The sequence below is a fragment of the Sminthopsis crassicaudata genome, chromosome 1 (genome assembly GCF_048593235.1).
Source record: "Sminthopsis crassicaudata isolate SCR6 chromosome 1, ASM4859323v1, whole genome shotgun sequence".
Lineage (NCBI taxonomy): Eukaryota > Metazoa > Chordata > Mammalia > Dasyuromorphia > Dasyuridae > Sminthopsis > Sminthopsis crassicaudata.
Window position 1 is genome coordinate 283,662,922 of NC_133617.1, and position 144,179 is coordinate 283,807,100.

The following is a 144,179-nucleotide window of genomic DNA, read 5'->3' on the forward strand; positions in this document are numbered from 1 at the left end:
CCAAGTGGTGCAGCATCTAAATTCTTAAAAGAGAAATTAAGAGAGCTGCAAGAAGAAATAGATAGGAAAACTATAATAGTGGGAGATCTCAACCTTGCACTCTCAGAATTAGATAAATCAAACCACAAAATAAATAAGAAAGAAGTCAAAGAGGTAAATAGAATACTAGAAAAGTTTGATATGATAGATCTTTGGCGAAAGCTAAATGGAGACAGAAAGGAGTTCACTTTCTTCTCAGCAGTTCATGGAACCTATACAAAAATTGATCATATACTAGGGCATAAAAAACTCAAAATAAAATGCAGTAAGGCAGAAATAGTAAATGCATCCTTTTCAGACCACAATGCAATCAAAATTACACTTAATAAAAAGCCAGGGGAAAATAGACCAAAAAATAATTGGAAACTAAATAATCTTATACTAAAGAATGATTGGGTATGATCATCATACACTTCAACAACAATACTGTATGAGGATGTATTCTGATGGAAGTGGATATCTTCAACATAGAGAAGATCTAATCCAGTTCCAATTGGTCAATGATGGACAGAATCAGCTACACCTAGAGAAGGAACACTGGGAAATGAGTGTAAATTGTTTGCATTTTTTGTTTTTCTTCCCAGGTTATTTTTACTTTCCAAATTCAATTCTTCCTTTGCAACAACAACAACAACAACAAAATTCGGTTCTGCACATATATATTGTATCTAGGATATACTATAATATATTTAATATGTATGGGAATGCCTGCCATCTAGGGGAGGGGGTGGAGGGAAGAAGAGGAAAATTTGGAACAGAAGGGAGTACAAGGGATAATGTTGTAAAAATGTACCTATGCATATGTACTGTCAAAAATGTTATAATTATAAAATTAATAAAAAAAATTAAAAAAAAGAAATAACTGCAACATTGACACCTATCTATCAGAGTCCACTTATGTGTTAGAGCACTTTCTTTCCTGTTTCTCTGGAATGAAAACTGTAAAGAACCACATGATTATAAAGAAACAATTATGATTTTCATCTTTTCCAAAGCTGATACTATGTATTATAATATTATCTTTACTAAATGCCCACAGAACTCCATAAATACCAAATTTAAAATCAATGCCTAAGATGTATCTTTTAATGAAAATTTTCCACAAATCATTTAATCTAATAATCAACCTTTTCAAAGAAACACTAACTTATTTTGGACAAATTCTTACTTTAAAAACTACCCTGTGCCATATGTACCAACTCTATGTTTTTGTCTTGCATTTGTCCAGCATCATTTCCCATTGTGATTTGCTTTAAATGTTCACAAACCAGGCTAATTTGAAGAAAGAGGATGTAGATATGATCTGGGAACATATATATATCTATATAGATATATAGATATATATATAGATATACATATACATATATGTATATCTATATATATATGTATATTTAAAATCTGATTTTTGGTTAATCTGAAATATTATCATAAAGTTAAACATAATTTGATATTTTTAGTGTATCTCTGCACTGTTGTAAGCAAATTATTTTGTTTTCCTTTTTCCATGAAGTAAAATAAAGCCTGCCCTATATTTATTATGCATTATTACCTTGAGGGCTTCCCTAGAACCTAGTAATCCTTTTACTTGGAACAGTGAATACCTAAGCATTATCTTTATTCTAAGTTTCACAAAGGAACTTATTAGTGTGAATAAAATAAAATGAAGAGAATACTCTAAAGACTGAACCTTGATTCTCTCAGTAAAAGGATCATAGGCTATGGGATATATTTGTAGAGTCTCTTCGCGATCGATCTCTTTGTGTTATTCATTGATAGAAATCTGGTTCCTTGATACCCTAGTAATCCTAAGTACATTTTCCTTTAGTGGAAAAGTTTGCAAAATTTTGTTGTTGTTATTATTAATCATATTTTTAGATGTGGGGAAGTTTAATTGTTCTATTTTCTTTTTAAGGTTTTATGTAAACTCTTGCAAGCAATAAGGCATCTAGAATCTCAGAGTACAGAAGAAGTTTATAGCATTATGTTTTGGGGGGTAAGCTTAGGACTCACTATCTTCATAAGATTGGATCTATTGACCTTCACAAAAGATTATTAAATTTGCAGACAATTAAGAATTGTGCCTCATTAACACTGTTATGTACTCTTTGCTGGATAAGGTTTATGGATAAAATAATGAGAAACACATTCTGTAAAGTTACAGTAGCAGCACTGAGGCAATTTTTGCATAAGTGTAGAAATTCAAAATGGAATAGATAGCATCTGGCTTCATTCTAGATAATTTTCAAAACTGATCCGCGGTATACTTTTTAAAATACCATAATGTGAAGAAATTCAGTCATAGCAATAGCTGTTTAGTCTTTGTTGGCATTTTAAATTTCTTAATAAAAGGTTTTTAAATTAGCAAAAGGATACCAACAAAGTCTAGCAGCAAGAGATACCAAGAGAAATTCCATTTGAAATAATTGTAGAAAATATAAATTATTTAGGAGTCTATATGCCAAAATCAAGTACATATGAACACAATTACAAGACACTTTCTACACAAATAAAGTCAGATCTAATAAATTGGAAAAAATGCCAAATGCTCATGGGTAGACCAAGCTAATATAAAAAAAATGACAATACTACCTAAATTAATCTACTTATTCAGTGTCATTCCAATCAAACTCCCAAGAAATTACTTTACAGATCTAGAAAAAATAATAACAAAATTCATCTGGAACAACAAAAGGTCAAAAATTTCAAAGGAAGCAATGAAAAAAATGCAAATAAAGATGACCTAGCTGTACCAGACCTAATTATAAAGTAGGGGTTATCAAAACCATTTGGTACTGGTTAAGAAATAGAGTGGAATAGGTTAAGTTCAAGGGATTGACTAGTCAATAACTACAGTAATCTAGTGTTTGACAAACCCAAGACCTTACCTTTTGGGATAAGAACTCACTATTTGACAAAAACTACTGGGAAAATTGGAAATCAGTATGACAAAAAGTAGACATTGACCCAAACACTGTATACAGAGATAAAGTCAAAACAGGTTCATGATGTAGACATAAAGAGAGATAATATAAGCAAATTAGAAGAACAAAGGATAGTTTACCTCTCAGATCTATGAAAAAGAAAGAAATGTCCAAAGGATATGAACAATTTTCAGATGAAAAAATTGAAACCATTTCTAGTCATATGAAAAGATGCTCTAAATCACAATTGATAAGAGACATGTAAATTAAGAGAACTCTGAGGTACAAGTATATACCTCTCAAAGATGAGAAGAAAAGATCATCAGGAATGTTAAAGGGGATATGGGAAAACTCAAATACTAATATGTTGTTGGTGGAATTGTGAACTGATTCTGGAGATCAATTTGGAACTATTCCCAAAGGGCTATCAAACTGGGCATATCCTGTGTTTCAGCAGTATTTCTACTGGGTTTGTATCCCAAAGAGATCATAAAGGAGGGAAAATGACCCACATGTGCACAAATATTTGTAGCATCCCTTTTTGTAGTGACAAAACCTGAAAGCTGAGTGGACCCTCATCAGAGAGAGAATAGCTGAATAATTATGGTACATGAATATTATGGAATATTATTGTTCTATAAAAATGATCAGCAGGATGATTTCAGTGAGTCCTGGAGAACTTATATGAATTGATGCTAAATGAAATGAGCAAAACTAGGAGATCATTATATATGACAACAAGATTATATAATAATTAATTCTAATAGACATGGCTATCTTTAAAAGTGAGATAATTCTGGCCAGTTCCAATGGTCTTATGATGAAGAGCTTCATTTGTATTCAGAGAGGCAATTGTAGTAACTGAGTATGGATCATAACATAGTATTTTCACTCTTTTTGTTGTGCATTTACTTTTTTTTTTCATTTTTTCCTTTTTGATCTGATTTTTCTTGTGCGGTATGATATCTGTAGTAATATGTATAGAAGAATTGCACATGATTAACATATATTAGACAAATTGCCCTCTAGAGAAGGGGATGGGAAGAAAGGAAAGAAATATAATAACACAAGGTTTTGTTAAGGGTGAATGGTGAAAATTATCCATGTATATATTTCAAAAATAAAGAGCTTCAATTAAAAAAATAGCAAAATGATGAAAGATGGTGCCAAGCCACAGGATACATAACATTTAGATTACATGTTAAAGCCTATTTAATATTCTTATTACTTGGGGAACTAAGTAAGTACACAATATTGTTAATTCCATTTCATGGATGGAGGCTTAGAGTCTCAAAGGTTTTGAGTTGCTTGTTTTCACTTTTTCATTATAGTTTAGACTCATTTTCTACTTTCTAGCACTGCTTTTCAATACAAACTAGAGAATAAAGAAATAAATGTTTGAACAGTAGGTTAAAAATATGATACTATGAGTTTTTCATGATATTTTTAGAAAGAGAAAGTGGGAGGGCCAAATGGGTTTGTTTTCTGAAATACAAAACAGTGATAGCACCTAAGATAGCTCAGATTGGAATCCATGACATTTTCTGTAGGTTCTCAACTGAGAGGCAAAGGATTCTTGGGAGAAGCAATGAAAAAGTTTGAAAAATGGTGATAAACACTGTGAAAGACTGCAGAGAGGTCAAAAAAGATGAGGATTGAGAAAAGGTTGTTAGATTTAGCATATAAGAATTACTATTAACTTGGGAAAGAGCAATTCCATTTGAATAATGAGATCCAATATAAATAAAGGAAGGGGAAGCATTGATATATGGACAACCTTCTCAAGGAGTTTATCCAGAAAAGACAAAGTATTTCAGAACAATAGCAAACAAGGAAGTGATGTATCAAATGAAGGTAATTTGAGGCAGCTAGTGGATGAGAAAAGATAAAGTGAGAAAGTGAGGTTAATAAAAGGTATTACCTTCTGGAGAAGACAAAATTAAATGGAATCATTCATGCATAAAGACAGTTGAGTTTTAGCAAGGAGAAAGACCACTGCTTCATATGAAACAAGAGTGAATGAGGGGAAAATGGGAGAAGGCATCTTAGTGATATAAAGTGAATGGCAGTAATGAAAATGGAGTCCTGAGGAAGTCACAAGGTTGAAATACTTGGAAAGTATTCTCAACTTGGAAAGTTCTCAGCTAAGAAATTGAAAGCCAGAGGAATCATGGGAGGAAAAATGAAAAGGTTTGAAAAACTTTAAAATCTACTAGGCATTTCTTGTTGAAATATTTCCTTTTTTCTTTCTTTTTTTTTCTTTAATTTTCTTATTTCCCCCAGTTACATGTAAAACACTATTTTATATTTGTTTTTAAAACTTTAAGTTCCAGATTCTCTCCCTCCTCCTCACCCGCACCTTCCATTAAAGAGGAATATGTGAAGTTAGGCAAAGCATCTCCAAAGAAATCATGTTGTGATAGAGACAACATATATCTTCCCTAGATACAAATCCACTCCACAAAAACTTAAAGGAAACTAAAATAAATAAAGATTATTTTCAGAAAACATATGCTTCAATCTGTATTCAGAAACAATTAGTTCTTTCTCTTGGATGAAAAATATTTTTCATTAAAAGTCTTTCAGGTCTGTCATAAAGAATAGCAGTCATTCACATCTGGTCATCCCACAATATTGCTATTACTTTGTATAAAACTACATTTCACTTTACTTGAGTTAATGAAGGACTTTCCAGGTTTTTCTGACAGCATTTTACTTATCATTTCCCATAGAATAAAATTCCATCATAATCACATGCCAAAATTTATTTTAGCCATTTTCCATTTGATAGGCATCCCTCCACCTCAATTTCCAATGCTTTGCCCTGAGAAGAAAACTATTATAAATATTTTTTGTACATATAGGTTCTTTTACAAAAAAAAAAAAAACTCTTTTGGGATTCTTAGCTAGTAGTAGTATTATTTTATAATTATCCATTATTTTATAGCCTTTTGGACATAGTTCATATCTTTTGATCACTTATCAACTGGAGAATGGCCATTGCTCTTTTTAAAATAAATTTTACTTATTTCCATTTACACTAGAGAAATGAGATTTTCTTCAAAGAAACTTGCTTTATAATTATTTTGCCATTGACTATTGCTAATTGCATTTCTTCCTTGTTTAGTTATTCTCTCTTTCTTTTCAACCTGACCCTTCTCAAAAGTGTTTTGTTACTGATCAACCCCTTCTCCACTATGTCCTCTCTTCTATCACCCTTTACTTTTCCTGTATCCCTTTACTCTCATACTTTCCTACAGGTTAAGATAGATTTTTATTTTCATATTGAATATATATGTTACTCCTCTTTGAGTCCATTCTAATGGGAGTAAGCTTCACTCATTGCCATTTCTTTACTTTTCTTTCCCTTCACTATAAAAACCTTTTTCTTGCCTTTTTTATGGTAGATAATTTACATTGTTTTGCCCCTTATTTCCCCATTTTTATAGTACATTCTGCTCTAATTCCTAAATTATTTTATATATTGTCCATTCATATTCAACTCTCACCTGTACCCTCTGTCTATATATTGTTCTTCCAACTTCCATAATAATGATAAAACTCTTATGAGTTACATGTATCATCTTCCTATATAAGAATGTACCAGAAAACCTTATTAAGTTCCTTATGATACCTTCTTATGTTTCTTCTGAGTCCTGTATTTCAACATCAAAATTTCTTTTCAGCTCTGGTCTTTACATTTTGATTGCTTGAAAGTCCTCATTTCATTAAACACCCATCTTTTCTCCTGAAGGATTATACTTATATTGTTGGGTACATGATCCTTGATTCTAATTCTAACTCCATTGTTTTCCAGAATATCATATTCTAAGCCTTCTGGTCCTTTAATGTTGAATCTTGTGTTATCCTGACTGTGACTCCCCTATACTTGAATTGTTTCATTCTGGATGCTTGCAATATTTTCTTCTTGACCTAGGAGTTTCAGAATTTGGTATAATATTCCTGGGAATTTTCATCTTGGGATCTCTTGCAGAAGGTGATTGGTAGATTCTTTCAATTTTATTTTATCCTCTGATTCTAGAAGATCAGGACAATTTTCCTTGATAATTTCTTGAAAGATTATTTCCAGACTCTTTTTTTTCCATTGTAACTTTCACATAGACCATTATTTTTTTAAATGATATCTCCTGTATTTATTTTCCAGATCAGTTATTTTTCCAATGAGATTTTCACATTATTTTCTTTCTTCTTCTTTTTTTTTTTTTTTTTTTTGGAGGGGTTTGGTTTATTGTTCCATGATTTCTCATAAAGTCATTAGCTTCCATTTGTTTAATTCTATTTTTTAGGAATTATTTTCCTCAGTAAGCTTTTGTACCCCCTTTCACATTTGGTCAATTTTGCTTTTGTATTTCCTTTTGCACAACTCTCAATTATCACCCTAATTTTTTTTCTCTATCTCTCTTACTTGATTTTCAAAATCCCTTTAAGTTCTTCTATAAACAAATCCAATTTTTAAATTTTTCTTAGAGGCTTTAGGTGTAGAAACTTTGACTTTGTTTTCTTCTGCATATATGTTTTGATCTTTCTTTTTACCATAGTAACTTTCTATGGTCAGAATCTTTTTCTGTTGTCTGTTTATCCAGAGTATTACCAGGATTTTGTTAAAGGAGGGCTCTATTTAAAATTGTCACAAGCTGTTTTCAGAAATCCTTCCAGGGATCTGACTACAATCAATGTTTTCTGTCCCAGAATTGGAAGAAGTGTCCCAACTCCACCATGGCTATAAGTTTTAGTGCTCTCACGCAAGAGTGTCATTCCTCAGTGCTAGTAAAGAAATTTCTTGTGAGATGATACATCTGAAAAAAAAACAAAAAAAGCTTCTTGTGCCACCATCACCTATGCTCACTCTGGGTTCTCTGGTTTCCCAGTTTCCCAAGGTCCTCTCACCCTAGTCACAAATCTTTCCTGCTGACTTTCCTAGTCATCTTTGATATCTCTTGCCTGAGAAGTTCAGAGGCCCCCAAGGCTGCTCCTGCTTCACTGCTGCCTGGGCCCAGGCTGCACTGATAAGACCTGTCCTGGACTGCCATCCTGATGCCACAGACTCTTCCTCCTGACCTTCTAAGTTGACTTTAGTTGGAAAATCGTTCCATTCCATCAATTTATGTTTTTTGATGCTCTGAAATTTGTATACAGTCATCAAAATAATTTTGAGAGATTTGGGGAAGTTCTTATTGCTGAGTCCCCATCTTTACTCCACCATCTTGGCTCTGCCTCCCCAAATTATTTATTTTTAAAAAGCATAATGGGGCATTTCCTGCAAAGTATTTAGAGAAGTGATCTTTGCATGACTTATTTAGCAGAGATAATATCATTATTCCTGTCACCTAGCAGAAAAGGGGATACCCATCCATTCCCAAGTTCCTTGACAAGTTTTGAGATTTTTCTTTTCCATTAAAGCATAGGCAAGTTATCCAGTATCAGTCTTCAGGGAGAAGTTCTACTGGATCATACTCTAAGCTTCATAGCTCAACTGATTTGAGAAGACTAAGAAAATTAATCCTATCCTATACATTATTTAAAAAACCCATGGAACCTATGTTTCAGTCATTGTGATGTTTATAGACTCAAAGGATTCAAAGCTGGAAGGCACTTTATAACATCTTGTTCATCCCTTTTTCCTATCTCTTGAAGTGATTGTGAGAATCATATTAGCTAATGTGTGGAGAATAATTTGAAAATGTTAAATCACTATATAAAGTCATTATATTTTTACAATTAGAAAAGAAGAAAATTGTAACCAAATAAGTGAAAAGAAAGTTAAATATCAAGAGGATAAGAGTTGATATTGTGACTAGAGATTCATTATGGCAACTACATAGTAGTTGATACAGCCTTTCCTGAGGCCTAAATTCATTGTTTCATTAATCTGAAGGAATATAAAATTTAAAGTGATTGACACAAACTTTCATTCCTTCTGGTATTTCTTTTTCCTTTCTATTTATGACAGATTTCTTATATCTTAATGTAACTACTAGACTGAAGAACATTTTAATAACATTTTCCACTTTATCCCCTCTCCCATGTTTTTAACAATTAAATGTATTTAAAGATAAATTTAAACATTTTCAAAGGATTAAAAACTACAATATGATTAACTACCAGAAGAGGGAGCAATTTATCTACTCACATTTTTACCAAGTTAAATTCATAATACGTATGTATTTATACAAAAAGAAAATGTGCATTTTATATGTGTTAAAATATTTCCTCACCGTTTCTGTTTTGTGTTTATTTAAACCATACTGTTGGAAGACAAAATAGATGAAAAGTAGCGAATTATCTTAAGCAAAAGTAGAATATTGTTAGGGGAATAATCCTTTCTCCCTCTCTTCCCCCTTTTTGACCTAGCTATGATTGTTTAAGAAAGTAAAGGGTGCTTGATATAATTAAGAGGTAATAATGATTGAAAGGAATTAATTAATTAGGATGCACTTTATTGTCATAATAAATTATTGCTCAAAATTTCATTTTTTTCCAATAGCAAAGGTAACCATGAAAAAGCATATATTTCTTCTTCATCCTCTCTCAGAATCATTAACTTCCTTTCAGGTGAGCCTTGAATTCAGCTGCACCAATTGTAGGAAATATGTATTGATCTGCCTAAATTAAAATATTCTCTTCAGCTTTGAAATGTATTTATTTTTTCACATATTTCCTTTGTAGTATCTCATATATACATATAGTATAATGAATAGGGTAATATTATCAAGACAATAAAATTGAAAAAAGAACACCAGAGGCAATAATAAGGCTAAGTAGTTTTATTCTTGAATGTCTTTTTTTCTTTCCATTTTTAGCACATAGTGTGAGTTGACTATTCCAGTTACTGTTCTCATTGATGAAGCTTGAAAAATACTCCTCTAGAGGGATAACATGGAAGTGAGATAGAAACAAAACCAAGGCCTTTGTCTTTGCTCCTCTCTTTCAGTGAATTTCTTTCCAGGAATTTAAATAGTATGCTCTCATTCCCTTTGGTTCAAGCTCTCTTTTTTTTTCAAGCTTAAAGGGTTTATTGAGGTCCCAGAACATATGTGGCCAAGTTTCTCCAAACAATCCAAATAGATTTTATGTTGTACTAGACAAGTGTTCAGGACTTGCACATGCCCAGTGAATAATCAAAATGTGTTCTCAACTGATAAAAAAATCAAATAGGGAGAGTAGAGAGATTTTGACCCATTCTTCTATAAAAGGTAAAATAGTTCTTTCAGATTAGTGAATTATATCATTATAAACTAATCTTTTGTATTGCATAATTGAATGAATTAAAAACATGCATACCCTTCTTATATGTACCTAAGTTAGGTAAGTACTAAAGACACAAATTTATAAAGCCATAAAGTCCCTCCTCTTCAGGAGTTCACACTTTTAATTGGGAAAGACAATAAATGAAAAAAGAAGACCAAAAGTCTTCATGTTCAGCAGTGGGAAAGACAGGAAGACCCAGAGGAATTCAATTTACATAATGATATAGAGTTGTAGAGCATAGAGAACATAGGACAGATAGTAAGGCCTAGAAGATCTTAGGGTAAATGACAAGGTCTATTGATTTACTGTTTCATCAGAAGGAATGGAGTTGTTGACTTGTCATTTCATCTAAACCCTGTGAAGAGAAAAGCAACTAGGGAGAGGAAAAATCCAATGGGTGGGAGTAGAGAGAGCATTAGGATTCTCTGGTAATGATGGTTCTTCTCACAGCCAATCCTGATTTATGCTGAAATGGTCCAGGATTATTCATAAAACATTATGTAACTTTTAAAAATCCAAAACAGATATATTATTATAAAGGGGGAAAAGTAATCAGAGTAGAGACCATTGAAGATCATTTTTTCTAAATGTTCATAAACATTCCATAATAATGGAATAATTCCATAATAAAAATACATTCATATATACATGTATGTGTCTATACATACATATGTATAGACACACACATAAAATTAACAGGTTTATTGTTATTGTTGGAGGCTTTTTGGGTAAAGAGGGGGAAGTTTGTTTATTAGAATAATTTAACATAAATATTCTTTATTAAATTTATGCAAATACATATACTTATTTCATATTGCTTTAAATTACTTTTCAGAAAGAAAAATAAACGTTTTGGAAAAGAAAAAAAAAGGCATATGTTTTAGAAAACAATGATCCTATGGATAAATTTTGTTATTCTCAGATTTGTTTCTTTAGCTGTGTTAATAAAATCTAAGGATGTTTGAATATTTTTTTCTCAGGAGAGCCTGAGGCCTTTTGATCCAAAAGAGATAGTATATTATTTCTAGATGCACACTAAGTTAGTTGCTCCACATCAATCCATAGCTATGTCATAAGGGTATGTTTCCATGCCCCTTTACAAAAAAGAAGCAGTTCCCTGGCTCAAGAAGTCTTGGGAGAGAGCCTTTGGGAAGGATGGATGCAGTCCAAGGGTGTTACTGGAATTAGGATGCTACAGGGCCAGGTTAGTGTGTAGATGGTTGTGGTTTGGCTTTTTTTCCCCCAGTTGCCTTTTTCAAGTGCAACTGTCCCTACTTGAACCTCTGGCTCTTGGTTCTCTCTGTCAGGTAGCCTTTTGGCAGAAAGGCAAAAGTAAAATGAGTTTCATATTGAAGCTAGTTTTTCCCAGTGCCCAAGTTACTTTCAGATAGTAGTTTCTCTCTTCCAAGTTATTCTGCATTGGTACTACAGTTCTTAACACAGGTAGTGTAGCACAGTGGAAAGAGTATTCATCCTGGAGCCAGAGAAAATGTATTTTGATCCTGACTGATATTTACTATTTAAATCCTTTAAAATCACTGGGTCTCAGTCTTCTCATATGTAAAATGAGAAAATTGGACTAAATGATCTAAGATCATAGAATTGGAATTGGAAGGCATCATAGATGTTATTTAATTTAATATCCTTATTCTTTAAATGAGGAAGACCAGAGATGTTAAGTCACTAAACCTAGAGAATTTATGTAGATAGGACCAAAAATTTACTTCATATTTGAAACCTTACTTTCCCCTAGAAATTTATAGAAGTTTCCCAAATTGTGGGAGAAACATGAGAGGAAAAATGAGAAGAGTATACACAATGAGACCTCAATTGTGTTGATGCCAACCCATGATAAATTTTAATTTAATTTAATCTGACAAGAATTTTTAAGCACTTATCATGTACTGTTCAGGTACTGGGAAAACACAAGAAAAAACACACATAGTCTCTGCCAACAAGTGGTTTACGTTGTACTAAGGGAGAAAGAATGCAATCAATAATAAGTCAATAAAAAACTATATACAGGGTGTCAAAGATTTTAGCACAATTTTAAACTTTACAGGTAGGAGTTAAATAGATTTTCGTAATTCCAATTGTATTTCATTATTCTATTGTTCCTTCTTTTAAGTTTTTGTAGCTTTAAATTGCACTGAGGCGTTTGGTTTATCTTACACAAAGTAATTTGAGTGTACCAGAAATATAAGTACTCACAGCAAGGTGACTAGGACCAACTTTGCATCAGAGAGTGGCACTTAAGCTAATCCATCAAGAGGAACTCCAAGAGGTGGAGCTGAAAGAAAAACAACTGCAAGAATGGAAAAGAGTGGATAGAAAGGCAAGAAAGTGGGAGCTGATATGAAAGGTAAAAGTGGCAAAGATGAATGACATGTAAAAGCAACAATATAAGTGTTTTAGGGGATATGTGTGAGTATGTGTGTGTGTGTGTGTGTGTGTGTGTGTGTGTGTGTGTGTGTGTGTGTGTAGTCATGAATGAATGTGCAGGGGAGTAATGCAAAAATAAATTTGAAAAGATAAGTTGGAGCTAGAGTGTAAAGGACTTTTAAATGTTGAATAAAGGTGTTTGGATTTGATCCTACAGATAGTTGGAAACAACTGACACTTTTTGAGCAGGGGAACAATATACAAAATGGAAGTATTTTATGAAGAATATAATTTTGTCAACTGTGTGATACACCAATTGAACAGAGGAAAGACTGGAATTAGATTAAATAGGGGATTAAACAGTGATCCATGGAAGAAGTGATCAGAATCTGAAAGACAATAGCTATGTGAGGTGAGAGAAGGGGACAAATGGAATGGATATTGTAGAAGTAGAATTGTTAAGACCTGATAATTCATTAGATACAGAAACAGATGAGGAAATTTTAAGGATGACTCTGAATAAGAGATAACAATGGGTTTTGTTGGTTTGTTGATCTTTCCCCTAATGATGAGCCAAGCACATTTGGATCTTCTTTCATGGTTTTTAATGTAATACAATTCATCAAATCAGTATATAAGAGTAAATCCCTGTCAGACTAGTCTTTCCTTATGAGTCTGATGGCACCTTCAATTGGTACATAACACTCAACTCTTTGAAAAATGTGCTTCCAGCAATAAACTGGGAAAACATTTTTACAATTAAAGGTTCTGTTAAAGGCTTCATTTCCAAAATATATAGGGAATTGACTCTAATTTATATGAAATTAAGCCATTCTCCAATTGATAAATGGTCAAAGGATATAAATAGACAATTTTCAGATGATGAAATTGAAACTATTTCTACTCATATGAAAAGATGTTACAAATCATTATTGATCAGAGAAATGCACATTAAGACAACTCTGAGAAATCACTACACGCCTGTCAGATTGGCTAAGATGACAGGAAAAGATAATGCTGAATGTTGGAGGGGATGTGGGAAAACGGGGACACTGATGCATTGTTGGTAGAATGTGAAACAGATCCAAATATTCTGCAGAACAATTTAGAATTATATTCAAAAAATTATCAAACTGTGCATACTCTTTGATTCAGCAGTATTACTATTGGCTGATAACCCAAAGAGATATTAAAAAAGGGAAAGGGACCTGTATATGCAAATATGTTTGTGGCAGCCCTTTTTGTAGTGTCTACAAACTGGAAATTGAATGGATGCCCATCAATTAGAGAATAGCTGAGTAAATTATGGTATATGAATGTTATGGAATATTATTGTTCTGTAAGAAATGACCAACAGAATGAATACAGAGAAGCTTGGAGAAACTTACATGAACTGATGCTAAATAAAATGAGCAGGACCAGGAGATCATTATATACTTCAACAACAATATTATATGAGGATCAATTCTGATGACAATGGTTATCTTCAAAAGTGAGAGGATCCAGATCCAGTTGATCAGTAATGAACAGAATCAGCTACATCCAGCAAAATTACACTGGGAAATTTACACTTTTTCTGTTATTGTTTGCTCATATTTTTGTTCTTCTTTCCATGTTATTTTTAACCTTTTTTCTAAATCTTATTTTTCTTGTGTAACAAAACAACTATATAAATATTGTATTTAAGATATACTTTAACATATTTAACATATATGGGACTACCTGCCATCTAGAGGAGGGGATGGAAGGAAGGAAGGGAAAAGTTAGAACAGAAGTTTTTGCCAGGGTCAATGTTGAAAAATTACCCATGCATATGTTTTGTCAATAAAAAGCTATAATAATAATAAAAATTTTAAAAAAAGAAAAATGTACTTCCAAGATGAGTAATCATATTGCTCATAATCATTTTTTTCTTTTTTTTGAAGATGTGATTAACTAACAAATATCACCACATGATGCTCTTACTTATCAATTTGCCTATAAAGTACAAACTGATAGCAGACTAAAATTTTGAATTCAATAAATGATTTCAAGCAATGCTATAATGCTATAAAAATGAGAGATCTGCACAAATATAAAATAAAAGTCACAAGTAAAATTTATGATATAAAAAAGTGATCATGATTTCAAAGTTAAAGGTAAAATAAATTTAATCAAAAGAGAAAAATAGGGAAAGAATAAAAGGTCAGCTATATTAATCAATATAGTTTTATACCACTTAAAATAACTAGAGAGTATTAAAAAAATCTGGCAGGATACTTGTCAAAAAGAGATAGGAGCTATATGAATATAAACACTAAACAGCATATATATATTTATGTATATGCATATATATATATAAATCATGTATAAAATATAAAAATATATAAGAAGATTGAAGTACCATTTATTGTTCATGGGTAGGTAAAGCTAATACAATAAAAATGACAATTTTACTAAACTAATCTATTTATATAGTGTCATTCCAATTAAATTACCAAAAAATATCTTACCAAGTTAGAAAAATAGCAACAAGGTGCATTTGAAAGAGCAGAGGGTCAATAGATTGTTTCCCTTTGCAAACTTACTTCCTACTCTAAACTTACTATACTACTAATAGCTATTTATAAACTTAATTATATTAAGAGGGAAGAGGTTGACAAAAGAACCAGAGCAAAGTGCAATTTAATACACCTAGCCATGACAATCCAAAATCCTAGAATTTGAAAGTTAACATCTTACTTTCTCATGTTTGGAGGAAGACAACTCCTGAGCAGGCAACAATGGTATTATAAATCTTCCTCTGAAGCCATTTTAGAAAAAAAAATTTATCTATCAAGACTAAAAAAAAGCTTTGGCAATATTAGAATCATAAAATCAAAAGTGAAAGGTAACTATAAGATTATCAGCTCCATTCTATGTTTACAAACAAGGAAACTAAGGCAGAGAAAGGAAAAAGGATATAGGTAATACCCAAGGTGGAACTTGAACCTAAGTCTTCTTGATTCCAGATACCAACGATTACTTTGTGGTCCCTTTTTTTTGTCCAATTACTAAAATTCTCTTGATAACAAACTAATCCATTTGGAACTAATCCATATTTAACTATGTTCATTTAAAACATACTCCAAATCAGATGCTACTCAACATTTGCATAGAAATTATGGTAGATATTATGGTAGAATTGTAAAATTCTACATACTGCCATTTGTAGAAATATAAAAATATACAATTCACTTATCCTTTCTAGGCCTCAGTTTCCTCATGTTTGAAGTAGATATTAATAGTATTCACCATATATCATGGGATTATTATGAAAATCAAATGAGATAATATATCATCACATTACATAATTAAATGTAAACTAAAATGAAGAACTATTTTAAAAACAAGTTGTTATTTTAGAGTTCCACTTAATCTCACAATTTTTGAGGGTGTTAAACAGATTTTCCTATCTCAAAAATTCCACTTTCTTTGAAAAGAATGACTTTCTTTTATGATCACTTGATTTGGAGTTAAATGACATAAGTTTATCCCAGGTGTTATTTGATACCTTTATGAAATTAAGCAAGTCACAAGTCTGTAAAAGTCACAACCTCAATTTTATTAGTAACATGGGTAGGTTAGGCTAGAAGATTGCTAAGGTTTCTAGTAGTTCTTAGTCTTACAATTATCTTATTTCTTCAAGCAATGAGTAAATGTAGACAATGACTTTCTGGTCTAGAAGACTTATCTAATCTATAATTCTTTACCTCTGTCAGAAGTTAATGTTCCTTATATTAACTCTCAGAAACAAAGTAATATTCCCAGAATCAAATTTTGTTTTAGCCCAGGATAGTATCATAATACTATGAGATTTAATTTCTATAGTGAGCTGCTCATTGAGAAAGCATATACCAATTCAGACAGAACAATTTTTCAGAGTTACTAAGGCAAAGAGAAGTAAAAGGGTGTGGTGAAAATCACATTGTTATTGTGTATCAGACCCAGATTTTGAACCCAGGTTATCTTTACTCTATGTTCTCTCTATCCATTATATTATACTTCCTAATAATCACTAAAGGTAATATTAATTGGGCGGTTTTATTCCCCTCTTTCATAAACCCAATTTTAGTCCCTATATTTCTGTATTCCATGGATGTGCTCAGTTAACAATTTGACTCATTTAGGCCACTCTAGATGGGGCTCAGAACTTTTGTACTCAATATCTGCAGTTAAGTGGAATAGCACTAATGACATTTTAAAAATGAATTTAGCTTTGGAATTCAAATTTAGAATATTTTGAATTATAAAGTCAGAAAAGGTAAAGAAAGGATCTAGTGTTCAGAGACCTTAATCTTACCAGTTCACTAATGATTCTATCAGATTTCAAAAGTAAAACAAGATCCGAGACTTCTATTGGGTATCTCCTTGTAACAGTTACAAGCTTAAAAGGAAATAGTGTTAGTGGATTGGCACAGTGGATGGAAATCATAACTCAGAGTACAGAACCAACATCCTGAACAGGCATCTTGACATTTGAAGTGCCATATTTAATTGAAAACATAATAATGACATTGATAGCTTAACAATTAGCTGTACTTTAAAAATTCTACCATTGTTAGACCTCAAGACCAAATTGACCCTTGGAATAATACAAATTCCCATAATCATGAAAGGCATGATTTTTACACTTGAGAACAAACCAAAGCAAGCTAAATTGTAACATTTTCTTGGCACCACGTTTTAAAGTTAGTAATGTTTCAATTAAAAATTTAAATGGACTTGCAGTGGTGTTATTGTTATTATTGACTCTATTGCCAACAATTTAACTTGGTAAGTCCATTAGCCACAAAAACCAACAGAAAAAGTTATTTTCTGTTAACTGACTCTACTCCTCAGCAAATTTGAAGTTGTGCAGAAAGTGTCTTTTTAATATGTATTTTCATGCATCATTATGTCAACAAAAATGTGAAGTTGTTCATTTCTATGTACAACTAAAGGTGTCTTTAGTCTTTTATTATAGAACAGATGAGTAAGTGAAAATGACGTAAATGAATAAAGTACTTTTCCCGAGGTCTGTTGAGATTCACCATAGGGATTTTCATGGTGCTGATTACCAATGGAAAATAACCAAAGTCATGTAGACTTAGTTCAGTAAGTCATAATTATTCACTATTCATGAAAGGACAAAGCTATTTTTGTACAAGGTTTCTATATTCCCTATTAGAAAGTTAAGGCAGCACATAGATGACATGATTGTGCCACAGACCAAAGATCAATTGCAAGATATATTTTGCCAACCTAGATAGCAATAAAACATAGCGTCAATGAATCCACAGATCAATTCATGGCTAAATATACATTTGAGATATTATATAAATGTTTATGTTAAGATTGACAGAATTGAATTTTGAGTTTTACTTATGACTAATAAAGAAGTTGATTTCATCTGTATTTTTGAAAGAGACGTTTTCATTTGTATTTGAAGCTCACTGCAGACTACTAAGAGGAAGCACAGAATACTAACAGACTACATTGTATAACTTAAAATTATTTTTTAATGCTTGAATTCCTTTAACTTTATTCCTGCCCATTTGATTTAACAAAGAGAGCCAAGGGCAAGCTTCAGACAAATTGTAGTAAGCCAAAAGTGGATCAGGAAACTTAGTTTGATAGAGTAATGGCAATTTGTTCAACACATGGGAGCAGTGCTTCATCTGTTAATAGATGCTCTGTAAGCTGAATTGTTACTAACAGATAAGCTATTAATTTAAAAAAGAAATTGAATCCATCTCATGGGATTTGCAGAAGGAATAGGTTCGCTTACATATTCTCTTCCAGATGCTCTTTTTACCCGGAGGCAGAATCTTAATTTTCAAATATTCTAAATCTATAATTAAAGTTACAGTTTCACCTCAAATTTAAAATATTAAATCTTGAACAGACCTGGGCAGGTTGCTGCTTTGGCAAAAAAGCAAAGCGTGTATTCAATTCCTGTGATTTCTCATTTAACTGTTATGTCTGCCATCTGGAGGGCTGTATACTTCCTTATCCAAATCCAGAACACCTACTTCTTCCTTCCTGGCACCAGGACGGCCCTACTGTTCTGATCTCAACTTCCTTCACACAATGTTGTTGAGGCCAGCAACTTGTAGGTGATTTTCCTTTTTTCCAGAGTCAAGAACTTTGTGTTTCACTGGATTTAGTACTACATATTTCCTGTTGTTCATTTTGTGACTGAAATATTTCTTCCAATAGCATGAAATCTTCTAGAATAAAATGTTGACACATTTACTCTAATCTTTCTTTTTGTATTCACACCCCATTTATTAGAGTATAGTACATTTTAAAATGTATCAAATAAACTTTTTTTTTTTTTTGTTTGGTTTGGGTACCCCCTCCAAGGTAATAACTACTTTGTAGATAACGTCTTAAGAAGTTGTCTAATCAATGCTTTTGAGATTAATTTAAGAGTTATTTGTTTAGGAGCACACAGAAACTGTTTAAAGCACAATGTGTATTCAAATCTTCCTGACTCTAAGTATTTATCCATCAGGCCATGCTGCCTAGTTTAATTGAATAGAATTTTGATATGAAGGAACTTATGAATTGTTGTAGGTTTACTTTAAGAAATAGCAGTATTAATCATTGGATAATTTGGGAGTCTTATAGTTTAATTTTTTTCACTTCCTTCTCCATTGCTGCTGTCAACTTAATAGTCTACATTCTATTACTTGCTTATGTTATTAAAATGTAAGTTCTTTGAGAGATGGGAATCTTCTTTTTTCTTTTCTTTTTTTTCTTTTTTTTTTTGCTAAGACAATTGGGGTTAAGTGACTTGCCCACGGTCACACAGCTAGGAAGCGTTAAGTATCTGAGACCTGATTTGAACGCAGCTTCTCCTGACTTCAGGGCTTGTGTTCTATCCACTTTGCCACCTGGCTGCCATGGGAGTTTTATTTTCTCTCACAAAAATAACTATTTCCTCTAGCATTTATCACAGTGGTCTGCACATAGTAAGTGCTTATTAAATATTTTTTGTTCTTGCCAAAGTAGCTTGGAGAAAATATCAATTTATCCCACTCAAGAAAGTTTTTTATGTGTCAACAGTCACTAATTACAATGTTAATTATCAATTGAATAAATGAACTATTAAGACAAAAACAAACTAGTCACAGAGACACAATATTAATTTTGCTGTTTCTGATCAGATTTTTCTCATTGTAAAAGTTACATTAATCTATTGTTATATATTTTTATTGTTGTTGTTCACTTATATCTGAATCTTTCACGACCCCATGGACCATATATCATATATGCTAAGCCCTTCCATCATCCACATTTTACTAAAGATTGGCTAAGTTCACATTTGTTGTTTCCATGACACTGTCTCTCTCATCTTGATTACTTTTTTTTTCCTTTTTCCTTTAATATTTTTCCAAATTAAGGTTCTTTCCAATGTAGCCAATAAGCGGCAACTTCACTATTTGACATTCCAAACAATATTCTAAATTAATTCTTTGTGTATTGACTGATATGATTTCTTTATCATCCAAGAGACTCCCAAAATTCTTGAATGGATTCAATCATTCCACACCATAATAAGGTATCAAGGTAGTCTTTCTTTTATAGTTCAAATCATAGCCTTCCATTGTTACTGGAAAAACAATAGGTTTGAATATATGGACCTTTGTAAGTAAGTAAGTTTTTTTTTCTTATATGCTGTCTAGATTTATTATGGCTTTTCTTCAAAGGATGAAGAGTCTTTTAATTTCTTTTTTCCTACTTTTCAAAAACTTTTCTTTAATATTTTATTTTCTCCAATTATATTTAAAAGTAATTGTAACATTCGTTTTTCAAATTCTGAGTTCCAAATTTTCTTCCTCTTCTCCCCCCTCATTGAGAAGGGAAGCAATTTAATATTATACATGAATAATCATGCAAAACATGCCCATATTAATTATGCTGATAAAGAATACATAAAAAATAATAAAATAAAAAAGCAAGATAAAAGGTTTGATCTGCAATGAAGCTCCATTAGTGCTTTCTCTGAAAATAACATTTTGTAAATCAAAAGTCCTTCAGAATTGCCTTGGATTGGTGTATTGTTGAGTATAGTTGAGTCATTCATAATTACTATTGCTGTTACTATATATAATTTTTTTCCTGATTCTGCTGATTTCAATTTGCACCAGGTCATGTAAGTCTGTACAGGTTTTTTTGAGACAATTTTGATGATCATTTCCTATAGCACAATAGTAACTATAATATCTATAACTATATAATCTATAATCTATATAATATCTAATATCTATAACTATAATCTATAATATCTATTTCCTATAGCACAATAGTAACTATAATATCACAATCATAATCCACAACTTGTTCATTCATTTCCTAATTGGTGGGCATTCCCTCAATTTCCAAGTAATTGCCATCATAAAAAAAAAAAAAAATCTGCCATAAAATATATATGTATATCCTTTTCCTTTTTTTATCTCTTTGTGATGCAGATCTACTAATGACATTGGTTGATCAAAAGATATGAAGGGTTTTGTAGACTTTTGAACATAGTTTAAAATTGTACTATTGAATTGTTGAATACATTCACAACACCACCAACATTAGACATTAGTGTCTTATTTTCCCCCACATCCTCTGCAAAATTTGTCATTTTCTTTTTCTTTCATATTATCCAATCTGATATGTATGGGATGGCACCTCAGAGTTGCTTTAACTTTCATTACTCTAATCAATAGTGACTTAGAGGATTTTTATATGACTATAGATAATTTTGGTTTCTTGTTCTGAAAAATATCTGTTATATCTTTTGGCCACTTAACAATTAAAGAATCACTCAATTTTATAAATATGACTAAATTCTCTATGTATTTAAGAAATGAGGCCATTGTAAGAGAAATTTGACATATATTTTATCACAGTCATTATTACTGTCTTTCCCAAAAATATGGAATGTTTTAACAAATTTGCACATCATCCTTGTTCAGGAGTCATGCTAATTTTCTCTGTATCTTTTTACTTTTAATATTTGTGCTGCTGAAGCAAGTACAATGTCTTTTAATTTCATGACTACAGTTGCCATTGGCAGTGCTCTTTGAACCCAAGAATATAAAATGTGACCCTATTTCCATTTCTTCTCCTTCCATTTGCCAGAAAATGATGGGATAACTTGCTGAGATGTAAATGTGTGTGTGAAATTTTAAGTCAGCTTTTATATGCTCCTTTTCCACCATTATTAAAAAGTTTCTTACTTTTTATTTTCTACCATCAGAGTGGTTTCATCTGGCTAATAGGAGCTTGCAGTTTTTACTGAAAGTTTTCATTCCAGCTTTTCTTTCATGTTAGCATGATATACTCTCTATATAAGTTAAATAAATAAGATGATGATGCATGGTTTTATTGTATTCTTTTTCCAATCTTAAGCTAATCATTTCCATATTTAGTTCTAACAATTACTTCTTATATACAAGTTCCTCAGGAGACAAATCATATTATCTGGTACTCCATGTCTTTGAAAATCTTTCCACATTTATTGTAATCCAAATATCAAAGGATTTCATGTTGTCAACAAAGCAGATATTTTGCTTTTCCTGGAAGTCTCTAGCTTTCTCTATGATCCAGTGAATATTGGCATTTTGGTCTCCAGTTCTTCTCCCTCTTCCAATGCCAGATTACTGTCTTGGTAATTTTCAGTTCACATATTGCTAAATTTTAGTTTTCAGCATTTTAAGTTGGTGTGTGAATTGTGTTCAATTGTTCAGTAATTTGAATATTGTTTAGCATTGTCCTTCTTTAGTATTGGATCCTAAACTGATATTTTCTAATTAGTGTGCACCAGTGAGGGAGTTTTCCAAGTTTGCTAGCAACAATCGCACACCCTACACCACCACTAGCCACCAACCCCAAACCTCCATACACTGGAGATGGTTTAGAGACAAAAGCAACAAACCCAAAAAATCAGTAACAAAGACAATAAAAAAATAACTATCATTTCCATAATAATTTTAGTATGGACTCTAACCATAACCTATGGCATGAAAAACCATTGTTGTAATTCAACTACAAAAACCTAATGACCAATCTATGCAAAACTCATCCACTAATAAAAATTATCAACCACTCATTCATCAACCTTCCTGCACCATCTAACATCTCTGCCCAATGAAACTTTGGATCCTTACTCGGCATCTGCCTAATAATCCAAATCTTAACAGGGCTCTTCTTAGCCATACACTACATGTCTGATACCCTGACCGCCTTCTCTTCAGTCGCCCACATCGGCCGCGACGTCAACTACGGCTAATACCCAACCTCCTCGCCAATGGATCCTCCATATTTTTATATGCCTATTTTTACATGTAGGCCGAGGGATCTATTACGGATCATACCTTTACTAAGAAACCTGAAATATCAGAGTAGTCTTATTATTAACTGTTATAGCTACTGCATTCGTAGGCTACATCCTACCCTGAGGTCAAATATCATTCTGAAGTGCAACCATAATCAAAAATCTTCTGTCAGCTATTCCCTACATTGGAACAACACTCGTAGAATGAATTTGAGGAGGCTTTTCAGAAAACAAAGCCCCCTTACCCGATTCTTCACATTCCACTTTATTCTCCCTTTCATTATTACAGCCCTAGTCATTGTTCACCTACTATTCCTTCACGAGACAGGCTCCAACAACCCCTCAGGAATTAACCCTGATTCAGATAAAATTCCTTTCCACCTCTACTACACCATCAAAGACGCCCTTGGCCTTATATTCCTACTGCTAGTTCTACTATCTCTAGCCCTCTTTTCCCCAGCCTCATTAGGAGACCCTGATAATTTTTCACCTGCCAACCCCCTAAACACACCTCCCCAAATTAAACCAGAGTGATACTTCCTATTTGCATACGCCATCCTACGCTCTATCCCTAACAAACTAGGTGGTGTTCTAGCCCTACTAGCCTCCATCCTAATCTTACTAGTTATTCCTTTCCTCCACACGGCCAACCAACGAAGCATAATATTCCGACCCGTCTCTCAAACACTATTTTGAATCCTTACTGCCAACCTCATAACACTCACCTGAATCGGCGGGCAGCTAGTAGAAACAGCCATTTATTATTATTGGCCAACTAGCCTCCATTCTTTACTTCATACTTATTCTTATCCTTATACCTCTAGCAGGCCTTTTTGAAAACTACATACTTAAACCTAAATGAAGAGTCCAAGTAATTTAACTAAAATACTGGCCTTGTAAGCCAGCAATGAAGATAAACCCCTTCCTAGGACACATCAAGAAGAAGGCATTACGTCCCACCATCAACACCCAAAGCTGATATTCTGCTTAAACTACTTCCTGCAACACAAAAATTATTTTAATAATGTTACAATTTTCAATTTATATACTATGCCAGTATTAATTTTTTTTTGTTAAAAACAAAACTAATTACATAATAACCATGACACAAGACATATATATAGAACATTCATATATTTTCCCTATCATATAAACATGTAAATTACATATTATTACATAATTTAATATATCTGGGAGTCAAAAAACCAACATATATTTTGGCTCTGACATATATTAGCTTTATAACAGGCACTTAAAATCTGTAAGCCTCAATTTCCTCCTTGTAATATGGAAATAATTCTAGTACCTATTCAACAAGGTTGCTATAAAGAAACCATTTCAGAAATTAAAGCACTGTGGAAATGTGAGCTATTGGTTTATAGAAATTAAAGTACAGAGACCATAGCCCAAGAATTCCTCATTCATGATCTCTATACTAAACCATTCTCTCTCTCTCTCTCTCTCTCTCTCTCTCTCTCTCTCTCTCTCTCTCTCTCTCTCTGCTGAGGCAATTGAGGTTAAGCAATTTGCCCAGGGTCACAAAGCTAGGAAGAGTTAAGTGTCTGAGATCAGATTTGAACTCAGGTCCTCTTGACTTCAGGGCTGATGCTCTATTCACTGTGCCATCTAACTTCCCAAAGATGCAGTCTCTTGTACTCAGATAGTATATATATTATATAAGGTGATAGTATATATATTATATAAGGTCATTATGGAACCAGTCTCTCTTAGAATCTATCATTTTTTAAAATTTGCACAAAACTCAACCCATTGCTTTTACTTCTTACTTCCTTTTCATGAATCAATCATCTTTCTTAGCCATAAAGCCTCAAAACCTAAGAATATCCCTTTCCCATTTCTTCCCAAATTCTGATGCAAACTCTAGGATTTGATACATAAAAAGTTCTGGCCACAGTGAGGGTCTATTAGTAGGAATAAAATTAACTATTTAAACATGTCCTTCAATAATTAGGGCAAAAAAAATCAGACACCTTAAATGGAATTCTTTTAATTAGTAACCATTAAGAGGGAAATAGACTCTAGACTTTCATTGTTCCAAAATAAAATTTAATTCAAAATTAAAAGAAAGGAGACTGAATCTAAAATATTTTCCTCCAGAAAGGATTAGAAAAAAAAAAAGGAAATAAAACTAGAATAGCCTGCAAGGTATAAGAAAAATATAAAAGAGGAGCTCAATAATTTCTATATTAGCTACACAGGCACCCATGCCCCTGTATTTGATCTACAAAAGCACTTTTTTTTTTGTAATCACCAAATTGTTTTTAAGGAGAATGAAATGTTTTTCTTTGTGGAGTGTTAAGTAAATTATTTGTATTTATGTGATTGAAGTGAAGTAGTAACACAAATTGAAAGTAGAATCCTGTCTATTATTAAACCATGTTTTATTATGTGCTTCTATGTATTTTTCAAAATACCTGCTTCAGCAGATGCGTGATCAAGATTAAGGTTTGAACCATCTATTCTATTAGCAAGGACTTAAACTCTAGGCAGGAATAAGGAGGAAGACTTTGAATTAAGAATCTTTGTGTCCTTTTTGTCCTATTATCTTGTTCAAATTCAAGCAAGTTCCCTCCCCATCCCTAGAAAAGCCACTACCACACACCTTGGAGAGTTTTTTGTTTGTTTGTCCACTGTCTCACAGCCATCATTCTGTACTTTTCTGTTCTGTGTTTGTGTGATTTTGAGTTTGTGTGAATGTAATTGTACACACAAAGTTTAGGAAAAACAAAACAAAATTGTAGAGGAATGAAACTCTGAAAAGGTGTACTTGAATCTGAGATAGCAGAACACTAAGGCTAATTACCTATTCTATGTGAGATAATTATTATATATATACATTTAGATGAGATGGTGATGTGATGGCTCTCCTTACCATTGGTGTTTGCTGAATGTGTGCTGGTGAGGTAATCATAGGCAGGGATTTGAGGGCTGAGGGAGAGAGGTTAGAGTGGCTCTGCCATAGGAGGAGGAGGAGAGAGGTTTCAGGCTCTAAACTCCAGAATCTAGGATTCATCTTTGTCAATCCATGTGGCAGCTTGCCTGCCTCCTTCATTTCTCTCCCTAAAGACCAAGGACTTTCATTGATCCTAATTCTGACTGATCCTGAGGCCCTCTAGAGAGCTAACCTGGACATTATACAAAATTTTAGCTGAAAATCTGTGCCTTGTGAATCACTCTAAAAAGCTTAACATTTTCAAAAAGATATTTCCTTTTCTTGACTTTTCTGATTCTGACTAAGTTTGGGAATGTAAAGACTGGATTACTATTTTTTAAAGTTGTTCTAAGGAAGATAAGAATATCCAGTATGTTATTTTATAGTTAAAAGAGAAAGGTAATCTCACAGAGAAGAGAAAAGATGTATTAGAAAATCAAAGTATATACTTGACAATTTTACAAATTAAATTGAAGTAGGAATCAATTTAGGAATAACTTTTTGGTATGTCTTTTAAACATAAATTTTGCTATAAATTATATGAGATTCCTAATCTTGTTTATAAGAGAGTCAGATTTATTATTTTTGTATAGACCAGAAGAAAGGAGATATGGTCTCCAGTATCATATTGACATGGGTGTGAAACTGTGTTCCCTTTGGATCTGTAAAATTATCACTCTGAAATTCTTTTCCCTTTGATTCCTGACTCCCCCTCCCTCCAGACTGCAGAGAGTCTATGAGAGCATAGCCTCCTGGCTGGGTCTTTTCTAAGGCAAATCACCCCATTGATGCAGACCCTTTTCAGGAAATTCTAAATTCCAGAAGCCTTCAAAAAGTGATTTCCATTAAACTGGAGATCTAGGCCTGGGGACTTTAGCTTTCTTTTCAACCTGAAACCTGAGCCTCAAAATTTCTATAAAGGATATTTCTAAACTCACTTCTTTGCAGAATGTCCAAAATAGCATGGTTTGCCTCTTTGGCATAGCAGCCAGGACACTGCCCTCTGTGAAGATATTCTCTTCTCAATGAAAAACCTTTTGTTATTTCCCTAATAGGGCTTTGCCACTGAAGAAGTAAGTTTTTTTCTAGCAAAGCTGACTTTTCATCCAACAATAAACTTGCATTTTTGCCACCTAAAACTCTTCGGGTTTGTGAATTCTTTCACGAAGGACCTGTGCCTCTGATCAAAAGGGGATACCCATAACTCTCTGCCACTAGAATCCCATCACCATTAGTTTATGAAGTAGGGAAAATTTTAATTTTTAAAGGGCAGACCACCCACATCTCAATTGAAATTAAAATTAATTCAGTCTCCCATCCACATTAAAGAGGGAATTTTGGTTACTCAAGATTTCAAATTAAAATTTTAACTAAAGATTGAAGTCTAAATAAGCTTAAGAATTTCTACATATAATGGAAATTAAGAATTACAAAAACACCATAGCCAAAGGGATTTCCTTCTTAAGCAAATGGAAAGGCAATTAAGTCATCTAAAAACTTCTCTTTGCTAATCTGGATGTGATTTTTATTAGATGATACAAATCTTTATCACCCAGATAAAGTCCCAGATAACTTCTCCCAGAGAAGTTAAAAAGGTAAGGAGCCTATTATTATTGTTGTTGTCATTGTTACTATTATTATCATTATTTCTCAATAAGTTATGTAAAAATACTTAAGTATATTAAAGACTAGTCCCTTTTAGTTTGCAAGACACTTCTATTACCAACACCCTTTAAGAAACTATTTCTACAATTTATACTAAGTTGGTATAATAGAATGCCTATTGAACACATCAAACATGTTGCTTTATATACTTTCTATGAGGAAAAGGAAAACCAGAAAAGAGGGGAAAAAATTGGAGAAAGATCAGGCTGCAGAACTTTAGCTCCAGCTTTTTGCTAGCTGTTTCTTCTCTTTCTTTTCTCACCAATTTTAGAAGTTAAATAACTACCTTTTCAATTGATAAGTATTCAATGGAAACTTAACAAGGCTAACTGAACTTGAGTGCAGAAAGGAATTTTTTTTTTTTTTAACTCAGACAAGTAGCAAAAGTGCATAACTTTCTGTTTTTAAAAACATTCCTTTCTCCTTATTCTTAAATCCACCAGTGAAATATTGGGCACAAGATCTCATGAGCAGACTTAGGGTCCATTCTCTGCTCTCTGACAGTATTCTGTTCCTTACAATATCTGATACCCCAAATCTCACATTAGAACTATGTGTTTTAACACTGTAAAATATATATTTTTTCCCCTTTAAGGCACATTTTGATCAAAGGTTTTTGTAGAAGTCTAAAGTGCAATAAATTTAGAATTTCAGCAATTTTTGTTTAAAATGTATGTTACCACTATGAAAGTTATTTAAAGTAATTTATATAAGAATTGAAAAACAGAATTCTTTTGACTTATGAGTTACAAATATTAACTCTCTCCACATTCTGAAAAGTGAAAAGTAAGCAGAAAAGGGAAGAAAATAAGTTCATTTTAATTGGGAAAAATATTTTCAGTTGATCTTTATAGATAAAATGACAAATGTAGTTTGCTAATTAAGTACCCCCCCCTTTTTTTTTTTTTTTTTTTTTTGCAAGCCATTAAGAAGGGCTGGGAAAACAGAATTATAAGAAACTGCAGACTTTAGAAAATGTTTATGATTTTTTTTCCTGAGGCAATTAGGGTTAAATTATTTGCCTAGGATAACACAGCTAAGAAGTGTTAAATGTCTGAGGTCAGATTTGAATTCGGGTTCTCCTGACTTCAAGATTGCTGCTGTACCCACTGCGCCACCTAGCTACCCCAAGAAAAATCTCAATGGATTTTTACTTTTTTTTATTATAGCTTTTTATTTACAAGATATGTGCATAGGTAATTTTTCAGCATTGACAATTGCAAAACCTTTTGTTCCAACTTTTCCCCTCCTTCCCTCCCACTCCTTTCCCCAGATGGCAGGTTGACCAATACATGTTAAATATGTTAAAGTATAAGTTAAATTCAATATATGTATACATGTCCAAACAGTTATTTTGCTGTACAAAAAAAGAAAAAAAAATCTGACTTTGAAATAGTGTACAATTAGCCTGTGAAGGAAATAAAAAATGCAGGAGGACAAAAATAGAAGGATTGGGCATTCTATGTAGTGGTTCATAGTCATCTTCCTGAGTTCTTTCCCTGAGTGTAGCTGGTTCAGTTCATTACTGCTCTATTGGAATTGATTTGGTTCATCTCATTGTTGAAAAGAGCCATGTCCATCAGAATTGATCATCATATAGTATTGATATTGAAGTATATAATGATCTTCTGGTCCTGCTCAATCTTAATGGATTTTTAAAAGGAGATTTGTCCAACAAATTTTATATATATATATATATATATATATATATATATATATATATATATATGGAAGAGAAATAGGCAGTATGGGTTTCTAACTTTGTTTTGCAGAATGAGAGAGATTTGAGATGCTTGAATTTCTTATAGGATGCCTGAATTGTAGCTAATTAAGCAACAGAGCATGATTATGATAACTAAATCAGTGAAGAAAGACACATTTACACCTTGTGAAAGAAATGTTTCTTGGGCCTAACAAATATATGTGCTACGATTCTGAAGGAAACATTAACTGGAATGATTATGATCTGGGAAATGGTTGAAATGTAATATTCGAGTGAGCAAAGGAAAGTTATATAGTCTGAGTAAAGGGTTTTGAAGACTTAGAAAGATACACACACACACACAGATATACAAATAAAGAAATTCTAAACATGTTGAAAAGACTTAAGGAAGTTTGTTTAAGTAGAAAGATTTGAGCTATAGTAATAAAAATTGCAGCTTAATTTGAAAATTCAATAGAGAAAGTTATGGAATTCTAGGACTACATTGATAAACAATGGGTTCTTTCTGAGATTGTAGAAACCAGATTTACACTAAATAACAAGCTGTTCCTTTAGTGTGATGATAGTACAACTTTTAAAATCTTTGGCAGTGGATTGAATGGCAATAGGGGAGGCCATAATATGAAATGCTTGGAATAAATAGCACTTGCATAAAATATAATTTAAATTATTGAAATTATAAATTGAGATTCATTTGAAAAATAGATCCGGGTATAATTGAATTTACTCTGGCCTTATTTTAAGAGGGATTTGTCTTTCTTAAATTTATCCTAGTATTTGGTATTAAGATAAATTGAGAAAATATATGGATCAGCAAACTTGTTAAGTATGTGGTCTTAAGCCAAGTTACCTCAGCTTATGAATTTGCTAATTATATGAAAATAGTGTCTAATATAATGTGATTAGAAACATTATTTAGAAAAGGAAACTCTTTTTTGATCATTTTGGGTTATAGATTTATTTGTTAAAAGACTGATATAAAATGTTTTTTAAAATACTATTTAGAAATATAGAAAATAGTAAAAATGATTATAAAATTAATTTGACAAAGATCCTGCATACATTTGAAGTGATTAGGTTTGATATTTAATTTTAGTTGGAAATTAGAAATTACAAGAGGAAAATAATCAATCCTACCCATTGTACAACACTGCCATAAGCATTTTCTGCAGCTTTGATATTTTCTTCTGTAAGTGAAGAGAAAATCTGGTACCTGTGCTCACCTACCTCTTCAAGATGACTTGTAAAAAAATTCTCAAAGATTTTTGCCTGAGGAAAATGGATCAAATTGCCAGTGGTAATCTAACTCTTTAGAAATTTTCTGATTAGTCTGATTATCTAGGATCTTAGAATATTTAGCCCAGCACTTTTTAAGCTAACCTAAAAATAATAGATATAAACTCAAACTAGTAAATATATGTATATGTTGTGAAACTTTATAAAACCAAAGCATATAGGAAAATAAAATAAGACTATCAGATTATAAATTCATTTGTTAAAGAGATATCTAAAGGCTGCTACCTATCTTGTTAAGTGTATTTTATTTCATTCTTGTTACAATAATGGGCAAAGCAAAGAAAAACAATTATCATTATCAAAGACTGACAGATATTTATCTATATGAATAAGATTGGAAGGATGATCTTGGTAAGGCTAAGATTGAACTCTCAATTCATTCCCAAACAAGATATTTGCGGATCTGGTTAATTCTGCACTTCTCTGTGTATGTTACCATAAATTTGGCTGTTTATACTGTTCTAAGCTAGAATTTAATTGAACGAAGAATGCTTTATCCTATTATACATGTGTTGAAGCATTCTGGTCCCTTTGGTGTAGGCCTGGAAGACCTATTGACACTGTACTGATGCTGTAATAATCATGCCCCTCCTTCTTCCCTCTTGCAGGAAATCTCTCTAACCAAAACAAATTAAATTGAAATTTTTATTTTTATTTTTCCCCAGTTACATATAAAAACATATTTTAAACATTTGTTTTTTAAAACTTTGAATTCTAAATTATCTTCTTTCCTCCCTCCCCATGCCTACCCCATTCATTGATAAGGCCCATGTAAAGTTATGTAAAACATTTCCATAAAAGTCATGTTGTGAAAGAAAATACATATCTACCACCCTAATAAAATTCAAGACACAATATTCAATGACCACAGTAATCTAGAGTTTGATAAACCCAAGGACCTCAGCTTCTGTGATTAAAAATATACTACTTGACAAAAATTCCTGGGAAAATTGGACAAATAGTATGGCAGAAATTAGGCATTGACCAAAACCTAACACCCTACACAGTCTAAATGGTCCACAATTTAGACATAAAAAGTGATATTATAAGCAAAGTAGAAGAACAAATAATAGGCTAACTCTCAGATCTGTGGAGGACAGAATTTCTTGCTGAAGAACTAGAATGCATTATGAAATGCAAAATGGATAATTTTGATTATATTAAGCTAAAAAAGTTTTTGTACAAATAAAACAATGTAGATAAGATTAGAAGGGAAGAAGAAAATTAGGGAAACATTTATATCCAAAGCTTCTGATACAGGCCTCATTTATAAAATATAGAGAGAATTGACTCAAACTTATAAGAATATAGACCATTCTTCAATTGCTAGATGATCAAGGGATATGAACAGGCAATTTAGATGAAGAAATTAAAACCATTTCTAGTCATATGAAGAAATGAGCTAAACTATTATTGATCAGAGAAATACAAATTAAGAAAACTCTGAAGTGCCATTATACATCTCTCAGATTGGCTAAGATCTCAGGAATGGATAATGATAAATTTTTGGGGCGGGATATGGGAACACTGGACACTAACATTGTTGGTGGAGTTGTGAACTTATCTAGCCATTCAGAAGAACATTTTAGAACTGTGTGCAAAAGGCTATCAAACTGAGCATATCCTTTGATTCCAGCAGTGTCTCAACTGAGCCTATATCCTCAAGACATCATAAAATGAGTAAGGAACACACATGTGCAAAAATGTTTGTAGCAGTCCTAGTGGCAAGTGACTGAAAACTTAATAGATGCCTATTAGTTGCAGAATGGCAGGATAAGTTATAGTATAAGAATGTTATGGAAGAAACAAACAAAAAAAGGATGTGATTAAATGTATGTTATAAAAATAATGTTATAAAATCATATCTTTGTTCCATAATAAATGATGAGTAGGATGATTTCAGAAAGGCCTGGAAAGACTTACATGAATTGATGTTGAGTGAAGTGTGTAGAACCAAGAGAATATTGTACCAAGCAATTAGATTATGTGATGATCAATACTGATGGATTTGCCTCTTCATTAATGAGATGATTCATGTCAGTCCCACTAGACATGTTGGAGAGAGCCCTCCACACCTAGAGAGAGGACTGTGGGGACTGAATGTGGATCACAACATAATATTTTCACCTTTGTTATTGTTGTTAGTTGGCTTTTTGTTTTTCCTCATTTTTAAAATTTTTGATCTGATTTTTTTGTGCATCATGTTAATTGTGGAAATATATCTAGAAGATTATACATGTTTATCATATATTGGATTACTTGCTGTCTACGAGAAAGAGTAGGGGGAAACAAAGGAGAAAAAAATTTGGAACACAAGTTTTTGCAAGGGTGAATGTTGAAAACCATCATTGCATATATTTTGATAATAAAAAGACATTTAAAAATGAGAGCAATATAAGAAAATTTTGACAAGCTTATTAATAGCTTGGTAAAAGAAGCACAGATTAGAATCTCATTGAAGAAAATAACTCCTTAATAATTAGAATTGGGCAAATTGAAGTTAATGATACTATTTTAAAAATCAACTTCACAACATTTATTATATATCAGCTCTCTTCACAAACTCTTTGACCAAGCAAGACTAGCTGTCCTGCTGTTTTCTACATAAAACATCTCACTTCCTTCATAGGTACCTTTCCACAAAAGATTTTCTTTATACCTGGAATGTCCTCTTGAAATTCTAAGCTTTTTTCTTTCAAATTCACTTTCTTAAAATAAGTCATTCCTGATGTCCTCAAATGTTGCTGTCTCCTTGAGATCTCTATTTATCTAGGATTTATTTTGTATATATTTTGTATCTGAAGCAGCTATGGAATAATGAATACATTTTACTTCAGAGTCAGGATCCTGGTTCACTCCTCACCCCTGACACATACTAAGAATCTGATTATGGGCAGGACACAATCTCTAAATACTATAGGACAGTGATATCAAACCCAAATAGATGGAAGGAGGGAATATGGAGAGGGGTGGCATACTAATCATTTGGCATGTGGACATTGTTTTGCTTCAGGTTTTAAAACCTGACATATAGTAAGAGCTTAATCAATACTATTGATTAATTCAAATAAACCTCTATTGACCAATTCTTGCATACCTTGTAAATATAATTTTGGAATGCAAGTTTCAGATTTTATATTTATACCTTTAAAAATTTATTTTTATTAGTTTTGGCCTTGTGTTCTGGACTGTTGAGAATCCTCTGGAATCCTGTTTTTGGATCCTGTCATCCAGTATATTAGGGATCTCTCCCTGCTTTGTGTTATCTGCAAATTTGCTGTGGCTACCTTTATCCATGTTGCTGATTAAAAAAATGTTAGGCATAGAACTCAAATAAGTCTCATCTATCAGCCTTCTAATCCTGAAGAATAACTGTCTGTCTTGGCAATACATAGTGGACTTCTTCCAACACAGCTCCCCACTATCTCCTCCTCATCCTTCATTCTAAGTGTCTCTCCTTTTTCTTTCATTTTAACTGGTTTTACTCACAAATTTATTTTCCTTCTCCAATAAACTTATTGTCAATTGTACATTTTCCCTTGCATCTTCTTGCATTCAAAGAAACTTGGCTCCCTTACTCCCAAAACAATATAACACAAAATTATCTTCTTCCTTACTGGATACACCTTCTTTATCATTATCCCTCACCCAAACAACAGAATCAATTACTATATCAAGAGGAGTAAGTGAATTTCTTGATCTTGATTGGCTGCAAACTGGGAAAGGCTCTTTTGTTTCCTCTCTCCTTTGTCTTTATGACATATTGTTAAAGACTGAATTACCTATTTTTAAAGCTTATTTATTTGCTATCTTAGATTAATAACCAGATACTATCCATTTGTGATTTATTTTCTATTATAATTGCTTTACTTAGTGTGGGTTTCTTTTTTTGTGAAGAGATTTTATCAAAGAAGAAAAATAGTTAATATTGATAAACAAAGATACCACAAAGATTAGGGTTTGAGTTCTGATTCTCCAAAGTGCTAGGCTTTTTCTTGGTTAGTGGTCAAGCCAAAATAAAGGATTTATTGATTGTAATAAAGTTGCCAAAATGTCAGTTGCTCAAAAGATTGAGATTTGTTTTGCTTTCTTTTTCTTTGCTCTAGTATCAAAATGACTGCAAACATCATTTTGGTGTCTGGGACAAGATGTGAACTGAACCATTTCTTCCCTCACTTCTTTCCCTAAATCTTTGTATAAATCTAGGCCTCTCAGATTGGCTAAAATGACAGGAAAAGACAAGGAGGAATGTTGAAGGGGATGTGGGAAAACTGGGACACTAATGCTTGTTGGTGGAGTTGTGAGCTGATCCAACCATTCCGAAGACTGATTTGAAACTATGCTCAAAATTGCTATCAAATGTGTGCGTATCTTTTGATCCAGCAGTTTCTCAACTGAGTCTGTATTTCAAAGAGATCATATAAAAAGAGAAAAGGATCCACATGTGCAAAAATGTTTATAGCTTCCTTTTTGAAGTGGCAAGGAAATGGAAACAGTGGATGCCCACTGCTGGAACTCTATCTTCCCAGAAATCAGCAGGAGTCAGGACCACTAAATGTCTTTATTCTAGATCTTTACCGTCGCCTCCAACGCCAGGTCAAGAGTGCAAGTGAGCGTGAGTTCCACCACCCAAGTTTCTCTTACTCCTCCCACACAAGTCACTTCCCCCTCTTTGTCCCACCAATCAAGTCAGCACAGAACAGCTGGGGAGGGTCAACCTTCAAACAAGTTAATGGGGAACCGTCCAATTGGCAATTAGTCTCACGTGCTTCATTATCCAAGTGCATTGCTCAGTTCTAGCCCTTTACAGCCCACCATTTGGAGAATGGCTGAATAAGTTATGATATATGAATGTTATGAAATATTATTCTATAAGAAATGATCAATAGAATGATTTCAGAAAGGTCTGTGAATACTTACATGAATTGCTAAGTGAAGTGAGTAGAACCAAGAAAACATACAAAGCAACAACAAGACTGCATGATGATCAATTCTGATGGACTTGACTCTTTTCAAAAGCAAGGTGATTCAGGCTAGCTTCAATGATCTTGTGATGGAGAAGTCCATCTGCACCAAGAGAGAGAACTGTGGGGACTGAGTGTGAACAACAGCATAGTATTTCCATTGTGTTGTTGTTGTTTACTTTCATTTTGTTTTCTTTCTCATATTTTCTCATTTTTGATCTGATTTTTCAAGTGCAACATAATTGTGGAAATATGTCTAGAAGAATGTTTAACATTGATTGAATTACTAAATACAAGGTTTTTCAAGGGTGAATATTGAAAATTATTTGTGCATATGTTTTGAAAATAAAAAAAAGCTTTAAATAATAAACTAAAAGAAAATAAAAAGAAATTGAGGGAAATGTGGTAACAATGGAGTAAAAACTATCAAGTGGGAGGTGGTAATGGATGGTTGGACTTGGCCTCAAATCCCATATTTTAAAGTAGAGGTCAGAGACAGAACAGTGCTTGACTTTCTATCTTTGGAGAAATGTGAAGGTTATGCAGATATATCACTCTATAAAGCTTAGTGGTAGTTTCTACAGGTTATTCTTTTTCCCTTTTGAAAGCATTCTGGATACAGTTTCTTGCTCCATTCCAAATCCTGCCCTTATAATTGGGGACTATAAAATCAATGCTTATGGTCTTCTAAACTCCAGCTTTGGGTTATCCCTACAATCTGATTTTTATCTTGTTTCACTGAAAATTTATGTTCACTAATTTCTACTGGATCCCAACTGCTTCTAAGAATTCTGCTTTATTGCTTTTATTTTTCAAGAGTCTTCAACATATTTCTACCTTTTCTAGCCTAAAGTTTCTGGCATTAAGTATATGTTCTCCATGTGCAATATAGTTTCTTGTCTACTTTCTTCATCTTAACCAATTATTCTTTTTGAACAAACATACATGCAGCTTGATAGTCATTTATCAATTTGGACATTGTACTCCCTATTTCATGAATACTTAGAAGGTCTTATTTGCTTCCTTGTGTTGGAATTTCTACTTCATCTTGTTTGTTAACCATTTTTTGTGTATTCATTCCAAACTACCTTCAACTAATATCTTATATATTAATTTAGAAAGCATCACAGAATTTTGGCTTCACAACATCTTTGTGAAATTAGCTTATTGTGCTTATTTTACAACTGGAAATACAGGCTTCAATAATCTTGTCCATGACATCCCACCTAGTAAGTATCAGAGCTGAATTCCCTTACTAAGATTGATCTTAAAATAAAAAAGCATTACTTTGAAGTATGAAAATACACAAACTTAAAAATGCATCTGAATATTGAATATAAAAGTTAAAATCTTCCTTTATTGGTACAATTCACCAATACAATTGATCCCAAGACTTAATTTCCTACCATATTCAGAGTTTCCTGAATTTTAGATAACTGTTCCTCTGTTTGATTTCAGTTGTATATTTTCTATATGATTTCTCTGCCTTCTTTTTGAACTTGGCATTTCTCTCATTTATGTTCTCAATATCAGAATCATCATTTTAAGTACATCTCTGCCTGTAATTTTTTCCTTTACAATTTTTTTTCCCAGATCTATAATCATCTTATCAATTTTCTCTGTAGAAAGTACATGTATATCATGAAAAATACTATTAGATGTTGGGAAGAATTCTTCATATTTTTTCCCTCAGTTTTTCATACCTTTACTTATCAGGTTTGATCTGCTCAATCAATTGATGACACTGGAATAACTGAGCAGTTGCATGTTCTAAAAAGCCTGAGTCTGGATTCTTCCTTTTTCCCCCTTCCGCCTTTCTCTCCTATCTTTCTGTGTCTTCAGCACTAATCTCCAGGACTTTTCATTTGCAAATCCTTCCCCTTGTAACACATTTCTTTTTCTTTTCTTTGACTTGCAATTCCCTTTCCAAATTAACTTTCTTGGCCTCCCAGGTTGCAAATGGCTTATTAAGCCTTTTAGCTTCCTCCACAACCTCCAGTTGATTTAACTTTCCAACCTCATTTTTTTTCATGTGCAATTCCAAGAACTTCCTCAATCTCTCTTCTCAATTCTGGGCAGTGTGCCTTAGCCACTGATAGAAGCCTCCTATCCTCCTTTTTTTTTTTCCTTATACTTTTGTTCCTGAATTTCCCCAGGGGTCTCCTCAGCCTTCAAAAGGAACTCTATCACCAAGAAAATTTCCTCCTTGGCTGCCTTCCAGAAAATAAAAATTTGGAAATTATTTCTACAGCTTCTGTTCTGCTATGCTTTCACAATGACACCTTTCCAGGAATAATATTATGCATTTATGAATAAAAAAAGTTACATTGATTTGCTCTCCAGTCTTTGATATCATTTTCAGTTGCCATTTAAAAATAATTTGTGCAATAAAACAATAATTTTCATAACATAGCAGAAAAAATATGATTGCATATGCAACTGCAAATCTATTAAGTAAAGCATGTAATTCCTCCTAAATGTATAATAAATTGATCATGTACATTTCTTTTTGATTTTCCATCACCCTCTGTAATTCCCTTTCCACCACTGGTGATTTTCTCCTAGAACCTACACTTAAAAAAGATCCAGATCAGTCACCCCTCATTCTCAAGATATTGTAACCACATCCCATATGGTATGTTTCAGCCCCTCCTATTTTTTAGCTCATTTTTATGTGTTTTGCATTCATTGCATTCATTGGAATGCAAGCTCCTTGAAGTCAGGGACTTTCTTTCTGCTTAAATTTATATTCCTGGCACAGTATTCAGGCACATATCTTACAATATGATTTGTGTAAAATTGATTTGTTTCTATTTTCTATATTTTTTTCTCCTTAATCTTGAATGGATAAGATATGACAGATAGTTTACCTTAAAGGCCAGTTCCAGTACAGTTGACAACTTCTAATATTCTGTAATCCCTTTTTCATATGGATCATGTTCTTCCCTCCATCAACTTCCTTATATGCATTATACTCTTATGCCTTTAGAGGATAAGAGAATTTTAATTTTCTTCTTGATTTTTCACATTGAAACTTCTATACTGAGAGCAGAGCCAAGATGGAGGAGAAGGCACACACTCTTTAAGCTCCTCTCATGTCCTTACTACCAATCTTTGAATTTAGCCTCAAAAATAGTGCTTGACTGGTAAAATTAATGAAAATTAAAGTTGCAACAATTTACTAGTCAAAGATAATCTGGAAAACTGCCAGAGCAGATTTGTACTGAGGGGTGGGAACAGACCAGTGGTAGTCAGGGAAATAGGAAAGTCTGGCATCCTGAGTGGATCAGGGACAGGGGTAGCCTCTGTGGCTAAAAGAGCAGTGGAAATGATCCAGCCTATGGGCTGACTGTTTTGCCTTGATTGTAAAGCAGCGGACTAGCACAGAGATTAGAGCCAGAGGTACAAGGTACTCTAAAAACACCAGAACTGTACCCCCCCCCAAAAAAATTGGAAGTGGTTTAGCATAGACCAGCGCAACTGTGTAGCTGCACACCAAAGCAGTCCAGGGCAGCTGCAAATCTACATGGCGGCAGGGGGGGGTGTGTGTGTGCAGCCTGGGGCAGCCTCTAATCTGCACAGTGGGCAGCTCAATCTGGGGCAACAGAACTTCCACAATGCAACTATGCTTGTGGGGTAGAGACACTTCCAGTCCAAGCAGGGCTATTCAGCTAGTCAGCTGCTAATACCTACAGCCCCACAGAGAGGTCTTTGGATTAGGATAGTGACACTTTCACTGCTCAGACTCTTGCCTCAAAGCAGTAGTTAATCCTCACAGCAGGGTTCTTAGCAGGGCATCCCCCCATCTGGGCTATGCAGATCTGAGTCACTTATATTGGGGAACTATTTCCCAGAGCACTCTAGTACCTGGACACTCTTTGTAGCTGGTTGACAGGCCATCTATACACCTATCCCTGTTCTGCAGAAGAAGCTGGTAACCTCTTGGCCCTGGAGAAAGACCCTACAGACTTTAAAAATTAGTAAAAAAAATTAAAAGGACGATTGATAGCTTCTATACAGAAAGAGAACAGGTTTTCAACACCAAGGAGGCTAATAGCAGGCAGTTTCCAGACAATTGTTGGTCCCCAACAAAAAAGGCTCTCCTAGAAGAGACTGCTAAAAATCTTAAAAGAGAGCTAGAAGAAAAATGGGGAAAGAAAAGAGAAGCTATGCAAGAGAATAACAACTTCCTGAAAGGTGAGCTGGAAAAGGTAAACAACTTCTAGAAAGGTGAATTGGAAAAGGTAAAAAACTCCCAGGAAGTGCAGGAAAACAGAATTTGTGAATTGGAAAAGGTAAAGAACTCACAGAAAAGTAGGATTTGTGAATTAGAAACAGAAAATAACTCACTAAAAAAAATTAGTGAAATGGAAAAAAAATTCCATAGAGCAAAACAACTCATTTAAAAACTCAGTTGGACATATACAAAAAGAAGTAAAAAAAAGCTAATGAAGAAAGTAACTCATTAAAAACCAGAACTGAACAAATAGAAACGAATGATTCCTTGAGACATCAAGAATCAGTCAAGCAAAACCAAAAAAATGGAAAAAAAAAACATAGAAAGAAATATTACATATCTAGTTGGAAAAACAACAGACCTGGAAAATAAATCTAGGAGAGATAATCTGGGGACTATTGGACTTCCAGAAAATTATAATGAAAAAAAGAGTCTAGATACTATATTATAGGAAATCATCAAAGAGAACTGCCCAGATGTTAGTAACAGAACCAGAAGGGAAAATAGGCATTGAAAGAATTCATTGAACACCTTCTGAAAAAGAGCCTAAAAAAACCAAACCAAACCAAACCAAAACCAAAACCAAAACAAAAACAAAAAAACAAAACAAAACAAAACAAAACAAAATAAAACAAAAAACAAAAACAAAAACAAAAACTCCACAGAACATTGTGGCCAAATTTCAGAATTGTCAGGATAAGAAAAAAATATTACAAGCAGCCAGGAAAAAACAATTCAAATACCAAGGTGCCACAATCAGGATAACTCAAGATCTGGCTGCATCCACATTAAAGCATCGAAGACCTGGAATCTGATATTCTGAAAGGCAAAAGAACTTGGAATGCAACCAAGAATAAACTATTCACCTAAGCTGAGCATTTTCTTCCATGGAAGAAGATGAACATTTAATGAAACCCATGAATTTCATTTGTTTCTAAGGAAAAAAAAAACAGATCTAAACAAAAAGTTTGATCTCCAACCAAGAGAAGCAGAAAAAAGGCAAAGGGAACACTTGAGAACTGTATTTCTGTTGTGGATATATATAAAGTCGACATGGATAATTTGAATTTACTGATATAACATAAAAAAGGGAAATAGAAATGGAAAGGGGATAGTATCAGAAAAGGAGAGATAAAAAGAGGGAAACTACATCCCACAAAGAGGCAAAGAAAACCAATAATATCTGAGGGAAGTTAGAGAGGGGGAGGAACATTGTGTGATTCTTACTCTCATTGGAGTTGGCTCACAGAGAAAATTGGCATATTTGTTTTACATAGAATTCTTTCTCACCTCATTAAAAAGTTGGTGAGAAAAAGGGAAAAGGAAAAGAGTAATAAGGGAAGGGTACAAAAAAGGGGAAGGGATTTAAAGGGAGGAGGGAGGGAAAGTAAAGAGGGAAGTCTGTGTAATGCAAGTGGGGCCCATAAGTTTAATACTGGGAAAGGGGTTCATGGGGCAAGGAAAAAAAAGGCATAATCTGGGGATAATATGATGTCAGGAAATACAGAATTAATAATTTTAACTGTAAATGTGAATGGGATGAACTCTCCCATTAAGCAGAGGCAGATAGCAGACTGGATCAAAAGTCAGAACCCTACAATATGTTGTTTACAGAAAACACATTTAAAGCAGGGGGATACATACAGAGCAAAGGTAAAATGCTGGAGCAGAATCAATTATGCTTCAGGTGAAGTCAAAAAAGCAGGGGTAGTCATACTTGTCTCAGATCAAACAAAAGCAAAAATTGATCTAATTAAAAGAGGTAAGGAAGGAAAGTATATCGTGCTAAAGGGTAGCATAGACAATGAAGCAATATCAATACTAGACATATATGCACCAAGTGGTATAGCATCTAATCAGCAAAATTATAATAGTGGGAGATCTCAACCTTGCACTCTTAGAATTAGATAAATCAAACCACAAAACAAATAAGAAAGAAACTAAAGAGGTAAATAGAATATTAGAAAAATTAGGTATGATAGATCTTTGGAAAAAACTGAATGGTGATAGAAAGGAGTATATTTTCTTCTCAGCAGTACATGGAACCTATACAAAATTGACCATATATTAGGACATAAAGATCTCAAAATTAAATTCAGGAAGGAAGAAATAGTAAAGGCTTTCTTTATTGAATGGTTCAATCAGTTCACAAATATACCAACAGTGCATGAAAGGCTCATTTTTTCCACATTCAATCCACATTTGTGGATTTCACACATTCCTATTAGCTAGTCTAAAAGGTGTGAAATAGTAGATCAGAACTATTTTAATGTTAATATCACCTGACTTCTGGGGGCGGAGCCAAGATGGCAGAGACAACACATTTATCTCTGACCTTCTTTACAAACCTCACAGTAATTACAAAATCCAACCTCAGAATTAGTTCTGGACCAGTAGAACTCACAAATATTGGGAGAGCAAAAATTATCAGCAGAAGATAATGTCAAAGATAAACAGAAAAAATCTGGTTCAATTGGAAACAGGAGAGAGGCAGCCAGTACAACCAGCTGAGTATAAATGCCAGGGAAGACAATGCAGACTCCTGGGGCAGTGCAGTCTCCATGTGGTGGTGCAAACTCTACATGGCAGAGAATCTACAGGAGGAAACAGATCAAAAAAAGGTCTGTATCAATTGAAAAAGGGAGGGAGGCAGCTTAACACAAACAGCTGACCACAATGCCAGCCCAGAGAGCATAGAGTCCCAGGCACTGATGACTCTGCAGGATGGTGCAGACTTTATGTGGCAGAGACTCCACTGGGAGGAATCCACAGCAGTGTTGGCCTCTCTGCCCTGGTTGCAAGCCAGTAGATCAGCAGAGAAGTTATAAAACATCCAACACAAACACAAAAGATCAATAGTGAACCCCAAAATGCCAGAATCTCATAGGACCTGGCCACAACCCTGAGGACTGGGAGTGAATCAACATTTTTGACTCAATGCAGCTGAGGCCACTTGGAAAACCTCCTCCACCCTAAAGGCAGACTTTAACTTTTAAAAAATGAGTAAAAAAGTAAAAAGGATTCTGACAATATACAGCTTTTATGATGAATGAGAAGAACAGATTTCAAACCCTGAGTAGGCTAAAGGCAGATTGTCTCCAAATGAAGCCCAAAAGGTGATATGACCTGATCCCCATCACACAAGGCTCTCTTAGAAGATATTTAAAAGGATCTTTAAAAAAGCTAGAAGAAAAATAAGGAAAGGAAATGAAAATTTTGCACGAGGTTTTGGAAAAAGCAACACAGAAACTAACTGAAGAAAACTCACTACAAAATAGACTTAGTGAAATGGAAAAAGCATATAATTCATTAAAAGATAGATTTGGTAAAATGAAAAAAGAAAGCCACTCCCAGGAAAACAGAATTTTTGAAATGGAAAAAGAAAATAACTCCTTAAAAAATAGAATTTGTTAAATGGAAAAAAATCCATAGAACAAAACAACTCATTTAAAAATTGAATGGTGGGGGGGGAGGGGTATGTGGAACCAAGATGATGGAGAGGACACATGCGTTTTTCTGAGCTCTCCTCTACCTTCAAACTATTTTTATGAAACTCAGCCTCTGAATTAGTGCTTGACTGTCAGAACCCATGAATATTGGGAATACAACACATTACCACAGAAGATAATCTCAAAATTTGCTGAAAAGGTCTGTTTTTGCTCATGCAGGGGGATAGAATGGGGCTAGGACAGGTGAAAGCTCAGGCAGATAAGCAGTGAGAGAATGGAAAGCAGCTCATGCTGAGCAGACTGAAGGGGGATGGGGTGTGGTCTTCACCTGCTGAAAATCTTCGGGGAGAACTCTATCACAGTGTCAACTACTCTGCCCTGGCAGCAATGCAGTAGATCAGCAGAGAAGCTATAAATATAGAGGGTAAAGGCTATAACCCCAAAACACTAGACTCTCTAGGGACCTGGCCACACCCATCCAACACTGGGAAGGACTCAGCACAATCTTAGCAGGCAACCACTAATCCCAGAGCAGTCACTGCTTTCCACTGAGGCTTTATGGCCACTTCCTGTTGTCTATTGAGTAACCCCTCATTGCCCCAAAAGTGGACTGCAGCTTTTTTTGTTTGTTTGTTAAAATGAGTAAAAAGGCAAAGCAGGCTCTAACTATAAATATCTTCTATACTGAAAGAGAGCAGATTTCAAATCCTGAGGAGACAAAAAACAGTTTGGTTCTAGATGAAAACCCAATGGTAGATGTGATCTAATAGACATTGAAAGAATTCATTGATCATCTACTGAAAGAGATCCCAAAATTAAAACTCCAAGAAATATTGTGGCTAAGAAAAAGCGGAGTCTCTAAAGAGTGAAACTGCTTGAGGCAAGTAATGCTCATAAGTAAAATACTGGGGAGTAGAGAAAGGGAAAAAACACTCTTGTTATTTGCTTGGATTTTATTTTCAATTGGAGAATGGCTGAATAAATTATGATATATGAATGCTATGGAATACTATTTTGTTTTGTAAGAAATGAACAGCAGGATAATTTCAGAGAGCCTTGGAGAAACCTCCATGCACTGATATTAAGTGAAATGAGCAGAATCAGGAGATCATTGTACATGGCAACAAGACTATACAACAATCAAGTCTGATAGATGTGGCTCTCTTCAACATTGAGATGATTCAAACCAGTTTTACGTGTGCAGCGACAAAGAGAGCCATCTACACCCAGAGACAGAACCATGGAAACAGAGTGTGGAACACAACATAACATTCTCACTCTGTTGTTATTTGCTTGGATTTTATTTTCTTTCTCAGTTTTTCTTTTTCTTCCTTCTTGATCTGATTTTTCTTGTGTAACAACCATCTAAATATGTATGCATATATTTGATATAACGTATATTTCAACATCTTCAATATGTATTGGACTGGGGGCAAAGCCAAGATGGCAGAGAAGCTAGACGAAACTTTCTAAGCTCTCTAATTCCCTTTCTACCAAATATTTAATTCAGCCTCAAAAACAGTACTTGACTGGTAAAACCCACAAAGATTGGAAATACAAAAACTTACCAGCAGAAGAGAATCTGGAATATCCCCAGAAAAGGTTTGACCTGAGGTGGTGGGAGCAGGCCAGTGCAGAACAGGGAGAGAAACGGGAGTGGGGTGGCATTTGAGATTGGAAGGTTTACACAGAGCTCTCTGCTGTAGCCTGACTGCTTTGCTTTGGTGGCAGAGTAGGGGACCATCAGAGAAGTTGGAGCCTGGGGTAATGGGTACACTGAGGGACACCAAAGTCCAAGAGGCTCTGGCTGCACCCACCCAGGACCGGAAGTGACCTAGTGCAGACCATAACACAACTTTTTGCGACATTTGACAGCAAGGGGCTTGTGGGGGACAGTCATGCACAGCAGCGGCACAATCCAGGGCAGCCTTTCTTCTGTATACTGAGGGGCTCGCTGGGGATAGTGGAATTTCCCCAGCCAGACTGCACTCCCCCAGGCAGGGACACGTCCAGTACAGTGAAGAACAGGACAATTGCAAATACTCAAAGTGAGCATTTGTGGGGGGGCAGTGATACCTTTGCTCCTTAGCCACTAGCCCCAAGGCGGTCACTAATACTCACAGCAGGTCTCCTAGCAGGGCACTTACACAGCCTGGCCTGTGATACCAGGCATACTCACTTCTGAGTGGAGCTCTTCCCAGAGCCCTCCCACAGCTCCACCTTTCCTTGTAGCCCATTGAGAGGGCAAATACTACCCATAAATCCATCCTCCCTATACAGAGGAAGCTGGGAATCTCCTTGCCTTGAGGGCAGACCCTGAAGGCTTTAAAAAAAATGAGCAAAAAAATGAAGAAAACGATTGAAAGCTCCTATGCAGAAAAAGAGCTGGTTTCCAAACCTGAGAAGGCTAATAGGAGACAGCCTCCAGACAATTCCCCAAATAACACTCTACTAGAAGAAACTATTAAAAATCTGAAGAGAGAATTAAAAGAAAAATGGGGAAAGGAAAGAGAAGCTATGCTAGGGAAAAACAAAGTCCTGAAATGTGAATTAGTAAAGGTAAACAACTTTCTGAAATGTAAATTGGAAAAGGTAAAGAATTCACAAGAAGTGCAGGGAAACAGAATTAAGGAGTTGAAAAAGGTAAAGAAATCACAGGAAAGTAGGATCTGTGAATTGGAAAAAATAAAGAATTCCCAAGAAAGTAGGATTTGTGAATTGGAAAAAGAAAATAACTCACTAAAAACAAATTTAGTGAAATGGAAAAAAAATTCCATGGAGAAAAACACCTCATTTAAAAACTCAATTGGACACATACAAAAAGAAGTTAGAAAAGCTAATGAAGAAAATAACTCATTAAAAGTTAGAACTGACCAAATAGAAATGAATGATTCACTGAGACACCAAGAATCAGTCAAGCAAAAACAAAAAAAAAAAAAAAAAACAAAAAATGAAAATCTGAAGAAAAATGTCGGCTATCTACTTGCCAAAACAATAGACCTGGAAAATAGATCTAGGAGAGACAATCTGAGGATTATTGGACTTCCCAAAAATTATGATGAAAAAAAGAGCCTAGATACTAGTTTCCAGTAAATCATCAAAGACAACTACCAGAGATAATAGAACCAGAAGGTAAAATAGACATTGAAAGAATTCATTGAACACCTTCTGAAAAAGACCCCCAAAAAACAAACTCCACAGAACACTGTGGCCAAATTTCAGAACTATCAGACTAAGGAAAAATATTACAAGCAGCCAGGAAAAAACAATTCAAATACCAAGGTGCCACAATAAGGGTCACTCAAGATCTGGCTACCTCTACATTAAAAGATTGAAGGAATCTGATATTCCAAAAGGCAAAAGAACTTGGAATGCAGTCAAGAATAAACTAACCAGCTAAGATGAGCATTTCCTTCCATGGAAAAAGATTGACATTTAAAGAAACAGATGAATTTCATATGTTTCTAAGTAAAAATCTAGATCTAAAGAAAAAATTCATCTCCAATTTAGGACTCAAGAGAAGCAGAAAAAGGTAAAAGGGACTCTTGAGAAATGTATTTCTGTTGTGGATATACATTAAGACTACATGTATACTTTGATTTTAAGGATATAACAAAAAAAAAGGAAGTAGAAATGGAAAGGGTATATTGTAAGAAAAAGGGAAAAGGGGAGATAAAAAGAAGGAAACCACATCCCACAAAGAGGCAAAGAAAACCTATCATATCTGAGGGAAGTTAGAGAGGGGGAGGAACATTGTGTAAACCTTATTCCCATCAGAACGGGCTCAAAGAGAAAATAATTAACCTAATAGTTTTACAGAAAATTCTTTCTCACCTCATTAAAAAGAGGGAAAGGAAAAGGGAAAAGGAAAAGAGCAATAAGGAAAGGGAATAAGAAAGGGGAAGGGATTTAAAGGGAGGAGGGAAGGGGAGCGCTGCGTGACACAAGTGGGGCTCATAAGTTTAATACTGGGGAAGGGGTTTGGTGGGGGTAAGGGAAAAAAGAATAATCAGGGGATATTATGATGGCAGGAAATACAAAATTATTAATTTTAACTGTAAATGTGAATGGGATGAACTCTCCAATTAAGTGGAGGCAGATAGCAGACTGGATCAAAAGTCAGAACCCTACAATATGTTGTTTACAGGAAACACATTTAAAGCAGAGAGATACATACAGAGCAAAGGTAAAAGGCTGGAGCAGAATCTATTATGTTTCAAGTGAAGTAAAAAAAGCAGGGGTAGCCATCCTTATCTCAAATTAAGCAAAAGCAAAAATTGATCTAATCAAAAAAGATAAGGAAGGAAAGTATATCTTGCTAAAGGGTAGCATAGACAATGAACCCATGTCAATACTAAAGATATATGCACCAAGTAGTATAGCATCCAACTTCCTAAAGGAGAAGTTAAGAGAGTTGCAAGAAGAAATAGACAGCAAACCAATAATAGTGGGAGATCTCAACCTTGCACTCACAGAATTAGATAAATCAAACCACAAAACAAATAAGAAAGAAATTAAAGAGGTAAATCAAATATTAGGAAAATTAGGTATGATAGATCTTTGGAGAAAACTGAATGGTGACAGAAAGTATACTTTCTTCTCAGTAGTTCATGGAACCTATACAAAAATTGACCATTAGGACTTAAAGATCTCAAAATTAAATGCAGGAAGGCAGAAATAGTAAAGGCTTTCTTTTCAGATCACGATTCAATAAAAACTACATTCACCAAAAACTTAGGGCTAAATAGATCAAAAAATAATTGGAAACTAAATCTCATCTTAAAGAATGATTGGGTGAAACAGCAAATTATAGACGTAATAATTTTACTCAAGATAATGACAATGATGAGACATCATACCAAAATTTGTGGGATACAGCTAAAGTGGTAATAAGGGGAAATTTTATATCTTTGGTGGCTTACTTGCAGAAAATAGAGAAAGAGAAGATTAATGAATTGGGCTTGCAACTTAAAAAGCTAGAAAAAGACCAAATTAAAAACCCCCAATTAAATACTAAACTTGAAATTCTAAAATTAAATGGAGAAATTAATAATATTGAAAGTAAAAATACTATTGAATTCATAAATAAATAAAACTCAGAGTTGGTTTATGAAAAAACCAATAAAATAGATAAACCTATGGTAAATCTGATTATAAAAAGGAGAGAGGAAAATCAAATTGTTAGTCTTAAAAATGAAAAGGGGGAACTGTCCACCAATGAAGAGGAAATTAGAGAAATAATAAGGAGTTACTTTGCCCAACTTTATACAATAAATTTGATAACCTAAGTGAAATGGAGTACTACCTCCAAAAGTATAGGCTTTCCAGATTAACAGAGGAGGAGATAAGTTGCTGAAATAGTCCCATTTCAGAAAAAGAAATAGAGCAAGCTATTAATCAACTCCCTAAGAAAAAATCTCCAGGACCAGATGGATTCACAGGTGAATTCTACCAATATTCAAAGAACAATTAGCTCCAATGTTATATAGACTATTTGAAAAAATAGGGAAGGAAGGAGTCCTACCAAACTCCTTTTATGACACAGACATAGTACTGATACCCAAACCAGGTAGGTTGAAAACGGAGAAAGATAACTATAGACCAATCTCCCTAATGAATATTGATGCTAAAATCTTAAATAAGGTATTAGCAAAAAGACTCCTGGATATCATCCCCAGGATAATACATCATGATCAAGTAGGATTTAGACCAGGAATGCAGGGCTGGTTCAATATTAGGAAAACTATCAGTATAATTGGCCATATTAATAATCAAATTAACAAAAATCATATGATCATCTCAATAGATGCAGAAAAAGCATTTGATAAAATCCAACATCCATTCCTATTAAAAACACTTGAGAGTATAGGAATTAATGGACTTTTCCTTAAGATAATCAGTAACATCTATTTAAAACCATCAATAAGCATCATATGTAATGGAGAATGATTGCATCTATTGTCATTAAGATCAGGGGTGAAACAAGGCTGTCCACTATCACCATTACTATTCAATATTGTATTAGAAATGCTAGCTTTGGTAGTAAGAGAAAGAGATTAAATGAATTAGAGTAGGTAATGAGGAAACCAAATTATCACTCTTTGCAGATGATATGATGGTATATATAGAGAACCCCAAAGATTCAACTAAAAAGCTATTAGAAATAATCCACACCTTTAGCAAAGTTGCAGGATACAAAATAAATCCACATAAATCATCAGTATTCTTATATGTCACTAACAAAGTCCAACAGTTAGAGTTACAGAGAGAAATTCCATTTAAAGTAATTACTGATAGTATAAAATATTTAGGAATCTATCTGCCAAGGGAAAATCAGGAATCATATGAGCAAAACTACAAAACACTTTCCACACAAATTAAGTCCAATCTAACCAATTGGAAAAATATTAAATGCTCTTCAATAGGGCGAGCAAATGTAATAAAGATGACAATACTACCTAAACTAATCTATTTATTTAGTGCTATACCAATCAGACTCCCAAAAAACTATTTTAAAGACCTAGAAAAAATAACAACAAAGTTCATATGGAAAAACAAAAGGTCAAGAATTTCAAGGGAATTAATAAAAAAAAAAATTAAGTGAAGGTGGCCTAGCTGTACCAGATCTAAAATTATATTTTAGAGCAGTGATTAACAAAACCATTTGGTATTGGCTAAGAAATAGACTAGTTGTTCAATGGAATAGTTTAGGTCCAAAGGACAAAATAATTAATAACTCTAACAACCTAGTGTTTGACAAACCCAACGACCCCAGCCTTTGGGATAAGAACTCAATGTTTGACAAAAATTGCTGGGAAAATTGGAAATTAATATGGCAGAAACTAGGCATTGATCCACACTTAACACTTAACACTTACACCAAGGTCAGGTCAAAATGGGTTCATGACCTAGGAATAAAGAATGAGATTATAAATAAATTAGAGGAATATAGGATAGTTTACCTCTCAGACCTGTGGAAGAATAATGAATTTATGTCCAAAGAAAAACTAGAGAACATTATTGATTACAAAGTAGAAAACTTTGATTATATCAAATTGAAAAGTTTTTGTACAAACAAAACAAATGTAGACAAAGATTAGAAGGGAAACAATAAACTGGGAAAACATTTTTACAGTCAAAAAGTTATCCAACTGTGCATACCCTTTGACCCAGTAGTGTTACTACTGGGTTTGTATCCCAAAGAAATCTTAAAGGGAAAGGGATCTGTATGTGCAAGAATGTTTGTGGCAGCCCTCCTTGTGGTGGCCAGAAACTGGAAACTGAGTGGCTGCCCATCAATTGGAGAATGGCTGAATAAATTGTGGCATATGAATATTATGGAATATTATTGTAATGTAAGAAATGACCAAGAGCATGATTTCAGAGAGACTGTCATGATCTGATGCTGAGTGAAATGAATAGGACCAGGAGATCATTGTATATGTCAGCAATACTATTCGATGATCAATTCTGATGGATGAGTTTATCTTCAACAATGAGATGAACCAAATCAGTTCCAACTGAGTAGTAATGAATTGAACCAGCTACACCCAGCGAAAGAACTCTGGGAGATGACTATGAACCACTACATGGAATTCCCAGTCCCTCTGTTTTTGTCCGCTTGCATTTTTGATTTCCTTCACAGGCTAATTGTACACTATTTCAAAGTCCAATTCTTTTTGTACAGCAAAACAACTCTTTCAACATGTAAACATATACTATATTTAATTTATACTTTGACATATTTAACATGTATTTGTCAACCTGCCATCTGGGGGGGGAGGAGGGGAGAAGTTAGAACAAAAGGTTTGGCGATTGTCACTGTTGTAAATTACCCATGCATAAATCTGGTAAATAAAAACTATTAAAAAAATACTTTTAGGGATCTGTAAGTTTTCGTTTCTTCCAAAATTATATGACCCAAGGTGGGGAATTTTCTACTCTCCTGGCTGTGCTCTGGTCTGTGAATGACCACAAGCATTTTTTCCTGTGCTGGAACTATGATGAGGGTCTCTGCTCCACTGTGACTACAAACTCTGTTGTGTTCCTCCATTCCTTGAAAGTGCCATCAAGGACTGCAACCCCGATCCAAATATGAAAAAAGCAAGAGATTCATGCCTCAGTGCTATTGAAGAGGCTCCTGTAATTTCTTTCTGACCAGTTTTTTGACCCACTTCTCCTCTGTGGACTGAGATATATGGAAGCAGCTACTAGTTTGCCTAGCAGGGATATGCTGGTGCAGCCTATGCTCAACTATGCTCCACTCTCACCTTCTTGTAATAGACCTTTCTTACTAATGTTATAAGTTTTCTTGGGTTGAAAAATTCTTTTACTCTGTGTTTGGTGGGTTCTACTGCTCTAGAATTTGTTTGGATTCATTGTTTAAATGTATTTTACTTTTTACTCTTTTTACTTTTACTCTGCCATCTTGGGTCCACCTACCACACCATATTTTATGGAGGCAAGATACTCAAAATTTTGTTGTCTTTTTGTTGTTATTGCTTAAATAGAAGAATTTTTCACTACTTTTGAAATGTTAGAAGATGAGATGGATATGTGCTTATTTTTGGGTGTAAGCAATAACTTGAAATTTTTCTATGTCTGAAACTATGAAAATCCTACTTTTCTTTTTGAATTTTGTTGTTCTATCTAATAAAATTAAAGAGGTGGAATGGAATAGCTGTCTAGAGATCTAGTCTTGGGGAAATAATGACCTTATTTTAAATCTTGCTTTAGATTTATATTACAACCAAGCTATTTAAAGTCTCTTGAAATTTCAAGAACATATATTGGAGAGAGAGAGAGAGAGAGAGAAAGAGAGAGAGAGAGAGAGAAGAGAGAGAGAGAGAGAGAGAGAGAGAGAGAGAGAGAGAGAGAGAGAGAGAGAGAGAGAGAGAAGTATCAGAAGGTACAGATTAAAATGTAATTGGTAAAGAGGTAAGAAAATAAAGGAATGGAGGGGGTCAAGCCAAGATAGCAGAGAGTAGGTAGGTTTTTGACCTCTTCCTGGTGTCCCACAATTCAACAACAGATCAAGTCTATGAATTGGTTTTGGAGACACAGAACACACAAATATTTGGAGTGTAACAAATTTTCAGCATTGGAAGAATTTCAGAAAAGGTCTGTTCCAATTAGACATGGGAGAAGCCACTGAAAAAAGGAACAACAAATGATCCAGGGCAGCAGGGTAATCTACCAGGAGGCTGTTAGTCAATATACAGCATTGGCTACTCTATCCTGGATCATAAGCCAGTAGATAAGCAGATTAGCTATGAGACATCCAACCCAACTACAAAAGACAAATAGCAAGAGAGTTTGGAAAAGGAAACACATAAATTATCTGAAGAAAACTCCTTAAAGTAGATTTAATGAAATTAAAAAATGATCTAAATGATTACAAAATAGATTTGGTAAGATGGAAAAAAAACCATATAACTACTTATAAATAGATTGATGAAATGGTAAAAGAAGCCAATTCATTGAAAAATAGAATTAATGAAATGGAAAAAAGAAAACAATGAATAAAACAACTCATTTAAAAGTTCAATTGGCCAAATGCAAAAGGAGATAAAAAAGCAAACTGAAGAAAATAATTTACTAAAAATTAGAATTGAACAAATGGAAGTTAATGACTCAATGAGACATCAAGAATCAGTCAAACAAAACCAAAAAAAAAAAAAAAAAAGAAGAAGAATAAAACGTAAAATATGTGATTGGAAAAAACAACCGACTAGGAAATTAGATCTAGGAGAGGCAATCTAAGAGTTATTGAACTCTCTGAAAACTGTGATGGGAAAAAAAAAAAAGAGCCTAGACCTCATCTTTCAGGAAATCATCAAGGAAAACTGCCCTGATGTCCTAAAACCAGAAGTTAAAAAATAGCCATTGAAAGAATTCATAGATCACCTCCTGAAAGAGACATCAAAATGAAAACTCCAAGGAATATTATAGTTAATTTCAGAATTATCAGGTCAAGGAGAAAATATTGAAAACAGCCAAAAAGAAACAATTCAAATATCGAGGAACTACAATCTGTATTACTCAGAACCTAGCATTTTCTACTTTAAAGGATTAAGGGCGAAGAAGTTTGGATTGCATCCAAGCATCAACTATTCATCAAAAGTAAGCATTCTTTTTTTCTGACAAAAAAGATGGACATTCAATACAACAGGTGGATTTCATATATTTCTGATGAAAAGATAAGAGCTGAATAGAAAATGTGATCTTCAAATACAGAGCTCAGGAGAAGCATAAAAATGTAAAAGGGAAAGGAAAAGTAATTGTTTTTTTTTAACTTAAAAAGTATATATTCTTATATAGGAAGATGATATGTTTAACTTGAGAACTATGTCTCTATTATGAATATACTTAGAGGGTTTAGGTATAATTTTATTCTATTGTGATGATATAAAGAAGAAACTAGTGGAAAGGAGATTGTAGTGAAAGAAGAGGAAAATGGAGATAAAATGGGATAAATTGAATCTCATGAAGAGGCAAAAAGACCTATAAAAACTGAGAGAAAGAAAGTATGAGCATTGAGTGAACATTACTCTCATCAGATTTGGCTCTAAGGCAGAATATCAGCTATATTTAGCTTCACAGAGAAACTTGTTTCATACTATAGGGAAGTAGGAGAAGAAAGGGGGAAAAGGGGGGATGCTAATAGAAGAGAGAACAGAAATAGAAGGGGAAAAGGATAAGATAGGAGAAGGGGTTGTAAACGGGGAGAGCTGTTTGAGGGAGGTAGTAGTCTGAAGCAAAACACTTGGGAGAAGGGATAGGGAAAAAGGGAATTAAAAAAATTAACTTGGGGTAAAATAAGATGCAGGAAATATACTTAGTAATTTAAATTATGAATGTGAATGGAATGAATTCTCCCATAAAAATAAAATTAAAATTAAAAATCAGAATACTGCATTATGTTGTTTACAACAAACATGTTTAAAGCAAAGTGATATATACAGAGTAAAGGCAAAAGGCTGGAGCAGAATCTATTTTCTTTAGGTGAAGTAAAAAAAGCAGAGGCAGTGATTCTGATCTCAAATTCAGCAAAAGCAAAAATAGATCTAATTAAAAGAAATAGGGGAAATATGCTACATTTTGCTAAAGAGTACCATAGATAATGAAGTAATGTTAAAACTAAACATATATGTACCAAGTGGCAAAGCTTCCTAATTTCTAGTGGAGAAGTTAGGAGAGCTGCAAGAAGAATTAGAAAACAAAATTTTCAAAATGGGGGATCTCAAACTTGTTCTCTCAGAACTACAAAAATTGGACTACAAAATAAAAAAAAAAAAGATGTTAAGGAGGTAAATAGAATTTTAGAAAAATTAGGTAAGACAGACCTTTGGAGAAAATTGAATAGAGACAGAAATGTATATGCTCTTTTCTCAGTGGTATATGGAACCTTTACAAAAATTTCCATGTATTAGGGCATAAAAAAAAAAAAAACTCAAAATAAAATGCAGAAAGGTAAAAATGATGTATGCATCTTTCTCAGATAATGATGCAATAATTATTTCATGTAATAAAAGGCCAGGGGAAAATAGACCAAAAAATGAATTGGAAGCTAAATAATCCAATCCCAAAGTATGAATGAATGAAACAACACATCACAGACACAATCAGTAATTTCATCCAAATGAATGACAATAATGAAACAACATAACAAAGCTTATGGGATGCAGCCAAAGTAGTTCTTATGGGAAGTTTTATATCTCTAGATGTTTACTTGCATAATACAGAGAAAGAGAAGATCAGTGAATTGGGCTTACAACAAAAATGTTATAAAAAGAACAAATTAAAAATCCCTAATTAAAGGACAAATTTGAAATTCTGAAAATAACAAGGAAGATTAATAAAATTGAAAGAAAATTATTAGTTCTATAAAAACCAATAAAGGAGATAAATATTTTAGTTAATTTGATTAGGAAAAGGAAAGAAGAAAATCAAATTGTTAGTTTCAAAAATGAGAAGGATGAAATTTCCACCAATGAAGAATAAATTAGGGTATTAATTAGGAGCTATTTTCCCCAACTTTATACCAATAAATCTGATAGTCTAAGTGAAATGGATGAATATTTATAAAAAATATAGATTATCCAGATTAACAGAGAATGAAATAAAATACTTAAATAGTCCCATTTCAGAAAAAAAGAAATAGAACAAGGTATTAATCAACTCCTTAAGAAAAATTCCCCAGGACCAGATGGGTTTACATGTGAATTCTACCAAACATTTAAAAAACAATTAACTCCAATGCTATATAAACTATTTGAAAAAATAGGGAATGAAGGACTCCTACCAAATTCCTTTTATGACACAGACATGGTACTGATACCTAAATCAGGTAGGGTGAAGACTGAGAAAAAAAAAAGTATAGACCAATTTCCCTAATGAATATTGATGCAAAAATCTTAAATAAAATATTAGTAAAGAGATTACAGATAGTCATTCCCATGATAATATACTATGACCAAGTAGGATTTATACCAGGAATGCAAAGCTGGTTCAAGTTAGGGAACTTATTAGCATAATTGTCCATATCAATAACCAACTAAACAAAAATCATATGATTACTTCAATAGGCAGAAAAAGCATTTGACAAAATTCAACACATTCCTATTAAAAACACCAGAAAGCACATGAATAAATGGAGTTTTACTTAAAGTGATAAGTAGCATCTTTTTAAATCCATCCGCAAGCATTATATGTAATGGAGATAAACTAGAAGCACTTTTAATAAGACCAGGGATGAAAGAAGGTTGTCTACTACCACCATTACTATTCAATACTGTATCAGAAATGTTAGCTTTAGGAATAAGAAGAGAAAAAGAAATTAAAGAAATTAGAATAGTTAATGAGAAAACCAAATTATCAATCTTTGCAATTATTCTGTTTATATACTTAGAGAATCCTAGAGAATCGACTAAAAAAACTACTAGAAACAAGTCACAACTTTAGCAAAGTTTCAGGATACAAAATAAATCCAATAAGTCATTAGTATTTCTATATGTTACCAACAAAGTCCAGCAGCAAGAGACACAAAAAGAAATTTCATTTAAAATTACCATTGATAATATAAAATTGGGAATCTACATGCCAAAACAGTCAGGAATTACATGAATACAATTCCAAACAATTTCCATGTAAATGAAGTCAGATCTAAGCAACTGGAAGAATATCAAGTGCTCATGGGTAAGTTGAGCTAATATAATAATGATGAAAATTTTACCTAAATCAATCTACTTATTCAGTGCTATACCAATGAAACTGCTAAGAAATTACTTTACAGACCTAGAAAAAATAATAACAAAGTTCATATGGAAGAATAAAATGTCAAGAATTTCAAGGGAATTAATGAAAAAAAAATGCAAATGAAGATGGCCTAGCTGTACCAGACCTAAAACTATATTATAAAGCAGTGGTCATCAAAACCATTTGGTGCTATCTAAGAAATAAAGTTGTTGATCTGTGGAATAGGTTAGGTTCGTGAGACCCAATATTCAAAGACTATAGTAACCTACTGTTTGATAAATGAGTCCTGTTTGATAAACCCAGAAGGAAAGCAATAAATTGGAATTTTTTTTTTTTTTTTACATCCAAGGGTTCTGATAACGGACTCATTTTTAAAATATACTGATAACTGACTCAAATTTATAAGAATTCAAACCTTTTTCCAATTGACAAATGGTCACATGATATAAATAAACAATTTTCAGATGAAGAACTTAAAAGCATTTCTAGTCATATGAAAAAAATGCTGTAAATTACATTGATCAGAGAAATGCAAATCAAGACAACTCTGAGGTATCATTGTTCACCTCTGAGATTGGCTAATTTGCCTGGGGAAAATGATAAATGTTTAAGAGGATGTGGGAAAATTAGGAATTTAATATATTATTGGTGGAATTGTGAACTTATCCAACCATTCTGGAGAGCAATTTGAAACTATGCCCAAAGGACTATCAAACTTGGCATACCTTTTGATCCAGCAGAGTCTCTACTGGGTTGATATCCCAAAGAGATAATAAAAAGGGAAAAATACACATATGTGCAAAAAAACCCCAAAACACATGTGTTTGTAGGAGTCCTTTTTGTAGTGGCAAGGAAATGGAAATGAGTAGATGCCCATTAGCTAGAGAATGGCTGAATAATTTATGGTATATGAATACTATATAATATTGTTCTGTAAGAAATGAGCAACAACATGATTTCAGAAAGGACTGGAGAGATTTACATGAACTGTAAGTTTTAAGTTCTAAGTGAAGAACCAGGAGAACATTGTACACAACAAGATCAAGATTATATGATGATCAATTCTGATGGACATGGCTCTTTTCAACAGCAAGGTGATTCAGGCAAGTTCCAATAGTCTTGGAATGAAGAGAACTTTCTGTAAGGTTAGAGAGGACTGTGGAGATTGAGTGTGGATCACAACATAGTATTTTCATTTTTTTGTTGTTATTTGCCTGTATTTTCTTTTCTTTGTCATTTTTTTCCTTTTTGATGTGATTTGTGCAACATGATAATTGTGGAAATATGTCTAGAATAATAGCACCTATTTAATATATATTGGATTACTTGCTGCTTAGGGGAAAGAGTGAGAGGGGAAAGGAGGAAAATTTTTTGAACACAAGATTTTGCAAGAGTAAATATTGAAAATTACCTATGCATATAGTTTAAAAATAAAAAGCTTTAATAAACAAAGAAAAAAGAAATGAAAATAGAGTAAAGCTTACAGAACATTAGCATATGGCTTTCTAAGTCAAGGATCCTGATAAATGGTTTAATAGTTCTCTTTTGTTTTTGAATTTAACCCCAGGATTGTAAGAGCATTCCTCATCTATACTAATAGGGAGAGTTTTCTCACTGGAAACTTCCTAAACCCATACTATTATAGGTCTGAGCTAAAGACAAAGCAAAAAACAAACAAACAAGAAGTTATAAAATTAAGTTCTGATGTATTCTAGGTAAGTGTTTTCTATTTATTCACTGTACTTGTCTCATATAAATTGGTTACTTATCTCATCTTCCTGAATTCAGATCTGACTTCAGATCCTTATTTCTATGTGACCTTGAGCTAATCACTTAATTATATTTGCCTTAGTTTCCTCATTTGTAAAATTAGATGTGAAAGAAGTGACATACCACTCCAGTATCTTTGCCAAGGTATGTGGCACATTACAGATACTGAGTAAATGTTGAATGCAGATTAGAAACCTATTTACTTCAACTTATCTTCTTGAGTTACTGGGAAGTAAAATGACTTTTCATATCTCTCACAGCTTGTATGTATTCATTGTCAAAAAATGAACTTCAGTCTTCCTGAATTTGAAACTCCTTGAAACTACTTCAGGCAATATCTTGTATCCTAATGATGATCAGTTTTTACTCCATAACCTTTTACATCTTTAGTCCTTCTAAAGTGTTTTGGAAATGATTTTCATTAGCACATTTATGGTTTAAATTCCTTTTTATGAGTTTCACATTTGACTTTACACATTTTTCTTTGTAAATCTTGAAAAAAATTCCTTTAAAATGTGTATGGAACATTTTACTCAAAGGAAATTAATTTTTGCTTATATTAAATATTTGGAGACTTAAAAACTTAGTTTTAATTTACTCCCTTATTGCAGATTATCTAATATTACAAGAGCATTTTGTTAGTCCTCTTAAAGTCACTTTCTGAGAATTAATTTTGAAGTTGAAACTTTGGATACTTTTTTTGAAAGTCACTTTCTAATGCTCCTTTTCTGTAAATTCCAAAAGTAACCTATAACTTAGAGATGCATTGAAAACTACTTCTCCAGAAATATCAATGTCTTTTGGAAAGACTAATATTCATCAAATAATGCAGCTGCAACCAGGTTTCAAGGTTATGATTTTCACTTCTCAAGGTTTTTAAACTTTTCTAAACTGATTGACTATAAAGAGTAAATGATAATTCTTTAACACAGAATGCATAGTTTTGCTCTTTTTATATTTTTCATTGCTAAATTTTAATTTTAGTTCTCTTGATTCAGAGTCACAGATGCTAGTTTATTCATGTTGCAATTCTTTGCATAGACTTGCTAGAAGTATGTGAATTTTAATAGTTGAATGATATGTATTTCTTAGAAATAGTTTGAAACAAAAGTTATTGAGTGATAGAATCTTAAAAATAAACATTTGGTTTGTCTGAAATGCATTATAAGTAGATAATCCATAGATAGAGTGCTAGACTTAATATTTAGGAAGACCTGATTTCTTGCCTCAGACACTTACTTACTTGCTATTTGATTCGTAATAAATCAGTTAACTTCACTATGTATATTTTCTCATCTATAAAATAGATGTAAAGTTAAAATGAGAAAATATTTGCAAAAGTACTTTGAAAGTCTCAAAATGTTATATCAATGTTAATAGAAAAAAACTCATTTTGTAAAGATTACATGATCCTAAAAATGATCCATTCTCTTTCAGGGAGGTGATTTTACCTAAGTGCCTTATCATGAAATGGGAATGAATGAACTTTGAGGTCATACCAGTATATCAGATATTATTTCAAGTCTTACCAAATCAGAAAGGTTTGGAGCATGAACCTGTTGATATAATTTTTGTCTGTAATTAGAGGAATAAACAAGTTAGCCTCAGAAAAATTAATTCTTCAAAGGAATTTAGTTTTTGTTTGTTTGTTTTTTTAGTCAACACTTAGAGTTTGCATTGTATCCCAGTAGAAGCATTGATCCTGATAAAATTATAGTTTTGAACAACTGAAAAAACCAATTAACCAATAAATCATAAGCATTTACTAAATTTGCTGTTAGGCATTGTGGTAGGCTTAGGGGATGGAAAGACAAAAATGAAACCCTTTGCCCACTGAGAGTTGCATTCTATCAAAGAAAGATGTACTAGAATATTATTTCTACTAGCTTTTTAGGATATAAAATTCCCCTTGGGTTGTTTCCAGAATCATCAATTTGTTTATTGTCTTTGTTAAATTTATTGTCAAATTTAGTTTAGTTCTGCATACAACATTTACTCAGTACTTATAATGTGCCACGCACCTCAGCTTCCTCATTTTTTGAGTGTTTGTGAATACAAAGAATGTATCTTCCACAAGACTTCTGAAAAAGGTAATCAAAAAGACTTAGAGTCTATAATATGTCTACTACAAAAAAGGTCTCATCCTAGGGCTCTTCATTTTTGAGAGGGAGAAAAATTAACAGTTTGGAATCTTTGGTGGCTTTTTCTGGATCTGATAAACAATAAAAGGTGGATTGGAAGGCATATAGGGGAAAGGAAGAAAATTGATTTACAAGAGGAAGGATGAAAATATGTACCCAATATTCATTGTAGAGTTTATAGCTTGATTCTTTATTTTAATACTTTATATATAATGCTTTTATACTTTATTTCAGAACAACAATGAAATAGTTTATTGTGTTTGTTTTTAATTTAAAGGATTCCATACTCTATTATATATTCATATGGACAAACTTTCAACAACAGATTTATTTATTTATTTATTTTTTAATTTCCAGACACTTTCGGGAGTGTTGTTTAGAGATCTGGTGGGAGACATAAGTGAAGGAGCTAATGAAGGAGTCTGAATTCTCAATTCTTGGAGATAATGTCTTCCAAGCATTGCCTCCTCATATCCTCCTCTTTCAATCTTCACTCTCCGGGTCCGCCTCTCTACTTCACCCAGCACGTTACCAGAGCTGAATGAAACAGAACATCAGACAGCTTTCCCGAGTTAAGTTGCAGGAGGCTGGGTGCGCTCCCGGGAGACTTAAAGGAAGAAAGGAGTGCCTTTCCCTATTTTAACAGCCTTCTTCTGAATACCTCTTCATTCATCCACTTCAAGTCTTTTTCTTCAGTCCCCCTAGAGGCCACAACTCCCTTTAGCCCCAGTTCCAGTTTGTGCCGCTTCTTTCCATGGGAGGCGCGCAAAGAAAGATCAGCCTATAGCTGCAGAATTCTTGCAGATAGACCCACTCCTCAGTTCCCCCTCTCTTCTCCTTTTCCATCCTTCTTGTTCAGACCTCCCCCTCCTCAATTCCAGACCTCCCACGCTTCCTCCATCTAACCCACAGTCAAACAAACAAGTCGGAAGCTAAAAGAAAAAGTCCTGCCCCGCGAAGGAGGGAGTGAGCTCCTTGCTCCCTGAGGCTGGCAGGCGGGCGGGAGGACAGGCAGGCCGGCGGATTGCCAGGGCCCGGTTTGGGGGTGGAGGTGGAGGTGGAGGTGGGGTGGGCAAAGAGGGTTAGTGCACGTCACGTGCACGTTCCCACAGCCTGGGATAAATGTCCTGGAGCAAGAAGGAGCCCCAGAGAAGCTCTCTGAGCAGGGGCTGGGAACCGAGGAATTTGAGTGGAAGAAGGGAAGCGGGGCGCTCGAGTTTACCCCAGTCCCAGTTTCGCTTTCTCCCCGAGGGTCCTCAAGACATAAAGAGCCCAAAAGAGCGAGGTGATCACCCTGGCAATCGAGCCAAGAACTCCCGGCTGGGCTCCGATTCTTGACATTGGACATCAGAGCACTTTACTTCTCAATCAACTTCTTCCAAGGCTGCTAAGGAAGTGGTTCGGGGCGCTCCACTTCACCCTCGAAAAGCCCCTACCTTGGCTTTCACTAAAAGAAACCAGCCTTCATCACAGTCACTTGTGGGCCTTCAATCTGGGTTACTAACAAATCGGAAAGTTCGGCTCTATTTGGGGGAGGCAGGCAGGCAGGCTCACAGTGTTTCAGCCTCTGGCTCCTAATTGTGAACATCACGCTGGAGAGGTAAGGGTTATTTTCTGTCATGTACCCGATGCACAATGCGGAGGTAGCTTCTTCCTACACTTTCCTGCTTAGTTTTTCTTTTGTTTGTTTGTTTGTTTACATTTTCATGATACTTAATCTGTAGGAAATTAGAAGGCAAGGGAGGGTGCAGTCCTTGAAAAATAAGAAAAGGAAAGGCTTTCAGGAATGTTGTTATTTTGAAAGTGTTGGGTTGTCTATACTAGGAACTCTCCCAGAAGAGTATAGAGATGAAAAGGGGGATCCGAATTTTGTTTGTTTGCTTTTGAGAAAGCTTGAGTTTGTGACACCAGAGACCCAATGGCAAACAAGGTTGGACTATGGGAAAGAAACACACAGTCCAAGGCATAAGGACTTTTGTTTTTTTGGAAGGAAAGTAAAGGTACACGTGGTTAAGAAGCAGTACTGATTTCTGCTCTTTGAGATGGTAGTGGTAGTTGTAGGTAGTACAATTGAAATGCACATGTAACTGATGTAAAAACTGCATTGTGAATTTCTTTAGAAAAAAGAGTGACATTTTCTCATTCCAATTTCCCCAAACTCAGTGTTTTTGATAATTGTTACCAAAGCTTCCCCAAATAACAAACTACATCCAATCATTCCTCCTCCTTTTTCCTCCTTTTCTTCTTTCTTGTTCTTGTTCTTGTTCTAGATCTTGTTCTTGGTCTATTTGTTCTTGTTCTTCTTCTTCTTAAAACTACTTTGGTTGATGGTATAGATGATCATAATCTTGGGTTTCACTTGTATCCTAGTCACCATTTTGTGTCATGTGAAATCTTATAATTAAAACTTTATTATTTTTTCTAGGTTTTTTTTTTCTTAGAGGACAATCTACTTAATTTTTTTGTCTTAATGATACAGAACTTGGCACATAACTGAACAAAATGGATTTCTATGTATATGTGAAACCTACTTTTATATAAAGTTATGATAAAGGATAACTTATGTAGAAACCATAATAATGAGTGTCCCTTTCCACTTCACCTTACAATGGTATCTTTTATTCATTTCTAATTATTGTATAATTTAAAAAATAACTAAAAGCCATTTCATCTTGAACTTTTGCCTTAATTATTGAACTCTCATTCATACCTTTAGAGTCAAAAAGGAGTGGAAAGAAGACTTTGTATTGGAGTTTATCCTAGGGGAATCCTGAAATCATTCACAATGAAGTGGGCAGCACAAGAGTGGCTCAGAATAACTTCATTGCTTTTCATTGCTAATGCGATTCCAGCAATGGTTGTACCCAATGCAACAGTTTTGGAGAAACTTTTGGAAAAGTACATGGACGAAGATGGTGAGTGGTGGATCGCCAAGCAAAGAGGGAAAAGGGCGATCACAGACAATGATATGCAGAGTATCTTGGACCTTCATAATAAGTTAAGAAGTCAGGTATATCCACCAGCTTCTAATATGGAATATATGGTAAGGACATATTGTGAGTGGTTTTCACAGAAAAAAAAAATGTTGATAGATTCTTTCTTTCAGCACCACAATTAAATGTCCTAATGTTACTTGCTAATTTTCAGTTTATCTGCTTTGTGAGAAGTATGATAGCTTTTCTATGGTAAACTTCCACTCTGTGTTGATACACACACACACACACACACACACACACACACATGTCTATATATATGGAGGTAATACAAATGACTATATACATATACAATAGTTAAATTTAAATTTAAAAATTAATGAGATAAGTTTTAATTGGCTAAATTATTTGAGTCTTTGGTATCTAAAGCCACTGAGCAACTGTCCCATTTTCTATTTAGTGACCTGAGAGCCATTGTTCCATAAGACTTTACATTTGAAAAGGTTAGGGTCCTGTAACAGGGAAATACATACGCACTTATGTGTAACATATGAATGTGAACACATACATATTTCTAGATTTAGGTTACTAATACAAATCTACTGGTGAAAATTCAATAGATTATAAGGAAAGTTTATCTAGAAATGTGCCATGTTGATATATCTGTCTACAGTATCTGATTTGCTTATGTTTGTAATGTGAGAACACTTTAGTTAAAGCATCAAATATTGAACCATGAATTCAAAGCAGATTTTTCTTATGTCCCTCTCAAATGTTTAACCCATTCCTACAGCAAAATAAGAAGATTACAGAATAGATTTTAAGTCACAAGATTACTTTTGGCTAAAAAATTACATGGTATCTTAGTGATTTAGAGCATTAGGCACTTGCTGAAGAGACTACTATTAGCTAGAGGATAGTATTAGAATTAGAAAAGTCTAATTATAAGTTTTAATTAGTGGTAATGAGGCTTGAATATGTTTCTGGTTTCAGTGACCTTTCAGGACATCAATATTTCTCATTTAAAATCATACCACAGTAGGTTGGCTTTCAGTGACCTTTGTTAAGGCCTGAAGTTAAAGTTGTTTAAGTCATCCTAAACCAAATTCCATGAACTCATAGGATTCAAATCTTGTTTAAAATTTGCTTATTAAAAAAGATTTATCGTTAAGAGAATAGATAGCATTTAGAAAGACTCAGCCAAGAACACCAACCTATGTTATCTATTTTAATGTATTGAAAATAAAAGCCAAGTGCTTTTTATTTTTTATGAAGAATATATGTTAGCTCAACTTTCTGCTTATTTGATGAATCTTAAAGTACATCATTTATTTTGTATTTTATCATACAATTCCAAGAATACTCTTTTCAGTGTAAAGAAAAACAGGAATATTATTTTTTATTTGTACCAAAAATGCTTTTGGCAATCTGAAGAATTAATTGCTTTCTAATTGACAGAAGATTATATAAGATAAGGAGGTTGAGGAAGACATCTGCAAAGATGATCCCAGAAATCTCAATATAGCTTAAAGTTTTATATTGCAAAAACATAGAAGTTATAAAAGAATATTTCTCTTTGAGTGTGTGTGTGTGTGTGTGTGTGTGTGTGTGTGTGTGTGTGTGTGTGTGTGTTATAGCAAACTTCCAAAGTTAACTAATGCCTATTGGAAGAAATCTGGTATAAGAAGTTTATATAGCCTTCTCTTTTAGTTTCACTGGTTTTATCCTAGCCTTGAAATGGAGATCCAGAAACCAGACAGGATTTATGTTGTGTTGCCCTTAGATACTATTAGCTCTGGAACCATGACTTGGCCATTAACTTGTCTACAGAGGAGTTCATTGGCAAAGTAAAATAAGAGAGCAGATTTTAATATTGCAATATGTTTTCCAGACTACAAAGTTAAGGAAGAGTCTGACAGCAGTTGTGTTTCTGTTTTGAGATACTTTGGATTAATACCAAATAAGTTTATAGCTACAAGTGTTGATCTACTGTGAACACATTATTTTTCTTAGTTACTTGATCTCTCATTTATTTAAAAGGTTCAATGGTAATTATATTTTTTAATCTAGTGCAATATATTTAATATCATTTATTTTAGTCACCTTATGATCTACTTTTAAACCTCATCGATGAATATTAATATCATTTAAAAAATAGAACTCATTTTAGTCACAGTTAAGCCCTCAATTGCATTTGTAATCAATATAGATCTGCACTCATTAGCAGTGATCTGTAATCCAATTAGCAAGACAATATATAAGAAAAATAGGCAATTTATTGATGTTTTTAAAGAAGATGTAACATAATTTGAAAGACTGGATAAGCACACGTAAAAATGTTAGAAACTTTAGATTTTTTTTTCAAACTACACTAAAAATAAGAGGATATAGAATTACAGAATGAATAATTCATATAATCAGAAAAGGTTTTATAGAGACTATAGATTTTAGGTTGGATTTTGAATGAAGGGATGCCAGGTTATTAGGGAGGAATTTGAGGAAATTAAATAAATCAGTAAAAAATGAGCCTGTGTTTTTCAGGAGACAGCAACTAAACTGTCTTGGTTGGATCAGAATATTCCATGACAAGAATCTTAAGAAACAAGAAAGAGACTTAGGGCTACATTTATGATGAATGTTCTGGAACCACTGTTGAATCTTGAATGTCATGATCTACTGAAAAAGTAAATTCTTGAAAGAATATGTAGAATGGATTTCATGGAAAGAGATTAGAACAATTAACCCATCTCAATGGTTCTTGCTAGAATCCAGAAATTAGGTGATGTTGTCTTAGAATAAGATGGTTACAATGGTATTGAATAGAAAAATAAATTTTTGTAGGGAAAGAATTGATAGTTTATTGGATGTAGATGACAAGAGAGAGAGAGAGAGATTAAAATAATTTTAAAAGTAATGAAGTTGGGTGATGGGAACAGATGATAAAGGTGCTTAGATAGTGTAAGAAACCATTCCAGTTTTGAATTGTTTTGAGTCCATTGAGTTATAAATTGTTAAGTTTTGACTAAGTAGAAATAATAAACTTACATTTTAAAAAAATAGACTTTTGAAATTAAATTGTGAGTTCTGATTTTAACATTGAATTTCTAAGTTCTCCTTCCCCCATTATTAGGTTATAGATTTCGTAAGTAGATAATGGGATAGACTTGAATGTAAAAATAAATACTATCAAATTATGCCAGGTATACTCAAGTGGCAGTTGCTTATCCATCACTTTTAAAACCCTACTGCCAGTTTCCCAGCTGGAAAAGATATTGACTGGCACATATTTCACTCTTCCTTTCTTTTATGGCAGACCCAGAGGAAATGGGTTAGAATTCTGGCATTTTTCAAGGATATACAGACATCTGATTCCCAATTCACTATTCTTTTTATTAGTTAACTTTCTATTGTAAGCCAAATAGCCAGTCATGTATAAATATTTGTTGAATTAAATTGAAATCAGCCCAGGACCCATGTTGATACATTTGATAGTTCAGTTAGAACTTGATATTTCCAAGTTATTGTGGAAATCATTTCCTTCTTGTGCTTCACTACTCACCAAGCAATCCTAGAAACTTAAGCATGGCATAGCTAGTGAGCTGACCTTGGTATGTGCCAATGTGGGCTATATCCTCTGCCTCAATATGGCATCTGCCCAAACCTGTGAAAGTTTAGCCTGTGAATTACCCTGTTTCCTCTCATCAATTCAGTCCCTTTTGACACTATTTTTCATTGGTGTGTTTCTAATGAAGGAAAAAGGTAAAAAGAAATGATTAAATCATGCTTAGTGAATCCAAGTCTTAGAATTTTATTTTGCACTTACTAAAACCTACAGAGTATTTCAATGATTATTTTAATGGATTTTAAAAGATTTTATTGTTTTCTAATATATTTTGAAATATATCCTATACTTTTAAGGAATGAAATGTTTATCTCCCATTGAGGTCTAAAGCAATATAGGGATACATATAAATAAAGATGTCAGATACATACATATATATATGTATACATATATATATATATATATATATATATATATATGTATACATATATATACACACACACACATATATAACAAGTAAAAATAATGTTTATTAATTCAATTAAATGTATTTGCTGGATGCCTGCTATGTGAAAAACACTGTGCTCATTGCTGTTCTTCACTAGTCAAAGAATAGCATTACTTAAAGAGAAACTAATTTGTCTAATTTGAAGTTGTCACTTCCTTATCAATTAATTAGTAGTACTATAGAAGTTTTTTAATGATCCTGTTGAACAGGATTTAAAACACTGAAGAATAGATAAAGCCATATAAAAATTCATTTTATGGAACCTGAAGATGTTAAGATAAATTTTTAGACTGTATTACATAAGAAGACAGATGTTAGGACATGTTGGCAAAGTTGTGTGACTACAGTACAGTTTTGTTAGAAATCATAATATATTAAACAATGAAGTGAATAAGACAAAAGGTAATTTTAGTTATTTTAATAGGGGCAGTGATTCTTAAATAATGGGAGGAATTCCTATGGTATGGACTGGGAAAGGACAAGAAAGTTCGAGACCCACCATGATAGAGGAGAAATCCAGCAGTGAGAAATATGTTATAAAATTCTGAAAATGTTTTGAATGCTATAATGTCAGCATGCCATAAAGGGATCCTTGATCTTAATCTTTCTTAAAAATATTCTAAATTCATTTAGTCCAGGAATTTTTTCAAGGGAACATATCAGCATTTTTCTTAAAAAAATGACGTTGAGGGGCAGTTAGTTGGTATGAAGGAATACCTGCCAGTCCTAAAGTTAAAAGGACCTGCATTCAAATCTGGTCTCAGAAATGTAATACTTCCGGGCTGTATGACCATGGGCAAGTCACTTAACTCCAACTGCCTCAGCAAAAAAGCAAACAAACAAACAAACAAACAAACAAACAAATAAACAGTTGAGGGGAAAATAGATTTTTCCTTGAAATAATTTACTTCATATTTCGCTTTACTAAAATCAACTAGTCCATAAAGCAAGGGATATTTTTAGCTCTAGTTAAAGTCATAATGAGAGGAAAGATGGGTCTCCTACTCATAACACCAATAATTATTTATTCGAATTAATAATGGGCCCACATAATGATTATATTCCTTTAAAGAAGGATGTTGATATTTAGTTGTTGCAGTTGTGATTGAGTCTTCATGGCACTGTTTTGGGTTTTCTTGGCAAAGATGCAGGAGTGGTTTGCCATTTCCTTCTCCAGCTCATTTTGCAGATGAAGAAACTATGTTAAACAGCATTAAGTGATATTATGGTAGAAATCATGTCTGTTGTTAAGACCATATAAGTGCATTGATTCAAATTAGCAACTGATTCTTTGAGAGTAAAATTAATATCTCAAAGATAGCAGCACTGCTTTTTTTCTTGTCCTTTGAAAATATACTGTAAAAATCTAGATTAAATATGATAAAGGATATATCCTAGAATGGTCCTATTAGTACCCTATTGCTATCATTCTTGAAAGTTGGGGAAATAGCCCTGAACAACATTAGTTTTCCCTTGTAAATAGTTATGACTTTGTCATTATGAATTTGTCTAATCTTTTCTGGAATCTTTTACAATTTTTTAGTACATCAAACTACCTAACATCTGCTACAGAAATATATATATATATATATATATATATATATATATATATATATATATATATATTTATATGTATATACATATACATATATATGTATATAGTTTTTTTAATTGTTATCTTTTAACTTATTCTTTTTATTTTTATTTTATTTTTATTATTTTTATTAATTTGGTAATTATAACATTTTTGACAGTACATATGAATAGGTAATTTTTTACAGCATTATCACTTGTACTCTCTTCTGTTCCGAATTTTTCCTCTCCTTTCCTCCACCCCCTCCCCAGATGGCAGGCATTCCCATACATTTTAAATATGTTACAGTATATCCTAGATACAATATATATGTGCATAACCGAATTTTGTTGTTGTTGTTGTTGTTGCAAAGGAAGAATTGGATTTGGAAGGTAAAAAATAATCTGGGGAGAAAAACAAAAAGTGCTAACAGTTTACACTCATTTCCCAGTGTTCCTTTTCTGAGTGTAGCTGATTCTGTCCATCATTGATCAATTGGAATTGGATTAGTTCTTCTCTATGTTGAAGATATCCACTTCCATCAGAATACATCCTCATACAGTATCATTGTGGAAGTGTATAATGATCTCCTAGTTCTGCTCATTTCACTCAGCATCAGTTGATGTAAGTCTCTCCAAGCCTCTCTGTATTCCTCCTGTTGGTCATTTCTTACAGAACAATAATATTCCATAACATTCATATACCATAATTTACCCAACCATTCTCCAATTGATGGGCATCCGTTCATTTTCCAGCCACTACAAAAAGGGCTGCCACAAATTTTTGGCACATACAAGTCCCTTTCCCTTCTTTAGTATTTCCTTGGGAAATAAGCCCAGTAGTAGCACTGCTGAATCAAAGGGTATGCACAGTTTGATAACTTTTGGGGCATAATTCCAGATTGCTCTCCAGAATGGTTGCATTCTTTCACAACTCCACCAACAATGCATCAGTGTCCCAGTTTTCCCACATCCCCTCCAACATTCATCATTATTTGTTCCTGTCATCTTAGCCAATCTGACAGGTGTGTAGTGGTATCTCAGAGTTGTCTTAATTGACATTTCTCTGATCAATAGTGATTTGGAACACCCTTTCAAATGAGTGGAAATAGCTCAATTACATCATCTGAAAATTGTCTGTTCATATCCTTTGACCATTTATCAATTGGAGAATGGCTTGATTTCTTATAAATTAGAGTCAATTCTTTGTATATTTTGGAGATGAGGCCTTTATCAGAACCTTTAACTGTAAAAATGTTTTCCCAATTTGTTACTTCACTTCTAATCTTGTTTGTACAAAAACTTTTTAATTTGATGTGATCAAAATTTTCTATTTGGTGATCAATAATGATCTCTAGTTCTCCTTTGGTCACAAATTCCTTCCTCCTCCACAAATGTGAGAGGTAAACTATCCTATGTTCCTCTAATTTATTTGTGATCTCGTTCTTTATGCCTAAATCATGGACCCATTTTGGTATTAAATGTGGATCCATGCCTAGTTTCTGCCATACTAATTTCTAGTTTTCCCAGAAGTTTTTATCCAATAATGAATTCTTATCCCAGGGGTTGGGATCTTTGGGTTTGTCAAACACTAGATTGCTATTTTTATTCACTGTCTTGCCCTGTGAACCTAACCTATTCCACTGATCAACTAGTCTATTTCTTAGCCAATACCAAATGGTTTTGGTGACTGCTGCTTTATAATATAGTTCTAGATCTGGTACAGCTAGGCCACCTTAATTTTTAAGTTTTTTTTTCATTACTTCCCTTGAAATTCTCAACCTTTTGTTCTTCCATATGAATTTTGTTGTTATTTTTTCTAGGTCATTAAAATAGTTTCTTGGTAATCTGATTGGAATAGCACTAAATAAATAGATTAGTTTGGGGAGTATTGTCATCTTGATTATATTCACTTGGGCTATCCAAGAGTACTTAATGTCTTTCCAATTATTTAAATCTGACTTTATTTTTGTGGCAAGTGTTTTGTAATTTGGCTCATATAATTCCTGACTTTCCTTTGGTAGATATATTCCCAAATATTTTATACTATTAACCGTTATTTTGAATGAAATTTCTCTTTGTATCTCTTGCTGTTGGATTGTGTTGGTAATGTATAAAAATGCTGAGGATTTATGTGGGTTTATTTTGTATTCTACAACTTTGCTAAAGTTCTGAATTATTTCTAATAGCTTTTTAGCAGAGTCTTTAAGGTTCTCTAAGTATACAATCATGTCATCTGCAAAGAGTGATAGTTTGACTTCCTCATTACCTACTCTAATTCCTTGAATCTCCTTCTCGGCTCTTATTGCCAAGGCTAGTGTTTCTAGTACAATATTGAATAGTAATGGTGACAGTGAGCAACCTTGTTTCACTCCTGAAACTGGGAAAGGTTCCAGTTTATCGCCATTACATATGATGTTTACTGATGGTTGTAAATACTTGCTCATTATTTTAAGGAATAGTCCATTTATTCCTATACTCTCAAGTGTTTTTAGTAGGAATGGATGTTGGATTTTGTCAAATGCTTTTTCTGCATCTATTGAGATGATCATATGATTTTTGTTAATTTGGTTATTGATATAGTCAATTATGCTAATAATTTTTTCTAATATTGAACCAGCCCTGCATTCCTGGTATAAATTCCACTTGGTCATAGTGTATTATCCTGGGGATGATTTTTTGTAGTCTTTTTGCTAATTATTTAAGATTTTAGCATCAATATTCATTAGGGAGATTGCTCTATAATTTTCTTTCTCTGTTTTCAACCTACCTGGTTCAGATATCAGTACCATGTCTTTGTCATAAAAGGAATTTGGTAGGACTCCTTCAATCCCTATTTTTTCAAATAGTTTATATAGCATTGGAGTTAGTTGTTCTTTAAATGTTTGGTAGAATTCACATGTAAATCCATCTGGTCCTGAAGATTTTTTCTTAGGGAGTTGGTTAATAGATTGTTGTATTTCTTTTTTCTGAAATGGGACTATTTAGACTATTTACTTCTTCCTCTGTTAATCTGGGCAAGCTATATTTTTGAAGGTATTCTTCCATTTTATTTAAGTTATCGAATTTATTGGCATCAAGTTGAGCAAAGTAACTCCTAACTGTTGTTCTAACTTTCTCTTCATTAGTGGTGAATTCTCCCTTTTCATTTTTAAGACTAACAATTTGCTTTTCCTCTTTCCTTTTTTAAATCAGATTTACTAAGGGCTTGTCTATTTTGTTGGTTTTTTCATAGAACCAACTCTTAGTTTTATTAATTAATTCAATAGTTTGTTTTTTTTTTTTTTTTTTACTTTCAATTTTATTAATCTCACCTTTTATTTTTAGAATTTCAAGTTTAGTGTTTGTCTGGGGGTTTTTAATTTGTTCCTTTTCTAGCATTTTTGGTTGTATGCCCAATTTGTTGACCTTCTTTTTCTCTATTTTATGCAAGTAGGCCTCTAGAGATATAAAACTTCCCCTTATTCCTATTTTGGCTGTATCCCACACATTTTGGTATGATGTCTCATTATTGTCATTTCCTTTGGTGAAGTTATTATGTCTACAATTTGCTGTATGATGTCTCATTATTGTCATTTCCTTTGGTGAAGTTATTAATTATGTCTACAATTTGCTGTTTTACCCAATCATTCTTTAGTATAAGATTATTTAGTTTCCAATTATTTTTTGTTCTATTTTCCCCTGGCTTTTTATTGAATGTTATTTTCATTGCACTGTGGTCTGAAAAGGATGCATTTACTATTTCTGCCTTACTGCATTTGCTTTTGAGGTTTTTATGCCCTAGTATATGATCAATTTTTGTATATGTTCCATGAACTGCTGAGAAGAAAGTGTATTCCTTTCTGTCTCCATTTAGCTTTCGCCAAAGATCTATCATATCAAACTTTTCTAATATTCTATTTACCTCTTTGATTTCTTTCTTATTTATTTTGTGGTATGATTTATCTAATTCTGAGAGTGCAAGGTTGAGATCTCCCACTATTATAGTTTTGCTGTCTATTTCATCTTGCAGCTCTCTTAATTTCTCTTTTAAGAATTTAGATGCTGCACCACTTGGTGCATATATGTTTAATACTGATACTGCTTCATTATCTATGCTACCCTTTAGCAGGATATAATGCCCTTCCTTATCTATTTTAATTAGATCAATTTTTGTTTTTGCTTGATCTGAGATGAGGATGGCTATCCCTGCTTTTTTGGCTTTGCCTGAAGCATAGTAGATTCTGCTCCACCCTTTTACTTTTAGTTTGAATGTATCATCCTGTTTCAGGTGTGTTTCCAGTAAACAACATATAGTAGGATTCTGGCTTTTAATCCAGTCTGTTAACTGCTTCTTCTTTATGAGGGAGTTTACCCCATTCACATTTATGGTTAGAATGACTAATTCTATATTGCTTGCCATCCTATTAACCCCTTCTTATGCTTTTCCCCTTTCCTTCCCTCTTACCCCCCAACACAGTATTAAACTTGTGAACACCACTTGCTTTTCACAGCCCTCCCTTTTTAGGATCCCTTCCCCACCTTAAAGTTCCTCTTCTTATTTTATCCCTTTTTCTCACAATTTCTCTATTCCCTTCCCCTTAGCTTGCTCCTTCCCTCTCACTTTTCAATGAAGTGGAAGAAGTTTCACCATAAATCGAATATATGTCAATTGGTACACACTATGTTCATCCCCCTCCTTTCTTTCTCTCAAATATAAGAGGTTACCTTTGCCTCTTCATGAGATGTAGTACCACCACTTTACCCTTTTTTATGATATAATTTCAATTCCACCTTTATTTTCTAGGACAACTTAAACATGTGTTCTTTATATACCCTTTATGGCAGAAATATAGTTCTCAAGATTTCTTTTTACCTTTTTAGAAATCTCTTGAGTTCTGTATTTGAAGATCAATCATTTTGTATAGATCTGGTTTTTTTTTGTTTTTTTTTTTCATCAAGAATAGATGAAATTCATTTATTTTGTTACATGTCCATCTTCTTCCCTGGAAAATGATGCTAATTTTTTCTGGGTAAGTTATTCTTGGCTGCATACCAAGTTCCTTAGTCTTTCGGTCTTTCGGAATATCATATTCTAGGCCCTTCGTTCTTTTAATGCGGACACTGCTAGATCCTGGGTTATCCTTATTGTGGCTCCTCCATATCTGAATTGCTTTTGTCTAGCAGCTTCTAATATTTTTTCCTTAATCTGATGGTTCTTGAACTTGGCCACTATATTTCTTAGCATTTTGATTTTAGGGTCCCTTTCAGTAGGTGATTGATGAATTTTTTCAATGTCTATTTTACCCTCTTTTTCCAAAACGTCTGGGCAGTTCTCTTTGATAATTTCCTGGAAAATAGTGTCCAAGCTCTTTTTTTTCCTCACATTTTTCAGGGAGTCCAATTATTCTCAAATTGTCTCTCCTAGATGTGTTTTCCAGGTCTGTTGTCTTTCCAATAAGGTACTTTATATTGTTTTCAATTGTTTCATTTTTCTGGTTTTGCTTGCCTATTTATTGGTTTCTCCTTGAATCATTCATTTCTACTTGTTCCATTCTAATTTTCAGTGATGTATTTTCTTCACTCACTTTTTTTGTATCTTTTTGTAATTGCCCAATTGAGTTTTTATCTTCTATGGAATTTTTTTCCATTTCATCAATTTTATTTTTTAGAGAGCTGTTTTCTTTTTACATCTCACTAATTTTATTTCTCAATAATTTGATCTCTTTATCTACCATGTCTTTAAATGTGTGGGATGACTTCTCCAGACTCTCATGCCAAGCTTCCCTTTCCTTTTCCCATTTCTCTTCTATCTCTCTTGTGAGAGCCTTTTTGATTTCCTCCATGAGAATCTTATGTATTGAGGAGCAGATCATTTCCCCCTTAGGGGATTCCTCTGGAGACAATCTGCTTTTAGTCTTCTTGGTGTTTGAAGTCTGCTCTCTCTCCGTACAGAAGCTGTCAATGGTTAGAGCACTTTCAAATTTTTTGTTCATTTTGTCAGAGCAGGAATAGAAGAAAACAAATTGACAAGAGAAACAATTGGTCTGTTTTTTTGGGGGGGATGGGGCTGGATGGGGCTACTGAGCTTCCTCTACAGACTTCAGGAGACAGCAGCAAAGCACTAACATGACAGGGATGGCTGTGCTGCATTTGAGTTCTGAGGCTCTAAGAATGACCTGAGTCACTCCAGGTGGGAGTGGAGGTGACCGATTAGCAAGAGATGCTAGCTCCTCTGGTGTTTACACCCTCACCGCTGATTCTGGCTTGCTGCCAAGATGGAACATCCACACTGGGGTAGAAGTCTTTTTGCAGAAACAGAAGAGATCGCACCCCTCCCCCCTCCAGTCTGAGCTGTGTGAGCTGCCTGCCTTGCTCTCATTGCCTGCCCTCAGTCTGCACCCTGTCTGTTTATCCCCTCCCCTGAGCAAACACAGGCCTTCTCTGGTGAATTTCAAGAATGTCTTCTGTTGGTGATTATTTGTGGGTTTCTTTTCCGGTCAAGCATAAATTCTGAGGCTTGTCATGAAGTAAGTCCTGAGAGAAAATATGGAACTCAAGCAGCTGTCTGCCTCCATGCAGCCATCTTGGTCGGAAGTCTTAACTTATTCTTTTTAAAATAATTTTAAGGTTTTGATCATCAAGAATATTTTTCTTCCTCTCAGCTCCTCTAACCAAATATAAAAAGAATACAGAGCCGTTATGTTGTATAAACATAATAAAAGAAAATAAATTCCCACATTGGTCACATCCAAAAATGTGTTTTTCAATCTGTATATCTGTATATATTATTTATATTCTTAATGGAGCTGAGGCTCATATCCCTTTTTTACCTGATTTCCGGTTCATTGTTTTTTCTTTTCATATGGCTTCCTGATTTAGTGTAATGGCTTCCTGAATAGTATAATATCTTTCCAACTGAATGAACATTAAATTACTGATGATGTTTGATTTCATAAGTTCATCATATATCTAACCCTTGTAGGAATGCTTGATAATGTTCTTTTTCTTTTTTTTTTTTTTTTTTCGCTTTGCCAAACAAAAGTCATAAACCTTTAAAATATATTTATTTTGGATCATCCTTTTGAGGCTGTCAAGGGGGAAAAAAAGGACCAGTAAATCTTTCATATTAAAAATAATTTAGAATTCTCAATTTATATTCTCATGGATAGTTTTATCAACAGACATTGCATCCATAGAGTATTAAGAAATATAGGGGTGAGTAGGATACTTATGACCCAGTTGATGATCTGTAACTGTAAGATTTCTTATCATGAGGAATTCTCAGTATAATAGTTTTCTCTATCAAAGTAGATTACAACCTATGTGTGACTTAGTAAATAATTTCTCTGAAATTGTTTTGAAGGATGTAATGCTTACTTAACCTTTAGGATTAAACATGCTCAGAAATAGGATTTGCAATCAGCTGATATATAATAATAAAAGTATTCTAGCATGCTGCTTCCACTGGGTCATTTAAATACATACATACATACATATATATATACTATTAAATCTTAGAAAAGGAAGGAGAAAAGTGAAATGGATAACCATTTATTAACAGTATATATTATGTGCCAGCCACTGTGATAATCATTTAAAAATATGATCTAATTTGAACCTCATCAACAACTCTGGGAATTATCTTCATTTTTATAATTGAGGAAACTGAAGAAAATGGAGGTTAGGTGTCTTGCTCACTGTCTCATATCAAATAAGTGTCTGAAATTGAACTCAGGAAGATGAATCATGACTCTAGGCTTGGCATCCTAATTGCTTTGCCACTTAACTGATTCAAGAGACCTAAAACTGCAGCTTTTTCATTGCAATGTTCATTATTTATATTCTTGAATGAGCTGAGGCTCATATCCCTTTTTTACCTGATTTCTGGTTCATTGTTTTTTCTTTTCATATGGCTTCCTGAATTAGTATACAATAATACACTGGCACTATTCTCAATTACTTTAAAGCATGTTTTAAGTGGGCTTACATTTTAATGGGGTCATCAGTAGTTACAAGTGATGTGTTGCAAACAACATAATACCATACTTGAAGTACCTCTCTCTATCTGAAGAACAATTATTTATTCTAAGAATTTCATTTCTGGCCTAGCATCATGATTTTTTTCCAAGACAGTGTCATTAAGTGGAAGTGGGTAAATTCTCAAGTATTTTAATGTCTAAACAAATTATCAAAAAAGCATTATGCCAGGCAATCATTTCTTTCTGTCTTTAACATAGCAAACTTCATCTTCAGAGTCAAGTCATTTACTGTGGATTAATTATCTTTGATGTAGATTTCTAGGACAGTGGTGGAATCTTGCCAGAGGTATTTTCCCAATGTGGAAATTATATTTTCACCACAGATGACTTGTTGGCTATGAAATCTCATAACATTCTGTTGCCAACAGAACATGTGTGGGTGGTGTATGTAGGCCCAGGACATTTGGCATATCTGCCAGTAGGTATTTCCCCCTTTCTCTGATGGAGTTTCCATCCATGGGCCCTGAACACTTATCAACCTTTGGAGAGCAAGGGTATAGGATCATAGATCCAAAGGCTCTTCGACATTGAGATATTCACATTTAGAATACCTGACCAGTTTTCAAGTAACTTCAGTTTTAAAATGCCCATTGATCCATCAGTATAATAGTATTTACATGAATGAATTTTCCTTTATTATTGTCAGCTTAATCATTAATGAACTTAAATTTAAAAGGGACAGATATTATACAGTTTTTATTTGGAACAATATATTTCAGCTATGTCTATATAACATTATTTCAGACTGCCAATTAGTGAAAATACTTGAGGATAATAAAATTTGTGACAGTATTTTCAGTAAAAAATTATTCTCTTTTCATCAGACGCTTATTTTTTTTTCTTAAATTTAAGACATCTAATTTGAAACATTCTTACCGTAAAGCTATCCTTTTCAAATAAATCAGAAATTATTTATTAAACATTTACTTTGTACTAGGCACCGTGCTAGTATTAGAGATAAAAAGACAGTCAAAAAACAAACAAGCAAAAATTATAGCAGTAACAAAATAGTCTCCTGTCCTTAGCATACATTTTAATGGGTGTGTGTGTATTAAAGGAGGAAAATTAGGTTTAAAAATTATAAAAATTGCCATTTTTCAAATAAATTATTAATTGGCTTTAATTATAATTTGATAATATTAAGTATAGATTATGTGCAGAGCTCTATGCTCAATGCTGTAAGATACCTAACGTTTTGATAAGATGGGGTCTAAGCTGAAATGGAATTAATCTATTTGGGAGAAGGAGCAATGAATAAAAATAACCATGTATTATTTGTATGGTTGTTACTGGTGTTTAATTTCATTAAAGAGCTATTTGCAAGATTCCAGGAATTTAAGTGGTGGAGAAAAAAGGAAAGACTTGACTGACTGTAGTAGGGAGAAATCAGAGAAAATGAAGTTGACATTTGATCTTTCCTTTTAAGGACAGGTCAGATTTCAAAAGTAATAGCTTTCTAAGGCAGTTAGGTGGTGCTGTCCTGGGATCAGAAAGACAACAATACAATAATCTAAATAACTCTCATACATTAGCAGTGTTTGGCTGCCTCAGTTTCTCATTAGGAAAATAGGGATGATAATAGCAGTAACCTTTCAGAGTTGTTGTGAGGATAAAATGAAATAATAAATATAAAGCATTAAGAAAACCTTAAAGAAAAGATATAAATATTATTATTGGCTATTATTAAATTATGAAGAATATTCATTTTAGCATACCACTTTTCTTTCTTTCTTTCTTTCTTTCTTTCTTTCTTTCTTTCTTTCTTTCTTTCTTTCTTTCTTTCTTTCTTTCTTTCTTTCTTTCTTTCTTCCTTCCTTCTTCCTTCCTTCCTTCCTTCCTTCCTTCCTTCCTTCCTTCCTTCCTTCCTTCCTTCCTTCCTTCCTTCCTTCCTTCCTTCCTTTCTTTCTTTCTTTCTTTCTTTCTTTCTCTTCTTTCTTTCTTTCTTTCTTTCTTTCTTTCTTTCTTTCTTCTTTCTTTCTTTCTTTCTTTCTTTCCTCTTTCTTTCTTTCTTTTCTTCTTTCTTTCTTTCTTTCTTTCTTTCTTTCTTTCTTTCTTTCTTTCTTTCTTTCTTTCTTTCTTTCTTTCTTTTCTTCTTTCTTTCCTCTTTCTTTCTTTCTTTCTTTCTTTCTTTCTTTCTTTCTTTCTTTCTTTCTTTCTTTCTTTCTTTCTTTCTTTCTTTTTCTTTCTTTCTTTCTTTCTTTCTTTCTTTCTTTCTTTCTTTCTTTCTTTCTTTCTTTCTTTCTTTCTTTCTTTCTTTCTTTCTTTCTTTCTTTCTTTCTCTTTCTTTTCTCTTTCTTTCTTTCTTTCTTTCTTTCTTTCTTTCTTTCTTTCTTTCTTTCTTTCTTTCTTTCTTTCTTTCTTTCTTTCTTTCTTTCTTTCTTTCTTTCTTTCTTTCTTTCTTTCTTTCTTTCTTTCTTTCTTTCTTTCTTTCTTTTCTTTCTTTCTTTCTTTCTTTCTTTCTCCTATTTCAGCTACTCCACTTCAGGTACCCATGGCTTCTTGCATAGCCTATTGTAATGACATGCAGACTAGACTTATTCCTTCCCATCCGAATTACTCTCTAATCCTTCTGTAACATGAATGTATAGTCAAATCTGATCATATCAATTCATTTATCCCTGAAAATGTTTAATGGCTTCCCCTTTTGGAGCATAAAGTCCTTATCTTAACATTTTGTTCTCCCCTGTTCCTCCTATTTTGACTTCAGCTTTCCATTTCCTTCATGTATTCTGTTTCCTAGATTGAGCATTGTTCCCTTTTCTCAATTTGTCCTCTCCTGTTCTCATACTCTATACCAGTGGTCCTCAAACTTTTAAAATAGGGGACCAGTTCACTGTCCCTCAGACTGTTGGAGAGCCGGACTATAGTAAAAACAAAAACTATGAACAATTCCTATGCACACTACATATATCTTATTTTGAAATGAAGAAACAAAACAGGAACAAATACAATATTTAAAATGAAGTAAAGTTAAATCAACAAATTTACCAGCATTTCAATGGGAACTATGGGCCTGCTTTTGGCTAATGAGATGGTCAATGTCTGGTTCCGTATTTGTCACTGCTAGTTGTAACAAGTCTTGATCTGGTTGAAGATTTCAAATGTTTCATTATAGAAAAAAATCTGTTCACAGACATAAGTGCTGCCAAAGATGGTTGCCATTTTGAGTGTGTGGTTCCTGAGATGAGGACATGTCTCAGAAGGGAGAGATGCCTAGAAATTATGAAGGCTGCTTGACTTGAATGCTTCTTTCAGAGAGTCACAATTCTGCAGTTCAGCCAGTTCCATTTGGCAATTATCCACATTTTCAATGTCAATAGAAAATGGGTTACGGAAAAGCTGTATGTCCTGTTCATGGAGATGAAGCTCTTTAAATCTAAATTGGAACTCCTTCTGCAATTTTTCCAATGAATTCACAAATATTTTGTTTGGGAATGCAATCAGCAGTTTTTCTGCTAACAGATTTTGAGGTGTGGGGAGATGGCAGAAGTTTTCCTCTTTCACTTGTTTGAGAAGAGGCCTAATTTTACTTCAAATGCTTTGGCATGTGATTGCATAACACAGAGGAGCTTCCCCTTTCCTTGAAGTTGCATATTGAAATTGTAGAGTAGCTCTGTTACATCTGTCAGAAAGGCAAGGTGCCATTTCCATTCTGCATCACTGAGTGCTGGTATTTCTTTGTTTTTTGAAAGCAGAAAAGTTGTAATCTGTGGAAATAAGTCATAGGAATGTTTTAAAACTCTCCCTCGACCCAGCCAATGGACTTCTGTATGATATAGAACATCTTCATACTCAACATTTAGCTCAGACAGAAATTCCTGAAATTTAGCTCTAATGAAGTTAATACAAGATATCACAATTTTCATAACAGTCCCACTTCAGTGACTTACTACACAACGGTTGTTGGTGGATGAGGCAGTGTATGGCTATTGGATGAGAATGGTTATGTTTGTCCATATCTTGGTTAATGAGAGCAATTACTCCTTTCTTAGACCCTGCCATGCTAAGGGCATCATCAGTTATCACGCTGGCTAGTTTAGCCCAGTCCAGCTTCAAACCATTCATAGTTTGGCAAACCTTTTCATAGATATCCTCTCCTGTAGTTGTTCCTTTAATGTTTTGCAGTGCAGCAAGCTCTTCTATGACTTCAAAATAATCATTTGTCCCTCAAATAAAAATTAGAAGTTGTGCAGAATCACGAACATCATTACTTTCATCTAGTGCCAAGGAAAAATATGAATTTTTTTTTTGTGTGTGTGTGCAGTTTTGTAAATGCTGATGCAAATTGTCTCCCATTTCTTCAATCCTCCATGCAATTGTAGGTCCTAAAAGACTCACTGTACTAAATAAATCGGCCTTTTCTGGACACATCTCTTTGGCAACAGAAAGAAGGTATTCTTTAACAAATTCTACCTCCACAAATGGTCTGCCAGTGCATGCTATTAGCTTGCAACTTGAAAACTTGCTTGCAGTGATGAAATATTTAGCTGCTTCTGCTTCACAAAAAATATTTTGATGAGTTGTCAATGTATTTTTCAGTTTCGATATTTATCTTTTCTCATTTCTCCAACCAAACAATCATATTTATCTTTATGTTGAGTTTCATAGTGTCTATGCAAATTATATTATTTGAACACAGACACTATATTCTGTCATATCAGACATACAGCTCTTTCCTTGTATTGCATGAAAAAGTAATCATAAGTCCACTGTTCATTGAATATCCTAAACTCCATGTCAATTTTTCTTTTTCTTGACCTCATTATTTCTAAGGGATTTCAAATTGCTATTAGTAAAATCCAAATATATACATCCAGTGCTACAAAAACAATACAACATACCAGCAATAACTTTGCCCACACAGAGACATACAGACTGCAATGCCCAACTTCCTCCAAGCTGCCTCTATGCTGTGATGCCTTCTGTTTCCCTCACTCTCCCTCCCGCTTCAGACCTTCACTGCACACAAGTCACTGCTCAGGTGGCTCTCTGCCCTGGCTTCCTCTGAATCCTGGGATCAATTCTCATGATCCAGCGCTACCTGATCATACGTGCTGCACTCATAATTTATCATAATTGCAGGCAAGACTGTGCATATATATATATATATATATATAAAACTGTGCAGTATATTGTATGTGCTGAATGAGCTTCAGTGACAAATCGTACACTGGGGCATCTGGATAGGTTATCATGTGACTTGAAGCTGCACAAGTGTATGGGGATCTTAAGAATCTGGAGGGGGATGAAGCAGTACACTAGCTCTGCACCCCCTCATACTTAGGAAAAGTGGGGAGCACTAAGGTCAGACCCCAAGTGATTATAAGGTGATGACATATGTTAGCAATATTCCATCTCTTTATGAAACTACAGAACATACAGTGATAAAACTGATGACCACAATAGCCAGACATGAGGTCACTATAGATACAGGGCCATGGCCTGGTACCAGGAGCCTCACACTGGGCGACAATAGCAGTCAGTACCACAACATGTGCTAGAGAGGAAGCCTTTACATTGTCATTACAGCATAATAAATGATAGAGTCAAGCTGGGACTTATAGTGCTGTTACTATGCCCGCGCACCAGACACAGCCCATATATTCCCCCTGCAGCGGCCATGGCATGTGCAGAATGTACTGTACATCCCTTGGGCCTGTCTGTTGTGGTGGCTTCTGTTACTTTACAAGGTCACAGGCCATCAGTTCTCTATCTTCTGCATCTCTCTCTCTTCCGCACACCATACACCCTGGCTTGGGAACTCACCTCATCTCCCTATAGCCTCACACTCTGTCTCCGCCTCCTCAGCCCAGTGTGGGAAGTATGCATTGCAAAGAGAGTTTAGGTTCGAAAGTCACTTCTGGTCCAGTTTTGCCATAACCCGGCGGGTCGCATAAACGTCCTCAGTGGGCCACATCTGGCCCACAGGCCATAGTTTGAGGACCCCTGCTCTAAACATCTTGGATAGAATTAACTCTCCCTTCATGCCCAACTCTTTTTCTTACCCTTCTGTTTAATTTCCTTCGTTCAAGATGCAACTATAGCTCTATCTCTTCTATGAAGCTTTCTTTCCTTTTCTTTAAAAGTTGAAAGTATTTTTACCTTCTTCAATTTTCTTGTAGCAAACAGTGAAGAAATCCTCTTTTTCCTTTTCATATTTATCTTTTTTTTTTCAAAGTCATTAATGTACAAGCTGCTTCCTCCTCTATTACATTTTAAGTCCATTCAGAGATATGGTGATATACAGATGATAGACAAATACCAGCATATGCATAAATATATATGTATATGTACAAGTAATATGTGTATATCTATATGTATATACACACATGCATGTTATATTTCTATGTTACATGCATCAATGATGACACATAGTTTGTTGTAAACTGAACCAGTAAAGTATTACCTTCAATCTTTCATTGAAAGAGGAACAAAAGAAAATATTCATATTAATAATTATTCCTCATTAATGTATAGCGATAACCATTTTTGGAGACATAAGAGAACCATATCATAGAGTTAGATTTGGAAGGGAACTTTAGTCCTTGTGGTCCAATCTTCTCATTTTAAAAAGAAAACTCAGTCCAGGGACATATAACCAAAGTCACACATGTAATAAGTATTCCAGATGGGATTTAACTGAGATTCTGAAAGCAGAACCAGCATTCTCCTCACTGTACCATTTATATTTTTATATATTAAAAATTAAAACTTTGAGTATTTTCTGGTTCTTTGGCCAGCCAGTAATGGCATAGGTAGGAGTTATTCTGGACATTTTCCAAAGTGTGTATTTCTTGTCATGAGGGATGACATTGCATGTTTTATTGAAGTTGAAAAGTGTTTGCAGTTGTCTAGATCAGGGGTGAGCAAATTATGGTCAATAGTTTTTTTTGTCTGACCAATGATGTTAGAATAGTTTTTTTTTCATTTTAAATAAAGTTTTATTGCATTTAAAATATGAAAGCTATCTTCAAGTCACTCAAAAACAGGCAGCTTCCATATTTGACTTCTGGACAAGTTTGCCAATCCTGGGTATATAACTATCAAAATCACTAGCTGTAATGGAAGTGTGTGTTTGATTTTTAAAGTATTGTCTTAAGTATTTTGAAAAAAAGAAGATATAAACACCTTCTATTTAAATTGGATGGTTTTTTGGAAAAAAATATTATGGGGAGGCAGAGAGATTCACAAATATTTATTTTGAAAAAAATAATTTATTCCTATAAAGTATGAACTATATATGCAGTTAAGAGAGGGAGTCAAATATCTCTTGTGAAATGATATTTACAGCTTCATTGGTTTTAAAATAAGTTTTTGTAAAGAGCTGGGGAAAATTTTTCTAAAAATTTTGCTTGAATTTACAAACCTACATTTTAGCAGGAATTGGTGGATACCAAACAGCAATTCAATAGAAGTGGTTAGAATCTATTGGTAATCTTAGTCTAATGTATCATATGTAACCAAAATGATTTATTGCAAATACCATTATTGTCTCAAAAATTTATAAAAATATTTCAATAAAACTTTATTTAAAGTGTTCTGTTTATAAAGCAAAGGACAGACATATTTGAATTTTCTCTATCAAAATACATGATCAAATAGTTTTTATATCATAATAGATCATGTTCAAATAAGATGTGTAATTTTTTTTAAATAATAAAAGAAGAATGGTGAATATAAATTATCAGATAAAAGCATTTTGCTCATTAGGCAAGGATGAGCAGCACCAGATCATTTGATCGAGTTTTGAATGCATTTGATCACTTGCTGTCCATGGTTTTTCAAGTATCTTGAAACAGAAGAGAAGTTCCCTAAAGACTAAAGATAAGCAAATATCCTAATGTCCAAAAAAAGAGAAAGAAGCTGAATATTTTAAACCATAGGTTAGAAAAGCTTACATTGATTCTTGATAGAATTCTAACACAGAATAAAAGGCAGAAGAGGAATTAGGACATTAAAAAAAGGATTTAGAATCAGTACTTTGAAACAAAAAATGATGTTCATTAAAAACAAGATGTGTCAGACTAACTTCATATTCATTTGTTTTTTGAAAAATAAAGTAAAGGAATTTCAGGGCCATCTTATACCCAGATTTTAGAAAAGCATTTAATACTCTTTCACAAGCTTATAAGCAAGGTGTAAGTACATCAAGTTGAGGTAGATTTGAAGCTAATTTAATGACCTAACCCAAAGATGATTTGATAGGGAAATCACAATCAAGTAGTAGATTTCTCTAATGGATATTTAGGTACTCCTTCCTTGGCCTATTCTGTTTTTCGAGCACCTAGAGAGTAAGTTTGTGGATGGTTCAAAGCTTGGAGACCTATTTGGCATAGGTTGAATAATAGGATTAAACTCTAGAATAATTGAAACAGACTCTTGGGAATATCTGTGATTAGGGGAAGATGTGAATGATAATTCATAAAAGAAGATTGAAGTATAATCAGAAAGGCAAAAGGAGAACCAAAAAAGAGAATGGTCACAAAATCCAAGAGCTAAAAGAGTATTCATGAGGTGAGGTTGATCAAGTATCAGATACTTCAGAAAGGTCAAAGCAGATGAATCCTGAGAATTATAAAATTTGGCATTAAACAGTCATCAGACTATAAATTAATTGTACAAGTATATATTAGGTGAACAAGGAGTTCATGTGAAAAAAGGTTCCCTTTGGTACTTCCAGAAAGTCAGCATAATGTGGCAAGGAAAGGCAGGAGGAAGTTACATTAATAGAGATATCATATTTTCATCAAGAGAAAAACGATCATCCCATTTGGTCTCATAGAGAGGCCATTTCAAGAGGTTGTTTACAATTCTAGATGCCATATTTTGGAAAGAATCTGGATGAGCTGAAATATATAAAGGAAAGTATAGTAAGGAACCTGGAGAGGGTTCTACAAGAGGATTGCTTGAAGGAACAAGGCATGTTGAACCTGGAGAAAAGACCTAGATAGAACATGATAGCAATCTTCACCTTGTTGAAAGATAGCCCTGTGGAAGAGGCATTAACTTTTCTTCATATGACATAAAAAAGACAAAATTAAGACCAATAAGTAGAAGTTACAAGATGGTAAAGTGTGAATCAATATTACAAAATACTTCATATCAATTAGAGTTGTCCAGAAATAGGGTGGCTAATGAGTATTCACTGGAGGTCTTAAAAAAAAAAGCCATTTAGAAAAAAGGAATAATTTGAGTAAGAATTGGACCAAGATGACTTTCAATGACTCTTCTATCATAGTTAATTAATAATTTTAGAATAATTATAAATTAATATAAAGTAAATCTGTAAGTGCTGCTGAAGCATTAAAATGAGTCCATTATCAATCATGAGTTATTTAGGGAAAAAGATACTGGCCTATATTCTCTACCAGTTTGCCTCCAAATTATGAATACTCACTTGCCAGTTCTTAGTCTTGTAGTTAACTTGCCTCTTGATGGTTTTTATGTACTTTTAAAATGAAAAAAGTTGCCTATCTCAAATGTTCAGCATTTATATATTTTAAAATCATAGACTTTTAGGACCAAACAGATTAGGGTTTATTGTTTTAGATTTATTCTATTTAGCTAAAGTTATCTACAAACCTAGCTTTGAATTTTTAGTACTGTATTTAAACTATAGTTGATTGATTCAGTTATTAGATTATAGATTTAAATCAAAAAAATCTAGGGGAATGTTCTTATTCACAGATTATTTAGTGGTTACTCTGTACTCAGAGAGAGAGCTCTGCAATCACTTATTGTTCTGTCATTGATGCTGGCCTCTTCAAAAGTTTTTTCATTGTCTTTTATGAAGACTTATAAATTATAATTAATGATATCCATTTAAGAAGAATAGCTGAATGAAAGAATCAAAAGTCCTTTCGTTGTATCCTCCCAAAATATTTCAATGAATTGAGAAAGTTCTGTATTTAGGATTAAAAAGTGTTACATGTTGGCTGATATTTACTGACTCTGAAAACAACAAAGAGCTATTCAAAATGATGACTGTGTCATGAAGTTTATAACTATTGTGTCCATGACAACATTTCCTAATGTCTTCTACATGTGCTTGGGATACATAGGGACCTTAATAACTTATTGATAATCTTATAGGAACCCTAATTTAGGTTAAGCCTGTCTCAGGAAGGATTGTGATTATTAACTAATTGATCAAAAAGTTATGGAAACAATTGCATCTGCTTGCTAAAGGACACTATTCTAACTGTTATACCTGAAAGAGTTTTCCTTGATGTTTTAAACTTTAGAAGATTCTGGTCATTGAGCCATGATTTTATCTATTGACAAACATTTACATTGGCTTCTGGATTATCAAATGATTTAGTGCTTTTCCTGACTTTCCAAGTTGACCCCCAATAAAGATGCCATTCTAGATACCATGTATCTTTCTGTTGGTTGTCAAGTAGTACAGGATCTTAATAATCTCATTGCACTCTTGACTATTTAGATAACAGAGTATTTTAGTCAATGTCATATTCCAAGAGAGGTCATTAATAATTTAGAATGAGAACAGAAGAGGAATTCTAGGATAGAATTTGAAAAACAGTTTTAAAAACTTACAATTCTATCAAAAACTGATAGAATCATAGATTTGTAGATGAAAAGGAATTAGGTTATCTTCTTCTGTTCCTGTTTTGTTTTTGAAGGACTGCCCTCAACCACACTTCAGTAAACCATCTCAACATGTGAGCTCAATCAGGTTGAGGGTAGTCTACAAGCCTCAAACCTATAAATTGAGTTAAAGGGATATCTATCCAAAGAACCTGAAGACTTTTTCCCATCAGAATGGGTGAATGAGAGGAAACTGTTCTAATGGGCCATGGAAGTGGCTGAAGCAAGGACTGTGGAGCACTTAGAACTTGGTCAGATATCAAATTTACCATGGTCATTTACTGTCATTTTGACTTTTGTTCCATTGCACTTAAATCCAATTCAGTCACAAGTCAAGATATCACCTCTGATATCACTCATCTACTTCAGTGACTGGTTCAATTGTTATGACATGTTACATCTCAGCAACATAGAGCATTCTCTAAATCTAGATAATAAAGTGATCATTAAGGCCTAAAATGGGATTTTATTGTGTTTTCAAATATGGATACAATTTTTAGTTAGAAAAATAAAGGGTATTTAAGATGATAGAACTGATAGAAAAAAGTACATGGAAATATGAATAATAATGTCATGTTTAGAGGCTAAACTAAACTAAAAGTTTGCATTTGGAAAATAATGCAAAATGGAGTAGGATAGATAATATACTTCCAGATTATAGACAATCTTGAAAGTCAGCCAAAGTCATATAGCGGAAAGTGAGGAGGAACTGACATTTTTTGACCCAAAGAAGAACATGGTAAAATGGTACTGAAGGAACACTGGTTTTGTAGCCCAAAGCACACTGCATTGAAGAGGAAGAAGAAATTGTGCTGAGGAAAGAAAGTTATGCGGCTGTTATTGCAATCCAGTAGTGAGATGATAAATTTCTTTGTAATAATGGAAGTAGTGGGACTATATTAAAAAATTCTATATAGGAAATATTTTGAAGAAACAATGGTAGAAAGTGGTGATGGAATAGTGAATGAAGGACATGAATAACTAAACTAAAAAAAAAAATGAGGCAAAGAGAGTTATGTGATTTACCCAGGGTCATACTTGGTGAGTGCCGGAGGTCAGAGTTGAGTTTAGGTCTTCCTTGCTTCAGAGCAGATGCTTTATTTATTGCACCCTTTAACTGCTTTGTTTTCATAAATTACTGATTGCTGGTATAATCTATGGGAAGGAATTATCTTCTAAGAAAATTCCAAAAATTCTTTAAGCAAAGAATCCATAGTAAGATCTGTAGATTGAAATTTAAAGATGGAAAATTATAAAAGGCATCAACTTTATTTACTCATGTATGAAAGAAATAGATACAAGCAAAATGTTGTTATTTTTTTCCTGTATTATATTAAGATGGAAGAGCAATTGAATGAGATTTCTAGAGAATTGCTATTTGACCTTGAATATAGACCACAATGAATTGCAAATGCTTGAATTATACTGCTTCTTTTTATTCTAGTACTTCAATGATCTATGATTTCATTGGTACAAATGTTCTCTAGAAAACTGGGTTTGGAATTAGGAACACTCATCCTCATGAATTCAAATCTGGCCTCAGACACTTATTGGTTATGTGATCCTAGGTAATTCGGTTAATCCTATTTGCCTCAGTTACTCATCTGAAAAATGGGTTGGAGAAAGAAAATAGGATACCACTTTAGTATCTTTGCTAAGAAGACCACAAATTATGATCTCAAAGAGTTGGACATGACTACAAATGACCAACCAACAGCAATTCTCAAATAATACAGGTTACACCTTCTTGATGTCATTTAGACAGAATGGATGATTTTTTAAGAATTACTATTACTGAAAAGTTCATCACTCTACAAAACAATCTGGAAATGATTTACAAACTTAGATAGATTGCTTCTTAGGCCTATGTTTGAAACATCTAAGTTGGAACATGTTGAAACTTATACTTCCATAGCATAGCTTTCTAGAAAACTGTGTCACTACCATCCGAAAAGGAAACATTTCAGGAAGACTAGTGATTATTTGATTCTTATATTGGGACTAAAACACAGTTTAAACCTGTTGTAGTTTTTTGACACCGAGAAATTATAAAATTGTGTCAAAAGCCTCAATCTTTTATATATACATATATATATATATATACATATATATATATATATATATATATATATATATATATAGTCCTTCAACTAATAATAAAAACAAAGTAAAGTAAAAAGTCACTTATTAATTGACTTCCAATTTACAATGGTAAAAATAACTCATGTCAAGAAATAAATTATATTAATAACTTAGAATTTTTTAAAAGTTCATTCTTGTATATGTATATATATATATATATATATATATATATATATATATATATATATATATATATATATTACAGCAAGACCTTGGGAAAATAATTTGTAATGAATTTATCAGCAAAAGCCAAATTGTTTATTTTAGTCTTTCTTTGTTATTATTTTAAAATATTATTCATAACATTATTAATAACTAGAATTTATATAGCACATAATATTTTCAAAATGCTGAACCTCCTATTTTTTTTTTGAGCCTCACAACAATCCTGGGTGTTAGATGCTATTACTACTTGATTTACAGATTAGGGAACTGAGGCAAATAAAGATTAAGTGACTTTCCCAGGATCACAGAGGTAATAAGTATCAGAAGTGGAATTTTACCTGAGATTTTTAATTCAAATTCAGTGTCCTTATACATTGGGTCACCTACTTGCTGAATTATGTCAGTGAATGGTGAAAACTTGTTGGTCTTCCTTTATTATATAGACTTTATATAGTTTTAAATTATTTTCTTCCAAATAGCATATCAAGATTTTCAACATTTATTCTTATTAATTGCAATTTCTTTCTACATTTGGAAAAAAAATATAGACATGGGATGTAGAGCTGGAGAGATCTGCAGAATCCTGGGCTGAAACTTGTTTATGGGAACATGGACCTGCAAGCCTTCTTCCATCAATTGGACAGAATTTAGGGGCACATTGGGGAAGGTAATTTAAAATAAAACTTTTAATTTTACAAATTGAGGATATAACATATATTAATTTATATTAATACATATCTGCAGGCTAATACAATCTTAGGACTAAATTTAAATTAGACATAAAAGTGATAATAATGGCGCTCTAACAGCTCCCTTGTTATATGGGTTAAATTAGTAACAATAAAATCAAACTTTTTTGGAAATGTAGTCTATTTCAAAAAATTTCTAATACTACTGCATTACAATATTTTATTATGTATTTCCCATACTTAGTTTAGAGCTTTAATAAATTCTTATTTCATTTAACATAGATACAGACCTCCAACATTCCATGTGCAAGCATGGTATGATGAAGTGAGAGATTTTACCTATCCTTATCCACATGAATGTAACCCATATTGCCCCTTTCGATGTTCTGGTCCAGTTTGCACACATTATACTCAGGTACGTTTATTGGCTTCATATTAAGTGTCTATCTCTAAAGTTGGATCAATGTTATTCTAGGAGAGGTAACTGAATTTATAATAAGGTGGGGAGGGCATTAGATTTTGAACTGTGGAATTTAGTTTTTTTCCTGGTTCTACCACTTAGTATTATCTCTGGAATCATCCTCAGGGATTATTTATCACAGTTATTTTTACAGTTATTTTTACAGTTGAGTACCTTGAGTCCAATAGAACCAAAATGACTTGTTCAGGTTCATAAAAATAGCAAGTAACTGAGGTGGAATTGAACCTCAGGTACTTTGACTCAAAATTTAGTGTTCTTACTATTGTTTGCCACACTGCTACCATATGACTCATTGCTATTGAAATAGTGGAGATCTAATTTGAAATATGCATATTATATGTGGATTAATGTTATATGCTTCTCTTTTCATTTTTTGTTCATTTACTATAATTGATATTTTCTCAATTATTTTAAATACTTATACAAAAATAAGAATTTTCATTTCTTTTTTCCCCTGAGAAAGTAATTTAAAAAAATTTAGATATATGATAGTCAAAATATACTAAGATTTTCATTTATCATTTCTCTGATCAGTTTGATGTCTAGACTCTTTCTTTGTCCGATATTTAAAGAAAGCAATCTAAGCCTACATTTTTTTTAAGTTTTTATTTACCAGATATATGCATGGGTAATTTTACAAAATTGACAACTGCCAAACCTTTTGTTCTTATTTTTCCCCTCCTTCCTCCCCCCCCCCCAGATGGCAGGTTGACCAATACATGTTAAATATGTTAAAGTATAAATTAAATACAATATATGTTTACATGTTAAAACAGTTGTTCTGCTGTGCAAAAAGAATTGGACTTTGAAATAGTGTACAATTAGCCTGTAAAGGAAATCCAAAATGCAGGTGGATAAAATTAGAAGAATTGGGAATTCTATGTAGTGGTTCATAGTTGTCCCCTAGAGTTCTTTTGCTGGGTGTAGCTGGTTCAGTTCATTACTTAAACCTACATTTCTATAGGCCATTTCCTCTCTAATTCACTCACAATATATGAAAATCGAAGATTGGACCAAGCAGTTATAACTATTTAAAATAAATGTCAGTCTCTATACATTCTGAGACTTAATAATGAAACACAACCTTCCTTCCATCAATAAATTTATGAGGAAGTAGGAGAAATAAGCTATCAGATGTGATCTCTGGTTTTGCCTGTGTTTTTCTTTATTATAAGGGATGGTTCAACAAAGTCAAAAATAACCATGTCTTAGTACAATTTTAAGCTAAAGCATAAAAGTGTACTAATTATTTATACATACATATATGTGTATCTATCTAGTTTTTTGTCTCATGTATAGACATACACATTTGTGTGTGTGTGTTTCACTTGTGTTACTAATTAACTTTATGACTGGTTAAATCATTTCTTTGTAGATCTCATTTTTCTGATCTATAAAATAAATGTGGTTGGACTAGAACATCTATAAATATTTTGTATTTTTAAATTAGATAACCTATAAATAGGAAAATTAATCCTCAAAGTTTTTTTTTTCCTTTCCCCTAATAAAAACCATGCTATAATCATAGAGAATTCTGTTTGATGGACAAAAATTAAAGGGTTATTTTTATTCATTCACTTTTTTTTTCTGTAATTCTTGTCCAATTCATTCCATCAAACTTCATTAAGTGCCTACCATAGATGCTAAGAAATGGCAGCACTATGCTAAGTCCAAAGGAAATTTCATTTGATGGTGTATTTGATTTAAGTTTTTGATTGAACTGGTTTTTTTTTTAAATGTCTAGTCATTTCAGTTTTTAATAGAGTTAGCTATTCTTTAAAGTTTAGTAAAATTAAAAAACAAAAACAAAAACAAACAAACAAACAAACAAAAAACCAATTAGCAGACAGTGGTGCTTCCTACAACTTCCCATTTATTCTTCTGAAAAATGTTCATTTAAGTAGCAAGATGTGATGTATATGAAGATAATAGCACTTGTAGCTGAATCATTAAAAAAAGTCCATCACTCATTAAATCTACTTATTTGACAAGGCTCTAATTAATTCATGTTCTTGGACACTAGGGTAATTATTATAATCCCGCTTCCATATAATCTTCCACAATTTATAAAAGACATGTACATTTATCATCTTATTTGCTTGTCAGAACAACACTCAGAAATAGGCACAGAAATGTTATCATTCCCATTTCACAAATGTGAAATTTCAGACATAGGAAGGGTAAGGAAACCAATAGGTTTTGATTAGCAGTCAGCATTATATGATTAATAAGTCAGGAATTCATTCAAAGAAATGTTGGTGTTCTTTATCTAATTGGATGTAACTTTGTTTCCTGTCATGTAGGTTGTTTGGGCTACAAGTAGCAGAATAGGTTGTGCTATTAATTTGTGCCACAATATGAACATCTGGGGACAGATATGGCCTAAAGCAGTTTACTTAGTGTGCAATTATTCTCCAAAGTAAGTATAATGAATTTCTAAATTTATGCTTAAAACCTGAAAATGCTTTCATTTGTACTCTTAAAATGTTTTCAGCATGCTCTCACCATATAGATCCTTGAAAAGAAAATGAAATTATCACTTCTTGGATTCAGTAGGCTGTGGTTTTTATAAAATTTGAAGATGTAAACCCCATGATTGGAGACCATATTTTTGATCTCTTATCTTTTACTTAGTATGTGTAATGCTCTGTAATTATTCCCTTATGTTAATTCAATAGAAGTATGTGAATTATTTCACAAGGAACATAAACAATATTTGGAAAACAGTTCTGTATATATGACACAGCCACATTATATCTAATTTAATTCTAAGGTAAGCAGATTTTGTTACAAAGAATGATATATAGATATATTCCATGATAAGAGTCAGGTGTGTGGTACATAACTGGGATATATATATATATATATATATATATATATATATATATATATATATATATAGTCAGATTATCTTGAAGCTTTCCAAAGGATCAAGCAGGGCAATTATCTATATTTTATAATTGTAGAGTAAAAGTGTAGGAGTATGATTCAAATGATAAAATCTAGTACATTGACTTTTGGAAGAATTTTAAATATTAGGTTGTTCAACTCTTCACAATTATAAGTTAAACTTTTGGTAAGTTATATTTTCTCTTTAAGGGGTAACTGGTGGGGGCATGCACCTTACAAGCATGGTCGGCCCTGTTCTGCGTGTCCACCCAGTTTTGGAGGGAGCTGTAGAGAAAATCTTTGCTACAAAGGTATATTAATTACTATTGTTATGTTTGCAGCTTTTATATTTGGGATTTCATATTATATGTTAACATTAATGCCAGGAAAGTGATCAAAGTTATATAAAGTAACTATATGGGAAAGTTTTATAAAATAAACACAGAATTATTTGTAAAATATCCAAGTTATAATAACTGTATGAAATTGATGAATGGAAATTATAATGACTATTCCAAATGGCCAAGGGAGGAAAATTTATCTACATAATTCAAAAATCAGAAATTAGTATTTATTTCTTTTGAATATTAATTTGATTTGTTGTCAATTTCTTATAATATTTTGGAATTGGGTTAACATTGTATCAATTGGGTGGTTTACTTTTGTATACTGGGACTCTTATTCAGTTTCCTCAACATAATTGTTAGACTGTAGATTTTGTGCTCAGCAACTCATGTAGTGTATATTAAACTATGCTCAGGCCAGAAAATGTCTCTTCATGTCCCTTTGGCCAAGGAGTAAAAAGACAAGATTTTTACTGTTGAAATATTACAAAGGATAAACATTAATATATATTTTTTCCTTTTAAAGAGTTATGAGAAGTTTTAAATAGAAGTGGCTAGCAAAAATGTGTCAAATTTATCTAATAAAAAGGTGCTATAATATGAATGAGTTAAATATTCATTCAAACCAATATTTTAAAACCTATGATTTTTATCAATGTAGCAATCCTGTTGGATCTATAACTTACAGCCCTAAAGAGCTGTCTGTTGATTTTTGGTTTGTTATAGTCATACAAGGCATTCCTGATTCTGGGCCCTAAGCTTTTCCCCTTTCCCTAAAATAAAAAGGCCACACAAAAGTTAGTAGGTCATGTTATTTAAATGCAATTATATGCACATTTATGAAGTGCCTACTGGCACTGTGCCAAGACAGAAATAAAACCATCCATTTCTCTAAGAACTTTGGATTCTACTAGATTATTTGTGAAAATATTATTTACTATCTTAATATGTTAAAATAGATATATGATTTAAACAGCCTTAGGAAAAATTAGATTGTAATCTTAAATTCATGATCTCTTAATTTTAGAAGTAACATAATCTTATATTTTTGTACACATAGCCTGCCTTCTATATTTTTGCTGCTCACCAAACATTAAGACTAGTGGAGGGTGAATGGCTCCTGTAGATGAAGCCCATTTTGGATTACTCTTCAGAAGGGTTTAAGGTATTTATGTTTAGCCTTTCTTTAGCTAGAGGAGCACAATTAGCAGCACTGATTTTCCTAGTCTCTCATCTGTTTTAGAGAGAGATATAGATAAAATTTACATAGAACTTTGTTTCACAAAATCATTTATAAATATCTCATCAACACAATAGTCCTGAGAGGAGGGGATGATTATTATTCCCAGTTTATAGATGAAGAAACTATGGCAAACAGAGATTGTGACTTTCTCAGAGTCACACAGCTAAAAAGTATCTGTGATAGGACTTATTCTAGACTTACTGACTCCTCTTCAGTCTCCTATCCACACTATCCCCTAGTTACTATTTGTGAACAAGAATTTCTTCTTTTCTGGTGTGCTTTCCTTGATCTCTATATGTCTAAGATCAGTGATATTGAAGTCAAATAGATATAGGAACACTAATCCATATATAGTTTCCTACAATTCTCATTTTCACTTACTTTTACAATGTAATGTTTTCTATGATTTCTTATATTTTTATTTATTTTGTGAAATGTTTCCCAATTACATTTTAATGTGTTTTATACTCCACTCAGGAGGGTTGTGGGCTACATTTGTATGACACCTCTGTCCTAAATATTTCCCACAACTGAAAACTTCTTGATTTGTAACATTGAAAATCAGCATCCCCAAGGAGAGTTATTGCGGGAATAAAATAAAATAAACTACTATTTGAATACAGTACTATTTGAATATCCATATTCTATAGCTTACATTTTTAGAAACCTCTGCTCATATAGTTTGTGATCAGGATTTGAACACAGGTCTCTAATTTGATTACAATTTTCATTCTTCTGCTTTACAGTAGTCTCCCAGTAACTATATTTGCTCAATAGATTTTTTTCCCCAGAAAATTTCCCCAAATTTTAACTTGATTGTTATTTGAAAAATATCTTAACAAGAAAGTTTCTTGAATTGATGTAAATGCTAAGTGGGTCTCTCTCTCTTTCTCTCTCTCTCTCTCTCTCTCTCTCTCTCTCTCTCTCTCTCTCTCTCTCTCTTTCTCCTTCTCTCTCTCTTTCTCTTTTATAAAACAGAAGGCTCAGAAAGGCATTTTTCTCCTCATGAACCAGAAGAAACAAATGAAATTGAACGACAACAATCACAAGTATATGATCCTCAGATTCAAACAAGAGCTGATGACAGTAACAGAAATGAAGTTATAAGTACACAGCAAATGTGTAAGACTTTTTCTTTTTCTTAAAAGGGATGGTTACACTAGAATTTTAAAAGACATTGATAGTTTCCATCAATATGGTGATTCTTTCTACTGGCAAAGATCAAAGTATAATTCTAATTTTTCATTTTGTACAATTATGACCTGCTTCTTGAGGCATCTGTTTTTCACAGTAATAGAATCAATATATGAAAAATTTTATAAAACTTGGAGACTTTTCTTTCTTTCATCTTTTTCTTGTTTTGCAAGGCAATTGGTGTTATATGATTTGCCAAAGGTCAATTCAGCAAGGAAGTGTTAGAGTGTCTGAGGCGAGATTTGAACTCAAGTGTTCCTGATTCTAAGATATTCTCTCCATTGCACCATCTAGCTGCTCCTATAACTTAGAGGTGTTTTAAAAAAATAATCTACCAAACACATCAGATTCATGCTTTGTTTGTGATTGACCCATGTCTAGTTCTGGTCATGGATTTAAAGGTGGACTTTCTAATAGTTTTGATTGGTGATATCTTATTCTAATTTGTCTTTCCATTATCCTTTGCAATTTTGATACCTCTGAGATTTTGGTCTTAGATTCTTTATATCCATGTAGCACCAGCTATACATTTTTGGAATCACTACTGAAATTTTTAAAATGTTATATTGAGTGCCATGGACATTCATATCTTTTATTTTTCATTTTTCAAATGGGCACAACTCAGATCTTATATTCTGAACTATTTTTCCTCTTTTAAAGACTATATATAGTGAATTTTAAAAATTTCTATTTTATAATAACTGAAGGAACTGAAATTTAAAATTATATATGCATGTCTATTTGTATATATGTGTGTGCATGTATACTCATTACATAAACATGCATATTTATCTACATACATACATCTATATGCATAGATACTTTATACTCACAACACCTATGTATGCATATGTATACATACACATACATATATGACTAGGAAAGAAGCTAGAGCAATTTTGGACCCCATCATGAAAAGAGAAGTGTCGCTGTGGCAACTATATAATATAAAAGAATGAGAGAAAACATTTAGTACATTGAATGGACTTTCTCTGGAGAATTTGTGAAAGGACGTCCACAGGCTAAGAAGCCAAAGAGGGATTGTATATAAACTAGACTATTAGAGGATTTATGATTGTAATTGAAATCATGTATATATTAGAAGTCTGGAAAACATTTGATTAAAGATTTCATTCTGATGTTACTATTTGATAATTGACTTTTATACAGGATTGAATTTTTTTGTTATAGGATGAATATTTTCAAAATTAGGGAACATATTCACGATTTGCTTGCAGATATTTTAGTACTTTTAAATAAAAATGATCCCATATCTTAAAGTCTACCTTCTTTTCTATTATTTAAAATGTTTTTGTGATGGTTTGTTCTTATTTTTAGCTCAAATTGTTGCTTGTGAGGTGAGATTAAGAGACCAATGCAAAGGAACAACTTGCAATAGGTACCCCTTATATTTTTTTCAAGATTTTATATAAAACAATACAAAATTATTTTCAAATATAAACAATTTAGCATCCTTTCAACTGTTCTATCTAGATATGAATGTCCTGCTGGTTGCTTGGATAGCAGTGCCAAAGTTATTGGAAGTGTACATTATGAAATGGTAAATATGATCAAAAGAATTATTTAACCATTTGTTATTAAACAATTGAAATGATTGGAAGAGGAAGTAAAATATTAGGAGGCAGATAGTTTTGTTTATATTCCCAGTGCCTAGCATAGGCACTTAATAAATATCTATTAATTAGAATTAAAGCAAAGATAAATTTCTATTAAATTTTCATAGATACTAAGAATTTTAAATGGAGGTTACATATATATGATCATTTTATTATATAAGCTATTGTTTCTCAAGTCATGTAAATACTTTGATATTCTTTTTCACCTAAAAGTGTGATGTTTCATCATGACAATAACTTACTCTGTGTTTTCCCTTTCACATCCCCCAAAGCAATCAAGCATCTGTAGAGCTGCAATACATTATGGAATAATAGACAATGAAGGTGGTTGGGTAGATATCACTAGACAAGGAAGAAAGCATTATTTCATCAAATCCTATAGAAATGGCATTCAGTCAATTGGGTAAGTGTAAAACAATTTATTTAGAAACAAATTATTGTAGGTTATAAAGTAGAATTTATCTTTTCAGAAAATCTCTGCTCTATATTAAACAGGGTGTCATTTTTTTTCAAGAAGTATTCAATAATGCTACTCTAAAGTTGATATATCCATATATAGGAGTGTGTGTTTATGTGTGTTTGTGTGTGTGTGTGTATACATTTGTATATACAGATTAGATATTTAGAAGGTAGAAACCTAACAATAGAAGCATACAGAAAATATTAAAAATCAGAGTATACTTTTCTCTGTTGAACACTAAAAATTCAAAATTTTAAACGAGGTTAGTAGAAGACAAATTGTATTTTTCATTTTGAGGGATAGCTGATTTAATTTCTTCCTTCATAATTATGACACATCTGATCTATATGAAATTGTAATCCATAATCATTTTTAAATTGTGCTTCTAGGATAACCTAATGCTTCAACAAAAATAATTATCTATGCAAAACAAAAATCCACATGTGTACTATTATGACCAAATTTCTGAACTAATGTTTAGAAATTCATTTTAAGAGCAAAGTTCCCTCTTATACATAAGAAAATGTCCATACTTAATTTCAGTAGCAAAGTATGATTTTTTGCCATTTTTTTTGGAAGACAACTTTTCATCTTTTAAATTGAAAATTATATTTCAGATTAATATTTTTTATCTATAATTTTGAAAATTAACAGTTATATATTTTGTTTTTCATGATGAGAATAATTATTCATTTCAAGAAATGTTTAAGAAACATTTTAAAGAATTTGCTCTCCGCATGCTAAGAAAAAATTAGATTTTCCAAAGGTTCTCCTGCCTATACGCTGCCATAAGTTCAAAGTAATATTTAAGATATTCTGTTCCCTGAATATATAATATGGTATTTAAAATACTGAAGAAATTACTAGTGATGAATGATTTTATCATAATTTGGTATCTTTTATCAGAACATCATTTGCCCATAATATAAAATATAGTGTAGCTTAGGGGTAAATTCTCATTAAAAAAATTCATCTGGAAAATATATTTTTTGGGGAGGAAAGAAGAATCATGATTTTTTGGTTTTAATTCTGTCTTTTTTTCATTTGGATCACAGAATCATAGGTTTAGAGCTATAGGGGACCTTAAAGGACTGGTAATTTATAATTTCAAAGATGGAAAAATTACTGAGTCTGAGAAAAGTGACAAGATCATGCAGCTTCAAAGGGTTGGAGGCAGGATTGAAACCCATCTTCCATGTTTCCAAGCCCAAGATTCTATTTACTGTATTTTTTCAACATTTTACTATTAATGTGTTATCTTAAAATGCAAATAAGCATAAGTTTCATTTGAAGACATTTATAAAAAAACTCCAGTAAAAATTATTTGGATATCACTTGAGTTTAAAACTCTTGCATAAAATATCATTAGAGAAGTCTTGTAGTATTTGCTTGCATCTATTTTTAGCCCAGATTAGAATGCTATCTACAATAGCAAAAATGTCTTTTCCAATAAATTAGTGAGACATAAAAGATTAATCAATATGTTAATGTGAAAAGATAGATGTTTATACATATGAAATTTTAAAATTCTAGTGATAAAATGTTATTTATCACAATTTTAAGTGTTTATTCATATCAATATAGTGCAACACATCCATTTTTATTAATTTAACTTTAAATTCTTATTCTGTGTACTAAGTACCACATTAAAAATATTGAATATACTTCTTGCTCTGTGTGTGTGTGTATGTATATATATATATGTATATATATATATATACTTATATACATATGTATATAGTAGAAGATAGAATAAAATACTGCTTGTGGAATAAATTCATAGAATTTTCCCCCTTTTTCTGTGGGGTATGCTGTAAATATTTTTATAGCCATTTTATAATATTTTCTTTATTAAATGCAAAATTTTATTGTACTGTATTTGCATAGTATTAAGACATCCACCCACAAAGGTTGTTTAGAGTATGTTTTACACAAATTTTCAGGTATAGGCAGATACAGAGACTTCTTATACTGTATCTCAGTAATGATCATTATTATTGATCTTTATTATAATAGAAATGTAGATCAATCTTATTTGCATAATAAAATTTTGTTTTCTTTTTATATTAATGTTTATAAGAGAATATTTTCAGTTTGACACTCAACTCCATCCTGAAATGTTTGTCTGTATTCAGTAGTTATCTTTTTTATTTATGTAAAATTGAGATTTTGTTAGTGGGGTTGGGGGAAGAGGATAACATGCAATACTGAACATTATACAATTTTTGAGATAGAAATGAGGGTTTGGAGACTTAATTTTTTATAATTAACCTAATTAACTGTTGTTTTTCAACTGTAACTTTGTAAGGTAGCTATGTTCTTGAAAAATTGCTTCAATCAAAACCTATTTTACATACTAGGGAAGTTTGATGCTTAATGAAATCTTTAATGGAACCTGTTATAAGGCAAAGAATGCTTCCATTCATTATTTCATATCTTTATGTGGAAAATATTGGATCTCCTTAAAATAATGTAGAGCTGCATTTGAAATCCAATATTTGAGATTGATTTAATATAGATTTCTTCCCATTATACGTTTTATTTAATGCAACTTAAGATCTGGAGTGCAATAAGGCATAAATTGGAGGAAAGTTCCAATAAAATGTAATATGGAAAACATTTCTATCATTTTCATAATATATTCCTGCAGTAGCCAGGTTATACAAAATTTAGATTTATGGTGACCTTACTCATTCAAGATATATAAGGAGGTTTCTGAATAATTTTATTATCACAAAGCCATATCTAACTTTTCAGAATGTGCTAATAATATGATCTAAGGATGATATGAGTTTTCTTATAGTATTACTAACTATATTGATTTTAGGCCTATTATGTTGTATATTTTTTGCATTATTTCATTCTTTTGTGGTTTTTATTAAATAGTCTATTTTGAGGAAATTCACAAAAGGGAAAGAAGCACTGTTTTCAGATATTATGGTATCCAAACTCCTTGCTTTCTCCCACCTACTTTCATTTCTAACCCAGTATCCTAAGTTACTCTTTGTGATGCCAAGAAGGGCAAAGACAAAGGAAAAGTGTGTTGAGAGTGGTGGTGTTAAATTCTCAGGCAGTACTTAAACAGAGGACTCTCATCTCCCAAATTGGTGCTATTTCACTTACATAAAGTTGTTATCTCATTTTTGTGATAAGACTGTAAAAATATTTTTATTATAGTATGCTGGAGTTTTGTAGTAAGTATTGGTTTTGGAATGAAAGTTCACAAATACAAATTATTTTATTTTGTTAAATACACATTTTTAAATGGACATTAAAAGAATTTTACTATTGATATCTTGTGAACTTAGCATAAATAAGACCAAATGCAAACTTTGCATTTGACATGTAATTTATTGTTTTTAATTATTCTTTATCATGTGTTAAATATTCCCATTGAAAATTCCAACAAGTGCAGATGTATTTTGGATTCCACTTGCAGTTTAGTGAAAAAAAAATTATCAAAACTATGTTAGTAACTATTAGCAGTATTGATGACAATCTTGATATGCCTAAGAAAACTATTGACTCATTTTTTTTTTTTTATCTTTAGCAAATATCAGTCTGCTAATTCCTTCACAGTCTCTAAAGTGACAGGTTAGCAATTATGTTTTTAATCTTATTTTGATACTGTAAATTTTTATTGTTTTCTCTATGTCTTTATTAATTTGTATTTACATTATTGTTGCTTTTTTTTTTCTTTAGTTCAAGCCATCACTTGTGAAACAACTGTGGAACAATTATGCCCATTTCACAAGCCTGCTTCCCATTGCCCAAGGTAACATTCTTGAAAACTTTGCTGGATCATCATCTATATTACTACCTTGAACTCTGTACCATCTCATCCCCTTATCTCTCTTTTACTCCATCTTAGTGAATTTGTTATCTTTTATAGGTGTAATTAAAATCTGTATATTCTACCCAAGTCTTTACTGAGTTCTGGTCTTGCATCACCCACTGACTTTTGGGTATTTCCAATTGGATTTCTTGTCTCAATTTCAGTATGTTCTAAACTGAACTCATTGTCTTTTCTATCAAACCAACCACTCTTCTACTCCTTATTTCTGCCAAAGATAGCATTATCCATCTAATCATCTAAGATCGCAGCAGTGAATAAACTTCAGTTCCCTGTTCTCCCCATTCCACAAACCTATTAAAGAACTGTAAAGTTTCTTGATGGAAAATGATATTTAATTTTTCTCTTTAGCTTTGCATGCACATAGTAGGAGATCAATATATGCTTTTGGTTTTATAGATTTTCTGTGACATTCTTTGTTATTGTTATTGGGTCATGTCTGACACTTTTTGTCATCTTTTGAGGTTTTCATGACAAACATGCAGGAATAGTTTGTTTTTTCTTCTCCAGCTCATTTTCCAGCTGAGAAAGCCCAGCCTCACGTAGCTTGTAAAATTCCAAGGCCAAATTTTAACTCAGTAAGAGGAGTCTTCTTGAGTCCAGATGCAGCAGTCTATTTAGTACACCATTAAGCCATCTTTCAAAAACAGATAAGACTAAATATATGGTCAGTTTTTAAAAAATTACTTAATTGCTCTTTTTAATCACCCCATCTTTTAACTTTTCTTCTGTATTTTGTAATTCCAAAATATGATCAAATGTAATTCTTATTAAAACAAAACAAAACAAAACAAAACAGACTTAGATGAGCAAAAAAGCCATTGCCTTTTATTTGTTAAGTACCTAATATGTTATAGACATTAAATAGGAGGGATTGGTGATTCGAAAACAAAAAGTAAATAATTGATACCCTGAAGGAGCTTATAGTGTAAAGGATTAAAAGTATTTGTGCAAAGACCTCAGTGTTGAGAGTTTTTCATTAATGTTTAATTCCATTCAGCAAATACTTAAGTGCATCCTATGTACTATGTACAAAGAACTTGACATAGCAATGTACTCAAAATGTATTCAATAAATATTTCTTGAATGGAATTAGCTTCTATAGTAAATATGAAAGCACCCAAGCTACACTTGCTACTTGTATCTTTAGGTTACAGATATTCTGATGAAGATGCAAACATTAATACATATTAATACATGCATACATAATCCTAATACATAAGATAAGAGTGTTTTCTCTAAAAAAATAAACACAAATGAAATGTAATAGGCTAGTCTCTCCCTTTCAATTTATTTAACATAATGAACATATGGTAAGTATGTTGAATTACACCTGATGAATTATAATTATCTACTTAAGTTTATAAATCTTTTGTTTACTAAAGGAAGGGAGTTTTGGGGGCCATTTCATAATAATTAAATAGCTAAATTATTAGTTTTAGTGATTGGCTGAAGTTTTTCAGAGTTTCCATATTAGTCATACTGTGAAAAAAAGCACAGACCAAAACAAAAGAAAAACCACCAACAAACACTACAAGAAAAATGAATTAAAAAAAAAAAAAAAGTATTTTGCTTTGATCTGTTTTCAGTCTCTGTAAGTTCTTTCTTCTTTTCTTTCGAAAGTCCTAGTGTCACATAGCTAGAAAGTGTTACATGTCTGAGGTTGGATTTGAAATCAGATCCTCCTAACTCCAGGCCTAGTTTTGTTTTTACTGTGCCATCTAGCTGCCCCTTTGGATATAACATTTTTCATAATGACTTTTTTGGATTTATCTTCTGTTTAAAATGTTTTAAAAGTCTCAGCTTTTCCTTATCATATGAAATTTTGAATTGAGTTTACTTTATTAATTTTATGCTTGTAAAAAGACACACTATGAATAAAAACATCCTCTGGGATTCTGAAAGTTCAGTTGAGTGATGTGTGCTAATAATCTATTTTGGTAAAAAATAATGTTCTCATTAGAAGTTCAATGTGCCAATGAAATCACAAGTCTCTTATCTCAGACAAAATGCAATATACGCTAAGTTCCATAAACCAGAGAAAAAGGGTAACTTTGTTACTTTGCAGTCACATTATGTATGTTACCAAAATAATGGAAAATTTAGGTAAAGAAGTACATTTTAATAGGTAATCATTCCATTTTGTGCATTCAGAATATTGTGGGTAATCTTAGAAAACTTTTCATCCTTTAGGTTCCTTGGGAGAGGGCAATAACATCAAAAGGAAAGATTTATGCTCTTTGGTACTTCTAAGTCCATATTTGGTAGCATCTTTTTGTGGTTTGCAGAGAAAGCATCAATATTGAAGACTGTCTTGACTTTCTGCAAGGTTATAAATATTGCTCAACCACTGAAGTACTGTATAACTACAATCAGTTTTATCTGGGATTATTCTAAGTGCTCCAAAGCAGTGGGGTTTTGAAATCATTCCAACAAAGTTGAAAGTCTTAAATGATGGTGGCTACGCTGCTCTTTGAATTTTTTTTTAACCCCTAATCATTCCCTTCCCTGAAAGTTTCCCTTACCTGTAATTATTCTGAAGAAATAACAAAATAAACAAGTTAAGGGGTAATTTTTTAAATGACAAATTATGCCACTTTGGGACATACATTGAAATGATTCCTTTAGACTGACAATTGTAATCTTCATGAAAGAGAAACTTGTTTTGTCCTGCTGAAATATGTATTTGAAATTCTAACTTTTAAAAACATTATCATAAGAAAACCTAAGCTTAGGGACAATCAAATCGAGGTTTTTGTTTTTGTTTTATTGTTGTTGTTTTTTTTGTTGTTGTTGTTGTTTTTTAATAACATTCTAAACATTCTATAAAGTTCTAAAATATAAAGTATTTTTGTAAAGTTCTAAGTATTATTTCCCTCATTTATATAAATCCTTACATACCCTTTGTAAGTAAAGAATGATAACAATTAAAAATGGAGCCTCCACCAGAATACCATAAACCTCAAATATAAAATAACTGATTGTCAAGAGTTTTAAAGTATACCATGAGTTAAATCATGTTTCCCAAAGTATACTTTCACAAAGGAAGAGTCTAATATAATCTGATTAACTTTTAAGGCAAATAATGAGCCTGTTTCTTAATATCAATGTAAAAAAATTAGTAAACTCTATAATGTCCAGGTTAACTCTTAAATATCTGGGCTAACTCTATAGAGGGTCTCAGGATCAGAGTCAGGATTAACCTTGGTCTTTAGGGGAAGAAGTGAAGGAGGCAGGCAAGCTGCCATGTGGCTTGCTAAAGATGAATCCTGGACTCTGGAGTTTGGAGCCTGAAATCAATCTCCTCCTTGTCCTTTGCTCTTTGGCAGAGCAATTCTGAAGCTCTCCCTCAGTCCTCCAATCCTTGCCTACAATTATCTCACCACCACACATTCAGCAAGTACTAATGGTGAGGAGAGCCATCACATCATCATCTCATTTAAATATATGTATATAGAACCATTATCTCATATCGAATAGATAATTAGCCTTCAGTGTTCAGCTGTCTGATTCAAGTACACGTTTTCAGAGTTGAGTTTTCAGCCCTCTACCAAACTCTAAAAGCTCATACACACACTACAGGTTACAGACCAGCCACCATCTGAGGAGCTACTGATTTCATGCATTGTACTATTGTACAATATACTATGTACACTGAACTATTTGCCAAGGAATTCACCTAACCAAAGATGATTTGTCTTAGCATCAAATATAAAGAGAATAGAAAAAAGTCTGCTTTCACATTCTGCATAGTTTTACTGCCAAATAGATCAGCTATAACCTGAGAATATTAGACTTAGAAAGATCCTCAGCCATCATCTAGTGTTATCTATATACAAATGAGATATTTGGATTTATTTTATTTAAATAGAAATTCTGCTCTATAACTTGATTTGCTATTATTTAACCTTCCCCCAACAAGGGCTCTCTCTGCTGTGTTCTTGCCTCACCCTTTGCTTCCCCCATATTTCTTTATACAGTTTGGAGGGTGTTATACACTTCATGGTATATATGTAGTGTTGCCTATTGAACTTGCTTCCAAGGTGAATAGTTTTTCAGAACTATTAGCCCTTTTCCCCCACCAAGGCTTCTGTATCTATTCTACCTTTGCACCTCATTTGTATAACATGATTACAATTTTTACCATTTTTAAAATGTTTAAAACTGAGGCATGTAACATCTTCATGAATGAGGCAGACAAAAGTTTCAGATTATATTAGTGAATTGTAAAATAACATTGGGAATGTACTTTTTACAAAACTTATTAAGTTTCAAAGACATATGGAAAAGTTACTTCCTGAGTAATATGCAAGATTTTTGTTGTTTTTATTTGTTTGTTTGTTTTCTTAGCCCATAATATTAGAAAAAATATGGGAAAATGGGAGGAAATATTGTAATAACCTCTAGGGAAAGTTAAAAATAAGTTGGATAAATGATTTCTACTTTCAGATTCATGCACTTAACATGGTTTATAAAAAGAAATAGGAAAAAAAGGAATATTGGTCAGGGTTTTTTTTTTTTTGATATTTTATATCTACAAATGTATATTCTTTATAAAATATATTTTTCAGGGTATACTGTCCTCGCAATTGCATGCAAGCAAACCCTCACTATGCTCGTGTAATTGGAACTCAAATTTATTCTGATGTAAGTAACCTAATTTGTATAATTCTAAAGTACTTAGTCTAATTATATACCATTAGCTTTTGTATTTCCACATGGCAGAGCAAGGAAAAAATATAGGTTGATGTACATACAGTTGAAACAAGTGTATAGTGGAGTTGAAAAATAAATATTATTCATAATTGTTTTCTGATCATAAATATTATCAACCATTATACTAAACTATTTATTCCTTGGATTGAATTAATCTATGTTTGGTTAAGAATAAGAATGTGGAGTTAAACTTAAATATATAAATACATATATTTATATATGAATATGTGTGTATATATATATATATATATATATATATATATATATATATATATATATATATCACTGTGTTTGTTTTTTCTGTTTTCTTTTTACCCAATTCCCTGATTCATGAAGAATATTTATTGTAATATTATTAGGAAAGAAAAAAAGCAGGTCATTTATTGGTGTTATGTGAAAAGGAAAAAAATAAAATGTATAAATGTATCTTGTAATAATAATAATAATTTTATTACCAACATGACATTTTAGGAATTTAGATTCCATTGGAGACCATGAGATTAATACCTAAAAAGAACAGACAGATGAGGTATATAGAAATGAGTGGTATAAGCAGAGTAAGGGAGGTTTACTGTGGAGTTGTCATGGAAAAAAAAAATTAAGCTAAGTTTTGAACTATGGGTAAGCTAAGAGATAAAATGAATGCAATCTAGATAAGCCTCAAAGACAAGGAGAAACAAGCTACATACAGGGTTTATAACAAAGTAGTTTGCTTATCTAGAATGAAAAATGTAAGACTGGCTAACCCCCACATGCAAAATCTGAAGACAGTTTGAAAGAGGACAGAACTGCTACCATGAAACATATAGAAGGAGGGTCCTTATGATCTATTATAGGCTTTTAAGCAATTAGAATTCACATAAATAATAATTGAGGAAAATTATTTTTGCTGCCCATGAATGTTATGAAAACCTCATCTCTCTTGGTAATATCTTAGAATGTTAAAAACTGAATAGTAGACAACCAATTGTTTTTATTATGCAGATGAAGAAACAGACTAGAAAAAAGAGAAATAAATTTGTCCAAGGAGACATAGCTGAGGACAATCAGAGCTGGGGCCAGAATCTTTATCTTCTAGTGATCCATCTAACACTGTTTTACTTGTCTAACTGAAGCAGTTATTTTTGATAGCTCTCATTCCTAAACAATTGATTTCTAAGTTCTATTGGTGCTATCTTATCTTCCTCCTTTTTTTTTTTTTTTTTCATTTTTACTGCTAGTGTCCTTATCATTTGGACTATTACTGCTTTTCCTTCTTTACACTTTATTCTACTTCCTCCCGCTTACCGCTCACCACAGACTCAAAGCAAAGTTCTTTTTATATTATGCTTCTTCTAAAAATATTTTAATGGGTCTTATTTCCCTACCTAGTAAGCTTTTAAGATATCAAAAGCTCTTAATAATCTAATCTCAGTTTAATTTTTGAAATGTATCTTCTCTTACTATCATTATACTCCAGCATTTTTCCTTGTCCATAAGAATTATGTAAAAAAAAAAAAAAAAAAAAAAAAAAAAAGGGTTTTCCCAAAATTCTTAATACAGTTTTATACTTTATAGGTTAAAGTTGCACTAAGACATTTGGTACATATTATATTTGTTGAACTCGGAAATTTTATCATTCTCAGAGAATGAAGAACTCTATAAGGTACATATGCCAGATATTTGTAATCTTTGTGCATGTGTATGTCCCTGTTTGTATCTGTATGTGCCTCTGTGTAGGTCTGTGTATCCCTGATTTCCTCACTTCTACCAATTCAGTTTGATCACTACTTTTCAAATTATCATTTTAGAAACATACTTTGGAAAATTAAGAAGTAACTTGCTCAAAGTCACATAATTGGTGTGTGTCAAAAGAAGGGCTTGAATTAAGTCTTTATGTCTCTGCTCTCAATCCTTGAAGTTACACTATATCTCCTCCAATTTATTCCCATTTACACAGAATTTAAGCACTGCAATAGAGATAGGAACTAATCTCTGATTTCATTTGCATATGGAAATCTGTGAAGAGCAAACTAGTTCCTAATTTACATATATATCAGTACTTTCTCAGTGTCCATAATCTTGTAGTTGGCTAGGTCCTTTAAAGAGTAAGTGACTTACAGAGAATCACATAGCAGATAAATGTCTGAGGGAGTAGTTGAGACCAGGATTTTCTGATACTAAAGCTGACTATAGACTCCACCTACTACCACAAAGCAATAACATTTGTAAAGTGCTGGATATGTGTTAGGCTTTGTGTTAAGCTCTTTACAAATATCTCCTTTGATTCTCACAACAACCTTGGGAGTAGGAGCTATTATTGTGCCCATTTTGCAAGTAAGCAAATTGAAATAAACAGAAGTTGTGACTTACAAGGATTCACTTGGCCATTATTTATTTATCAAAGGTAGGAATTAATACCTGGTTCTGGAACAGACTTTCTATACACCCATTCCTGAAAATAATAATTAAACATTTTTTTTTTAAATTAATGAGGGTCACAAATATTAAAATTGCTTTCTTTTACTGCTTTGTGTGAGAGCATGTTTCTTAGCACCCATCGGGTAGTATAAGCAACTAGATGGCACTATAGCTGGAATGTTGGATCTACAGTCAGGAAACCATCTTTTTGAGTTCAAATCTGAAATCACACACTTATTAGCTGTTTTGCCCTGGGCAAATCACTTAACTATGTTTGCCTAAGTTCCTCAATATAGAAAATGAACTGGAAAAGGAAATGACAAACAACTATAGTGTCTTTGCCAAGAAAATTCCAAAGGGAGAAATGCAGAGTCAGGTGGACTGGAAAATGACTGAATAGAACATTAGGTGGTATAATGTTATTTACTCCCCTAGAAGGACATTCTTCCTCTGGAGTTCTGAGAGGTTGGGAATTTTATATATATATGTATATAGATAGATAGATAGATCCATCACATCTTTTTTCTTTATTATTTGACACTGCTTTTTATTCATTCTGTTTGGATATATACAGAAAATGGGTGACTCAGCCACTCCTCATGAATAAAGTACATTTCTGATTAACTAGACTGCTTAGAAATCTTTTTTGGGGTGTACTTATTTATATTTGTAGATTTTTTTCTGGATGTTTGAGTAGTAAAAATATGGCTTCTACCTGAGAATTCCACATTTCTTTACAAATTTTATACATTATTTCAGTTCAGCATCTATCATAAAATTTATTATGAATTCTTTTTTTTTCTTTTTCTTTTTTTTCTTAAATATCCCTGAATCAAAAACCTTTTATAGCTTCCATATCGAAGTACTCTCAGATATTGGTTTTCTAAGTAAAGTTTTTCTTTTAAAGAGGTATCTAGTTCCTTAAGATTGCAAATTCATAAAAATTTTACCATTCTCAAAATTCCAGTAAAACGAATTGGTTGTACACAGTAAGCTCTTTTTTTTTTTTTTTCCTGGAAGATTGAGACAAATAAATTAAGAACCCTATAAATTAAAAAGAAAATTCAACAACACATTGTAAAATATGCAACTCACTTCCAAGGAGTAGTCTTACTTTTTAAAAAAGTATGAAAGAGCTGGGGGGAGGAGGAGGGCAGGAAACAGGAGTGATATCTGTAAAAACAAAATAATTTGTTCTGGTTCTGCCCTGACTGTTGTGTCCCTTAAATGAGTAGCTTAAATTTCATGGATCTTAATTTCCTCATTTGTAAAATAAGGGCATTAGATTAGATAGAGTTTGCAGTTTATTTCTTCTTCTTCTTCTTCTTCTTCTTCTTCTTCTTCTTCTTCTTCTTCTTCTTCTTCTTCTTCTTCTTCTTCTTCTTCTTCTTCTTCTTTCTCTCTCTCTCTCTCTCTCTCTCTCTCTCTCTCTCTCTCTCTCTCTCTCTCTCTCTCTCTGTCTTTTTGGGAACTGAATTGTCTTTGTTGTTACTAACTATGAAGATACAGTTCACACATTTAATTCTTGAAAAAAAGATTTTGGCCTTTCATTCTGGTTAATTGCAAATTCTCTATGTTCAATATAAGTGAGTACCATTGTTCCACTATAAATTCTTCATTGTTTTCACACTGTACATCTTTGTTCTGGGAAAGACTGGATATGAAGAGAAAATCCTTTTTTGAGCTTTGAACTTGATCAGGAATGCATACCAGCTGCCCAGGCATAGGAGAAAGGATTGCTTAAGAATACTTTAAAGTGCTTAACATTTAGTGAATGGTATATCCAGGCACATTTTATTGCCTTTGGAACAGGTTGATAATTCTCTTCTAAAGGGACAGGATGAATTGTGAAATGTGTGCTGAATTACTGTTAATCCAGTCTCTTATGAATTATATCAAATGCAAATATTAATTGAGTTAGGGGCTTAAGACTATGATTAAAATGCCTTTGTAGAGTCCTGATGTACATTTGTAGACTGTAACCATTTTACTGTATTACCAAAGGGGAGAAATAATTAAGGTGCTTGGCATTTAGATTCCCTGATAAGTTAAATACCAAAATATAACAGAAAGTTCAGCTCCTTGGATCAAAGTAAGGTTGCATAATTGTGGGTGAAATGTTTATTTACACTAACATATAGCACTTATGGGACAGACCTTATGTGTAGAAAGTGGAAAAAAAAGAATCTAAATCAATGAAATAAGGATTAAAGAAGATACATGCGGATCTGGGATAGGAGATACATTAACTTTTTTCGGGGTATTTGGGAAGTCTTCAAGCAAAGGGTGTATCATTTTATCTAACCACACTCAAGTGCAAAAAAAAATACTTTAGTAGGATATTTGGAAGAAAGGTAATGTTAAGCACAAATCATTTTGAAGAACTCATATATTATTACTTCATCTTCACAAGAATTCTTAATCTACTATCTGTAAACATAGTTTAAAAATAGTTAAATCACTGTATTTCAACATAATTGGTTTCCTTTGTGATCCTATATATTTTATTTTACATATTTAAAATATTCCAAGATTAAATGGTCAGTATGCTTCTCTGAACTTCCAGAGGTGTTCATGGTGCACAAAAAAAGTGAACAATCACTGCTCTAAAAATAGAATTGTTCTTATAATCTTAAGGTAATTTAAAGTGTGAACATCTTTCATTCAACCAGTAAATGATACTTTTTTTTAATAATAGATAATTAAGGTATTATTAAAAGAATTTTATATTATATGACATATAAATTAAAGGGCATTCTATATAAGTGATCTATGAACTCCCAGTATTATTAATTCCTTGAGTGATGCATATTATATTCCTTCTCTAGCTTAGTAGATCATCTTCATTATTTGCAATTGTAAAAATTAATTACCTAATGGTAATTACAAAGGTAGTCTAATACATCTAACGGTATATTTTTAATGATAAACTTTTTCACATTTAACCTATTTGGTCCTTGGTCAACAGAATTTCATTCTGTTTCTCGATTTCTTCTTAATGGTTTTCCAGTCTAGTAGAACCTGCTAGACATTGCATTGTATCGGCATAGCCTTTAAGTAACCAGAGTTATCTTTATGCCAGAATGCAGTATCAGAGTAGGACATGTAAGGAAACAGAGAAGGGTCTAATTTTTCCATTATTACCTGTTTTTTATTCCAAATCCCCTTGCTCTTTACATAACATTATACTGTTCACAGAAGATTCTATTGAGCTGGAAGGGTTAGCAAAATAGTTTATACCCAAAGGTCATGAAAAGTGTTTTTGTGAAACCTGTTGGTAAATGTTAATTGAATAAAATAAATTAATAAATGAAAAGTGACAGAAATTCTACTGTACCCGGCATGATATCAGATATTTTCAGAATTCCATTTCAAACAAACTATTTAGTCAACAACTATCATTCAAAATCTGGGAGAGCTGTGGCTATTTTTCCTTTTTCCTATTAATTGTTCACTTTAGGAAGTGCCATGTCCTAATATATCCCTACCTCAAAGGGAAAAATAAATGTAGACAAAAATGGCCAAACCAATAATTTTTCATTCTGAATATTATTGGTTAGAGTTAATTTAAAAAAATTTAAGAACAAGCATGATGAATGTTCTTAAAAGGAGAGAAAATAAACTAGTTTATTAACTAGTTTCTGCCACTAGATATGTCCAGGGGGGATTGTGTAAGCGGTTTGAGCAATAGCTATTTTTGGCAAAAATGGGATTGTGACATGATTCACCTCACTATTTCAATCCTATGGCTTGTTTGATTTTATGATTTTCTTATTTGACCTTTATTCATATCTCTGGACATTAGTCTACATTGGCTTCAGAGTCCAGAGATAGATTAGATGACCTTGAAGTTCATATCATCTATGGACCTATATAATTTTTTGATTTATCATGGGCTTTTGATGCAATATATCTTGTCAATTGCTTACTTAAATAAACCTTTGAATTTACTATTAGTTTGTTAAATGTAATTTAAGGAAACTTAATTGCAAAATGAATTGATTTTTTTTTCTTTCACTCTTTCAGGTATCTAGTATTTGCAGAGCAGCCGTTCATGCTGGTGTAGTTCGTAATCAGGGTGGTTATGTTGATGTTATGCCAGTAGACAAGAGAAAAGTTTATATTGCTTCCTTTCAGAATGGCATCTTTTCAGAAAGGTAAAATCTATCATTATCAACTAGTATAATTTACCTATTTCTCAGTTAATAGGTCTATGTAATTGATATGGTTTAAAGGTCAAGTGACTAAGGCAGCATGTGAATTTATCATCCTTTTGTGTAGCAGTTGGCCCTTAAATTACTGGAGAAGCTGCAGTACCAGAACTGCCTGTCTCCTTTAAGCTTATAACTCATGGCCTGAAAAACTGATTACTAGTCAAAACAACTCTATTGTTAATTAGTCTTGCAAGAAATATTTAATAAAATATATTTTATTCATTTTCTGGATTTTCCTAGAGTAAATGTATTTTAAATTATTATTGTTGAGAATTGCACAGAGTTATTTGGTTTCTCTAAATTTACTGAAATTTATATAGTTAACATAGTGTGATGTGTATATTTGAGAGACACACACAGAGAGAGACAGAAAGAGAAACAGAGAGAAATAGACAGAGACAGAGACTGAGAAAGAGAAAGGCACACAGAGAAAGAATGAGAGAGAGAAAGACAAACAAACAGAGACATAGAGAGACAGGAGGAGGAGGGAGGAAGGGAGGGAAGAAGAGAGTTCAAAATAATTAATATACTTGATTTTTCCTAAAATCCCAATCACTCCCTGAGAGAAAATTAGATTCTGTTTTCTTATTAACTTGACTAAGAGGAAAATTATATGAGAATTTAGAATCTATTATGCAATCCTCATAAACATTTTTTCATTCATGCCTATAATTTATGATTTTTTTTTTAATTTTGCAGTTTGCAGAATCCTCCAGGAGGGAAGGCATTCAGAGTATTCGCTGTTGTTTGAATAGGGCAAATAAAAATGCACAGTGTTAAAATGAACACTTGGAAGGGAATGGTAAAGATAAACCAGATTGCTATGTTGTACTTTTAAATTGTATAAAGCTGTATGTAACATTGTTGTATAGAAGATATCAACAATTTGTAGCCCCCAAAAATGTCAGTGCATGTAAATCTGGATTAATTTAGTAAAATAAAAATATGGGATATTATTAGAAAAATATATTGAATATGAAGCAGTTTCAGAAATCCTGTGTTGAATATTGCTATATTTTCTTAGCAATTATTTCTGTTATATTTAATTACAGTCATATATGGTCTATCTTTCTTCTATCTGAATATTATTATGTGGTGCTTTATTTTTGCCACTAATCTAATAAATCTAAAAGCATAATATGGATGACTTCAGAGAGATCACCTTGTACATTTAAAAATAGCTAACTGAAAATGAATAGAAACTGTGCTGTCATTATTTCCATTTTCCAAAATCTGCTATTACTTACCCAAATAAGCTCCAGTGTTTTTCAAATTTATTTTTGTAGTTTTCCCCATCTTTTAAGTTTAGTCATGAGGTGTGTTCACACTTCATATTGGTTTTCTATTTTTTGTTAAACATTCTCCTAATTTTCAAAAATAAATCTCCCTAAAATGAAGATAAAAAATAATTAGATGTCTCTAAATGTTTCAGATCAAATAGATAGTCTCAAATAGACCATGTATTTAATGGGAGATGGAAAAAAAATAGGATGATGTAAACATGCATAGTTGGCATATAGCATATATAATAGATACAAGAGTAAAGAGACTGAACAATTTATGTACTTTTGAGACTAAAAGCATATTTTTTTTGTTTTATATCCTGGCAAATACTCCTGCAGGCCAGGATGTATGGAGGCAAAATATCTTATGAAGATGAAATCATTTGATTGCTTCACCATTGACATTGATTTTCTTCATGGTGAATGGCCTCATGAATTAATAGTTTTACCATATTATGGTATATGAAAAACACATAATGATAATGTTATGTTTGTTTCTATGAAAAAAATGTATTGTGCTTTAAGACTAAAAAGCTGTTAAACTTTATTTTTGGTATTTTTTTCTGCTCATGAATTTACTATTTTGTCTTTCCATAAATATATTGACATTCTTGAAGTTTCAGAGTTTTTTTTTTTTGTTTTTTTTCCTATCCTTATTTACTATGTGGACTACCTCATATAGTTGAGCAAGTTTGTTTAAGATTAGCAGTGCTAGAATAAAATGAATTAGTGTGCTTGCTAACAGCAAATTCATAGGTATTTTCATCTGATTTTATATTAACATAAAAATCACACTGGAAAGGAATCAAGAGAGATGTGTAATAGACCCAAAAGTTGGCTATATTTTTATGACCATAAAATTAAAAAAGGAAAATCAAATATTTAGAAGAGTCTTAGTTATGAAAACTGAAAGAGATTGAACAAATGTACACTTACCAAATTACAAAAATTGTGGCAGAAGTAGTGGCATTGAGAGAAAAGTAAGATTGAACTTGGGATACTTATGGTCAGAGATGGAAAAGGTAGAAAGTTGGATGGGAGCAGGGATTGTCCTTTGAATTTCTTTATATCCTCAATACAGTTTCTAGTCAATAGTAAGCACTTACTAAATGTTTTGTTGACTGGCTGATTGAATGAATGAATATAAAAGTGATTTAAATGGAGCAATATTTGCTGGAAAAGTCACAAACAAATTGTGAGGAACACTATGTGCAAATGTCCTGTCATCTCTCAATTATAATCCTTCTCTGGGAGGAGGTTTCTTTTCTGTTAAATCCTTTTTTTCTGTGAGCAGGTTTCTTGGGAGGCTTCTGGAGCCTCCAGCCAGAGCGAAGGTAGAATCTCGAACCTTCCTTCCTGAATATTTGCTCTGAATCTCCAATCCAGACTGCTTTTCCAGACTCAGTGTTGCCTCTTTTTATCCTCCCAGAAAATGGGCTTGTGGGTACTTCCAGGGGCTTGTGGGAATTACTTACAACCAATGAACTTGTTGCTTTTAAAGATGTGAATTCTGAGCTAGAGAATTGTTAAGTACCAACTTAGCACCTAGTAAGAACCTAACATCTCCTCCTTTCTTTTGATTTAGAACATAGGGTGGTCATGACCTTGAAACATAAATCCATCAGTATAGGAGGTATTACACATAATTACATAAATTACATAAACACATAGTAACATAACACATGCTAGAAGTGATGTAACAAATAACATGATTAAATAATAATACATTGAGAATTTATACCTGTCCATAAGTCCATTGTCCATTAGTTCATGTGCCAGAAATCCAATAATTCCTGCAAGTTTTTAAAGTCCTACAATAATCTCATCTTATGTTAGGGAATCTTTAACAGAATCCTTATCAACCATGCTCTTTCAGTGTCAGATGTCTTAGATCTTCTCCTTTGTTTTGAGGTTTTTCTCTTTTTCTGTCTCTCTCCAGGTGCTTGTTGCCACCCATCTGTTTCCTTCTCCATCTGTTTCCTTCTGTCTATTAAAATACAAGCAAACCCTCTCTCCCAGGCAGTTAACCTATCTAATTTCCTTCTATTTACCACTTTCTAAATCTCTTCTCATCATCTGGCAATTACATTGGAGCTGTTTGCACTGGACACTGCCCTGTTGGTTTAAAAGGCCTGTATTCTCCCCAAGTAAAATCCATTTCTGCTATTTGATTGCTTTTTGGCTGACTTATCATTTAATCCCTCTCTGCCATGTGATTGCTTTTCTGCTGGTTGATCAAATCAGAGTCCTGAACTTCTAAAGGCTCTTTGGGTATAACCTCAGTTGCCATCATGACCCACCTATCTTTTGATTAATATCTTGGAGCTGGGTTCCATTTCTCATTTCCCTGGGTCAATCTGCATTCTGAGACCCAGTGGAAGCCCTTGTGACATTTTGGACATGGAGTTTTAGGTCTTCTCTCACCCTGTCTTCTCACTCTATTTCCATATCTGCAATGAGTATTAGATGTCCAATTTTTCCACATTGAAAACATTGACGAGTTTCTCTAGAAGTCCTTTGCCAAGAGGGACCCTGTCTTTCCATGTTCATCATAGTCTGGGTGTAAAAAGTATTTGTTCCTACTGCAGCACAGTGTCTTATGATTTCCTCTAATGAAGCATCTTTGTCTAGTCCTCATATAATTCTCTTGTAAACCTCATTGGCATTTTCCATAGCCAAATGTCTGGTCATTATTTCTGTAGCTGCATTTTCTCCAACAGTTCTTTTGACAGCAGTTTGCAGACGTCCCACAAAATCTAGTTTTGTGAAAGCCTCCCCTCGATCTTTCTGTCCAGGGAGGGAACTTTTATAGTTAATTTCTCCTCCTTGGTAAAGGGGATAAAATTTTTCACTGTTAAGAAGATTTTCTACTGCCTCGAATAAACTTATTCACATATTTTTTCTTTTGCTGCAAATATTTTTTCTGAAGAAAAATATAGAAATATTCACATATATAAACATAACACAAATATTCACATATGCATAGGTACATATATACTTTGTCATGAAGCAAAGCAAATAAATAGTTGACACTCAATAAAAAGTAGTATTCTCTTTGATGAATTTAAATATTCTAAGTATTTCATTGAGTCGTAATACATTGATACTTTGAGGGGTTGTTGAGTAGTACAGTAATGCTTTTCCTTACATTTCTCCTAGGTTCCAGTACATTTTTAGTCATGTCCATTTCTTTTTTTTAATTAATCAATTTATTTTAAGACACTAATTTATAAATCATGTTGGGAGAGAAAAATCAGAACAAAAGAGAAAAGCCATGGAAGACAAAAAAGAAAAGAAAAGAAAAAAGAGGTAAACATTGCATGTATTGATTTACACTCAATCCACATAAGTTATTTTTCTGAATGCAATGACATTTTCTGTCCAAAGTCTATTGGAATTGCTTTGGATCACTAAACCACTGAGAAGAACCAAACCATTCACAGTTGATCTTCACATATTCTTACTGTTATTATGTGCAATGTATTCCTGATTTTGCTTGTTTCACTCAGTATCAGTTCATGTAAATCTTTCCAGGTTTTCCTAAAATCAACTTGTTCATCTTTTTTAATAGAACAATAATATTCTATTATCTCCATTTACCACAACATGTTCAGCTATTCCCTAATTGATGGACATCAACACATTTTCCAATTCTTTGCTACCACAAAAAGAGCTGCTACAAACATTTTTGCACATGTGGGCTATTTCACCTCCTTTATGATTTCCATGGAATACAGACTCAGTCTGTCAAAGGGTATGCACCATTTTATAGCTGTTAAGGCATAATTTCAGATTGCTCTCCAGAATGGTTGGGTCATTGCACAACTATACCAACAGTGCATCCCAGTTTTCCCATATTCCCTTCAACATTCATCATTATCTTATCCTGGCATCTTAGCTAATTTGAGAGATTTGAGCTGGTACCTCAGAGTGGTTTTAATATGCATTTCTCTGATCAATAGTGATTTGGAGCATTTTTCCATATGACTATTGATGGCTTTAATTTTGTCATCTGAAATTTGTCTGTTCATATCCTTTGACCATTTATCAATTGAGGAATTACTTGTATTCTTATGTTTGACACAGTTCTTCATATATTTTAGAAATGCGACCTTTATCAGAAACACTGATTGTGAAGATTTTTTGTCAGCTTTGTACTTCCATTTTTAGCTTATTTTTGTTGATTTTGTTTATGCAAAACTTTTTAAATTTAATGTAATCAAAGTTGGTCATGTTGTCTTACATATGGTCTTTAGTCCTTTGATCATAAATTCTTCCCTTCTCCAAAGATTTTATAAGTAAATTATCTCTAGCTCTCCTAATTTATTTATGGTATCATCCTGTATGCCCATATCATGTACCCATTTTGACCTCATTTTGGCATAGGATATAAGATGTTGGTCTATTCTGAGTTTCTACACATTATTTTCCAGCTTTCCCAGCAATAGTGAGTCCTAATTCCAGAATCTGGGGGTTATCAAATTGTAGATAAGTGTAGGCCTATATATTCCCCTGTTTATCTTTCTATGCTTTTCTTGAATCCTGTGTTTGTAGATTAATTTTTTTGTTCAGTTCTGGTTTTTTCAGTAGAAATTTTTGTTCAGTTGTTCAGTTCTATTGACAGCCTCATGCCATTGAAGAGCCATATCCTTCCAAGATGATGCTCAGTTTCACAGGGTAGTTAACTCAGTTTTAACCTCAGTCCTCTGCCTTATAGAATATGGTATTTCAGATGCTTAATACTTTATTACAGAATCTTCCAGATCCAAGTAATCCTGATTGTTGATATTTGATATTTAAATTGTTTTTGTCTGGTTGCTTGCACTATTTTTTCCTTGAGGGTGTAGTTTTGGAGTTTTACAACAATGTTCCTTGGAGTTTTCATTATGGGATCTCTTTCCAAATGTGATCAATAGATTTTTTTTTTCAATGAGTATTTACCCCTCTATTTTTAGAATGTCAGGGCAGTTTTCCTTCATGATAAATTGAAGAATGCTATCTAAGCTTTTTATTTTTTTGGTCATGGCCTTCAGGTAGACCAACAATTTTTAAATGGTCTCTTCTGGATCTGTTTTCCAGTTTGGTTGTTTTTCTAATGAGTTACTTTATCTTTTCCATTTTTTCTTTCTTTTTAGTCTATGTGACTGCTTCTTCATATCTCACCAAATTATTAGCTTCCATTGCCTCGTCTAGCATTTAATGTGAAATTTTCTTCAGCTACATTTTGTATCTTTCTTTTTTTTTAATTTGGGTAATTCTTCTTTTAAAGATGTGTTTTTCTTCAGTAGATTTTTTTTTCTTTTCTTTTTTTTTTTTTTTTTTTTTTGCATTTGGCCAATTGTATTTTTTGAGGAATTGCCTTCCTATTCCAAGCTGTTAACTCTCTCTTGTATACCTTTTTTTCTTTTCTATTTTTTTCTTCTACCTTTTTTATTTGCCTTTTAAAGTCTTTTATGAGCACTTCCAAGAAGCCTCTTTGGGCTTGAGACCAATTCATATTATTTTTTGAGATTTCCTCTGTGTACATTTTGTCTTTGCCTGATTGGTATTTTGGTATTTTCTGTCACCATAGTAGCTTTCTGTGGTCAAAGTTCTTTTTTGTTTCTGCCTCATTTTCTTTCCTTTTCTTTTGGTATTTCCTCTTTTTCACTTTTATAGTCAAGCTCTCTTCCTTGGTAAAGGGGTCACTGTGCCAAGCTTCCAGTGCAGTTCTCAGCCTTGGCTTTGAACATAGGGTCTCCTTGTGTTTACTCTTTTCAGGACAAAGCCTAGTTTCCCAGTGTTTGCCTTCTGAACTGGGATTGGAGGCTGCCCCACTGATCCACTACTCTACTGAGCCAGGATCAAAATTTTCATTTGATGATTTGTTGCTATTAAAAACACTCTCACTAGGCTTACTTAGACCCTGTCTGAGTTGAATTGAACATTGTTTTCACCTCAATGAAAATGATCTTTATTGAAGTTTTTTCCTCATCTATCTTGAGCTGGACAGTGGTTTCATTCTGTCAGATTCTCTTCAGAAGCTTGGTTTCATGTGGTTTGTAGGTAAAGTGGGAGAACTCAAGCAGCTTCCTGACTTCACTCCACCATCTGGCTCCACACCCTTATCTGGGTTCCACACCCCCTTAACTTGTCATGTCTGTTTCTTAACAGTCTTTCTTCTATCCCCTCCATTGGAAACAGGATTTCAACAATCACTTCTTTTTGATATTTTCTGATTTTACCTGTTTCTCCATTCCCACTTTGCGGCTCACTTACAATTTTTAATTTACCCTAGACAATAAAAACATGTAAACAAATTTCTTTCCATTCTCAGATAAGAAAATTAATGTTGTCTTAGAATCTCTTTCCTATTTTCATTTCCTGGTGTTGTCTTATGTTCATATATTCATATGTTGTCTCCACTGTTAAAATGTATGCTTCTAGAGGGGAGGGACATTTTGAAATTTGTTTTTTCTATTCATTTGTCCTTTTCCCCTCTTCATCCCTGGAACTTAGAAAAATTTCTGTTCTTAGTATATTGACTGAATTAATCAAAAATCTGTACAAACAACAGGGAGATGATAATTCTGATGTCCTCTACCCTGGTTAGACTATGACTGGAATGATTAAACATCATTTAGTGAGGGTAATATGAATTAGATGGATTAACAGAAAGTTAGAGATAATATCATCAACTTAATATATATGAAGATCCACACAAGACACTGGGTATAATAGGATGTATCATGCAGAAAAAAAGTTTTTAAATGTTAACTGTCAAAAATCTCTGAAGACCCAGCATGTGGGAGAGAGGATGGATTTGTTCTATTTAGGCCCAGAGGGAAGAATTAGGAGTGCTAAAGAGTCAAAGATACTAGGAAACAAGTTTTAATCTGATATAAAGAAATATGTCTTTGCTTAACATGAGTGTATCTATATTACATATATAAGATTACTTGTTGTCTTGGGGAGGAAAGGGAAGTGAGAGAAAGAGAAACATTTGGAGTTCAAAACTTTATAAAAATGAAGGCTGAAATCTATCTTTACATGGAATTGGGAAAATCACTCATATCTAGGAGGGAAGAAAATATTTTCTGGTGGTTAAAAATGCCCCAAAATGGAATGGTCTGCTTTGGGGGTTCCCTTTCTGTAATGTTTTCTCTACAATGGAATGTTCTCTGTTGAGGTTTCCTTGGGGTCTCTGGAGGTGGTTTCAGTTCTGTAATCACCACAAGTACAGCCAGATGCTAAAGTCCAAATCCTTTATTGTCTCCTTCAATCAGCTAGTTTTCTGGGAGCCTTCCAGAGTCTTGGTTTCAGTGGAGAAATGAAGGAAGACAGCCTGCCACCAAGGTGGTGTGAGATGTGATGAATCGGCTGAGTCCAAAAGTTTGTGCTCCAGCCTTCAGCCTCCACAAAAGTGGATGATGGAATGAATTAGTCTCAGCCTCCAAGAGCTTCTAGTGCACTTGTTTTTTTCTGGCCCTGAGAGCTTCTTGTTTATATGCTGTACACTAAATACAAACCAATCATTATATCACTAGGAAACCATTATTTGTTGTAGGATTAAATTTAATGCTAAACTAGATTTAATCATCTCCTCAATTCCACTTAGTACCTTGTTTCTGGCCCATAACATCTCCTTGTAGGATTAAATCAATCATACTGAACCATGCTAAATTAGATTAACTATTGTTTCTATCAATTCCACTGACTTAGTACATTGTAAGAATCCTTTGTTTCAAGTTCAGAATTCTGGCCCATAACACCTTTCTCTGGATTTCCTTAAACACAATCTTGGTTAGTATGTGGTAGAGGAGAATTCTTGTTTAATTCTAGTTTGATCCACATTGTCTTTGAAATTCTATCAGACTGAAATCTTTGGATTCTGCTAAACTCTCCAATTCCTGCAAATCGATATCAGATTCTTTGCTAACTTTCTAGAAAGGCATAAATCTATCTTAAGTATTCAGCTCTCTTCAGTTTATCAAGCACATCTTGGTTCTATATTGTCATTGTTTCTTTTATTTTTTTGTAGCATTATGTATAATGGCTCAAATTAATTTTTCCAATTTGTCCCTTGGACAGTAGCTCACAAGCAACTATATGAAATGATTGATGAAAGCAGGTGCTCTATAAATATCCATGGTAATTGATTACACATATGAGAATGGAATGAAAAGGTCACATTCCCCATAATATGATTAAATTTGGACATATTTTTTAACCATAACATTAAATTTGTTTTTTGTTTTCCTGAAGATATCTACTGAGTATTGTTACTTATAAATTAAAAAGAAAAATAAAGCACTGCTTTTATTTTTTTTTTTATTTAAAAAAGTCTACTCTTAAGTTTTTCTGTTATTGTTTCAAACATAACATGCTTTGCTGATACAACTTCAATTAAAACTTCAGAGTACATGCAAGTATTATTTCTGGTCTTTAATTACATGAAGAATTAAAGTGTTTTGATTGGCTTTTGAGTCAGAACGAAAAGTACATTCAAAACTAATTGACAGATACCATTTCTTTCCTTCCACACTTTATTTAAATATGGATTACTTCAAACCTCTAGCTGAGATAGAGGCCTTGGGCCTTTATCTTCCTCTTACTTTATCTTCCCCTTGCTTGCTTCTTAGCTTCAGAGTCAATCCCCTGCTGCTTGGTTTCTGATTATTCCTTGAATTGTCCTAGTGGATGGCAAAGTTGTCTGAACTCTGGTGTTGTGTCCAGACTTGCTTTCTGGAGGATTTCGGCAGTCCTGAGTCCTTGGTCTTATAAGAGGAGTGAAGACACAGGACTCACATGAATGGTCAAACATGGAGTCCATTTATTCCAAATTCTCTCAGCCTTATATATTCTACACTACGCATGCACTAACTACTCATTGCACATGCAGGACCACATAAACAACTTACTATTGTATCTAGATGTCTCTTTGTCACTTGGTATCACTCTGCTTTAGTTACAACACAGATTATCATTGCCTCTTGGCTTTTCAGGAAGGCTGAGAGCCCTTAGGGGAGATGGGGAGCACAATCAGACATTGCCAACAGGTTCCTTCTGGGCTGAAGGATCTTTTACACCCAGAGTTCCTTCAGTCTCTGTGGCTCTCTACACTCTGGCACCTGGACTTCTAGAAGACTATTTTTCAACCTTTAAGAGCTTATAAGGTTATAGAATAATGACCTCAAGATTACCTAAGATTGGAAAAAAAGATAGAGACAAAAAGAAACAACAATAGAGACAAAATAGAAACAACAATAGTGTCGTGTGCTTAAGGACCATATGATAATGGAAAATTAAAAGGTCTAGTGTCTTTCTCCCAACTTGGAGCTGTACAATAATCCTTGACTACTTATCTAAATGTAGTCAGGCAGAAAAGATTTGATTTGTTACTACCTTTTGAATGCATTCTCAATTCTGGCTTAAAAGTCAATTACAAGTTCCCCTTCAGGTAGTATATTAGAAAAATTTGGTTTATTGACTAGGCCTTTATTACACTCTTGCTTAACCTTCCCTTGATCCTGTTCAAATTAAGTGAAGTTCATCTGTTTCTTGCTGACCCATCTCCTCCTCTATGTTCATATATATTTCTTATATATTCCTGTGAAAAGAAATAATATGTTCTGCCTCCTTTCCTAATTTTTATACTAATATGTATCTCTTACTCTATTTTATTTACCATATTAAAACCCACATTATCTTTGAAATTCTATCTGACTGAAATCTTTGGATTCTGTTAAACTCTCCAATTCCTGCAAATTGATATCAGATTTTTTGCTAAGTTTCTAGAAAGGACTAAACAAAACTGGTCAACTAAATCTCTCAGTAAAGTTGTTGCTCATGTTTTTACATTTCAAAATTTGTTCTTAAGTTGAAACTTTATAACAACAATGTTTGAAAATCCTCTATTTAATGAAAAGTCCTTCGCCTTTTCCACTCCATAGAATTAATTCAGCTTTTGGGGTCAATTATTCTTTGTTATGAGCCTATATCTTTGGATATATTCCTTTTGGAATGGCATTTTTTAAGACCACTCAAGAGTAAACATTGCCAAATTCTGTGTGATTCTGACCAAGTACTTCTTTGGTATTAATTTTTTTTTTTCCTAGCTATCACATTTTTAAAACTTGGAACCTTTGGATTTTTTTACCTCTGCCATTACCAGGACTATTCCTTTAGGAGGGTTTCTTTCTTGAAACAAATTTTAGATTATATTTTCAATTTGCCCTCTTAATTTAATACATATGGGCAGTTTTCTTTTATAGTTTCTTGAAACATATTGTCAAGAACTTTTTAAAAATTGTAGTTTATAGGATGTTAAATGAGTCTAATTCTTAAATGATCTTTCTTTGATCTATTTTCTAGGTTTCTTATAGCAGATACTTTACATTTTCTTTTATTTTCAAAAACTTTTTTGATTTTTTTTTCTTATATGTCTTCTTGTTTCCTGGAATCACTAATTTTTGTCTGATATGTTTTGATTTTCAAGGATATCATTACTTGGGTGAGATTTAGTAGTTAAAAGCTAAGATTTAGTAAAAGCTAAGATTCTTCCAATTCTTTCTTAAACAGCTTTTATTGTTTTTTTAATTTTTTCTTTTAGCACATCTTTGGGAAATTAATGCAATTCACATGGAAAAAGAAATTTTTCTTCTTATTCTCTATTTGAAATTGTTATGAAATCATTAACTTTATATTTGGGGAAAGCTTGAGATAATCTTTATAGTGGTCTTTTCTCATTTTTGCACATTTCTCCACCTTTAGTTTCCAAATTGTGGTTTTGTGACCATACTAGAGGTCCCTGGCCTTATTTATACTTGACCTGTAATCTGCATTAAAAGCATTTCTGCATTGATTCACACCAACTAAATTTAGTTGGAACTTTCAAGTTCAATAGCAGATAGAATGGTATAGTGCTCAAGACCTGGAAGTGTTCTCATCTGGGATGTAGTCCTGTCCACATGAGTCATTCTTGTTCACCTTTTCTTCCATTGTTCATTTTGTGGGTTTCTAATGAATCCTTCTTAATGATTTCCTGAGTTCCCTCAAATATTTCTTCCTCAGTATAAAGAGCCTTGATATCTAGATGTCTAGAAGTCCCTGAGAAGCTAAGTAAACTTATTTTAGCCTAAAATGATACTAGTTTTGTTGGTGACCCTATTTTCTGTTACTCATGGATATCTGATTGATGTTTTTTTCTACACTCCAAAATGGAAGAAGTCATTGACCTTATTATATCCTTAATTTTCTTATTTATCATTTCATCTTGCTCTTTTCCAAGAATCTATCTCAGCTGGAAGCCTTTCAGAGACTATATGGTAGTTCTATATTTCTGTAGGGTAAATTAATTATATAAGCAAAATATAACAGTTTAACGTGAAAGAAAATTAGAAAACATCTGAAAGAACTAAGAAAATGGCCAACATATCACTACAATAAACTCATATTTACAAAGAATATAAAAATAAAACTGAAAAAATGATGCATACTTCAGGGCAATATATATGAATGTTATAGGATATTTATGAAAAGCAGGAAAAAGTCTAAATCAGTGAATGAGTATATTTTTTTAAAGTACTATGGGCAAGAAATGATTTTTTTTTGCCTTGTTTTGTTTTCTGTTTTTGCTGTTTTCAGAGAAGAGAAGAAATAAACACATTTAATGTTATTAAAATTAGAAAATAGGACTATTAGACTATTGCTTGGCTCCTGTCTTATACTTCACAATTATGTAGCTCTTTGGGCTATAAATTGTTTTAAATTGTTCTTCAGAATGGTTAGAAAAATGTTTTTTTCTCATATATTCTTTAAAATTAGATTATTTAAAATTAATTTTAATCTATGCTATCATTATACTTTATTAAATAAAATTTTATTACTTTATGGTCTGAAAAATGTACATTTAATATTTCCGATTTTCTGAATTTGATTGTAGAGTTTATTGTGCCCTAATGCAGGTTTATTTTTGTGAATGTACAATTGAAGAAAAAATATAGTTATTTTTATTCCCATTCAGTTGTCTCTAGAGGTCTAGCATATCTAATTTTCTATATTTCTATTTGTTCCTTGACTTCTTTCTTGTTATTTTATTGTTATATTTATTTATATTTCAAAAGAAGTTGGAGTCCTCACAAGTAAAAATTTACTGTCTTTTTCTATTTGTAATTCATTTAGCTTTTCCTTTAAGAATTTGAGGTTGATCAGAGCCAAGATGTTGGAGACAGAACATGTCTGAACTTCTTTACAATCCTCACAATAATTATGAAATCCAGCCTCTGAATTAGCTCTGGGCAGGCAGAACCCACAAATATTGGGAGTGCAACAAATATCAGCAGAAGATAATTTCAAAGATCACCAAAAAGTTCTGTTTCAATTGGAAACAGGAAGGAGTCAGATAGGGAAACCATTACAAATGCCAGCCAAGACACCTCAGACTCCCGTGCAGAGAATTTATGGGAGGAAACAAACCAGAAAAGATCTGTTTCAATAAGAAATGGGAGAGATACAGCAAAGCGCAAACAACTAACCATAAATACCATCACAGACACAGTGGAAGCCTCGGGCAGAGCGATCCAGTGTGGGGATGAGACCTCCACATAGGAAGAGAGTTTGCAGGAGGAAGCAGAACTGAGAAAGTCTGTTTCAATCAGAAAGTGGGAGGGAGAACAGGCAGCTGACCACAAAGGCCAACACAGACAGCTCAGAGTCCTGAAGCAGTGCAATCTAAGGGTGGCTGAGCAGACTACAACCACAATCACCAGGACAGATAGCACAGAGCCCCAGGGCATTGCTGATGAATCCACAACACAGACCTAGTACAAGGAATAAAGCAACACTGACCAAGCACAGCTTTGGTAGCTTGGAAAACCTTTCCTACCTTAAAGTCAGACCTTAACTTAACTTTAAAAATGAGTAAAAAAGAAAACTCTAACAATTGACAGCTTTCATGGTGAAAGAGAATAACAGATTTCAAACCCTGAGAAGACTAAAGTCAGATTGTCTTTATGAAGCTCCAAAAGGTAAAATAACCTGGTCCCCATCACACAAGGCTCTCCTAGAAGAACTTAAAAAGGATCTTAAAAGAGAGAAAGAAGAAAAATGAGTTTGAAAAAGGCAAGACAAAATAGACATAGTAAAATGGAAAAAAAAGATAGATTTGATAAACTGGAAAAAAAAAAACAACTCCCAGAAAAACAGAATTTGTGAAACAGGGAAGAAAATAACTTCTTAAAAACAAAATTTGTGAAATGGAAGAAAAAAAATAACTCCTTAAAAATAGAATTTTTGAAATGAAAAAAAAATCCATAGAACAAAACAAGACATTCAAAAATTCAATTGGACAAATACAAAAAGAAGTTAAAAAAAAGTAAATGAAGAAAATAACACACTAAAATTCAGAATTGAACAAATGGAAATAAATGACTCAATAAGGCAACAAGAATCAATCAAGCAAAACCAAAAAAAATGAAAAAATAGAAAAAAAATGTAAAATACCTAATAGGGAAAACAATTGATTTGGAAAATAGATCTAGGAGAGACAGTCTAAGGGTTATTAGACTCCATGAAATACATGATGAAAAAAATGAAACTAGACACTATTTTTCAGGAAATCATCAATGAGAACTGCCCAGATGTCATAGAAGCAGAAGGTAAAATAGATATGGAAAGAATTCATTGATCACCTACAGAAAGAGATCCCAAAATTCAAACTCCAAGAAATGTTGTGGCTAAATTCTAGAACTATCAGACCAAGGAAAAAATACTACACACAGCCAGAAAAAAAAATGAATATCGAGGAGTCATAATAAGGTTACTCAGGATCTAGGAACTTCCACATTAAAGGATTGAAGGGCCTAGAATTTGATATTCCAAAAAGGCAAAGGAACTTGGTTTGCAGCCAAGAATAACTTACCCAGCCAAACTGAACATTTTCTTCCAGGGAAGAAGATGGACATTCTATGAAATAGGTGGATTCCATTTATTTCTGAAAAAAAAATCAAAAATAAAAAAACAAAAAACAAACAAACAACAACAACAACAACAACAAAAGACCTCCAAATATAGGACACAAGAGAAGCATAAAAAAGTAAAAAAGAACTCTTGAGAACTATATTTCTGTTATGGGTATACATAAAAAGTACATGTATAATTTGGCTTACTGTTATAATATAAAAAGGATCTAGAGGTAGAAAGGAAATTGTACGAGAAAAAGGGAAAAGTGGAGGTAGTACATCACATGAAGAGGCAAAGGAAACCTAATATATCTGAGGGAGAGAAGGGAGAGGGGTGATCATAATGTGAATCTTACTCTCATCAGAACTGGATCAAAAAGAAAATATAAGACATATTTGGTTTACAGAGAAACTTCTCTCACCTCATTGAAAAGTTTTGATTATATCAAGTTAAAATAGCTTTTGTACAAACAAAATTAATATAGACAAGATTAGATGGGAAGCAATAAATTGGGAAAACATCTTTATAGTTAAGGGTTCTGATAATGGCCTCAATTCCAAAATATGTAGAGAATTCACTCAAATTTATAAGAAATTAAGCCATTCTACAATTGATAAATGGTCATATCTTTTGACCATTATGGATATGAACAATTTTCAGATGATGAAATTGAAATTATTTCTACCCATATGAAAAGATGTTCCAAGTCACTATTGATCAGAGAAATGCAAATGAAGACAACTCTGAGATACCACTACACACCTGTCAGATTGGCTAAGATGACAGGAAAAGATAATGACGAATGTTGGAGGGTTTGTGGGGAAACTGGGACACTGTTGCATTGTTGATGGAGTTGTGAGTGGAATCAACCATTCTGGAGAGCAATTTGGAACTATGCCCAAAAAGTTGTCAAACTGTGCATATCCTTTAATCCAACTGTGTTACTACTGGATTTATATCCTGAAGAGTTATTAAAGAAGGGAAAGAGACCTGTATGTGCAAAAATGTTTGTGGCAGCTCTTTTTGTAGTGGCTAGAAACTGGAAATTGAATGGATGCCCATCAATTGGAGAATAGTTGAGTAATTGTGGTATATGAATGTTATGGAATATTATTGTTCTGTAAGAAATGACCAGCAGGATGAATACAGAGAGACTTAGAAAGACTTACATGAACTGATGCTAAGTGAAATGAGCAGGACCAGAGATCATTATACAAGTCAAAAACAATAATATATGAGGATCAATTCTGATGGAAGTGGTTATCTTCAACAATGAGAAGATCCAATTAAGTTCCAATTGATCGACTTCTGACCAAGATGGCGGCATGGAGACAGACAGCTGCTTGAGCTCGGCATTTTCTCTCAATACTTACTTCATAACAAGCCTCAGAGTTAATGCTTGACCAGAAAAGAAACCCACAAATAATAACCAAGAGAAGACATCCTTGAAATTCGCCAGAAAAGGTCTGTGTTTGCTCTGGGGAGAGTCAATCAGACTGGGCCCAGACTGAGGGTAGGCAAGCCAGAGTGAGACAGGAAGCTTACACAGCTCAGACCTGAGGGGGATGGGTACGAGCTCTGCCTTTCTGCAAAAAGGCTTTTAAACCATTGTGGATACTCCGTCTTGGCAGCAAGCCAGGAGCAGTGGAGAGGGTGTAAACACCGGAGGTGAAGAATAAAACCCCAGAAAGCTAGCATCTCTTGGGACCCGGCCACCCCCAACCCCCACCTGGACTGACTCAGCACATTCTCAGAGCCTCAGAGCACAGACTCAGCACAGCCATCTCTGTCCTGTTAGTGCCTCGATGCTGCCCTCCCCCCCAAGTCTGTAGAGGAAGCCCATTAATACCATCCAGCCCCATCCCCCCAAAAACAGACCAATTGTTTCTCTTGTCAATTTGTTTTCTTCAATTCCCGCTCTGACAAAATGAATAAAAAATTCAAAAGGGCTCTAACTATTGACAGCTCCTGTATGGAGAGAGAGCAGACTTCAAATACTGAGGAGACTAAAAACAGATTGCCCCAGAGGAATCCCCTAAGGGGGATATGAGCTGCTCCTCAATACAAAAGAATCTCATAGAGGAAATCAAAAAGACTCTCACAGGAGAGTGACAAGAGAAATGGGAAGCTTGGCAAGAGAGCCTGGAGAAGTCATCCCACCCATTTAAAGACAGAGTGGATAAAGAAATCAAATCATTGAGAAACAAAATTAGTGAATTGGAAAAGGTAAACAACTCCAAGGAAAACAGGATTAGTGAGCTGGAAAAAGAAAACAGCTCTCTAAAAATAAAATGGATAAAATGGGAAAAAATTCCATAGAAGATAAAAACTCAATTGGACAATTACAAAAAGATATAAAAAAAGTGAGTGAAGAAAATACATCATTGAAAATTAGACTGGAACAAGTAGAAATGAATGAATCAAGGAGATACCAAGAAGTAGTCAAGCAAAACCAGAGAAATGAAACAATTGACAAGAATTTCAAGTACCTTATTAGAAAGACAACAGACGTGGAAAAAAGATCCAGGAGAGACAATTTGAGAATAATCAGACTCCCTGAAAAATGAGAGGAAAAAAAGAGCTTGGACACTATTTTTGAGGAAATTATCAAAGAGAACTGCCCAGACGTTTTGGAAACATAGGGTAAAATAGACATTGAAAACATTCATCAATCACCTACTGAAAGGGATCCTAAAATCAAAACGCCAAGAAATATAGTGGCCAAGTTCAAGGACTATCAGACAAAGGAAAAAATACTGGAAACTGCTAGAAAAAAGCAATTCAGATATGGAGGAGCCACAATAAGGAAAATCCAGGATCTAGCAGCATCCACATTAAAAGAACAAAGGGCCTGGAACATGATATTCTGAAAGGCTAAGGAACTTGGTATGCAGCCAAGAATAACTTAAACAGCAAAAATGAGCATCGTTTTCCAGGGAAGAAGATGGACATTTAACGAAATAAATGAATTCCATCTATTCTTGATGAAAAAACCAGACCTACATAAAATGTTTGATCTTCAAATACAGAACTCAAGAGATTTCTAAAAAGGTAAAAAGAAATCTTGAGAACTATACTTCTGTTATAAAAATATGTAAAGAACATGTGTATAATTTGTCCTGGAAAGTAGAGGTGGAAAGGAAATTATATCACAAAAAAGTGTAAAGTGGTGGTACTACATCTCATGAAGAGGCAAAGGTAACCTATTCTATCTGAGAGAAAGAAAGGGGGGAGATGAACATAGTGTGTATCAATAGACATATTCGATTTATGGTGAAACTTCTTCCACTTTATTGAAAAGTGAGAGGGAAGGAGTAAGCTAAGGGGAAGGGAATACAGAAATTGTGAGGAAAAGGGGTAAAATAAGGGAAGTAACTTTAAAGTGGGGAAGGGATACTAAAAAGGGAGGGCTTTGAAAAGCAAGTCGTGTTCACAAGTTTAATACTCGGTAGAGGGGGTAAGAGGGAAGGAAAGGAGAAAAGCATAAGCAGGGGTTAACAGGATGGCAAGCAATATAGAATTAGTCATTCTAACCATAAATGTGAATGGGGTAAACTCCCTCATAAAGAGGAAGAAGTTAGCAGATTGGATTAAAAGTCAGAATCCAGAATCCTGAAACAGGGTGACACATTCAAACTAAAAGTAAAAGGGTGGAGCAGAATCTACTATGCTTCAGGCGAAGCCAAAAAAGCAGGAGTAGCCATCCTCATCTCAGATCAAGAACAAACAAAAATTGATCTAATTAAAAGAGATAAGGAAGGGCATTATATCCTGCTAAAGGGTAGCATCAATAATGAAGCAGTACCAATATTAAACATATATGCACCAAGTGGTACAGCATCTAAATTCTTAAAAGAGAAATTAAGAGAGCTGCAAGAAGAAATAAACAGCAAAACTATAATAGTGGGAGATCTCAACCTTGCACTCTCAGAATTAGATAAATCAAACCACAAAATAAATAAGAAAGAAGTCAAAAAGGTAAATAAAATACTAGAAAAGTTTGATATGATAGATCTTTGGTGAAAGCTAAATGGAGATAGAAAGGAATATACTTTCTTCTCAGCAGTTCATGGAACCTATACAAGAACTGATCATATACTAGGAAATAAAAACCTCAAAATCAAATGCAGTAAGGCAGAAATAGTAAATGCATCCTTTTCAGACCACAATGCAATTAAAATTACATTTAATAAAAAGCCAGGTGAAAATAGACCAAAAATAATTGGAAACTAAATAATCTTATACTAAAGAATGATTGAGTAAAACAGCAAATCTTAGACATAATTAATAACTTTACCCAAGAAAATGACAATAATGAGACATCATACCAAAATGTGTGGGATACAGCCAAAGCAATAATAAAGGGAAGTTTTATATCTCTACAAGCCTACTTGCATAAAATAGAGAAAGAGAGGGCCAATGAATTGGGCTTATAACTAAAATTGCTAGAAAAGGAAAAATTTAAAAACCCCCAAACACAAAACTTGAAATTCCTTTTTTTTCTTTTTTTTTCCAGTTTTTTTTTCAGTTTTTTCTTTATTTTTTAAAATTTTTATTTTTTATTAATTTTTATAATTATAACATTTTCTTTGACTGTACATATGCATAGGTAATTTTTTTTTTACAACATTATCCCTTGTACTCCATTCTGTTCTGAGTTTTTCCCCTCCTTCTCTCCACCCCATCCCGTAGATGGCAGGCATTCCCATATATATTAAATATCTTATAGTATATCCTAGGTACAATATTTATGTGCAGAACTGAATTTTGTTGTTGTTGTTTTTGCAAAGGAAGGATTGTATTCGAAAGGTAAAAATAATATGGGAAGAGAAACAAAACAAAACAAAACAAAACAAAAAAAACAACGCTCACAGTTTACACTCATTTCCAAGTGTTCCTTTTCTGGATGTAGCTGATTCTATCCATCATTGATCAATTGCAATTGGATTAGCTCTTCTCTATGTTGAAGATATTCACTTCCATCAGAATACATCCTCATACAGTATCATTGTTGAAGTGTATAATGATCCCCTAGTTCTGCTCATTTCACTTAGCATCAGTTGATGTAAGTCTCTCCAAGCCTCTCTGTATTCATCCTGCTGGTCATTTCTTACAGAACAATAATATTCCATAACATTCATATACCATAATTTACCCAGCCATAGCTAAAAAGCTATTAGAAATAATTCAGAATTTTAGCAAAGTTGCAGGATACAAAATAAATCCACATAAATCCTCAGCATTTTTTGTACATTACCAACACAATCCAACAGCAAGAGATACAAAGAGAAATTCCATTCAAAATAACAGTCGATAGTATAAAATATTTGGGAATATATCTACCAAAGGAGAGTCAGAAATTACATAAGTAAAATTACAAAACACTTGCCACAAAAATAAAGTCAGATTTAAATAATTGGAAAGACATTGAGTGCTCTTGGATAGGCTGAGCGAATATAATTAAGATGACAATACTCCCTAAACGAATCTATTTATTTAGTGCTATACCAATCAGACTCCCAAGAAACTATTTTAATGACCTAGAAAAATAACAACAGAATTCATATGGTACAACAAAAGGTCGAGAATTTCAAGGGAAGTAATGAAAAAAAAATAAATGAAGATGGTCTAGCTGTACTGATCTAGAACTATATTATAAAGCAACAGTCACCAAAACCATTTGGTATTGGCTAAGAAATATACTAGTTGATCAGTGGCATAGGTTAGGTTCACAGGGCAAGATAGTGAATAAAAATAGCAATGTAGTGTGTGACAAATCCAAAGATCCCACATTTTGGGATAAGAATTCATTATTTGACAAAAACTGCTGGGAAAACTGGAAATTAGTATGGCAGAAACTATGCATGGACCAACATCTAACACCACATACTAAGATTAGATCAAAATGGGTCCAAGATTTAGGCATAAAGATCGAAATCATAAATAAATTGGAGGAACATGGGATGGTTTACCTCTCAGACTTGTGGAGGAGGAAGAAGATTGTGTCCAAGGGAGAACTAGAGACCATTATTGATCACAAAATAGAACATTTTGATTACACTAAATTAAAAATTTTCTGCACAACAAAACTAATGCAAATAAGATTAGAAGGGAAGTAACAAATTGGGAAAACATTTTTACAGTTAAAGGTTCTGATAAAGGCCTCATCTCCAAAATATACAGAGAATTGACAAATTTATAAGAAATCAAGCCATTCTCCAATTGATAAATGGTCAAAGGATATGAACAGACAATTTTCAGATGATGAAATTGAAACTATTTCCACTCATATGAAAGAATGTTCCAAATCACTATTGATCAGAGAAATGCAAATTAAGACAACTCTGAGATACCATTACACACATTTCAGATTGGCTAAGATGACAGGAACAAATAACGATGAATATTGGAGGGGCTGTGGTAAAACTGGGACACTGATGCATTGTTGGTGGAGTTGTGAAAGAATCCAACCATTCTGGAGAGCAGTCTGGAATTATGCCCCAAAAGTTATCAAACTATGCATATCCTTTTACCCAACAGTGCTACTCCTGGGCTTATATCCCAAGGAAATACTAAAAAAGGGAAAGGGACCTGTCTGTATGTGCCAAAATGTTTGTGGCAGCCCTTTTCATAGTGGCTAGAAACTGGAAAATGAATGGATGTCCATCAATTGGAGAATGGTTGGGTAAATTATGGTGTATGAATGTTATGGAATATTATTTTTCTATAAGAAATGACCAACAGGAGGAATACAGAGAGGCTTGGAGAGATTTACATCAACTGATGCTGAGTGAAACGAATAGAACCAGGAGATCATTATACACTTCAACGATGATACTGTATGAGGATGTATTCTGATGGAAGTGGATATCTTCAACATAGAGAAGAGCTAATCCAATTGCAATTGATCAATGATGGACAGACTCAGCTACATCCAGAAAAGGAACACTGGGAAATGAGTATAAACTGTGACCACTGTTTTGTTTTGTTTTGTTTTTCTTCCCAGATTATTTTTAGCTTCTCAATACAATCCTTCCTTTGCAACAACAACAACAACAAAATTCAGTTCTGCACATATATATTGTACCTAGGTTATACTATAAGATATTTAATATGTATGGGAATGCCTGCCATCTAGGGGAGGGGGTGGAGGGAAGGAGGGGAAAAATTTGGAACAGAAGTGAGTACAAGGGATAATGTTGTAAAAAAAAAAAAATTACCTATGAATATGTACTGTCAAAGAAAATGTTATAATTATAAAATTTAATTTAAAAAATTAAAAAAAAACGTTCCAATTGATCAGTAATGAACAGAACCAGCTAAACTCAGCAGAAGGGGAGGGGGAAATGGGAAATGAGTGTGGACCACAACATATCATTTACACTCTCTGTGTTATTGTTTGCTTGCATTTTTGTTTTTCTTTCCAGGTTATTTTTACCTTCTTTTTAAATCTTATTTTTCTTGTGTAGCAAGACAACTGTATAAATATGTATACATATATTGTATTTAACATATACTTTAACATATTTAACATGTATGGGACTATCTGCCATCTAGGGGAGAGAGATGGAGGGAAGGAGGGGAGAAGTTGGAACAGAAGTTTTTGCAAGTGTCAATGTTGAAAAATTACCCATGCATATGTTTTGTCAATAAAATCTATTAAAAAAAGAATTTGATGTTATCACACTTGATACATACATATGTACATATATATTTATGTATATGTATGTGTATATATATGTGCGTGTGTATACACACACACACACGTATTGCATTACTTCATTGTCTATGATTCTTTTTAGCAAAATGTAGTTTCCCTCCTTGTCACTTTTTTCCCTTTATTTGCAATTATGACTGCTACCTTTGCCCTTTTTAAAATTCAGCTAAAGTATAATAAACTTTACTTCAGTACCCAATTTTAAATCTGTGTGTCTCTTTGTTTCAAGTATATTTCTTATAAATAGCATATTGTTGCATTCCAGTTTCTAATCAATTCTGCTACTTGCTTCCATTTTATGGGTCAATGTATCCCATTCACATTCACAATTATGGTTACTAACTGTGCCTTTCTCTCCATATGAATTTGTTCTGTTTATCTATCTCTATCTCTATGTTTATCTCATTTTTCTTCTAAAGTCCATTTTCCTTTTGAATCCTGCTTTCTTTTATATGTCTTCCTTGTTTTCATTCCTCCTTCCTTTCCCCTTGTGTTCTTCCTCTCTTATTTCCCTGTTGGGAAAGATATGCATTTTGTCCATGCACATGCACACACACACACACACACACACACACACAATGTATGAATGAGTGTATGTAAATGTACTGTATAATATTATGTACAATTATATGTAATATATGTAGGTATAATATATATATATATATATTATACACTCACACAAATACATATACATATATAAAACACATATTTTGAACAAATGTAGATATGAGTGTTGTTCAAGTTTTGCCTGTCACTTTCCATCCCCCAATACATACATACACTTCCCCTTCCATTGTAAAAGTTATTCTTTAAATACCTCTTTTATATAAGATAATTTTCTTTATTTTTCTCTTACTTCCCCCTTCTTCCAGGGCATCCCCCTCTCTCAGTTATACAATTTTTAATCATTTCAATTTAATTGATTCATTCTAACATACTCTTTAGATGTAGAATTGTTCTAACCACCCTAATAATGATAAAACTTCTTAAAAACTACATGTATCTGGCAACAAGAAGAATGTATGATGATCAATTCTTATGGGTGTGACTCTCTTAAAAAATGAATTGATTCACACCAGTTTCAATTGTTCAGTATTGAAGAAAGCCGTCTACATCCAGGGAGAGGACTGTGGACCACAATATAGCATTTTCACTCTTGATGTTGTTTGCTTGAATTTTTGTTTTCCTTCTCAGTTTTTTTTTCTTTTTTATATCCATTTTTTCTTGTGCAGCAAGATAACTGTATGGATATGTTTACATATATTGGATTTAACATATATTTTAACATGTATTGGAATACCTGCCATCTAGGGAAGGGGGTGAGAGGAAGGAGGGGAAAATTTGGAACAGAAGATTTTGCAAGAGTCAGTATTGAAAAATTACTCATGCATATGTTTTGTAAATAAAAAGCTATAGTAATTTTTAAAAATGCCCTTTAAAAAGTGCTTGTATCATATTTTTTCCTTTTTGCTCTTCCCTCTGCCCACTCTAGAAATGGACCATTAGATGCAAACTTATATGTGTCTATATAAGTATACAGACACATATATGTAACATATTCTATACATATTTCCACCTTTCACTTATTTCTCTCTAGACCTCCTTTTAATGTGCTTTATTTTATATTTGTAATAGTCAAATTGACTTAATTATGCAGTTTTTAAAACAATAGGTTAACACAATATTCTCTTAGTTCTGCTGTTAATATCTAAAATTAATATATTTGTTATTTTCACTCAGCTCTTTGTCATTTCATGGAAGTTTTTGTATGCTTTTCTAACATCAATGTGCTAAACATTTCTCAAACTAGAGTAGTATTCCATCACAACCATATACCACAACTTTAATTTTTTTGTCTTTGTTTTATTGCTTCCTGAATCTTGTGGAAGCATTAATTTTCACTTGCCCGATTCATTTTTTTTTTCAGTGAGCTTTTTGTACTTCTTTTTACATTTTTACATTTAGCCAATTCTACTTTTAAAAAACTTTTTACATTTTGTCATTTGTCTAATTATGCTTTTTAAGGAATTGTTTTTCAGTAATTTTTGTGCCTTTTTTTAAACCAATTTGCTAAGTATCTTCTAATTTTCTTGCAATACTATTATTCAATTTTCCCTCTACCATTCTTATTTGATTTTTATTATAATTTGTAAATGTTTTGCAGAGTTTCTTATTAGACCTGTATACAATTTACATTTGTCTTTGAATCTTTGCTTGTAGGTCTTTGGACATTGTTGTATTTTTATGAGTTTGTGAATTTATCTTCCCAGTCACCCTACTAGATTTTTATGGTCTGTTAATTTTGTTGTTGTTTGTTTTCCTGCCATGATTTTTTTTTTTTTTGAATTTTATGTCAAAGTTGGACTTTGTTTTCAGTTAGATTTAGAGGTGGGGAAAATATGGGGCATTGCCTCAAGCTTCAGAACTTTTAGCATTGCTCTGTTCAGAAGTATTTCTGGGGTTTCAAGAATTTTGGTGCTTCCACAGAAGTATAATCTAGGGTGATGTACGATTTCTGCTCTCCTCTACTCTGATAGTTGCCAAGAAAAGTCCCCATTCTCTTGGTATTGCAAATAAGACTGTTCTTCAGGGACCCTGTTACCTTGGACATGGAAACTATACTGTTTCTTAGAATCCCTATTAAGTTGAGACCAAAAATGATACCATTCCTCAGTATTCTTAATCAAAAGTGTTACTTTCCATCTTTTGAACTATGACACAGAAGTGGATGTTGGCAAATTTACCCCTCAGATTCCTTGCTCCTTTTTGACTGAATGTTCTCTCCATGATTAAATCATGACCAGAAGATGGAATAGGCAATGGAGTTTTCAAACATTGTCTGGTTCTGTTGCAGGGTTCCCTGTAATCTCATTCTAATCAGTTGCCAGGTTCCTTTGTTATCATTGACTCAAGAAAACCTAAAGCTACTTTTGCTCTTGTCATCCCCACCTTGCCTTATCACTGTCATTTAAACCAGCTGGACTTTGGGTCAGCCTCTACTACTGTGTCACAGATCTCTCTTTCTGAGTTCCTGAGTATTTTGAGCTTGAAGGATATTTCCCTATGACTTTCTGTTAGTTCTGCCATTTTAGGATGAAATTTGATTTTAAACTTATTTGAAAGGGAATGTGAGAAGAAGCTCAGCTGAGCTTTTTTCTCTACAACTCCATCATACATCTACCTCTAGAAGTTTTACTGTACATATTTTATTTAATTTTTTCTGTACAAGGTAGGATTTTATATTTTTCCTTAATAGCTTTTTAACTTTTTCCCAAAACATGTAAAATATTTTTCCACATTCATTTTTGTAATATTTTGTATAACAAAGTTTTCTTTCTCCCATCCTCTCTCACCTCCTACCTAAGAAAGCAAGTAACTTGATATGTTATACACATATAATCATTTAAAACATATTTCCATATTTTTCATGTTGTGCAAAAAAATAAGACCAAAAAGAAAAAAAAAAGAAAGAAAAAGAATAGTGAAAAAAAAAAAAACTACACTTTGTTCCACATTCATTGTACACAGTTGTCACTTTCCAAGTCTTTTTGGAATTATCTTAGATCATTGTGTTTTTGAGAAGAGACATGTCTATAATAGTTGATCATCACAAATCTTGCTCTTACTGTTTACAGTGTTCTCCTGGTTCTGTTTATTTCACCCAGAATCAGTTCATGTAAGTCTTTCCAGCCTTTTCTGAAAACATCCTGTTCTTCATTTCTTATAGAACAATAATCTATTCACCCAGTCCCCAATTGATGGACATACATTCAAATTCCTTCTCATTTCAAAAATAGATGCCACATACATTTTTGCACATAGGGGTCCTTTCTCTTCTTCTATGATCTCTTTGGGATATAGATACACTAGTGACAGTGTTGCATTTTAACACACATTTTTATAGCACTTTGAGCATAGTTCTGAATTGCTCTCCAGAATGGTTGGATCATTTCACAACATCACCAATAATGTATTAGTATCCCCATTTTCCCACATCCCCTACAACATTTATCATTATTTTTTCTTATCATCTTAACCAATTTTATAGGTGTGAGATGGTCCCTCACATTTATCTTGACTTTATTTTTCTAATCAATAGTGATATGTCTAAATCACAAATGCCCTTCAGCTTTATCTTGGCATAGACTATGAGACATTAATCTATGCCTAGTAATTGCCATACCATTTTCCAATTTACTAAGCAATTTTTGTTGAATAGTGAATTCTTATCCCAGAAATTGGAGTCTTTGAGTTTATAAAATAGTATATTATGATAGTTATTGACTATTGTGTCTTGTATACATAACCTATTCCACAGATACATTACTCTATTTCTTACTCAGTATCAAATAATTTTGATAACTGCCTCTTTATAATATATGTTTATGTCTGCTACAGCAAGATCACCTTCCTTTGAATTTTTTTCATTAATTCCCTTGAAATTCTTGACTTTTTTTTCTTCCAGAAAACTTTTGCTATTATTTTTTCTAATTGCATAATTTTTTAGCAGTTTGATTAGTATGGGACTACATAAGCACATTCATTTAGATCGAATTACCATTTTTATTATGTTAGTTCAGCCTACTTAAGAGCAATTGATATTTTCTCTAATTGTTATTTGTGCCTAAATACTTTGTGATTGTGTTCACATATTACCTGGGTTTTTCTTGAAAGGCAGACTCCCAAATATTTTGTTTTCTACAGATATTTTAAATGAAATTTCTCTCTCTTGCTATTGGATTTTGTGGGTATAAATGTATGTATTTTAAATATAATTAAACATATCTTAAAACAAAGATGACCTTAAAATGAAAATCCTATAGAATGTAAAATTAGGAAACCTGTATTTGAATACAACCTCAGACATTCCTTAGTATTGTAATTATAGACAAGTCAGCTATCATCTCTGAGTCTGTTTCCTCATTCATAAAATGGGAATAATTCCCTTACATGAAGAAAATGCTTTACAAACATCAAAGCAGCACAGGAATGCCATATTACATTAATTAACTTCCATTAGGCCATCATGACAATTAGGTAGAACAGGTGATAGAGCACTAAATCTGGATTCAGGAATGTCTGAAATTAAATGTGGCCTCAGAAGTTTTGCTAGTTATGTGAGCCTAGTCAAGCCACTATATGCTTCATTTCCTCTTCATAAAATGAGCTGGAGAAGTGACAAACTACTTCAATGTCTTTGCCAAAATCCCAAATGGGATCATGTAGTATCCAACAAAACTGAGACAATGGAACAAGAAGAGCAAGACCATTGAGAAAAAATAAACAAACAACTTCTATATAAGATCAACGTTTAGCAAGCATTTACTGTGAATATGGCACTATTGATTCATCCTATTTTAATTTATAAATGAATGTCACATTTACAAGCCAGAGTTTAGTTCAGTTTTCATTTCTCATCAAAACCATGATATAGTGTCTCAATGTATAAACCTATATTTTGAGTCAAAATGAATAATTTCATTTGTTAAAAAAAGGTGTTGGATTTTCAACCAAAAGATATATCTGAATATTTTCTTTTTTTTTATCTATTTGTAGGATAAAAAAAGTTTTCATTTAAAAAACTGATAAAGAAAAGTGGAAAAGAGGAAAGGAAAAAGAGAGAATTAAAAACCAAAGCTTCAATGGGAATATGGAAAAATTTACCTGCTGAATGAAGAAACATACTAAATATTTGAAGAAGAGAAATCCTGGAAGATAAGCCTATTCAATATTAGACAAATGATTAAACTGAATTCCTAGTGAAATGTAATAGCTATTTTGGCAGTCTATCTTCCTAATCTTAGTCATTTCTACTTCTATGTTGTCATTGTAAATCATGTTGGACAAAACTCAGGATATGGCACTAGGCACTTGAAATGAGTGACCACACCAAGGTAAGAACAGCCAAGAAATTAGAGTAGTTGAACTCAATACTTTTGAAATCAAAGATTATGAGTTCTATTCTCATGCCAAATAAGCTAACTGGTCACCATTGTGTCAGTGTACTTAAGTATCCGTAGATCATTCTCTAATGCCTAGCACCTATGTTTATGATTCCTTTGCATGAAAAAAAAAAGTTATTTTGTTTGGCTTTCTTTTACATTGATTTTTTAAAATTGAATATTCAAATGTTCCATGCATGACATTCACACTCAGTCCTTTATTTTCAAATTCTCTTTCAAAGTCTCATCTAAGATTTGACTTTTAAGGAAATGTTTCTATTTATTGAAACACAAAGTTTTATTTATATCTTAGACAAACTTAAATTACAAGTAACTTTTTTTTTATAAATCTGAGAGGTAGCCATAACTTTATGAATAGAGAACTTAAATGAAACTAAAAATATCTGGGTTCAATTCCTTTCTCTGTTGCATGCTGTTTATGTATTCTTGGGAAAGTCAACCTCCCAGATATGCAGGCAATACTATAAAATTTTAAATTAGAAGTGCCAGCCTTTATTGGCAAAAAAGTTTCCTCATCAAGGAATTCCCTATTTTGGTAAAACCACAAGTCTAATCCTGATGATGAAAACAATGATGACTAGACATTTTCCCCAGTATCTCCTAAATCTTAAACAATTTCCAAAAGAATTATTTACCAGAGTTAAAGAAATCATAGCTGCACAAGAAAATAAAAATGTTCAACAAGGTAATGGCATTTAGAATTAATATTTGAAACTACCCCTCTCCCACTAGCTTCCATGTTCAGAAGGATACCCAACCATATCATGAGGATACAAAAGGTTAGATGCCTTGAGAATCACTCAGGGATTTCTCTGATTTCTTCACTATATTTGCCCACACACCCTACCTTGCCCTTCTTCCATTACAAATAGTTAACCTCAAATCTACTAGGGCATCTGAGGTGGAGGAAATAAAGTTTCCTGATTCTTGAGGTTACCCCCATGCTGGAAGATTTCAAGTTACTAGGAATTTTTCCCTGCAGGTCCACTGGATTTTCTCCTTAATCCTAGGAAAAGCAACAGAATGTTGATTCAGCAGAGTCAGAAAAGTAAAGTTGAAAGGTACCTAGTGTGACTGACTGCACTAGGCCTCCATTAAAGAGAATTGGAATCTAACTGGGAGCAATATTTTCTCCTCATTATTTACATGGGACAGGGACTTCAGGTGGTATAAAGATAATCATTTAAGAAGTATAACTTTGAAATACTATCTGGAACTAAGGGCAGAGTTCAATCAGCAAAGGGG

The 144,179-nt window shown here is 33.0% G+C and overlaps 1 protein-coding gene, 1 non-coding gene and 1 pseudogene across 4 annotated transcripts; 1 reads left to right on the plus strand and 2 right to left on the minus strand.

Moving 5' to 3' along the window:
* Window positions 1-21,537: 21,537 nt before the first annotated feature.
* Window positions 21,538-21,645, minus strand: LOC141552286 (U6 spliceosomal RNA). The gene has a single exon (XR_012485093.1). It is a non-coding gene; the product is annotated as a U6 spliceosomal RNA (small nuclear RNA).
* Window positions 21,646-36,956: 15,311 nt separating this feature from the next.
* Window positions 36,957-61,747, minus strand: LOC141549754 (pre-mRNA-splicing factor SYF2 pseudogene; annotated as a pseudogene).
* On the plus strand, window positions 61,547-115,011 carry CRISPLD1 (cysteine rich secretory protein LCCL domain containing 1). 3 transcript variants are annotated; one of them, XM_074278916.1, is made up of 15 exons: window positions 61,547-61,999; window positions 63,116-63,442; window positions 90,459-90,577; window positions 90,882-91,014; window positions 93,384-93,499; window positions 94,180-94,280; window positions 96,535-96,678; window positions 98,089-98,149; window positions 98,245-98,311; window positions 98,660-98,790; window positions 102,398-102,441; window positions 102,550-102,622; window positions 107,272-107,347; window positions 113,843-113,973; window positions 114,730-115,011. In XM_074278916.1, exons 2-15 carry the CDS (start codon window positions 63,185-63,187, stop codon window positions 114,779-114,781), a joined length of 1,506 nt encoding a protein of 501 aa, XP_074135017.1. In that variant the 5' UTR covers window positions 61,547-61,999; window positions 63,116-63,184; the 3' UTR covers window positions 114,782-115,011. The 3 variants fall into 3 exon arrangements, with proteins under 3 accessions (XP_074135017.1, XP_074135018.1, XP_074135019.1); XM_074278917.1 differs by having other exon boundaries at window positions 61,553-61,999; window positions 96,538-96,678; XM_074278918.1 differs by having other exon boundaries at window positions 61,870-61,999; window positions 63,116-63,314.
* Window positions 115,012-144,179: the final 29,168 nt, after the last annotated feature.

Excerpts from the sequence above, each read along its gene's own strand:
- CRISPLD1 (XM_074278916.1), top strand. The coding sequence starts at position 63,185 with ATGAAGTGGGCAGCACAAGAGTGGCTCAGAATAACTTCATTGCTTTTC. Across the intron at positions 102,623-107,271 it reads CCTGCTTCCCATTGCCCAAG|GGTATACTGTCCTCGCAATT; the intron begins GTAACATTCTTG and ends TATATTTTTCAG. Across the intron at positions 107,348-113,842 it reads GAACTCAAATTTATTCTGAT|GTATCTAGTATTTGCAGAGC; the intron begins GTAAGTAACCTA and ends TCACTCTTTCAG.